The 144,179-nt window shown below is 40.5% G+C and overlaps 1 protein-coding gene and 1 pseudogene across 1 annotated transcript; both read right to left on the bottom strand.

Moving 5' to 3' along the window:
- LOC133104184 (elongin-B-like) overlaps nt 1-11,963 on the bottom strand; it is a 15,299-nt pseudogene extending 3,336 nt beyond the window's left edge.
- A 21,616-nt stretch (nt 11,964-33,579) lies between these two features.
- On the bottom strand, nt 33,580-115,402 carry SNAP25 (synaptosome associated protein 25). Its single transcript, XM_061208742.1, has 8 exons — nt 115,301-115,402; nt 63,011-63,146; nt 61,050-61,091; nt 53,087-53,135; nt 46,103-46,220; nt 41,995-42,120; nt 38,977-39,121; nt 33,580-33,946 (listed from the first exon to the last, which is right to left on the bottom strand). Exons 2-8 carry the CDS (start codon nt 63,080-63,082, stop codon nt 33,878-33,880), a joined length of 621 nt encoding a protein of 206 aa, XP_061064725.1. The 5' UTR covers nt 63,083-63,146; nt 115,301-115,402; the 3' UTR covers nt 33,580-33,877.
- Between the last annotated feature and the right edge of the window lie 28,777 nt (nt 115,403-144,179).

The raw sequence follows: 144,179 nt of genomic DNA, 5'->3' as shown, positions 1-144,179 counted from the left end.
CTGAAGTCAGGGAGCCTGATTCCTCCAGCTCCATTTTTCGTTCTCAAGATTGCTTTGGCTATTCGGGGTCTTTTGTGTTTCCATACAAATTGTGAAATTTTTTGTTCTAGTTCTGTGAAGAATGCCAGTGGTAGTTTGATAGGGATTGCATTGAATCTGTAGATTGCTTTGGGTAGTAGAGTCATTTTCACAATGTTGATTCTTTCAATCCAAGAACATGGTATATCTCTCCATCTATTTGTATCATCTTTAATTTCTTTCATCAGTGTCCTATAATTTTCTGCATACAGGTCTTTTGTCTCCTTAGGTAGGTTTATTCCTAGATATTTTATTCTTTTTGTTGCAATGGTAAACGGGAGTGTTTTCTTAATTTCACTTTCAGATTTTTCATCATTAGTATACAGGAATGCAAGAGATTTCTGTGCATTAATTTTGTATCCTGCTACTTTACCAAATTCATTGATTAGCTCTAGTAGTTTTCTAGTAGCCTCTTTAGGATTCTCTATGTATAGTATCATGTCATCTGCAAACAGTGACAGCTTTACTTCTTCTTTTCCGATTTGGATTCCTTTTACTTCTTTTTCTTCTCTGATTGCTGTGGCTAACACTTCCAAAACTATGTTGAATAATAGTGGTGAGAGTGGGCAACCTTGTCTTGTTCCTGATCTTAGTGGAAATGGTTTCAGTTTTTCACCATTGAGGACAATGTTGGCTGTGGGTTTGTCATATATGGCCTTTATTACGTTGAGGAAAGTTCCCTCTATGGCAGGCAGATTCTTAACCACTGCGCCACCAGGGAAGTCCTCCCTGTATTCTTTTCTGAACCAACTTTGTCATCCTGCTGTCTCCCTCATTAATGAGTTTAATAAAACTTAGATTTCTGCTCATTATGGTTTTATATAAGAATTGCAATCTATGAAACACTTGGAAAATTATACTTTGGATATCATTCTGTTAAGATATTTACTTAGATTAGACCCCATGTTCTTGTCCTTCAATTTTATGACCTGGGAGAGGAAGAAAAAAATGTTCTCAACTTCAAAACCAACTGGTGATTCTAAAATAATGGAACTAAGAGCTAAAGATAAGTAAAAACTATCTGAATGTGATACAGAAGCCATGGGTGCCTTGGATGGAGCAACCATTTAATCTAAATTCTGGGATGAGGCTTCAAGTTTGGCGATAGTAAAAAGTGTAGGAGACCAGAATGTGCGACCCCCAAAATATACCTTTTTAGCATAAATGTCAATATTTAGAATTGACTATTTTGAGAAACAGCAGACACAGGAGAAGTTCTGAAAACAGGGTATAAGTTGTCTTTTTTAAGGGAAATTTCCATTTGTAAAGGAAATTTCCATTTGTGAAGGTGTCTTCCTCTCTGTACCAGGAAAAGAAGGATGACTCTAAATCACAAGCAACTCATCAATAGAGAAGGAACAGTCTTAAATCCGCATAACAAACCTTACGCTTCTTTACATACTTTTCCTGGTCACCTTCCCATAACTTACCTCCCCACACCCCCACCCCACACCCTTCTTCTTTTGTTTTAAGTGAAGATGGCATTTAAGCCCAAGTTCTAGCCACCTCTTTGAGTTACTCATCTGTGAGTTTCTCCCATGTATGTATGAGATATACATGTTGATAAACTTCTGTTTGTTTTTCTCTTGTTAATCTGTCTTCATTACAGGATCCCCAATGGAGAGCCTAAAAGAAAAATATATTTCTTCTCTCCTACAAAAGCATAGGCATTGTTTTAAGTTCTATTATAATTTGATAATGTGCACAGGATAAACCTCTCACATCAGTTTCTATTTTCTGGCAACATTTATCTCAAGATTGCAGGTATTTTACCCACTGGAAGTAATCAGCACACTTCTCTAATGTTACCTTTACTTCCATACACTGAAAGTGAAACAGAATTAAAGTAGCTTTCAAGTGTATGCTAAAACCATTCATTTGATAATTTTTTCCAAAAAAACAACCCTCAGGGGAATTTGAAAATTCCAACTACAGTTCCCCCTTTGGCTCACAGCAATGACTGTACCTGCTTTCAAGAGAGGCTGAACCTTTGAAGGACAGCTGAGTTCATGCCAATCAGCAGGCAGTGGCAAAATGAAATGAATTTTTTTTCACATTAGACTAGATGGTGTAGTGCCAAGCTGAAAAATAGTCTGTTTCATTTTGGATTCATGTTTTTTTTTACTAGTCTTTGATTTGACTTGAAAGTCAAACTGAATGTCTGAGATAAAAATGTCATGCAGATCATAACTCAGTTCTCCTGGGTTCATTGGAGATGGACACAGTTGAGACTCTTGACTGAGGTATAGAGAGGTCAGTTCAGCTATGCTGTTCCCCAGCCATCCCCTGCTATTCCTCACTCCAGAAGAGTAGTTCACTTTATTATGTCCAGTTGAACCTCAGGTAAGAGGTTCAGCTGGGCTCCTAGAAGCTTAAAGACAGTAAGTTCATGAAAGTATTAAAGGATAATTTTTTAGAAAAAATAAACCCACATACATATTTAAAATGGACACATGTCAAAGATTTTATTTAATTCATTAATTAATGAGGGAACCAGTAAGATGTTACCACCAGTGCAAAGGAGACTCCAAAAAGAATACACATATGTGGGCTATCAGGAATGATGCAATGAATTTGGATTTGCTTAACTTGTGCCAAAATAGCTTCTTCCACAGAAAGGGAGGAAAATGAATTGAACCTCCTCCAAATTCATTTGCATATTTGTGGACAAGAATCATTTGTATCTCTTTCAGTTCTCTAAAGCTTACAAATTTGTAGGAAACATTAATACAATGAAAGGTGTAAAGACCCCATAGTATCAGATAACTTGGAGGGGTATGCTAGACAATGCCTAGTTTTCCATTGAAAACATCAGGAATTTTTTTAGCTGTATTTCAGTCCTTTCAGTCCTTTTCTTTTCCCTACAAAAGAAAACCTGACTAACATTATGTTTGTATCTCTAAGGTTATATAAAACAAAAAAGGTGATAGTGTTCTTCTCCTGCATCTGTTTGCCAAAAACAATCAAAATAGGGCAACAAATGGACTGAGTAGCAGATACTTGAAAGCTGGAGAAATCAAATGGAAGGAAAGTAAACTTTAAAATACACTTTGCTTAATCATTGTCTTTATAGCACATTACTTTGTGTTTCATGTTGTGGAAAATTTTAAGACAAACACTACATGGATGAGCTGTCCTTTAAGCTACACTGTTTAGATTTCACAACCTTTCAGCATTTTGGAATGTCAGGAAAAGCACCATGAATCTTTTAACCCTGAATCAAAAGCTTTGGAGAATAATAGGAAAGTCTTATGACAATTTTTCATGGAAGAATTAGGAGACACCACACTGCATTCAATCCAGCAAGCCTTCCTAACAACTCTTCTTACACATCTCTCCCCCAACCCCAAAATTCCAATCCTAATGGCTGTTCCTGAATCTCTTCTCTCTCACCTATGTTCCAAAAGCCTTCAGTTGTGCTAGCTTATCTCCCTACCATTTCTTTTTTTGTTTTTATTAAAAGTAATTTCATCTTCTCATCTTCTTCAAGTTTTCTCTCCTTCTACTATGCCTCTCAGCACAATGTCCTGGTAAACGAACCAAGCAAATACTATATCCTTTGAAGTGAATGAAGAGGGATACCACAAAAACTTGTAATTTGATATGTTCCTTCGTGCCACACTTTATTTTCAACTTAAAGATTAAATCTCTTTGCTATATACCCTGGAATATAATAGCTGCCACATTATAATTTTAAGTAGGTACACCACACAAGATAATGATTTTTATAAAAATGATAACATTTATAAAAAAAGGATTCCTAAGCTTTTTCTGAATGGTCACTGGGTTCCTCCTGACACTCTCAAAATTTGGGCAGGCAAAAGGACTGTATTAGTTTTCTAGTGCTGCCATAACAGAGTACCCCAGAATGGATGGCATAAACAACAAAGATTTATTCTCTCACAATTCTGGAGGCTGGAAATCCAAGATCAAGGTGTTGCCAGGGTTGGTTTCTTTTGAGGCCTCTCTCCTTGGCTTGCTATCTTCTCCCTGTGTCTTTATATGGTCTTCCCTCCATGTGTATTTGTATTCCAATCTCCTCTTCATTTAAGGACATCAGTCACTTTGGATTAGGACCTACACTAATGACCTCATTTTAACTTAATTCCCTCTTTAAAGACCCCATTTTAAAACACAGTCACATTTTGAGGTACAGAAGGTTAAGATTTCAACATATGAATTTTGGAGGGCCATAATTCATCCCTCAACAAGGACTGTTCTTTCCATTTCAGTAGAAGAAGAATGTCAGGTGTTCAGGGACTAAGTGACCTCTGAACAGTCTAAGGAACACAGCCAGCACATCCAATTGATAACCTGTACTATGGATTTCTTTAAGTCATTCTTAGAAGAAAGAGTTATTAGAGTACAGACCTTCTTAGAGTTTCAGAGTTGGCATTATAGAACAAGAAAGCAATGCTTTTTTTTGTCTTTAATTTAAAGATATAAATGATGGACATATGCCAACCTTATAAATATCCTTCAAGGTATCTAGGTTAGCTATTCCATAGCTGGTCTAAATATTCATGCAAAAGTATTATAGGTATTTTTTTTGTGTTTTTTAACAACTGTATTGAGATATAATTTACATAGTATAAAGTTCAGTAGTCTAAAGTGTACAATTATCATGAATATTTATGTGTGTAATTATGTGGGAAAGTATCCTGCACTCTATGTAGATTAATTTTAATCTCTATGATAACTCTACAAGGTTGACATCACTGGCATTTATAGATGAGGACATGAAGCTTAGCAATGGAAATAACTTTCTTAGATTCTCCCAGCTAATAAGTAGGAGAGTTGGTCATTCAAACCCAGGTCTATGGGGTCTAAAACCTAGGCCCTATACACCACACCACTCAGCTAGTCCTTCCCATTTTACCATATGTAACACATTTTCATTGTATGGAAATCAAAGAGCACAGCTAAATAAAAAGAAAATAAGAATCATTTGTAATCCTTACCCAGAGTTTACCAACTATAACCATTTTGATATGTACCCTTACAGTTGTTTTCCCATTCATATGTGTCAAGCACATATAACTTCACACACATAAACTCAGTTGTATCTTTATTTTCTTCAAATAAAATTAAGTGTGTCTCTGACCTTCATCCTACAATGTTGTGAGGAGATCCTGGTAAGTATTGAGGCTCCTGATCTTCCTTGAGGTCAAAGAGAAAATTGGGAGATTTGTGTACTACTGGGAGAGTAGAGGGAGGCCTCTGATCTTCAATCTAGCATGGCAGCCTTCATTATTGTCTATGGTTCAGCAGTTCAGGAGAACAGGAACTATACTGCTTCGGGGCCCAGAGGAGCACAGAGAGCCTTGCTCCAATGGGAGGCTCAGTGCCAGTTTTAGCTTCCTTCTGAGGTCTTGCTACCACCTAAGGGTACTGAGAAGCGTGGGGTCTGGGTCCTCCAGCTCACTGTGCACCCCGCTCTACTTTAAGGATTTCCCTTTATCTGCCTGTCACTCTTTCTCCTGCAATTCCTTCTCCCATTGTATAATCCTTTTTTTTTTTTTAACATCTTTATTGGAGTATAATTGCTTTACAATAGTGTGTTAGTTTCTGCTGTATAACAAAGTGAATCAGCTTTACGTATACATATATCCCCATATCCCCTCCCTCTTGCATCTCCCTCACACCCTCCCTATCCCATCCCTCTCGGTGGTCACAAAACACCGAGCTGATCTCCCTGTGCTATGCGGCTGCTTCCCACTAGCTATCTATTCTACATTTGGTAGTGTATATATGTCCATGCCTCTCTCACTTCGTCCCAGCTTACCCTTCCCCATCCCTGTGTCCTCAAGTCCATTCTCTACGTCTGCGTCTTTATTCTTGTCCTGCCCTTAGGTTCTTCAGAAACTTTTTTTTTTTTTTTTTTAGATTCCATATATATGTGTTAGCATACGGTATTTGTTTTTCTCTTTCTGACTTACCTCACTCTGTATGACAGACTCAAGGTCCATCCACCTCACTACAAATAACTCAATTTTGTTTCTTTTTATGGCTGAGTAATATTCCATTGTATATATGTGGCACATCTTCTTTATCCATTCATCTGTCAATGGACACTTAGGTTGCTTCCATGTCCTGGCTATTGTAAATAGAGCTACAATGAACATTGTGGTACATGAATCTTTTTGAGTTATGGTTTTCTCAGGGTATATGCCCAGTAGTGGGATTGCTGGGTCGTATGGTAGTTCTATTTTTCATTTTTTAAGGAACCTCCATACTGTTCTCCATAGTGGCTGTATCAATTTGCATTCCCACCAACAGTGCAAGAGAGTTCCCTTTTCTCCACACCCCCTCCACCTAAATAGACATTTCTCCAAAGAAGATATACATATTGCCAACAAACACATGAAAGGATGCTCAACATCACTAATCATTAGAGAAATGCAAATCAAAACTACAATGAGGTATCACCTCACACCAGTCAGAATGGCCATCATCAAAAAATCTGTATAATCCCTTTTACTCAAGTTTAAAAAAACAAGAGCTAGGAAGGGAAATGTTTACAGTTCACAACTCCGTTTTGAAAAAAGAGAGAGTTAAAGGACTTGGCTATTGAAAAAAAATTTTTTAATGTATTTATTATGATTATTATTTACAAAATCATATTCTACCTGCTGTTTTTATCTAATTTGACAATCTTTATTGTTTTTAATTGGATTTTTTCTTATTATTGAGGTTTAAGAATTTTTTGTGTATTTTGGATATAAGTTCTTTATCAGATATGTATTTTGCAATTATTTTCTTCCATTCTGTCTTTCATTTTCTTAAGTGTCTTTTATAGAACAGAAATTTTAAATTTTAATAAGATCCAACATATCAGTTTTTCCTTTCATATATTGTGCTTTTGGTATTGCATCTAAACACTCAGTTTCTCAACCCCTAGAGATTTTCTCCATTTTCTTCTAGACGTTTTATAGTTTTTCACCTTACCTTTAGGTCTATGATTCACTTTGAGTTAATTTTTGTAAAGTGTTAGGTCTATATCTAGTTTCCAATATCACTTATTGAAAATACTGTTCTTTCTCCATTGAATTGCCTTTGAGCCTTTGTCTAAGATCAGTTTGACTTTGTGTGATAGATATTTGGCTATATTTTGTGGGTCTATTTCTGGGCTCTTAATTCTATTTCATTGATCTATGTGTCTATTTTTTTTACTGATACCACGCTGTTTTGATTATGGTAGCTATATAGTAAGTCTTGAAATTGGGCAGTTTAAGTCCTCCAACTCTGTTCTTCTTTTTCAGTATTGTGTTAGTTATTCTAGGTCTTTTCCTTTTTGATATACATGTTAGAATAAGGTTGTTGATATCTACAAAATAGTTGCTGGGATTTTGATTGGGATTACAGTACATCTATAGATGAAATTGGGAAGAATTGACATCTCTGGCCAGGATTGTCCACCAATGACCCATGGGAGTTGGTTGATGAATGCCCAAGCTTTCCCATTGCTCAGGTGTGACATCTCTGTGCATGTTCCACAGAGCATCCCAGAGGTCCCCAGAAGGATCAAGCACCAGTTGCCCACAGTGGCAGCTTCTCATTAAGATAGACTTTATTGAATATCTTCTCTTCCCTGTTCACTTTCCCATTCCCCTACCAGTTTTTCTTGTAATCACCTCCCAAATAAACTACTTTTCCTCAAAACCTCTTCTTAGGGTTTGTTTCTGGGGGATACAAACTACGAGAAACCTGTGATAACACCCATATACTAAAAGGCAGGCTCAAATAAGACAACTCCATTTCCTACATGTACCCAGTTTCCAAAGCAGTACCAGACCTAATCAATTTAGATAGAAATTGCACAGTCAGATAACTTAATGCCTACTCTGAGCATCCAAATTTATTCTGCAAGAGATAGAAAACAAGTGCCCCTCTCAAGTCTGCTCTCTCTCCAGAAGGATAAAAGGATAAAAACACATTTAATTTCAACAAGCATGCATGTGTGAGAAAATCTACCTCAAAATAGCTAAAATGGTAAAATATATGTAGCTATTTTAAAGCCAGAAGATTTGGATTCTCCTCAGGCAGCTTTTAGCTTCTAGGGTTTTATGGCTAACTAGTTTTAGGTTAGAAAATTAGAATTGCAAAGTATGTTGTGGTTTTAGTCTCTGCCATTCTTTCATAGTTTTGTAATAGCAGGGTTTGGGGGAGGGGGGATATGGGAGGGGGGGATAAAGTTAGGGAGGAAGGAATGAAATGTACCAGGAGAACTGGTCCAACTATCTGTCTTAACTTTTAACAGCCTTCAAAGCAAGTCATGCACGCTGAGCACTGCAGAAACACCAGACATTTGTTGGGGGGAAAAAAGTCTTCTGGGAATGCACTCCTTGAGGGGAGAAAATGGCTTCATAAAGGAATGATGCAAACACTATATACATTGCCCTGCCAGCAACTTCTCTCTTTATGTGCAATTGCAGAATGAAATATCCCCTACACCAAAGCCTCAGTCAGCTGCAAAAACAACGTGTTGTAATATGATATTTATTTTTGCTGAAATGGAGCCACAGCCTTGCCATTCCAGATTCTGCAGCCTTGCAAAAGCACCCAGAGAGGCTTCGCTGACCTTGGGGGAGTGCAGAAGGCTAATGAAACATCCTCAGTTTTGCAATTTAATTTTTCTTCAAGAACCCAAGCCAGAGCTAGACGAATTTCCATCTAGCTTTTGGAGGGAAAAACAAAAATGAATTAATTAAGATTATCAGACAGCCTTTACAAAATGTAATATCAGCCCTTTATTATGATATAATATCAGCCAACACTTGCTTCACTTTCCCTGTGAGGAATCGGATTGGAGCTGCTGATCATGGAAGAAGTACTCTGTTGTCTCAACCCACACATTCAAGCAATTTAAATCTAGTCTCCCAGAGACCTGACATCATAAAGGGGAATTATGTTCAGGTCTTCTAATCTATGAAAACATTACCTCAACACTGTTCAACTCGGTCACTATCATGATTTTGCTCTTTCCCTGAATCAACAAACTTCACAGAAGAGAAATTATTGCTCCACTATTTCACCACCTAATATTTCCTTAATTCTAAGATCTGCTGCCATAGAACACTTAAATGATGCTGTTCTTTGGAAGGCCATCAAGGGCTTCACCTTCTCCAATCCAATAAACATTTTTCCATCCTGATGGACTGCACCATTGGATACTGCTTAACTACCTCTCCTTTCATAGTGAAGCCTTGTGTCTTCTTGCCTTTTGTTGACATGGTGCTTCTCTCTTCCTGTGCATCCTCCCAGCCCTCCCTTGTGGTCATTCTCCAAAGGCTCTTTCTTCCAACCTCCTATTCTTTATATTCGATAAGCATCCATTCTCATATTTTTAGTCATCACCTCCCTGATGGCTGGAGCTTCAGCAGCAATCTTGAATGATGAAATGCCCTTGAGGATGGAATTCCCCAGTAGAGGATGCTGAAGAGCACATTAGAAGAAACTTGGCCCCCTGATGACTTTGTTGGAGGCACCATATTTGTTTGGCCTTGCATACCTCCTGATTTCTTCTACATGCTAGAATAAACTCTATGTGTTTAAGTCATTGTTAATTCGGATTTTCTGTTATATGCCACAGAATCTAATTTAGGTAGTAAAAATGGGTATAATAATGTCTTCTCATAAAGTCAGTGTAAGGTTGACACGATATAATATAGGTCATATGCCTGGTTCTTGTGCTTAGCGAGGCAGAGCCCTATGCAGTCAAAACATTGTAGATATTATTATTATAAACTCTATGCCTACACTAGCAACTTCATAATGACCATACCACAGAACGTCAAGTACATTCAAAACAAATCCCTTCCAAATCCAACTCCTCCTCCTGATTACTTTATTCTTTGGTTTATGGCATTACTAATCTTTAGTTGTAAATCAAGGTTTTGATTCTCTTCATTCTTTTCCTCCTAATGTAGAATTAATTGTTAATCTTATTTATCTAGTCCTTCAAATTTTCTCCAATTAATTTCCTCATTTTTCTATTTCCCCTGCAAACACCCTAAAAAGTTAAAGCTCTTTTTATCACCTACCCAAACTATTGCAATCATCAACTCAGTTGTTTCCCCACTTCTTGCATTATCTTCTTACTCCAAGTTATCTTGTGGAAACCCTGAGATGAATCTTCCAAAAACACTGCTCTAATCTTGTTACTCCTCCAATGAAAAACCTGAGTGGCTTGTCATTGCCCACTGTGTTAGACAACACACACCTCAGACTGGTGTTTGAGACCTCAACCTATCTTCTGGTCCTCTTCTCCATCTCCTTCCATGCTCATCAATCTAGACTCTTTGATTTTCCTTCTGCTTTCTTAATTCTGTCCTTTGGTTCACACTTCACTCACCCAGAATGTCCTCTTCCTAGTACACTCCCTACATTTCAATATCTTACCTAACTTTCAAAGCTTTATGGAAATACAGTCAATCGTGGAAGTCCTCCTTCCAAAATAAATGTGATTTTCCCTTTGCTCAAAGCACTTTGTATCTCTCTTTGGTGCTTGTGCTCTATTGCTTTATAGCAGTGACTCTCAAAATTTAGAGAGCATCATAATCACCTGGAAGAACTGTGAAAATAGATTTCTGGGCCTGACTCCCAGAGATCCTGATTCAGAGGGTCTGGGGTGGAGTCTGAGAATCTGCATTTCTAACAAAGTCTCAGGTGATGCTACTGCTGCTGGTCTGGGGATCACACATTGAGAACTGCTTTCTCCTTATCTGTATCTCATTCTCTCTCTACATTGTAAACTTCTTGAAATCAGACAATATGGTTTATTCTAATCTAGTATTTCCTGAGGCTCCCAGCACACGGTAGATAGTAACTTTATTTAAATGGAATAGAATAGAACAAGAAGCCAAGTTTCTGCTTTCGAAGTTGGCATTGTTTGGAGTTACATTCAATTGTTGGTGTCCATCATCTAGAAAGAACACATCTAAGTGCTTTTGCTGAGAGCATAGCCAAATTCTTCCTGGTCTTTACTTTTTTCTCGGTCTGGGCAAGTGTGCTCATAGCGTGTGTTTGGAGGATTGTTAGGTATTAAAGGCAATGACATGACATGGGTTCAGGGGAAGCAGTAGTTGAAGGGCTCCCTGAAAGGAATAGGATGACAGAAGTTCAATATTTGGGAAATTAAGTGTGAAGGTTGCCATGGTAAAGTAACAACAGATTTCAAATCTATAATTGTACTTGGGGAGAGGCGTGTTAGAGATCCCCTCCATATACTTTTGTTCCCTCTTATGCTTTTAATGTTTTAGGAGCCAGTCACTGTGAATTCAAGTTGCGCTTCTAAATGCCCTTATTATTATTCTCAGAATGTTCTTTAGAACCAACATGATTTTTAAGAAAGGAAATTAATTGCTTTTCTTGGTTTGGAAATGTAGGTAACTAGGTATTTTGGCAGATTCATGTCCTGTTTTCCTCCTGTGTGTAGATAACAGACAGATAGTCTCCTTCTGCTTGTCTATCCAGTTATCTAGTTAAGGGTGTTTTTTGCAGGGGGGTGAGAGAAAATTTTGCATATGGAAGGTGTTTTTGAAATGACAAGAAAATAAAGGACAAGTCAGCCAAAGAAACAAAAATTCCACAGCCATCCCCCAAAGACCTTCGTCCATAACTTTTAATATTTCATGTCATACTTCTCATGAAATAAGTCCTACAGAAAAAATGAAGGATGGATGGAGACCATTACAAGAAAGGATATATATCAAATAAGGATATTTTTTATTTTAAAGAAGCAATTCAGTTATACCCAGATGGAACATTAAAAAAGTCACAGCTATGCATCATCATTTTTCAGCAACTGAACAGATGGTACCTTTTCGTTTGCACCACGTGCCAACATAGTCAATGCGTTCGGCTGTCTGCCCCACCCCCATCATGATTCCGAGTTTGCATGTAAGAGGACATGTTGGTTAACTCAGAGACCGCTTGGGAGACTGCATTGCCTGGGGCCTTGACATTACTATATTATAATATTTCCTTCTTCAAGGAAGCAGATGGGATAGTCAGACCATGACTTTTATCTACTGTTCTTGAGCAAGGCGCCCCAAGGCTTTCTGCCCTTTCCCAGAGACAGGCCACAGATCTACAGTGATGGAGAGAAGCAGTCAACATCGGCAGACCTTCTGTTAAAAGCTCTTGTTTACTTAAATGTCCTATTTCCTTGCTAGTTTTGTTTCTAGAAATTAGGGAGATGCTTATCCTTTCTTGTCCCAATAAGGTTAAAAATTACAACAGATGTCATTAAGGGCCCACAATTTATGTCCTAGGTTAAAAAAAAAAAAAAAAATCCAAAAAAACCAGTGACAATACACCACCACCACCACCATCATCCCACCTGACTGTTGGAATGGTTTGCCTGGGGATAGTGGTAGAAATTCTGCTTCCTCTAGAGTAATTACTACAGTCTTTTGGGGGATGGGGGGCCCAAGAAAATCCCACTCAGGGAAGGCACCAGGTAAATAATAACTGAGAAGAAACAAAGGGAGAATGAAATTATTTGCCAGGCTATCTCATGTTGTCCCTCAATTTCTGCTTCACTGTGATAAAATAAAACTGGCCAGAAAGCAGAGAATCCCGAATTTTAGCATACCCTTGGGTCCTAAGGCATTTCACAGTCTAGCATTTACTTAATCACTTTAATTCTTTGCTTCCTAAGTGATAAGCACTTAACATTTTCAACATTTCAGGACTATGTTAACAACTGCTGTCTCCTGTTCCCAGCTGTTAATGTAGAGCTGCCAGTCCTTTGAAAAGCTCTGCCTTTCTATTCTTCAGCCCTTCCTGTGTCCCTGCCCTTGGCCCTGTGGCTTTACAGCTCCTTCCCTCCAGAGGCTGAGCTTGTTTCCCTGCCCTTTGATTCTGATTTATCCATGTGACCTGCCTTAGCCAGTGGGATATTAGCAGTTGTGACTCAAGCAGAGGCTTGAGAAAGAGCTTCTTCCTTTCCATTGTGGTTTGTGTCTCTGCTGTCTCCATGAATGCATGCCCAGGCTATCTTGCTGGAGAATGAGAGATGTATGGAGTAAAGCTGAGTTGTCCCATTTATCTCAGGTAAAGACAGTCTAGATCAACCAAGGGCCAGTGGACTCTAGTACCAATCCTTTATCTTTCAATCCATTGTCCAAGTCTGGTTTTACCTCCAGTGTAATTCTCGGGTTTGCCCACTTTTCTCCACCTCCACAGTCACTGCCCTAGTTTAAAGCATCTGCACCATATTTTACCTGGATTTTGTAATGGCCTCTTAGATGGGGCCCTGCTTTCCCTCACCCTTCCCCATGAGGCTGTTCCCACTCAGCAGCCAAGGGATCTTTTAAAAACACAAATCAGAGGGTGTTAGTCCCTTGGGTAAACCCTTTGATGGATTCTCCTTGCTCTTAGAACAAAATCCAATATGTTAACACAACTCTCAAGGTTTGCATACTGTGCTTCCTCATCTGAACTTATAAAACGCTCTTCCATCCCCTTATTAGACTCCTATTCTACTGATCTGCTCTTTTTTACCCTCAAATGAACCAAGCCCCTTCCCGTTTTAGAGTCTTTGCCCGCAATGCTCCCTCTGGAATGCCCTTTCCCCAACAGTTCGAATCACCATGCCCTCCATCAGTTTCTGCTTAAACATACCTCCTCCTGCAGATCCTCACTGTCCTTCATCAAACAAGCCCCTCCTAAGTCGCAATCAGACCATTTAGATGGTTTATTTCATAACATTAATCACAATCTATAATTATTCTATTTATGCATTTGATTCTCTGTTGGCTGTCTTCTTCTTAGAATGTACGTTTCTCATAGACAAGAATTTGATTTTCTTATTTTCACTGATATTCCCAGCATCTCACCTATAATCAGTGCTCTGTGTATGTGTGTATGAGAGGTTAAAACTGGAGGACTCTCTCACACACACACACATACGATATACATATAATAATTATTTGTGTGTATATGTTAATGAGCATTTTATCTTTAACTTCACACACATATGTAATGCATATGTGGAACACACATATGTAATGTATACATTTGGGTATAATGTACATATCTATGTAATGAGTCCTTTGTTTTTAACCTGACACACACACACACACACACACAATTTACTCTTCAGAATCTTGAACTATATAAAAATATAAGTTGAACATCTTTTTATAGCAGCAGATATAAGCCCACCTCATTCCTCAGGTTGCATAGTATTCCTTTGTACCACAGATGTACCACAGTTTATTTAGCCAGTGTGAGCTAGTACTAAGATTGTTCCCATTTCAGTGATGAGGAAACAGAGGCTGAGGGAAATCATTTGCTGAAGCAGCCCGTGTTAGACGTGGGGTCTGAATCCCAATGGTGGAATGGGGAAGTGCGGGCCTTGGCCTAGCACTCCCAGGGCATGAACACAGTTGGAGGCAAGTTTGTTGCGGGTGGGGTCAGTTCCTGTTGCTGTTGCACTTCTTTGTGGCTTTCTGTTGACAGTCCTCTCTCCAATCAATCCATCGCCCAACAAGTTGAATGAGAGATATATGCCAGTGGTTTCCAAATGTTAGTGCCCATAAAATCACAAGGAGGTCATGTTAAAACACAGATTGCTGGGCCCCACCCCAGAGATTCTCACTCAGCAGATTGGGGCTGTGGGCTGAAATTCTGCGTTTCTAACAAGTTTTCAGGTGATGCTGATGCTACCAGCCCATGGACCACACTTCGGGTATGTGAAGTGCTCTGTAAACTCTAAAGCCCACACAAACTCAGGTGAATGTGAACTTTGAGTCTTTATTAAGCCCCTACTGAGTGCCAACTATGGTGACAGGCATTATGGGGAAGAAAACCCTACCATGTGGGGCCTCACCACAAAGACTTAAGAATTCAGTTGGTGAAAACAAAACGTGTTGCAAAAACATAAATTTTCAGTGCAAGGAAGAGTGAGATAAGTGCCAAAGGAATAGTCTTTAATTAGAAACCAGTTCTGGGAAAAAGAAAAGACACTTTACTTTGTACAAACCGTCAAATTTTTGGCATCCATTTATTGAATATCAATTTCAAAACTTTCTTCCCTCATTTTAGCGAGTGCAGAATTAGCATTCTCCCAGAAGTCATTGACAGCTGTTTTGAACTTCTTCTTGCTGACCTGTCTCTTAGCTAAGACTGTCCTAAGATCCACATCACCACAAAGGGAAGCTGTCTTAGGTAGAGCCTGAGATGAGGATTCTTGTGCAAGTGATTTATTTAGGGAGGGCACTTAGGAGGAAACTGTAACAGGGTGAGGGGAGCAGGACAAGGCCAGGCAGGAGTGGAATAAGGATGTGTTCTCATCTGTAGCCTCAGCCTGACACCCTGGGGAGCTCTGGAGCATGAAGGGCACCAAGAACTGTCCCACTTTGAGTCAGGGGGCCACCCTTAATACCCCAATGTCAGTCAGGCATTGACAGTGGATTGCCCTGGGGTGGTGTGGCATCATCTCCTGGGTGGGGCACCTCCCATCAACACTTTCAGTAGGACCCTGCAGGCCCAGGGGCCCCTCCACTGAGGTTTACTGGCCTCCTGACTTTCCCCGATTTCCACAGTCTTTGTAAATACATGCTTTTCTTGTCTTATTTCACAAGCATGTATTGCCCACATATTCCAGGCACTGGGTATTTGTGAGATCCTTTCAGGGCCTTAACTTCTCTGTTTCAAAGCCCACAGTGATGTTAATTGATAATGAAACCTGACCTGGTGGCTACAGGGAGAACCCTGGACCTCTATCTCTCCAGGGCCGATCATCTGTAATTTAGCCAGTGTGGGATTTAATGGCCTGCCTTTAGTCTAGCCCTCTCCTACCCTACTCCACACTGTTGTCTGGAGAATCCCCAGTTAAAAAAGTCTGATCACTCTCATGTAAAATCTTTAAGGGTACCCTATTGCCCTCAGAGTCAAGTCCAACTTCCCTGTTCTGGTCTGTAAGACCCTTCATGCTCAGATGTCTGCCTTCCTCATCTCTCACTCATTCTTAAGCTCAAGGAATGCAGAAATATCCACTCACCAGGGTATTTGCATGTCCAGGTATTAGGTTGTTGTAGTACAGGGAATAATGGTTACTCAAAGATGTTAAGTACCAATCCTTGGAAATTGTTAGTCTTAGTTTATAAGGAAAAGTGTCTTTGCAGATATGATTGTTAAGGATCTTGACATGGAAAGATTATCTAGATTATTCAGGTGGGCCTTAAATGAAATTACAAATGTCTTCGTAAGACAGAGGCAGAGGGAAATTTGACACCGTGAAGACAGAGGCAGAGATTGATATGGCCCTAAACCAAGGAATGCCGGCAGCCACCAAAAGCCTGAACATACTGTCCCCTAGAGTCTCCATAGGGAGTATGGCTCTGTCAACACCTTGATTTCAGACTTGTAACCTCCAGTACAGTGAGAAAATAAAATTCGGTTGTTTTAAGCCACCCAGTTGTGGTAATTTTTTAGAGCAGCCTAAGAAAACTATTACAACTGTAATATTACCTATTTATGGAATGACCTGCCCCCCCCCACTCTCTCCCATAACACATAATCCATCAGAATGATTCCTATCTCGGCAGCTCACATGCCATTTCCAGGTAGGCTCTTAGACCTCTCCTCCAGGTCCCATTCTGAGTAGACACGTCTCCTCTATCTCCCACAGTTCCTTGAACAATCCCCTCTTACTGTTCTTGTCCTATTCTTTTGTATGACCATCCCTAGGTCAATCTCCCTGTTAAGTTCTGAATCCCCAGGGGCCTTATTAATTTTTGTATTCCCTGGGTTTGGTACAATGCTGAGTGCAAAGTGGCATCTTGGTGAGTGTATGTTTCTTGGCATGAAGAGGGGGTAGATGCTGCTGTTCAGTGGCTGAAGGGGAGATTTGGGGATCTGCAAGGCCTCACATCATTGGCCAGAGCCTGCTGTAAGTGGGTGGGTGACAGCTCCCCTGGTGGAGTCAGCCACACGCAGGCTTCTCACCTGTGCACCTGCCGATCAAGACCTCCAGCTCAGCCTGCTCGGATGCTCTCTGAGGCCTCTGGCCTGGGGTACTCCCCTCAGCTTTGTGTCTACAGAGCCTGTGTTTATTTTCTGCTTTGCTCTTTTTATATAATCCTCCTCTGTCCACTTACCTTCTCCTGCCTCCCAAACAACTGTGACTCACAAGCACAAACGTTGCTCCCTTTTCCCATTATTTTTAGGAGTCTCACGATTTCCCTCATTATCACCTTTGGGCTAGAACAGGAGTTGGCCTGCAGTGTTTTCTGTCTCAGGCCCTAGCTGGGGAGAACAAAGCAAGTGACAGTTCAATAAACTGGGGGTCATGTTAGTGTTCTAGCAATCCAGTTGTTCTGAGGAGGTAGCAGCTAAACGTGGAACTTGAAAATTAGGAACTGGGCTTCAGTCAAAGGGATAATGTTAGAGTTTTTTCTATTCTCCTTCTACAAATTCGCTGTCCAACTCAGACTTCCTGGACAGCATTTGCAGTCAGATTTAACAGTTTCTCCTAAAACTTGATTGTTTTCTATTAGCCTCCAAGGAAGGTAGATAGTTATTTTGTCGTTTTTTTTCTTTTTTTAAACATTAGGTAAAGGGCTTCCAAGGAGAGGGTTTTGTTGTTGTATTTTCTCCCCTTTATGCTGTTTAGAGCCATTGCAATGTTACAATTATGGAACCTGGTCTTTGGGGGAAGGTTCAATAATTTATTCACAAAGTGGCTGAATTTGTTATCTGTTGCTGTGTAACAAACTATCCCCAAATTTAGCAGCTTAAAGCAACAAGCATTTATTACCTCACAAAGTTTCTGAAAATCAGGGTATATTCTGGCTCAGGGTCTCTCATGAAGTTGCAGTCAAAATGTTGGTTGGGACTGCAACAGAGCAGGACCCTATGGGCCTTCCTGGGACAGACCCTACCCCCATATCTTCTGCTGTAGCTCCTCTCTGAAGTACCCAGGTAATAGTATCTCATTCATATTTCTTGAGTTTTTCAGATGCTAAAAACCACCACCAAATGGAAGAAATTAAATACTTGATGATCATGAGCACATAACCCCCTGACCTTCTGGTGCCTAAGGATTAACAATGTTAACTGCTCTGTTACCACACCATCAACCAATCAGAGAACTGTACATGAGCAGATCACATACCCTGTGATGCCCCTCCCTCACCTGGCCTTTAAAAATGCTTTCCTGAAATCCTTTGGAGAGTTCGGGGTTTTGAGGGGCATGAGCCACCCATTTCTCCTTGCATGGCCCTGCAATAAACCTTTCTCTGCTCCAAACTCCAATGTTTTGTTGTTTGGCCTCACGGTGCATCAGGCACATGAACTTGCAGTAGGTAACAGGACTACTGCAGTCTTCAGAAGGAGCTGGAGTATCTGCTTCCAAGAAGGCTTTTTCATGTGCCCATTGGCTGGAGGCCTCAGTTCCTTGTCATGTAGGCCTCTCTATGTATAGGGTTGCTTGAGTGCCCTTATGACATGGCAGCTGGCTTTTGCTTCCAGAGCAAGTGATCCAAGAGAAAGAAAGGAAGAAGCCACAGGTCTTTGATAATCTAGTCTCAGAAGTTACACACTGTCACTTCAGCCTTATTCTATTCCTTAGAAGTGAGTCACTAAGTGTCCACTTAAGGGGAAGAGAATTAGGCTTCACCTATTGGAGGGAGCATCAAAGAATTTACATATATATTTTAAACCACCAGAGTGGCTTTCCTTCAAATAGCTCTAGAGAAGGCAAACAAATCCTTGTTACCCTGTGGATAAAATACCACTTGGTATTTGAATGTTCTGCTGAGAGGTTGCAAGAGACATGGAAGTCTTACATAATAATCATTGGAATAGTGAAAAAATAATACTTATGAGAATGGGTGAGAGGGTATTCTGTTATTTTAGGTATGGATAACTGGAAGAACTTGGGAAGAGTAGGGGATGCCATTGACTTCAATTTAGTACTTTCTGTTTAATATATTCAATATTAACTAGTTATCTCATTGTGGTCTTCCATTCGGCAATTCAATGCCAAGGGCCATGATGAATGAGACAAAATCCCTGCCTTCAAGGATGAGATACAGATGGAGCAATGCTATCCCAGCTAAGCTGTACAGCCAAGCACAGCCCAGATAGAACCCTATCAGACCCACAGATGCATGAGTGAGCCCAGCAGAAACCAGCAGAACCACCCAGCTCAGATCTGCTGAACCCGGAAGAAATGTGAGACATTAATATTTATTGTTGTATGCCACTGAGTTTGTGTGATTGTTTGTTACACAACAATAGTAATGGATACAAGTTTATAGTGTCATCAAAGAGACAAACATAAAGGCAAATTTTACAATGCAATGTGATGCATGTTATACTTGAAGATTTAATAGGGTGCTCTGAGAAGAGTGAGAAGGTAGTGCTTAAATCTACCTCAGAGTGGTCAAGGCAGTGGAAGCCTTCAGCTGATGCCTGAATGAAGTTCTAAGGATGAGCAGGTGTTTGCTAGAGTGGGTTGGGAGACTGAGGTGGGGGTTGAGGAAGCACATCCTTTTCCGGTAACTGCAAGCCTCTTAGTAAGCTAAGGAGCAATAATAAGAAATTGTTCCTAATTATTGGCAGCCACTGGATCATGAATAGCTTCATATGTCCTGCTAAAGAGTTTGTTCTTTATCTTAATGGTAACCAAACCACTGAAGGACTGGAGATGCATAACATGAATGGATTGATGGCTTTTTAAGCTCGCTCTGGGAGTGGTGTGGACCCAGGCAATTCTTGGGGAGGCTAGTCTTGAATCTGTGTTCTTCCACATGTGGCCATAGGAAAGAAGGGGCAGAGGAGGAAGATATTAGGAGGTGGTGCAGGCAAGGCTTGGCAACTGATTTAATGAGGGCATGGTAACTGGCTTCAGTCCTGAGGCAGAAAAGTTTGGAAGGGGGGGGCGGTAAGCATTTCAGTATGGGTCATGATGAATTTGAAGTGGCTGTGGGTGAGCTGGAAGGAGGTGTTTAGTAGGCAGGCAGAAATGTGATTTGGGGCATCAGAAAAGACGCCTGGAGTTCTAGTTTTAGGCATCATCTGCATGGAGGCTGTAGCTGAAGCTATTATAGACAAGGTTGGGTTTATACAGAGTGAAAAGCAAACCAAATTCAGTACTTCAGGGAAACACTAACACCTAAAAGATAGGCAGAGGAAGAGAAACCAAAGGAGACTGAGAAAGAGAAGATTCAGAGGAAAGAGGTTTCTTATAAAACAAGGAAGGAGTTTTGAAGTTGGAGGTCAACAGTATCAAATATCCCAGAGAGGCTGGGGCATGGAGGGTTGGAAAGTTTTCTCTTTGTTTTGCGCCCAGAAACTATGATGAACTTCATGGTGACCTTACCAAGGGTTGAATCAAAGGTCATGAAGGGTAAGGGAGTAGTAAGAAAATGGAGAAAACAATGGTTGTTAACTATTCCTTGGTGGAAGATCCATCCACGGTCTCTAGACCTCAGCTCTGATTTCAGCCATGGAGGGGTAGATAGTCCTGTGCAGTCTTTCACTCATCTCAAGCAGGCAGTGTCTTGAAAACTTTGAGTTTTCCCTTCTGTCCAGGGCTTCTCCAATGCCATGAGCACCAGTGAGAGCTTGCTCAGCCCTGTACATGAAAGCTTGGAAGTATGGGGGAGTTAACACCTCTGTGGGGGAATCAACAATCCTCCACCTCTGTGGATGTGAACTAATGAATAAATGATTCTGTCTTGCATTATTCACAGTAGCCAAGATATGGAAACAACCCTAAGTGTCCATCAGCAGATGAACGGGTAAAGCAAATGTATTGATAGTATTTACACACAATGGAATATTATTCAGCCATAAAAAAGAAGGATATCCTGCCACTTGTGACAACATGAATAAATACTGAAGATATTCTGTTAAGTGAAGTAAGTCCGACAGAGGAAGAAAAATACTATGTGATCTCATTTATATATGAAATCTGAAGAAAAGTTGAACTCATAGAAACAGGGAATAGAATGGTGGTTGCCAGGAGCTGTGGGTAGGGGTAATGGGGAGAAATTGGTCAAAGGGCACAAACTTCACAGTTATAAAATGAATATATTCTGGAGATCTAATATGCAGCATGGTGAATATAGTTAATAATACTGTATTATATATTTGAGAGTTGCTAAGAAAGTAAATCTTAAATGTTCTTAAACAAAAAAAATTATGTGAGGTAATGGAGGTGTTAATTAACCTTATTGTGGTAATCATTTTGCAATATAAACACATATCAAATATTACCCGGTACACTTTAAACTTACAAAAAAATGTTGCATGTTAATTATATTTCAATAAAGCTGGAAAAAAAGAAAAGAAAAAAGAATGCTCTCGCCTTTCCTCCTTAGACTGGACAATTCTGAGAGGCATTCTGTAAAGTTTTCAGAGGTTCCCATGGAACTGAGCTCCATTGCCCAGAGCAGTGATCTTGACAACACATGCTTGTATTGGCTTTTCTTCCTTACCAGATCCCTCACTCCTGCACACTGGGATTACCTCCCAAATAAACAGTCTGAATCCAAATCCCTAACTCAAGTTCCGTTTTGGGAGAATCTAAATTAAAAAAGAAATCTTTTAGACTAAAGATTTAAGGTGAATATATAGATATCAATAGGTACTCACTCACTACACCCCCTTTCCTTAAAGCTCCTGCTGCTTAGGTGGCCATGTTTTGTGTCACATGACCTAACTCTCCAGCAATAGCTAATTGGAGCAAGAGTGAGCATGTGACTGAGCTCAGCCTCCCCAAACCAAACGTCAAAGAGTCAGCAACCTATGATGTTGCTTGTTGTGAAAATAAGGGAGGAGATAATTGGATTCCCTGTTTTGGGAATAAGACTAAGACAGATCTAGGGAATGAAGAAGTGATGAGAGCAGAAGCTGAAAGTTTGAGATGGATGAGTTGGACATGGTTGGTCCCCTGCAGCAGCATTATGAGAGAGCAAATGCAGTGAGCTAACAAAAGAATATAAAGACAGACAGAAGGGGATCTTCCACAGGGCTCATAACTATGCTCCTTCTGACAACTTCAAAACTGACAACTTCAGTTTTTCTCTTGAAATGCAAGGTAAAATCATGCTAGGAGAGAGGAAGCGAAAAGGGTGGTTCAGAAGGGGTTCCTTTATATTTGAAAGACCCTTACAGCTGAAGGGAGAGCCAGATGAAGTTGGGGACTCTATTTTGTTGTTTTTATAACTCTTTTGAAACTTCTTGTTGAAGTATATAACATACATCCAAAAAGGTGCACACATATCATATTATACAGCTCAGTGAATTTTTGCAAACTGAATACACCCATGTAACCAGCATTGATGTCAAGAAACAGGACATTATTAATGCCCCAGAAACTTCTGTGTCCTGGTTAAGTTACTAACCCTTCACTCTAAGGGTAATAACTATCCTAACTTCTAACCCTATGGACTGATTTATTCTGTTTTTGAACTTTATGTATGTGGAATCAAACAAAGTGTTCTTTATATTTGGCTTCTCTCACTCTGCATTGAACTAATAAGGTCTATGCACCTTGCTTTATCATGTAGTTGTAGTTTGCGCATTCCCATTGCTGGAAGAATTCCATGTGTAAACAACCATAATAGATTTCTCCATTCTATTATTGATGGGCATTTGAACAAATCCCACTTTGAGGCTATAATGAATACTTTCTGCTATGAACATTCTAGTACATGTCTTTGATGAACGAAAGTACATATCTGATGGGTAGATACTTAGGAATGGAATTGCTGAATCATAGTGTATGCATATATTTAGCTTTTGTAGATACAGTGATACCTTTGTGTCCCTGGGGGATGGGTTCCAAGAACCCCTTCGGATACCAGAATCTGCGGATGCTCAAGTCCCTTACTGATAGATTTGTGGTCGGTTGAATCTGCAGATACAGAATCCCAGATATGGAGGGCCAAATGTACTGCCAAATAATTTTCTGAAGTGGTTGTACCAATTTACACTGTCACCTGCTGGGCATTAGAGTTCCAGCGGGACCATGTGTTTTTATTGGCACCAATCCAGGTATTTGCGTGATTTTACCCTGTGTTCCAAAGGACTTCGTACAAGTGGGATCAGGCAGAGGGCTGCATTTATCCAGAGTTTGGGGTTTATAGTCCAGGGTTGAAGGGCAGAAATTTACAGATGTTGGCACAAGAGTGGAGGAAGTTGTTGACCAGGCCTCTTGGTGACATTAGGAAGTTGGACTTAGAAAAAATGTAGGAGAAGCAGCTAGAAGTTTAGATGAGTTTGAAGGGCATGTACAGATATGTAAGAACACGAGACAATGGAAGTGTAAAATTTTTGGTCAGAGGTGAATTTTTCTCTGAACTTTGGAGCAATATTGGATGAGACTGAGGATGAGAGAAGCTTTGCAGTGTAGAAGTTTATAATCAAGGTCACCTTGATCGCTGTGAGAATAAAGGTAGAGAGAAGGACCAAGGACAGCAGGTAGGGTTATTTCCGGAAGATGAAAGAGAAATAGTAACAAGGAACTGAGTCCATAACCAGCCCCTGTCCTCCAATCCTTTGGGTAGTATTTTTATCCAAAAGTTCTCTTTCATATTTCTTTCTTATTTCCTTTTAACTAGTTATGTCATTCTCTGCTCCCCCACCCCCATTCCCTCAATCTCTTCTGTGTTGTCATTTTTGCCAAAATCTCTCAATACTATCTTCTTTGGTGTTCCTCTTCCTTATCTCCCTCCTCATGCTAAACTTTCTGGCCCTTTGCCTTTGGGTTTCCAGGACTCAAAAAACAAAAACAAAAACAAGCCTTCCCTGTTACTTTTCTGTTATCATCCAAAACCTTTGATCCATCACTAATATTTAGAACTTTATTTTTTCCATCTATTCTTTAGTTTGTCCCTTCTGTTGGTCCTCCAAATTATTCTAAAACAGAAGCTTTTAAAGGTTTCATCTTACGTTGTTTTTACATTTTCTTTTTTAGCAGTGGAATCTCTTTCATACAAAATCTCATTTGAGACCCTACATATAAAGCAGGGAAATATGGAGCTGCTATTATGCTGTGAATGGCACCCTCTAGAGTTGAGCAGTATGCAAACCACACAACTGTATGCAATGCACATCAGATGCTTCTTAAACATACCTTCCAACTCTCTTGTCCCTGTCTCTTAGCCCAGCCACAGCAGTAGTGACCAGTTTCATGCAGATTTCAACCAGCCTCACACACGGATGAATTGACAGTACCCACCTCAGTCCCACCTCTCACTTCTGCCTGGAGGCCTTTGATCTTCTAGGGCAGGGCATCCTTGAAAAGAGCCCCTTGACATTCAGGTGCATCACCCAGAAGTATAAGGGAGTTGATGCCCTGCCCTGTGGCTACCCTTAACTAAAGGCAGATGGAAGCTGATGGGTAAATCTCCCCAGCTTGCCCCAGGAAGATGGTCCTGATGTGCATTTCACAGGGCTTCTCAGCTGCCCCATGGGAATCAACACCCAGGTACCTGTAGCTTGGCTAATTCCATATGGCTCCCCCGCTTTTGCTATTTCACTCTCTTATCCCTCTTTCCTGCTCCCTGAAATCACACTCCCAGATAAACTACTTAGACTTATGCATCTATCTCAGCTTTGTTTTCTGAGGAACCAACTTGGAATGCCCCCTAATTCAGTCCCTGGAGGTTGGGGACAGCATTTCCAAGGCACTCCCTTGTTTCTTCTTGGCTTGAAATCACTGCTCTGGAATAAGATTATGTTGAGATAGTTGGTAGGGATATCTTGACTGAAGAATTAATTGTTCATTGTTCTCAGAGCTGAGTGGGCTCTTCATATTTAAGGTGCAGAAATGAAATTTCGGAGGCCAGGAATTCCAGTAGGCCATCGTCATGGTCAAATCGATAGGTATGGAAGGTAAAGTGGATTTTCAATGGAGACATATAAAAGCTCTAGCCCCTTAGAGAATCTCTTTGTCCTAGTTGGGGGTTTTGCCTTTAATAACAAATGAGGGTATGGGTTTAGCTCTGTAAGGCTTTCTATCCCCCCAGCCTCTGAAAGTTTAAAAACACACACCGTTAGCATTTTCTCATCTTTCCTAAACTGGCAGTTGTCTCGGTTCCTTTAAAGAAGTTAAGACAGTGCCTGGGAAGACAGTAGTCACCTCCCACACCCCCACCCCCCCCAGACAACCAGGATACATCTTGTGTGTACTTAAGCTGTCTCTGACACACATAATTTCTTTTTCATCCCTGAGTAATCAGTCTTTTTTATCCTTTTAGCAAAGAGAATGGTATATTTTTGTGCAGAAAAGATTGGGAGGAAAGGAAAATTAAAGAAAGCACCTGCCCTCCTCCTGAGAAATTTCTCCGTAAATTCCCACAAAATAGCAACAAATAAAAGATGGCAGGGAAAAAACCACAGATGTTTCTAGAATAAGGATATTTGTCAGGTGCTGGTTGAGGATCCAGTTCTATTTTGAACATTTTAAAATGTTTTCTTTCCAGTTCTGGTGTTTAGGGGTTAATCATGGTGCTGAAACCCCGTTGCTTTGAATAGGAGGGATTAGTTTCGTTATTTTGGGATTAAGGTCAGTCTTATCGACTGGCTGCCACATCCTGTCAGCAGTGCCCAGTCCTACAATCACTCTGCTCGGGTTCTCAAATCCTCGCTTGGGCTGCTGCCTGCTGAGCCCTACAGTTTTTCTTTTGAATATGACTAAAGGGGAAGAATATTCGAGTGTGCTTACTCTAAGGCACACAGAGGATCTACCCTGATCTTTTGTTTCCTTGAGACGATAAGGACACAGAGGACAGAAGGAGAATTCCATAGGCCTCTTGGTGGGTGTGGTAGATTGATTGCCAAGATAGACATATAGTTCACCTCTCTCTGCATCCCTGCCCTTTGCAATATGACTTTAAGCCTTTCCCAATAAGAAGTGTATTTCCTTATCTCTTGAATCTGAACTGATCTTGTCACTTGCTTTGGCCAATAGAATGTAGTAGAAGCAATGAGCCTAGACCTCAAGAGGTTTTGCCTACTTCCACTCTTTTTCTTGGACTTTTTCTGATTTTGCCCTGAGAGTAAATCTTGGTTGACTTGTTGGAGAATGAGAGACCACAGAGAGAAAAGGGGAGGTTCCTCAGCAGACAGCTGGCCAACTTGCCCAGCTGACCTGCAGTTGACTGTAGTTATGTGAGGAGCCCAGCCTAGACCAGAACTGCCAGCCAAGCCCAGCCCCAAATGCCAAAATGCAGAATTGTGAGCCAAATGAATATTTATTAAGTCACCATGTTTGGCGGCAGCTTGTTATGTAGCAATAGCTAACTGTTACAGAGGTTCACAGCCTCCGCCATATTCTTTGGATCCTTTGCCTGGTTTCCCTTATTATCATTGATAGTATTGGCAACAGTGATAACAATAGGTAATATTAAGAGAGAACTGTAGAGTGTACAACTCATTTGGGTCTCACAATAACATCTAGGGGATGCCTTTTATTTTGTCTCTTTTTAAAAAAATTTTCAAATATTTTGGCTGTGCCACATGGTTTGTGGGATCTTAGCTCCCCAGCCAGGGATCGAACTTGTGCCCCCTGCATTGGCAGCACGGAGTCTTAACCACTGGACTGCCAGGGAAGTCCCCGGGATGCCTTTTATTTTGGATGTGAACAATGGCAAAAACAGTGCTAACACTCTTGACTTTTATTACCTTTGGGTAAAGGTCAAAGAGACTGATAGAACTTTAATGGTGAAAAATTTAGCAGACCACCTGCTACAATTCAGAACGTGGAGATAACTGAAGAGTTTGTTGGTAGGTTTAACAAAGTATGAAGCATCTTTGATGTGAAAATTAATTTATTTAAACTTAAGATGAAGTCCAGTGATACACTGTGTGTGCACATATGCAATGAGTGAATTCTCTAACCAAAAGTGGCAAGGGAGGCCTGCTTTCAATCCTGGTGGTGCTATGTTCTCTTTCACTTGTCATCTTGTGGCACATAAGATTTACAAGGCATTTTAATGAACATGATCCCACTTGATAGTCTCAGCCATCCTGTGAAATAAGTAGGGCAAGCATCATTATATCTGTTTTGCTTAGACATATATAGACTAAGGCCCAGGCTAGTCTTAAGACTCCTGATTGAATTCTCTTTCCATAGCACATCCAAGCTACCCTTCAGTTTATAACTTTGTGAGAGGGAGCACATTGTCTTTTACTATAAGTTTTCATCCCTCCAACCCTTGTTTGGGGAAGGTGGGTGCTACATGTGGGGCAGAAGCCAGATTTCACAAATGAAGAGCCATGAGTTCAGACAATAATTGGTACTGCTTTGCATGCAGCTCCTTGCTCACCACTGAGGAATGCCAGTTTCTAGACACATGCAGTAGGAATTAAGGGGCATTTTATTGAAGAAGGATGGATCCAAAGAACAGTGGCAAGTAAAGAATGCTGGCAAGTGGGTGGTAGGCAGCGTATTTCTCTATGGAAGTGTTTTGGAGGAGATGATCAGAAGCTGGCATGAATCTCATAAAAATGTGTTGTTGGACTTCCCTGGTGGTGCAGTGGTTGAGAATCTGCCTGCCAATGCAGGGGACACGGGTTCGAGCCCTGGTGTGGGAGGATCCCACATGCCGCGGAGCAGCTGGGCCCATGAGCCACAAGTACTGAGCCTGCGCGTCTGGAGCCTATGCTCCGCAACAAGAGAGGCCGCGATAGTGAGAGGCCCGCGCACCACGATGAAGAGTGGCCCCCGCTTGCCGCAACTAGAGAAAGCCCTCGCACAGAAACGAAGACCCAACACAGCCAAAAATAAATAAATAAATAAATAATTAAAAAAAAAAAAAAGTGTTGTCTTAGGTAGGGCTTCCCCAGAAGGGGACTCTGAGGCAAGGATTTGGGGGCAGGTAGTTTATTTGAGAAGAGATTTCAGGAAATACAAGTAAGGAGGTGGCAAAGAGGCAGAAAAGAGAAGACAGCCAATAAAGAAAGTGACAATTACCAGGCAAGATATCATGTGAGGAAGTTGAGATTGGTTCTACTGATGAACTCTGGGAGACTATATTGAGAACACACGTCTCAGAGCCATCCCAACCTGGGGCTGAAGAAGCTGGGGAAGCCACTCACCCAGCCCTATCCATCCTTGGTCGAGGACTGCTTCCAGGGGCATTAAAACTTCAGCACTTCTGGAGAGGGTGTGGAGAAAAAAGAACCCCCCTACACTGTTGGTGAGAATGTAAACTGGTACAGCCACTACAGAGGTTCCTTAAAAAACTAGAAGTAGAGCTACCATATGATCCAGCAATTCTACTCCTGGGCATATATCCAGAGAAAACCATAATTCAAAAAGAGATATGCACCCCAATGTTCATTGCAGCACTATTTACAATAGCCAGGAAATGGAAGCAACCTAAATGTCCATCGACAGATGAATGGATAAAGAAGATGTGGTACACATATACAATGGAATATTACTCAGCCATAAAAAAGAACTAAATAATACCATTTGCCGCAACATAAATGGACCTAGAGATTGTCACACTGAGTGAAGCAAGTCAGACAGAGAAAGACAAATATCATATGATATCACTTATATGTGGAATCTAAAAAAATGGTATAAATGAACTTATTTACAAAACAGAAATAGAGTCACAGATGTAGAAAACAAACTTATGGTTACCAAGAGGGAAAGCAGGGAAGGGATAAATTGAGAGATTGGGACTGACATATACACACTACTCTATATAAAATAGATTAACAAATAAGAGACTACTGTATAGCACAGGGAACTCTACTCAATACTCTGTAATGACCTATATAGGAAAAGAATCTAAAAAAGAGTGGATATATGTATATGTATAACTGATTCACTATGCTGTACAGCAGAAACTAACACAACATTGGAAATCAACTATATTCCCATAAAAAATAATTAAAAAGAAAAAAAAAGCTTCGCACTTCTGGCGTTCCCTGCCCCAAGGCAGAGAATTGCAGATTCTTCACTGCGAATCGCCTGTTGGGAGTAGAGATAAGTGCTCAGAGGATGTGGGCAGGGCACTAGCAACATCTGCTAGAAGGACTGTGGGTCAATTTCTCCAATTTGCTTGTGGAAAGAGAATCGTGAACTCAAGGCAGCAACTTCCATAAACAGGATGGTCTTGAAGCTGTGTTATGGTGAGAGGCTGGAGGAGCTAAGGACTATGTGGTGGGTGGGAACATTAGCTGGTGGCACCCCGCCTGGGAGTGAGGCTCTAGAACAGCCAGATACCTGGGATGTTTTGGCAACTCGTTCTGGAAATAACTGAGAGTACTAGAGTTAAATGACTTGTTCATGGTTTAGTTTTTCTTAATTTCCTTGTTTCCCCTACATTCTAGGAGATGTGTTTGAGTTTCCAAAACCTAGTTGGATTCTAGGAGATGTATTTGAGTTTCCAAAACCTAGTTGGAGAGCCTGAGGTATATGACTAACGTGCTTGAAGGTAAATTAATAAGTTGATGATTGGATGATGACCACTTAGAGCAAGAATTTCCAAATCTTGGATCATGGAGTCAACACTTTTTACTCTTCTAATAACATTTGACTGAATACTCATCTCTTGCACACTGTTTGTTTCATCCTTTGAACTTGCCTTCTTGCTCATAGGGCCAAGGATTTCACAAGTTTCTTCTGGACAATGTAGGAAATACTTAAAACCAGTATTGATTGAGCTGTAGAGGAGGTACGCCAGTACTATGAAATGAAAAGATACAGGTAGCTTGTATGTTTCTTCTTTCACTCCCAGCCTCTGCTTCCCAAATGGGTTCACTCTGGACATATCATTTTAGTTACTCCCAACATTGAACTTCACCTTTTCTTCCTGGATCACTCTATTTCAAAATAACACCTTCTCTGCCACCTCCTACACTCTTTACCCCCCAGTATATAAAGATATACTGCTTTATATTTTTCTGGGGCAGTTACCATCTGATACACTTCATATTTTAGCTGTTGGTTTATCTGGATAGATAAAACCCCCAGCTTGAGTGTAAGTTCAATGAATCGAGGGAATTGCCCCTGCCCCTCCCACTCCCAATACTCAGAACAGGACCTGGCATAGAGGCTCAATAATCATTTCATGAATGAATGAATGAGAGGTGGGTTTACCAAGACCTTCTACTAAGAAGCCCAGCACATTTGTCTTTACTGTTCTTTGTGAAACCAAATGTCTCTCGGAGTTTCCTGACTGGCTGAATTGAGAGAAGCACAATCCTGGATTTATCTTCCAGGCCTCTCTACAGCTTTGGAAACACACACATCTGGCTTGAATCATGCCTCCATCACTTATTAGCTTGAACAAGAGAAATCTGGTTCAAATAATCTATTAATTTCTTCTTCTGCAAAATGGGGCTAATAATGTCAAGTTTGCAGAGTTTTTAAGAGTGTTTAATGAGTCAACATAAATGAGGCACTTCACACAGCACCTGGAATGTACTAGCTGACCACAAGTATGATTTTTCTTCCCTTTCTCTCAATTTCCATTGCCGTTATCAATGTGCTGACAAATCAGTGACACAAAGATTGGGGCAAGGTGGTCAAAGCAGATGCTGGGGGAGGATGTGGCAAAAGGAAAACCGGAACTAGAAATGGAGAGGCAGACAAGAGGAAAGGACTCTGTCACCAGGACACAGGACCACCTTTCACCTTCTGGTGTTTTGTCGAAGGCTCACAGATGAGAGCGATAGAAGACTTAGGCTTCGCAGTGTTCCACCTTGCTCCAGTAACTGTGTTTCTACTGTACTTTCTGAGTTGGTGCATTACACAGATCTGATTCATCCCTGGGGAATATGTCTTCCTTTAGCCAAATGAAGCTGACTGCATTAAAGCTGAGGCTAGACAAGCTCAATTATCAAAGGAAATATGCTTCAGAATGAATTATGTGATGGACCTTAAAGCAGAATACCCATGTCTTACTTTTCATGTATCCAGTGTGGGATTTTAATTACTCAAACAATGTGGAAACACACTCACTCACCTCATTGAGAACAGATGGAGTTTGGAAAAGAATTTTCTAACTCGGCCCATACATCGACCCCTTAGCAGCTTCAACATACACGGTATATTTATTCATCTCCATCTTTGAGCATCCTCTCTATTACCTTAATTTTAAGGAATAAATGTGTTGCTGGAGTTGGTCCTTAGAATAACTTCTCTGAGCACCTGGGTATCTCTAGAACCTGTTCTGAGGTTTAGGAACAGGGTAAAGAACTGCAAACATTTCCTGAGAATGATGAGCTTGCCATCACTGTTTTTACTTCTTAGCTGCTCTCACCAAACCTCCAGAGTTACTGGTGAAATGATCTGGCAGCCAACCAGAGCAATCAGGATACATCTGTCTGCATTGCCGTTATGGGGTAGGAGAGAGAGACAGAGGAGGTGGCAGAGGTGAGAGAGATAATGGTGGTGTTGGTGAAGGTGGTGGAGGAGATGGAGGTGGAGGCAACTGTGGTGGTGGCAGTGGTGATGAAGGAGATGGTCGGGTTGGGAAGGTAGCAGTGATAAAGGTGGAGGTGCTAGTTAAGACGGTTAGAGAGGTGGCAGAGGCAGTGGAAAGGTCAAGGTGGTGGTAGTCGAAGCAGTGGTCATGGTGGAGGTAGGAGGGTATAGGTGATGGTGGAGGTGATGGTGGGAGAAGTGTTGGTGGCAGAGGCAATGATGTTGGTGAAGGTGGTAATGTCAAGAGCAATGAAAACTTATGTCTGCACAAAAACTTGAGCATGAACGTTCATAGCAGCATAACTCATCATAGTCCAAAAGTGAAAGCAATGCAAATGGCCATCAGTGGATGAATGGATAAACAAAATGTGTTTTCCATACAATGGATATTATTTGGCCATAAAAAGGAATGAAGCTCTGTTAGATGCTACAACATGGATGAACGTTGAAAACATGATGCTAAATAAAAGAAGCCAGTCACAAAGGATCACCATTATATTGTATAATTCCATTTATAGGAAATGTTCAGAATAGGCAAGTCTATAGACAGAACTTAAATGAGTGGTTGTCTATGGCTGAGGGAAGTAGAATGGGAGTGATTATTAATAGGTATGGGGTTTCTTTTTGGGATGATAAAAATAGTCTAAAATTAGATTGCACAACTCTGTGAATATACTAAAAACTATTGGATTATACATTTTAAATGGGTGAATTGTATGACACATCAATAAAGCTGTTAAATAAAATGGGGCCAGTAGTGGTGGTGGTTGTGGAGGGCTAAGTTTGGTGGGGATACTGGAGAGAGGAAGGAAGATGAGAGTTGAGTGACACCTGATATACCTCAATCAATGTACGGCCAAGTCTGAGTACCACAGATATTTTTCCCGTGGAATTTTTTTCTATGCCTTCTGGTTGAACTACATTTCCCCCACAGACAACACTGAATCTACACACAAGCATTTCCGAAACAGATTATAAAAATCAAGCCAAGTTTCGGCTGTCATTGGATCGTGTCTAGAAGGGACATCTTTGCTTTTTCCATTCAGTGTCTTCAGCACACAGAACTGGCTTCTTAGGATCAATGGGATAGTAGCCAGATTTCTTCTTCTCATGTGAGTGCAAACTCAGACGGGGGTCCGTGAAGAAATTACAACAGACATCTGGAGTCTATAATTTTTAATAATTTTAAACTAGCTACAAAATGTCAATCACATCACAAACTGACAGAGGAGACAAGGGGGAATTTAATATTACATGCTGTAATGATATTTATCTCACAGTTTATCTATATTTCATTCATTTATATTATTTTTTAAAGGTTTCTTTATCAGCTACTAAACATCTCAGCAATTTGGTGTGCATAGCTCTAGATTAAGCAACAGAGAATTGTACTGATAACAAACCACAGGGGAAATGGTGATTGATAAGAGTCAGCCTTATAAAATTTACATCTCCACACTGTTTCACAGCAAGGTTGCTTTCTCCAAAACAGAGCCTTCAAAAGCAGCAAACAAACCCTATATTACATCCATTTGACATAGTTTCAGCCAAACATATATTTTGCTGGAAATGGTTAAATGGTGAGCGTGTTTAACCCATCTTTTTAAAAAAATTTTTTTAAAAAAAGGATGATTATGATTAATAAGTCTAAATATTGACAGAAAGAAAGTGACACTATTGCAGTTTTGCTGGTATAACTTAATCCTGACAGTGTCTCAATACTGAGCATGCTTTGTTGTTGTTTTGCTGTTGTTGCTGTTGTTTTATGTGTGTGTTTTCTCATCAGTATGCTACTGTCATGGAAATATTTTGTTTAAGTAGGAATCTAAAAATCTATTTAGTTCTCATGCATAAATGCATAAATCACATCACTTTGAGTGCAATGCCTGTTATGTAATTCCACATTGTCTAATCATGAAATCATAAAGACAGATGACAGCCATGAGGAACCAAAGACAGCACATTTTGAGAGTTTCAGAGCCTGACACCCAAAGAAAGGACAGTGGCAGTAGCTCTGTGGAATGTCACAGTTTTACAAGAACAATACTGTGTATTGAAAGAATCAACAGCACATTGAGCATTCCTAAATCGTTGTCATTCAGTAAAAGCCACTGAGGAGAGAAAAGGAAAAAATGAAACCCAGGACATCTTATGTAGGGAGTTAGAGCCACCAAATGACCACTATATACAGCCTTTGGAAAGAAAGAGACCCAGAAAGAACAAAAGACATAGTATTGTTGGGCTGATGGATGACACAAGACAACATTCACAATGGGGGCGGATTGATGTGTGCATGTGTGCAGACCTACTAGGTAATACCATGAGAAAAGCATGAAGGTGCCATCTTGCCCGACAGCATTTGGAAGAGGACACAGGTGGGCACATTTAACCACTACCCAGCATCTTTGTTGCACGTTGGTTGGCCTCATCAATTCTGGTTTTGTTGGAATCAGCCTGGAGAAAGGGGAAAGAAAACAGAACTCAGTTTACCCATTCACATTCCATTCATCCTTCTGGGTCTAGTTCAAATTCCTCCTGTTGGGTGAAGGCATCTTGAGACTTCCCCGATCAGAATGAACCATGCCTTCTTTTGTGTTCCCAGAACCATTGCTTATGGCTGGATTTGGACATGATCACAGAAGCTTGATCTTAGTTCTCATGACTCTTTTCCCTACTATGGAGAGCAGAGTTATATCATTTATCTTTCTCTTCTGGAATGACACCCAGTGACTTCTATGGCAGGCATTCACATCTGTTGGATTGAGTTGAATTCCTGCCATTTGTACAGTTATTAGCAGTGTCACTTTGGGAAAATTACTTAACATTTCAGGGCCTCAGCTTTCTCATTTATAAGCTGGGGATAATAAAGAACACTGCTAATGAGCACAGTTCCACTCATTCAACTTTGACAACCTCAAGACTGACATCAACTATGAGGTATATCCTGTTATTAGCTCCTTTTTCCAAGTGAGGAAACTAAGCAGAGGGGATTTAGGCAATTTGTCTAATGTCACAGAACTAATAAATGAGGAAACCAGAGTCAGAAGGCCAGCACCCTGGAGTCAGCATCCACACTGGTAGTCACTATGTTAGTCATTTTACTATTTAAGTTTGCTATGAGGATGAAATGAGTTTATACACATAATATGCTTAGAATAATGTTTTGCAAAAATTAAGGGCTCAACATATCTTATCTTGTAATTATTGTTATTGGGTGAAAACGTGATTTGCTTTTAAGGATGTTTAATAATTTTTTAGCCCCATTTCTGAAGACTTACTCTTATGAGTTATAACTGGCTTGTTTTAGCAGGGGAACATTTACTATCATTTTGTGCCTTGACTGACCGCTTCACTGCTTGAGTTACCTTTTGCTCTGAATGCATCATGAAACCCAGGTCTGCTATCTGGATATACCTTTAAACTCCAGAAAATAAACTATTCCTGACACCACTGAGAAATGTATGAGTCAGCAAGTAGAAGGGAAGACAAAAATTCTTTTTAGGCTGTTGTTTTGCTCTATTATGATTGGTAATGTTGTCTGTCCCTCTCCAGCTGGGAAGAGGGGAAGGAAGCTCGAGGCAGTGTAGGGAAACTGGGCTGCTTTTATATCAACCAGTATTTACTCAACGGTTACTGATTTTGCGTCTATGACTGTGCTTGGTGCTTTCCAATCTCCACCAAGTTGTGTCTTCTTTATTCAGTTTAATTGTGAATTCCCAGGACACTAGAGTTATCAATATTCAAATAGAAATTTGCCAAGTTAAAATAAAAAATAATTCTAGATTATTCATAATTCTGAATTATCTGGCAATGGCTCCCCACCATCTCTTTGGATAATTAAGAGTTGACTTCAAAACAGATAAGATAGAACACTAATTTTCCTTGATTGCCTTGATCTATAGATTCATATTTTTGACCTTAGGTTCCTAATTTGGGAAATGGGTATTCTCTCCAATTTTACTTGGCTCTTAAGTATTCCCTCTTCAGCTACAGAAATAATGACACTTTGGTACAAAGGAAAATTAGAGGCTCAGACCAATGTGAAATGCTCCTGAAGATTGGATTATTCTATTTTTCCAGACTTAACTTTGAGAACTGTTCAAATGAGAAAAATCATCCATTTTAAAATGGATAGCATTTCTGGAGGCAAACATTCTAGGATTTCTTACATTAAGAATGCACTGGCAAGTCTTCACATGATGGTACAAGAGGATATTTTGAAGTAGAGCATGAGGTTACTCTTTGGATATCCTCAAAGGATCTGTGAGGAGCTGGAACAGACCTATCTTTAACAACCATCTGTGATGTCCACCTGAATTATTTCTGAAGCATATCAAAATTCGAGCCCATACAATACAAAAGTGCCATATCTTTATTATATTATATAACAGTAGTGCTTTTAGAAAAAACTCCTGAGATAATCTTATTTTAGATGTCTTCCTGGTATTTGGAGAATGTGTCTGTGTTTATTCTATTTATATGCTTTTTAGGACTTTATTTATGCAATATATCCCATTCCAACTTTCATATTTCTATGTAGAGAATCCTAAACTTGCTAATATACTCAAGATATGGTACATGATTTGCCCTTGTGAGAAACCCAGGATGCCTACCAAAAAAGCCAGTATGAGAGGTAGAAGGAGCTGTTTAGTTCACCCTTCTGAACACTCTGGAAATCTCAACTTCAGACCATGACAGGTAGATTTTAGGCCACAGCTCAGACTTCCAGAAGTGGATACTCACTACCCCACATGGCAGCCTGTTCTGACCCCAGATTTGCACTGTTCTCTTATTATCTTTCAGGTGAGGAACCAGGTCATGAAGCTGGTGAGCAGGCAAACCTTGCTTTTACTCAAGATCTTAGTTTTCAAATTCCATGTTTCCTTGTTGATGAGAGAATGTGAGCAATGCTAAAGCTTCAACTTCACTGTATTTCAATGTGTGCATAGCATCTTCCACTGACAACTTTAAGTCCAAGTTTGAACATCACTAAGTTGTTTCCTTAGCAACAGTTCCCATAAAGATCTGATATAAACTTGCCCTGTTTTAATAGTTTTCTAAGAGAATCGTAGCTTTTTAACCTTAGAAGATTGTCTATATATAAATATCCTAAATCAGAAAACAAGGTTTTTAAATAGACAAAGTAATTTCTTGACAGTCCACAGGGATGTATTGAAAATTGGGTTGTTTTGGACTTCCAAAACTTCACTGCTAACTGAAGTGATGAGAAAGGATCATGACTGATGAAGTTGGGTGAAGATTGCTGTTGGGGTCATGAGAGAATATGGGAGAAACATCAGAAGATTCTCTTTTGTTCTACAGTGTGATTTAATCTTAGATATGCAGGAGACCTTTGCACACCATTTCCTCTTATCAGAAGTAAGAACTTGCACAAGAAGGTAGAAGTCTACTAATAATTGTGTAGCTCATGTAACATGTATCATTTGGAGCAATGCTGAGTTGAAATGGGCTTTATCTCAATCATATCCACATTGTTATTTTGAGGGGAAAAAAGGCTAGTTACTCAATGGGAACTAGACCCCTACCTTACTTCTTAAGCAATTCAGCATTCAAGGATGATATAAACTGTAATGACTATTTCCTATCCACTTGTCTGACTTTTGATTAAACCTTATAGCTGTACATGTCTTTGCTCTTGTAGCAAACTTGGCCCAGAATGAAAGGTATTCTCCTAAAGAAGAGAACTAGAAATACAAAGTGGCAGAATTAAGATGTCACTTGCCTTTCCAGGAAAACAACTTGTTTAAGCCCAGCTCTATCAATAAAGATTTGACCCCTCTTTTTTAGTAGAACTTCTCCTTCTAGGACTATAAGTGAGTTAGAGATATGTTATCTCCCTACATCTGAGTCAATTGGGTCCTTTGATAGAAAATGACTACTCTTCATTTTTTTAAAATCATTTTCCTGTTGGAAGGTAGTTCAGCAATTATTTCTTAGTTCATTTTTCTGGGCCGTAATGGTTAGGTCCATTTCTGTTGGCTCCAGTGCTTTATGAAACTCTCAATATTGTTCTGAAAATCTATTGATTTGCTTTAAAAGCTTTAAAAGCTTTAGTGTATCAAAGGCTCTTAACAGTAATAAGTATGTCATGACTTGTAAAGTAGGCAGAGCGCAAGTATTTTGTCAACTAACATTGACATCTGTGTAGCTCAATATTGATTAGCCAAAGTGTTATGCAATCAAATATTTTTAATATAAAGTGCACAGAACACAATAGGGTAAAACGTTCCCTTTATGTCTACTCATTCCTTTCTCAAGTCAGTGGAGAATGCTTAGGTACTAAGAAACTGAGTATTTAGCCTTATGATTCAAGAGATCTCAAAAACCATCCTTCTTCCCCCTACCAAAGTGGAATGAGTTGTTGAAAAGAAACTCAGGGTTTCAGGCTCAAAACTTCAATATCTTCCAAGGAATAAACTCACACAATATAAGATTAGCCAAGTAGAATAGATTATAGATGCACAATTACCGTTAAACCCATAATGTGTCTATTTCTCCCTGTTGGCATTGGGACACCTTTAAGAGATTATAAGCAATATTTAGGAGTCTACTGATTGGGGAGCGGGTGGAATACAAAGACATAGAGACTGAATCAGATTTGCATAGTGTAGAATACCAGGTTTGGGTGCCCCAAATCTTTATATAATAGCTTTCCAGTGTTTCTTTCTGTTTCCTCCTAATCTCAAGCCCAAACCTACCCTTTTCCATTCTACTGTCTCCACTCTTCCTTATGCCTCTTGTTGACACTAGGGGGCTCAGTCTTAGCATGACACCTGGTGTCCTTATGTGAACGCAGCTTCATCAGATTATGTTCCCTACTTTGAGATCTGGACATGTGCACTGCTGAACTGGAAATGGAATCTGGGCCTTTTTGAACTGTCATTAAAGCTCTGGCACTTATAAAATCAAAGCTCATATTCATCATCTGGCTAACCTAAAATAACTATTCTTTCACCCATTTCCTGATTCTGTTCCTACATCATCTCCACTTGACAAGCTCCTAACCATCCTTTAAGACTCAATTCAAATTCAACATTTTTTTTTGGAGATTTTCCCATCCCCTGACCCTTGAAATCTTTCCTCCTCTAACCTGATTTAGCATTTGATATGTGGCTTTCTTGGCAAACTATATTTTCATCTGAAGCTCACTGCCTTCTGTAGGCTGTGAGTTTCTTGGCAGTTGGGATGATGTCTTTCTCATCTTAATATGTCCTTTGATTCCTAGCAAAATGCCTGAAGTAAAGGTGCCTCTGAGGAATATCTGCTAGATTAAATTCTACCCTGTTATTTACTTATCTGTTGCTGGATTTTTGTCTTAGAAAATTAAGGGGAAAATGTCTATCTACCAACGCCTGAATCCAAAGTCATGGTTTGAGGGTCTTGTTATGCCCTTCGCACTTCCTCGGTGGTTATTTCAGAGGAAGTGATAAGCAATGGAAACTTGCTGAATGCCACATGCTCACCTTCTCCATGATCCTGTCGATCTGGCGGTTCTGTGTATCGATCTCATTGCCCATATCCAGGGCCATGTGACGGAGGTTTCCAATGATGCCGCTCACCTGCTCCAGGTTTTCATCCATTTCATTTTCTCGGGCATCATTTGTTACTCTGGGCATCAAAGAGCAGTTTTTAGAAGATAGGAAAAAACTCAAATACCAAGGACCCAAAGTTTAGGGAAAATCTGTAGACCTCTAGGTATCAATCCTATCCTTTTAAAATTTCTATTCTATACAAGAACACATGTTAGCTTTTGTACATTGGAAAATGATGTTTTAAAGTGCATTATTGAACACTTACATTTCTATTTTTAAAGAAGGCATATTAAATAGATTAATTTATCTTCTTCTCTTGCTTCCACCAACACATCATTTCCTCCCTTCATATGTTTATCCCAATTTTCATTTTTTAAAGGGTAAAATCAGCTGGGAGGATTAGTTGGGAGGATTCCGGGTCAGAGAATGGAACTAGTTAGAAACTGTATTTTTCTTTCTGAAATGTCAGTCAAAATTTCCAAGACTCAAATTTAGAATGAAATAAAAGCTATTGTACTAAGTCAGAGAATTTCTCCGCTCATCTTCTTCCCCATTAGGGACCAACATCAATGGGAAGAGTAATGAGAATTACAGTCTTCCCCTTAATCCTGTTTGCTCCCAAGAATTCCAAAGGGAGCAAGATGATTGCTTGCTTGTTCAAGATGATATTTACTTGCTCAGATTTCAATGCTATGGGGTTTTTGGTGGCATTGTGAATGGGTGATTTCAAGGAGGAAAACTGTGATAAAAGATTATTGTTTCAGTTTGAATGGGGAGGAAGGAGTTGGCTCTCAAAGTGCCTTATCCAAAGTGCCTTCCCATTTTTTTCATAGCTCAGCTTGAAAGTTAAGAAGGCACTAACTCTTTACTGTAAATGGTAGGTACTTATTCCAGAATATTTGGCTAACTAATATTTTTCTACAACAGATGGTGATGGGCTAAAATATGTTCAGAGGGGTTAAAACCCATCCCCCATGGCAAATCCCAATGCAGACTGCCCCTCTAAAGTTTTTAAAGCAGTCCAGACCAGATAAAATTAAAGGGGAACTTCCTAGATTTCTTCTGTAGAAAAGAAGCTTATTTAAATGATCTTCAGCAGCTAAGGCATACTTCTGGTTCCGGGGTTCCCAGCCCTATTTGCACATTAGAATCACCTGAGGAGCTTTAAGAACTACTGATACCTGGATCTCATTTTTAGAAATTCTGATTCAATTGGTGTGGATTAAGTCCGGGCACTGATACTTTTTAAAAATTGCTCAGGTTATTCTAATGTGCAGCCAGGATTGAGGACCCCTGGTCTGGTTTCCCTTGGAGCAAATAGAAACATGAATAGAATTGTCATCTGTTATTTCTAGGTAGACATCTAGACCTTTATACACAAATGGTAGTGACTCATTTGAATCTGGGTTATTGGTTGGCAGTCTCAGCTACAAAGGCCTGGGTATGGATGGCTGTACAAACAGCAACCCTAGTCATTGCTGAGTCCTAGTGTAGTAACCGGTAAAAAGTTATAGTGTTTTCCTTTTCTTTTTAACAACAGGGATATTTGTTCTTATTATTTTCTGATCTCTTGAGAGCTTAGTTCTTTTTTTTTTTCTTTTTGAACTTTGGGTTTATTTATTTATTTATTTATTTATTTATGGCTGTGTTGGGTCTTCGTTTCTGTGCGAGGGCTTTCTCTAGTTGCGGCAAGTGGGGGCCACTCTTCATCGCGGTGCGCGGGCCTCTCACTATCGCGGCCTCTCTTGTTGCGGAGCACAGGCTCCAGATGCGCAGGCTCAGTAATTGTGGCTCATGGGCCTAGTTGCTCCTTGGCATGTGGGATCTTCCCAGACCAGGGCTCGAACCCGTGTCCCCTGCATTGGCAGGCAGATTCTCAACCACTGCGCCACCAGGGAAGCCCGAGAGCTTAGTTCTGAGTTGGCAGATCTGTGTGACTTGAGATTTTTTAATAGATGTTTAAGTTAGCTTTTGCTTCCAGATCTCAAAAGAAATGATTAATAAGAATTCAGGTCTGCTCATTATTCTCTATTTGTACCCCAAGATCTGTTCTCTGGCCTTCTTTGCTCTCTGCCCAGAGAGGCTGACCTCTCTACAAGCTTATCACCCAGGTTCTCTTACTCTGCCTTCCAGTAGGCTTTGTCCAATGGCCAGTGAGAGAGTGGAGGACAAGAGACTGAGGAGTTGGGGCATTTATTTCCCTTTCTAGTTTCCTGTTGGGTTTGACAGTGGCTGCATCTCAACCCACAACCCCTGCCCATAGCCATAACTAGAGTTGGGTTCTGGTGACAGCTCTCTCCTGTCCCTTCAGGATTCTTCCTGCTATTCCTAGTTCATAAGTGCTTCGCCATTCCTTGTTATTGACCCTGCCCACACCTCTGTAAATAATCTCTTTCATAAGTTCTGTCCAATTAAACTCACGGAATGAGACACCTGTTTACTGCCACACTGATGCTGGATGTGGTCACGTGACTTGCTTTGTCCAATGTAATGTGGGCAAAGGCTTGATAAGTGCTTGCTCATCAGAGCCTGCCCCTTGGGTTGCTGCCACCACCATGCAAGAAACCTCGGCTCTCCTGCTGGAGAGGCCACATAGAAAAGAATGGATGTCTCCTACCCACAGCCCCAGCCAACCACCAGACAAGCAAGTAGGGCCATCCTGGATCATCCCGCACCCAGGTGCATGTAATGAGTGAGCCCAGGAGAAACTATCACAAGACCTACTCAGCCAACACAGAGGTTCAGAAGTAGAAAAATGATTTTGTTTTTTTTTTGGGCCTCGACACGCAGCCTGCGGGATCTTAGTTCCCCGACCAGGGATTGAAAGCAAGGAGTCCTAACCACTGGACCACCAGGGAACTCCCTAGTTGTTTTAAGAACCACTCAGGTTGGGGTGGTTTGTCACTCAAAAGTAGATAACTTACATAGCGCCGACTGCACAAGGCTCACCTGCGGATGAAGCCACCACTGATGGCCATCTGCTCCCTTTCATCCACCACACGAGCAGGCTGGCTGGCCACAACTCCATCCTGATTATTGCCCCAGGCTTTTTTGTAAGCATCGCTTGATTTAAGCCTATGCAAAAAAGAGGGTGAGTGACAAGCAAAGGGGGCAGAGCATCAAGCTCACAACAACGGTTACCTCTTCAAGCTAAGAACTGAACCAAGCGAATGAGTTTCAATTCGAGGCATTAGAGAATACCGATATATCATAATCTGGACCCAAAGAGTTGGCCACCACCATGCCTCAGCTACTCAGGATTTCATTTCCAATCAAGTCAATTGCAATTGTCAAGATGGCAACCTTTGCCTGCGGGTTGTTCTTGTTTTGGTTTGTTTTTGTAGTTTAGTTGGATTTAAGACAAGGATTAAGGTAGTTAGAGGACATTCAGTTCTATTTCAGTGACACGGTTATATTTTGAGACACAAAACACACAGAAAAAACATACTGGCAGACAGACACAAAACAAGACTGCCAAGTAGAGTGTGTACATCACACCACAGGAACACACTGTCATCAAGAAAAACATACTGGACCAAGTTTTTACACACCATCATGCAAAGATTCCCTGTTTAATTGTTTTCCCCCAACGCATGTGTGGAAACAAGCATTCCCACTCTGCATGGAGAACATAAAGGATTGGTGGTTGGCCAAGCGTGATGGTCTGTGAGTTGCCTCTAGAGTGATTTGAATTAGATAATATATCGGTACTTCCAAACAGTTACCATACATCCAGAATCGATGTACAAACCTTTGTCCACAGAGACAAAAAGTAAAAGAAGCGTAGTGAAATGAATGCAGGAAAATAGAAGAGAGAACAAGCCGTCTAGCACCAAAAAGGGAAATCCCTCTACATCTTCTTCATGCACCAGCTACAGGCATGAGTAGAAAGTGAAGCATTCTCATTTAAGCCAAACTACTCCAGAAGTTGACCATTCTCAAAAAAGGCACCAGCAGGACAGTAATAGCCTTCATGAGGATTTGAAACGCAGTTCAATAGCTTCTTTGTTGGGCTGAGGGGCAGGATGGGAGTGGTTACAGACTCCTACTTCAAACTATCCTGGGATGTGGTGGGGGAGAGTGGTCTGGAACTGGTGTGGTCTCCGTAGGCCATATTTCACTGAGCTGCCTTGGAGAAAAACTTAAAATCCAGGCATACCTGTTGTGCCCAATAGAAACATGTGCAGCATATTTTGGTGGGTGTGTTGTAATTGAGCAATCAAAGATGTTTTTAGGTTCTTTGCATAGTAGAAACCACATGCTTTTTAGTCCAAGAACAGAACTTCCTTTGGTCCCATTTTTACATTTCCTATTATAAGACACCAGAATTTAACCTTTTTTTTTCTTTTAGTGGAGGACCATAGCCATTTATTAAAACTGGCTCTAATACTAATATTTGAAGATTAGGGACCAAGAAACCTTGGAGACAAATTGGAAAATTGTACAAATGGAATTTCAGCAACTCCCACAATCTAGTGTATAATACCACAGCCTTAGAGCAGTCAGAATTCACTGCTCTAAAGAGCCAGGGGCCCACTTAGTGGGATAGGAGCCCAAAACTAATTTAATGGAGTTTAGAGTCTGGCTTTGTTGTTTTTGTTTTTTTTTCTTTCAAATCTCCGTCTCCTCCCTCCTCACATTAACAGAAGTTATATGGACCTTGTGATGCTTTCTGCTATGTAAAATGTCAGGTATACCATCTTTGGCAGAGTCAAGGGGCTGGGAAAGGTTGCGTTTCTGAACGAAGGCGAATCACTGCACCCACAATGCTGCACATAGACTCACATAACTGCCGGACATCTACCATAGTCCTTTGAAACATGCCGAGACAGGGCGAAGCCCTCAGAGAGTCCAGGGCACCACCAGCCACTGCGTTGTGACACATGGTTTTTAAAGCATTATTTACACACAATAGGGAACACTTCAGTCAAGCTTTGAAGCTCAGTTAGGGTCTCTTGTGCAATAAGGAATTAGTGCCAACTGGTATGTGGAATTCATAGGGGTCGTCATTTCATCTGAACATTAGAATCCATCCCAGGGAGGGAAGGGGGCCTGCCTCCACCTTTTCTCCACACACAGTTGATGGATGGGGAAAATGTACCTGTGAAATTCATCACAAAGCAGGTAGACATCTCACCTGGGGGCAAGTGGCCACTGAAAAGGATATACAGTTAAATCTTGACTAACTGGAATGCTTAGCAATGTCATTTTGGTGAATTATTGGACTTTCTTAATTAGCAGTGGGCCGTGGAGGTACATTTTATTTCAAGGGTGATGGTTGAATATCTGTTAGATTCTTGAGCTACTTCCCTGCCTCAGAGTCTTAGGGCATTGAACATGATCAAGTCATTCCTTGGTTATGGTTTCTCTTGGTGTGTCTGATGGCCTTTCCTCTGCAGCTCAGCTCTTATGTTTGGTTCTATTGGATGTAGAAGTTATATAGAATGGAGACTGAGTGAAAGAATGCAAACTGCCTAGATTGACCTTAAAGAGAAACACTTTAATATCCTTGATGGGATTTGTTCTCTCCTTGTTCATTTGTCTCTTTTTGCTAAAAGTGGAAAGGAGCAAAAGTATAAATATACTCAAGGGTTCCAGTTAGCTAGATTCCAGTTAATCAGGCTTTACTGTAGCTCATTCTTAAAAAAAGGAAAAAAAAAAGTTTAAATTTATTTGTAAATCGAGCCCCTCCCCCTCCTAAACAGGAAGTGGGATATTTTAAATCAGCCTCAAAGTTTAAAGGATGTGAATGGTCATATAATCAGCTAGAAATGACATCAATTTCTATTCTAAAAGCTAGGATCAGGAGAGCTTTTAGGAAAAAGGCTTCTGTTCAAAGGGAAGTGGGAGGGGTGGGGGGATCGGGTAACGGGTTTAATTTTCCAAATGCATGTTGGACAATCTGCTCATGCATTTTTTTTTCACTGCTAGTCAAAGGAGACTACCTTCCAGAACCCTTATTTTCAGGTTCCTTCTGTTGCAAACCTTTATAACCACATGTCACATTTCTGCTACATTCCAAAAAAGCATTGCAGAACCTTAACAGTTGAATGTTTTGTGATGTTGTGCATGCAAAATCTACACATTTCAACATTTCGGCCAGTGTACAGGGAGGTCTTCCAAGAGGAAGAATTGGAGAGGGATGGGTCCAATTTGGCTAAGGCTTGAGCACTTCTTGTTGAATGACTCATTGCCTCTGCGTTGGGTGCAGCTGCTGCATCTATGGTCTAACCACTGACACGATTTGGCAACTGGTGGGCAGTTGAAAGGGTGAATCACTGTCATACTCTCTAACTTATGAAATGCTTGTTTGGGCCAAATTAACTGTTATTTTTGCTTCTGAAAAATCAAACCTTGATACGTGTTTCTCATCTTCCCAACTTACCCACAGTCTTTTCTAAATCTGCAATTTTGGGTTTTGGGATTTAGAGAACATAAAATCCCTCTTTTATGGGATTTTATGTTCTCTAAAGCACCTCTTTCTTGAGATTAGTCTCTGTCTCGAGGTACACTTTCTGGAAAATGTTGAAACGTTCATCAATAAAAGTTGCTGACAGTGAAGCTTTCACTGTAGTATGCCTGATTTTTAATGCATCAACAGTAACTCCCACTAATATCATCTATGCTATGAGATGAATGCATTGGAGACGGTATTGATCTGTTCTGCATGCCACATACTCATCCTGCCTTTGCACCCAGCAGGAATGAGCTTGTCAAGGCTTGGAGATGGGCCTTGGGAAACCAAAGCTTCAGGCAGGCAGGCAGCACCTACTTGTTACAGGGACACACACAAAGCCCGCAGAATTTTCCTAGATCCGTCAAATTCTTTTCTGCTTCTTTCATGTCCTTATTGATTTGGTCCATCCCTTCCTCAATGCGTTCCAGTTGTTCTGATTAAACACAAGTATTTTATCCCCACAGAATGAAGCAGATGAAAAAGGACAAAGAAAAAAAAGACAAAACTTCAGACATTCACTTTGACATTAAAAAAGAAAAAAAAAAAAAAGAAAGAAAGAAAACTGGACGCCACAGATTAGAGCTGGTACCCAGTACCTACTTGTTACAAGGACATATGAAAAGGCCACAGCATTTCCCTAAATCTTTTAAATTTTTCTCAGCCTCCTTCATGTCTTGGTTGATATGGTTCATGCCTTCTTCGACACGATCGAGTTGTTCTGGTTAGGACAAAGGGATGACAGTGTGGAATGAATTTTTTGGGGGTTTCCAACAGAACATGAGAAATGTCTATGTGAAACGGAATTTGAAAAAGAAGGAGAGCTATTACAATGCATTGTCTGAGAGGATGCATTGCTGGAGTTGGCTGTTGCTCCCCTATGCAGCCAGGGGTGGAAGGAAATGAACAAAAATGATGCTCAAATAGTTTATAGTGCAGACATGATGGGATGGGGTAGGTAGGCCTGTTAGATTCTGAGGGTCCAGGAAAACAGCGCAGCATATTCACTTACTCAGACACCAGTGAAACCCAAGAGAAAGAAAACAGCATGTTAGTTTATGTTTTAGGCATTCATATGTAATGCTACTAGAGAAAGTGTCTGCTTCAACTTTAACATGTCTCAGTCTTTTGATTTTTAAGCATCCTCAACCAGCTAAGGGTAGAAAATAACCCACCTTCTTCTTTGGGAAAAATAACAACTACAGTGATAACTAGCAATGGATACCATATATTTTTTCCCCCTAGCAGTGGCTGTCTAGTCAAAGGCAGGCCATGGACAGCTCTTGGTTTTGAATACTCAATTAACACAAGCTCTAAGAAAAGCAACATCAGCACAGCAATGTTATAGGTAGTGGAACATTTAAATTCCTTTTATCCTATGACTTCTTTGTAATGAAAGCTTTGGAAGGCATTTCACTTCTCTGCCCCTGATTTCCCATTCTCCACAATGGGAAATGCTAGACCCCAACCCCAGGCAGAGCATGGGGAGAATGAATGCCTGGGTCTCTGGAGGAAGGTGATGGATTGGAATGTAAAACAGTACCAAGTCATCACTGCCAGGAAAGCTGACCTTACTATACCTAAGACATAGATCAATACCCATAAAAATGAATAATACTTCTAGGTCACCAAGGTAACATACACCAACTTGATTAATTTTTCAAAAGTTGTGTCATCAAATTGAATAAACTATAAGTTCCATGAAGGGATTTTTAAAACAGCTTTTAAGACCATTAAGGCAGCAATGGGATGTCTTGGCTGTCTATTTACAAAACCTAATTACATTTCTGTTCCTCCTTTCATCTATATTTTCATGCATGTATGCCTACGCCTCTGGGAAGGAAGGCATGATTAGAATAAAACTGGTAAATACATTTCCAGTCTAAGGGCATACATAATCACTTAAAAACAATTTCACATTAAATTGTCATTCCAGTAGAAATTGTCATTCCAGAAAACTAAGCTAGGTTCACTAGTGGCCCAAACTGGAGAGACTATCCATTTGGAAAATAAGAGCCTATTATGTTCTCTTTTGTGGGGCTGAGGAATAGAATTCAGCTTATTAGGAATCTGCTATCTCTGCTCTGCTTTTCAAATGACAGGGGAAAACAAAATGTTTATCCAGCATAGCCTAGCCGGAGGAAATAAGGGTGTAGTGCTGGCAAACTTTTGCTGAATAAATATAGGTACAGTAATAACTTAAGAAAAATCTCTAAAGGGGCTAAAAAACAAATGGATGACAATTCTTTACAATCCCGAGAATTCTGTACTTTTCTGAAGACTTCATTCCAGTTTCCTTTAATGAATGCAATAAATTAGTCTGTAGATCAAATTAGCTATCAAATGAGGGGGTTGGTTGGGGGGAAAGGAGCCCAACATCCTCAAAACAAGGACTATATTAAGTACAGACAGAATAGGGACGCCGAATTCCAATCGAGGAATTGCTAATGGCTTCCTGGAGAGCTGGGTTGAGATGAGATTGAAGCATCTGGGTTCAGAGGGAAAACTTGCTGGACTCAACTAATGACAGCTGACATATGCAGAGGTTATGGCATGGGGACACACATTCAGGTGTTTGCCTTTCCTAAAGAATTTCTCTTGAGTTAATATTTTCAGCTAAGATAACTTTCTGACATTTCAGGATCCCCACCCACTGTGTCTCCAGGGATTAGAAAATAACATAAATAAAAGTGAACTGGCCCACAAGTGTTGAATTTCTGAACCAGAGAATTCAAATTAAAAGATAAAAACAAACAGGCAGGTCCAAATCCCTATTTCTGAGAGCAGGGTTCGGCCATGGTTTGCCAGTTTGTTCAGCAAAGATCATAGCAAAGAGGAATTCTGGAGTTCTTTCAGAAAAGTTGATTCAGAAAACTATTTTATTGCTTCAATATTGGTTGAATGTTTCATTATACACAATTATAAGTCAAATCCTTAATTAAAAAAATATTGTGGGACTTCCCTGGGGGTCCAGTGGTTAAGACTACACCGATTCCACTGCAGGGGCAACGGGTTCGATCCCTGGTCAGGGAACTAAGATCCAGCATGCCGCATGGCATGGTCATAAATAAAAAAATAAAAAAATTTTTTTAAATAAATAAAAATATTAAAAAAGAACTGAAAAAATATTGTGGAACCATTTTGTCACAGATATTCTGACAATAATATTAATTTTTTTCGTTTTTTTTTTGGTTCCCTCTTTGAATGGCACATAGCAGGTGCTCACAATAATGTCAATTTTAAGAGTGTTACTGAGTTACGTTTGTGGATATGTTTGGTGTATTGGGACTTCACAGCACTTAAATGATTTCTGTGAAGATTTTTCTCAGGAAATGCTTGAAAGCAATCAATATCCTCATTCCATTCTGGCGTAGACAGCAGCATCTCAGAGGCTGATGCAATGCAGTGTCTAGGGTTGACTGCTCCTTACCTCCCTATACTTACTTTCTGGCTGTTTTCTGTTTACTCTTGGAGACTGGGAGGGGAATAAGATTTTGGATTGGGGAGGTATTCCAGTACATCACACTATATGTTGGGGCAAGAGATTGTTCTTTCTTTTGCTATGATATTTGGATGACTGGTTATTTGTAATGGATCCACCAATGGCAGGATGCTCAGGGATCTAAGTTTAGACATCTTTTCTACTAATATTACATAAGTAAAGCAGCATGGGGCCATTAGAATCCTCAATCTAGTAAAAAAAGAAACAGTAGAAGAATAGCAAGAGGTCAATACTATTGATTGACCCAATGTGCAAGCCTTCATGAGTGTAACCAATTACAAGATGCTGCCTACATGATTTTCATTTTCCTTAGAATTGATGAACATATGGAAATTCATTTAAATAAATTTAAATAGCCACATTACTAGGGGCTACCATATTGGGCAATGCAGCTTTAGTCATTCATAAGAGATATTGGTGAGTGGACTTTAGCAAGAGGGATGTTTTCACAAATGTTACCCTGTAGTGCCATGAACCCTTTAAGAAAGTTGGCAGGCTCTGTGGATGAGGGTTTACTTTGCATTTACTCTGCCAGGCAGTGGTCAAAGATTTCACTGTTTAGTTTGTAGCCATTCCCATGGGATTGTCCCAAGAGCAGCATTTTCAGCATCGAAACAAACACATAACCCCGCAAAGACCAACAAGGGAACAAGAGCTATGGAAGTGAAAGGTTAAATCATCCCACATTAGGGCTAGGGGTTTTTCATGGGGATTTCTCTTGGAGACAAGAAAAGTCCAAGGACGCAGGACATTTCAGGGCCATCTGTCATGCTCAGTGCTCTTTGGTGTCTCCTGACACCTGGGTGTAAAACAAGAATCCCATAAGGAATTTCCTAGCACAACCATTTAGCAGGACAACCTGGATTGGCTCTTTAGGCGGATGGCTGTTTCTTGAGACTTCTGTGCAGTTGCAGTCAACACTTTTGGTGTTCAGGCAAAGACAAAATTAGTAGAGCATAACTGGAGAGAAATTTTAAAGCAGTTACTGATCTAAACAACTAAACACAGCATATGCAGTGTCAAAATGCATTTACAATGGCAGTAAAGATAGTTGTTGACTCATCAGTCATTTCAAAAGTTCTAATCTCTTCTTACAGTATAAATGGAACATGTAGCATTTAAGACCAGGCAGAAGCTACCCACTTTTGAGGGTTTACAGTTGCATGCTTCTCATCAGTATCAATTATTCACCACTCATCTGGTAAAACCCAGGTTATCCTAGGAAATATGTTCAACCGAGAAGTTAGCATTTACTGCTGTGTGGTCACAATTGAAATGTCTTAGCTGAGAACATTAACTATCTTGTGGGGGAAATCTGCAATTTTACTTCGTTTCTCAGAGAATAATGTAAAGATGTTCCTGGGAATCATCTGTGTTTAAGAATAATATATTTTTGTATTTTTTTGGAGATTTTGGCAAATTTTGCCTGTAGATTTTCTTCATCAAAGTACAATGAAATTTGAAACTCAATATCTTATTCACTTTCTTTTTGACTTCAGATTTGTATATATTATTTTTCATGTCAATGCTTTATAATTAGGGGAGAAAATGGTATTATCCTGAACCTTTCTCAAACTTTTTCTCCTATTGCAATGCTCCTTTTCTACTCCCTTCACATGCAAATTATTAACTAAAAGAGTTAATAAGATAGAACTCCTTATTACCTGAGTTTATATGTATCATTTTAGCTCTGGAAATGAGGTACCACTCTTCTGTATGGGCACCTGCTGCCTAATTAAACAAATTTTTTAAAAAAGCAATGATTTGCTGTGTCCTGAGTTTCAAAGTCTGGGGCATTGTTATACACATCAAGCCAGCAAGTCTTATGATTTACAGCAAATTCATCTGGAGAGTTCTGAAGACTGCCACAGCTATTGTAATTCCTTCAAAATACAACTCCACTATGCTCCATTATTTTTGTATTAATTTTGACAATTTATATTTTAAAAATGGGGGGAGAAGTGTTAGGATTTATGTTCAATTGTTTTTTTAAAAAAATTTTCTTCTGATTTAAAAAAATTAGTTGGTGTATATTTATTGGAAAAGTTCAATACAAATAAATAATATAGAAACAAAGTCTTTATATAGCAGCCATGAGGGTGTACCCCTCAGATCTCCCTTCAAGAGGGACCCTGTAGTTAGCTGACACCTCCAGCTGTTGCACCTATAGGATCCACTACATTTACATGGAAGCCATGCCCTCCCTGGGATGCTTCTAGCCAACAGCTGAGCACAATTTACTAGAGCGGAGGCATCCCTGCCCATCACAGGGTTGCTCCATTTGGTTGTCTTTGCTCCTGGGCTGCCTATCAGTCTGGCTGAGACTTTCTCAGAGCAGCACTACAGTATGAGACTCTTCCTACCCAATCCTCCTTCTGCACCCCTCTCCTCTCACAAGTGTCAAGCCTGCATCACAGTCCAAAGACTCTCCCTGCCTACTCCTGCTTCCTCTCCCCTTCACCCATCGCAGACATTTCCTTAAGAAATCTCACACACTTCTAATTGATTCTTAGCAGTTGCTTCCCAGAGGACCCCAAATAATATACCTTCCTTCAGTCTCTCCCTGCCCCTGCTGTAACTCCTCAGAAGTCAGTAAAAATTGATCTCATATATTGTAAAGGTTGCAGAACATTTTATGCAGAATTTCTTTCCTGGCCATATCATAATTGATTTGATCAGTCTCCCCACTGCCAGACATTTAGTTTCCAGTTTTACACCATTACAGGTAAGGCATAAATAAAATGTATATTTTTCTTCATGGAGTTGTCAATGAATATCTGCAGCATATAATTCTATGAGTGGAATATCTTGGTCAAAGATGGGTGCACATCAAAACTTGGAGATATTATCAAATTACTCTTAAACTTTGTACTGATCAACAGTGCCCATCTGTAGATTGAGGGTTTCTGTTTTCCCAACATATTCACAGCATTGATTATTATCAATTTAAAAAAGTTGTGCCAATCTGCTAAAGAGTGGCATCTCATTACTGTTGTTGGGTGAAGCATGGTTTCATTTGTCTACTTGTAAACTGATGATTTACATATTACATCTATTTTTTCTTGTATGTTGTTGTCCTTTTCTTTGATAAAATGCAAGGTCTCTCTATTTTAGGGAAATGCTTTATGTCTGTTATCTGTAAGGCAGTTTCCCACCCCATCCCCCCCTCCCCAGTTTGAGGTTTATTCTTGGAGTTTGTTTATGGCGTTCCATGTTGTAAAAAATTTTATATTTTTATCTTTGACAAAAAATTTCTCGTGATTGCTAAGAGTTTTCTAATGTCTTCATAAGATATACATAAAGAGAAAAAATTCTGCTAAATCTGATTATTATGATAAGAATTCAGAATGGAATCAGGTAACTAACTTGTGGCTAGAATTAAATAAAGCATCGCTGTATGACAGTATGTATAACTCAAAGAAAAAAAATTTGGTATTACCCTTCTAGGTTCCACTGTAGACTAAATATGCTATACTAAAATGTTGGTACTCTGATGTTCACTGCTTCTAGTATTTCTGTAATAATTAAAAGAAAAAGTTCAAATATTTTAATTGGTTCAATTTTCCATTTTACAGTGATTTCCCTCAGCTTATGTCCTGTTAAAAACAGCTTCCAGTTATTCAAGGAATTCCCATAATGACTTGGAAATCAATATTGCCAGATGCTGAATAAGGATGGTCAAAAGAAATGGACAATATGGTATACTATTCTCTCATTCTATTTAGGAATTATCACATCATATTTATGAGAAAGAGTGGGGATGAGGAGGAGAATTCTCAAACTCTCCAAAATCCTATCATTAAAAATTCAAACAAATGACTTCTGCCTTCAAAATTCTATTACCCCAACACATATAACAGGGAGCATAGTACCATTTACTCAACCATGAAGATCTCAACATTTCCATACATTTACCAATCTTTTCAACAGAAAAAGGAGAAAAAAAGCAAGATAAAAACTGTAGAACTCTTACACACATATATGTGCATAACACACGTCAATGACCACCTGTAGATGCACAAAGCATTTTTTAATGGACTTTATTCAGATGAGGAATTGTTCTTACTGAAGAAATCTGAACTTACCTCCTTGTTCATCCAACATAACCAAAGTCCTGATACCAGCATCTTTACTCTACATTCCAATAATGGTAGCAAAGTGGAAAAAGAGTTAGAGAGAGAAAAGAGAGAAAGAGAAATCAGTAAGGGGATAATTAGCCCTAGAAATGGAAAATGAAGAAGGACCAAAGGAAAAAGAGGGAGGAAATATGGTGAAGAGTATTAGGGGCTGGGGAGGAACTCAGAGAGGTGGGTCACCTGTGGACTTGCTTCATCAGTGATTCTCAGATAGAAGAGGGGGATGTAGCTCAGTCTCCATGGGGTGGGGCTCGGGATGGGGCTTGGCATGGACTTGAAATACACATACTTAATATTATAGCGAGATTTTATATTTGGAAAATAAAAATGCCTATAGTTTTTGTAACACCAACCACAGAAAGCAAATCTTTCAAAATCTTCGAGACTAAATCTTCTCTGGCACGATAGATCAGAAAGTTTCCATAGGTGAATTGGGGAGGGGTGCTCCACTGAAAAGATGTGTAAGAATCTTGGGGGTGGTGGTGAGATTTTTAGGTTTATCAAAAAAGATGACAGCTTCACAAAGGTTGAGAAACATAGCTCAAAAGGAAATTCAATCTTCCATTTCTTTCTCTATGGAGAGAAGTTCTGCAAGATTTAGAAAAGGGAATGACAGATGAGAAATAAGGGCTTTTTCTAATGAAATCTGAAATTCTGCACAATAATATGGTGTGAGAAAATAATTCATCCACAAGTTTTACTGCAGTTTTTTGTTCACCCCTTATGATCTAAATATACCAAACAGCCCTGAACTATTTGGTGGAGGGGAGTGGGAGTTGGTGGGTGGGAAAAAAGGAGCAGAGATATTTGCATTGCTCATAATCATCATTTCCTGGAATTCTAACTAGTTAAGTAAAGACCTTCCATTTTATAGGGTGATTATTAATAGGTATTAAATGGCAGTGCTTACAGTTTGGATTAATTGTTTTTTCAAGAAAAGCTCATGGTGGTACCTAGAATAAATTCTAAAATACGTCTCTCATGGCCCCATTTATTTTCGACTGACTTACATTAACCTAAGAGAGAGATGTTAGTGGAGGTCAACAGAAGTGTTTTGTTTTGTTTTTTTAACAGTATTTCAACAGTTTAATTCCAATAGTGCTTTTAAAAAATAAAATAAAACACTGAAAATTATTTCTGTGAGCTTTTATAAACTCACCATTTCAGAGAACGTGTGCAGTTAACTCACCCAGACAGAAAAGCCTATTTTGCTTTTTTTAAAATAATTGAATGAAAGATTCTTTAAGTTCTATAGTGCTTTATAATTTTCAAAACTTTCACATACATGATTTCATGTAATCACATAAGAACCCCTTTTTTACCCCTACACCTCTATGGCCCCTTCCCCCTTCCCTCTCCCCACTGGTAACAACTAGTTTGTTCTCTATATCTGTAAGTCTGCTTCTTTTCTGTTTTAGTCACTAGTTTGTTGTGTTTTTTAGATTCCACAGATAAGTGATATCATACAGTATTTGTCTTTCTCTGTCTGACTTATTTCATTTGATATAATACCCTCCAAGTCCATCCATGTTGCTGCAAATGGCGAAATTTCATTCTTTTTTATGGGTTGAATAGTATTCCATTGTATATATATACCACAGCTTCTTTATCTATTCATCTGTTGATGGACACTTAGGTCATTTCCATACCTTGGCAATTGTAAATAATGCTGCTATGAACACTGGGGTGCATGTATCTTTTCAAATTAGTGGTTGAACACATTTTGATAAGTTTTAGTTGCAAAGTCAGGATGTAGTTTGGAGAGTGATGGCTCAGGATGACTTCAGGAGTCATTGACAGCACAGATTCTAGAGCTAGACCCTGCCTTGGAATCTTGGTGATTTTCTTTCCTGGCTGCAGGACCTCGGGCAAATGTCTTAATTGCTCTGTGCCTCAGTTCTCTCATTTGTAATACAGCGATCATAATAGTTCAGACCTCACTGAGTTCTTATGCGAATTCAATGAATTAATAGGCGGCACATGTTAGAACGGTGCCTGGCCTATAGTTAGCCTTACACCAGGGTTAATAAAAGAAATACCTTCACAAAATGTATCTATAGCAGGATATCTGGGCAAACTAAAATATCATCATTACAGACTACCACCAGAAGTTTCTAGACCATTGCTCAAACTTTAATGTGCATATGAATCCCCTGCATAGAAAACATCTTGTTAAAATATAGATCCTGATTCAGTAGGACTGGGGTAGAGCCTGAGATTTTTCATTTTGAACAAGATCGCCGATGCTGGATGGTGCAGGGTCATACACTGAGCAGCAAGATTCTAGACCCCAGAAGACATTTCAAAATCTTGTTCTTCAATGTGTTATAAATGGACATTTGTCTACACTAGCCTGTATTTTAACAATTTCTGTGCCCCTTTTCTGCAAATTTTGGCCATTGTTTATGAGAGGAAATTGTAAAAAGCAGATGGCTCATTCAGGCATATGGATGTGACAATGCAAGTTCCAGTGAGGACGGAATCATCTCAGAGAGCACCTTCTTCTCTAAGGACCCAACTCAAGGCCATGCATGAGATCTCTGTTCCATTCTATTTGGGATGGAGGGTGGGAAACAGGTGAGTGACTTCAGTTTAGTCAGTTCAGCTCTCATCTGTTGACCCTTTCTGCTCTACCTATTTATTTAATATAATAAATAAAGTAAAGTATAATTTCCTCTTTGTTCAATTTGGTGCTAAATGTTTCAGTGCTGGAATGATTCACAGAACCACCAAGAGTTTGCCCCAATTTGGGAGAACAGAAGCAGTGAGCACAGGTCAGAGAGTCAGGAATGCTGGATTATGTTCTTAACTCAGCCAGTTAATAGTCTTGAGATTGGGGAAGAGTCACTTGACCTTTCAGGATGCTTTCCCATATTTAAGATAAGGATAGAGATGCTAAATAAGATTGGGTAGTTGCTAGGTTGGTTCATTCACTCACTCGTTCATTAGTTCATTCATTCATTCATTCATTCATTCACTAAATGGTTATTGAGCTTCCACTCTGCCCCAGGCACTAAGGTAAGGGCCAGACAAATGCCTGGCTTCTAAACTGTGCTTCACAGAATGATAAACAGTTTGGTCAAGTGAACAGAGCTGGCATCTGGGAGTCAGTAATTCTGAATTCTAGACTTATTTTACAGTTCTGTTTCTCTAGAGTCACCTGTTCTGTGTCTCAGCTTTCCCAGCTGTCAGATGGGGACAGAAACAGCTCCCTCACTTCCCAAGATTTATAAGGACAAAATAAGCTACAGAACCTAAAAGCTTCTACAGGTTCAACTCCACTGGAAGCTGTGATTCAAAAACTGAGATAAAGGATTTCATTTGTGTGGAATCTGTCAGTTTAGGATGAGCTGCTATGTTTGTTTTCTTAGATCCTTTTGCTTTTTGTGGAATTCTCAAAAATTTTTTTAAATATTGTGGGAGTTGCTGGTGGAAGGAAATGCTGTAAGAATTCACACTCTGGAATCAGGTAGATCTGAGTTTGAATTTCATCTCTGTCTTTTGTGGCTGTGTGTCTCAAGCAAGTTCCTTAACCACTGTGGACTTCAATTTCCTCCTTGGTAAAATGGAGAGCAAAGCAGTAGAAAAAGTGACTGCAGAGATTAAATTAGATAATACACTCTGAGCACAGTCGCTGGCATATAGTAGGTTCTCAATAAATAGTAGAACTTATATTTGGCTCCACTTTTTGCTGACAACTTTTATCAAAACAACTGGGTGGTCCTTTGGAGGAACTAGGAGGGCAAGAGAGAAGGACAGGGATGGGACGATATCTTGGGGGAGGCAGAATATTACTTTCTCTGATTCCTTAATGAGTATTATGTTTTAATAGCTAGGAGGGAGAGGAGGTGGTTCTATTTTCGTCTTAGCTCAATTCCTGGTTCCTGTTCAAGATCCCTGGGAAATTTGTCTAACTGTGAACAGGGGGAGCTGGAGACGTCAGTGATTTTTTAAAAAATATTTATTTATTTACTTATTTTGCTGCACTGGGTCTTAGTTGAGGCACGTGGGATCTGCGTTGCAGCACACGGGCTTGGGCTCTTTATTGTGGCACATGGGCTTCTCTCTAGTTGCAGCACTCAGGCTCTCTAGTTGTGGTGTGTGGGCTCCAGAGTGCGTAGGCACTGTAGCTGCGGCACGTGGGCTTAGTTGCCCCGTGGCATGAGGCATCTTAGTTCCCCAACCAGCGATCGGACCCACGTCCCCTGCATTGGAAGGCGGATTCTTAACCACTGGACCACCAGGGAAGTCCCTGATTTCTTTTTCATTTCTTTCTTTTTACTTTTTATTTCTCTATTCTTATTTTTTTTTCTTGCTGATGATCTAAGACCATGTTTATAGAATATTTTAAAGTCTTTTGTCATCCTGAAATGCTTTTCCCAAAGTCCAATACACATGAGCTAAAACTAGGCCAGTCCAGACAGTCCCTTAACCGCGAGAGTTCCAAAAGACCCCTACAACTGTCTACCTGAAAACAGCTGCTCAGCCCGAATTTTCCATCTTTAGTAGAAAGTCTGGCATAACAAAGACATAGCTTTAGAATACTTATTTGCTTCTTGTGGCCAACGTGTTTCGAAAGATAAGTTGGAATGAAAAGAAAAGATGCTGAAATACCCATAAATGTTGGGGAGCCCTCAGTAACCACCATTGCACGAAAGCTCTTTGTGGGGCTTTTGAATCAGCCTGCCCTAGGGCAGCGTGGCTTTTTCTGGCTTTGTTCCATAGCCCAAGGCATTAACGTGCAGACCTCATTTCCTGCAGTTAGTATTAGCAGAGTTAACTTTTTTGTCTGGAATCAAATAGTATTCATGACTCTCCCTCTAGAATTCATTGTCCCCTCCTCTGTGCTCCTGAGGCAGGTGTGGCCTTGAATTTGGAGAGCTAGTTTCATATCTGTTTTTCTACATGATATCAATTTTGATCTTCCACGTCCAGCGTCAGGCATTCCATAAATATTTGCTGAAATGCATTCATCAAAAGAGCCAGTTCCGGGCTTCCCTGGTGGCGCAGTGGTTGAGAATCTGCCTGCCGATGCAGGGCACACGGGTTCGAGCCCTGGTCTGGGAAGATCCCACATGCCGCAGAGCAACTAGGTCCGTGAGCCACAATTACTGAGCCTGCGCGTCTGGAGCCTGTGCTCCGCAACAAGACAGGCCGCGATAGTGAGAGGCCCGCGCACCGCGATGAAGAGTGGCCCCCACTTGCCGCAACTAGAGAAAGCCCTCGCACAGAAACAAAGACCTAACACAGCCATAAATAAAGAAAAAAAAAGAAAAAGAGCCAGTTCCCAGCCCCAGGCTGGGAACCAAGTTCTCTGTGATTTCTAATCTTTTTATGTGTGTATGGTATTCAGCTTTTCTGAACTTTCTCTACTGATCTCTGTGTAACTTTACATTGTCCTTGATACACTGATAATGGCTTCTATTAAAAACCAAGCTTCCATGCCTTCCACTCGGTTACACCGTAAAGTCCATGAGGGATGGCACAAAGTCCTATATTCCACTGAAAGTGGGATTGTTTACCTCAGGGAAACTTCACAAGTTGAGTAACCTTTCCTGTCTTTGAGACTGAATTTCAATAAGCATTTAGCTCAAGTCAAATTATATAGCACTGATGGACTTTGGGATCATGGGCAAGATCCTGGTATTTCAATGCTCAGATTTTCCAAATGATTTCTGCCCTTGATGAATATTTAATGCTGATTCTCTTTAAAGAGAATTTCCTTCTTGATTGAAAAGCAGAATATCATCTGACTGGACAATGCGCTAGACATAAGGGATGTTTGACCATCAATATAAGATAACCCAGGAGGATGTAAGAGCAATCAATCTAGTCTAATAATGCCTTGCTCATAATTTCCTAAGGATGGAAAGTCTAATAGCCTCCTCTCATTTATTAGAGGCAGGAGACAGCATCTATCTGTTTCACCCCCTGTTCTAAGATGCAACTTCATCCTTGATTGAGAAACACTTTAGGAAAACCAAAAATGTAATATTTGAGAATCCTACTTCAATTAATAGAGCTTTTGAGATTTTTTTTTCCAGAATAAATTAGAGCAGACACTCCTTTTCCAAGACTGGCCAACACTGCCTGCAATTTAAGAAGACACAGAAAAAGAAGTCTCTGAGGCCCAAAGACTCTGATGGGGGAGGGGCTAGTTGGGAAAAGTGTGTTGGATGCATTCCTCCACCACTTTCCGTGTTCTAGGCAGTTTCAACATTGCACAGGTAGGCAAACTGGTGATAGATGTTGTAGTTTAGACATTCTCTTCACATGTGTACACACACAAATGAAAATGAAATATGAGCTTGGAGGCCATGGTTGAAGGTCATAAACACGCATCAAGATAATGATGTCAGCTGACTTCTGGGCTCCCTTCCTTCCTGTCACGGTGAGAGCTCATGTGTGGGTGTTACTCAGATTTGTTCCTTTTACTTGTTCTCATGACAAGATGAGGGGCAACATGTGGATTCTGAAAGCCTCACCGACACTATTAGATTTAGAATATCTGCCTCCTTTTTGGTCCTCAAGTACTTCCGCGTGAGTGGTGTTCCCAGGACAGCGCAAAGAAAACATTTCTCTTCATTAAGAGAGTGAAGGTTGCTTTCCTGTGCTGCCGAGGGCCCCTTGCTGGCCCACCTCCTGTGGGGGCTAATTTGTGCTACGCTGCAGGCTCAAACTGTCATTTTTCATGATAACAGATCTCCTTCAGTGGACCCCCTACCCTTCCCAGGGGTCCTCTGAGCTCTTGGTTGCCACCTTCTCCTCCCCCTCTTGTGGCAATTCACATTTAGCTGTATTCCATTCTTAGCTGAGAAGCTGAAGCTGCAGAAGTAAGGGAAAATGTTGGCTTCCATAGTGTGAGAGGCAGCTGCCCTTCCTTTTAGCCTTATAAAATTGACCCTTTTCAAAAAAAAAAAAAAAATTGACCCTTTTCTCCTTTCATGTCATTGCAAAAGCAATTTACAGTAGCATGAGGCAAGTAGGCTCATTTGATCATTCTGCTAGAAAACCCCCAAGATCTCTAAAGATGATAACCACACATGAATTTATACATTGATAAGCATTTTCAAAGCATAGATAAAACAGCATCTCACTGAATAAAAATGATTAGACTTGTTTTATTCAGTTAAGATAAATATAGCTCATCCCATTCTTTTTCCACTTCATCTCTCCCAACGGACAAGTTCAATTAATCCATTTATTCTTCCTGGTTGACTGCCGCTCTCCCAAATTGGAATAAATGAGGTTTATTGCAAATGCCCTTTTGATTCCATTATTGCTGTCTGCCCTATTTCACCCATTTAAAAATAGTCACGGATTCATTAACCATGCCTTGCAAATGGATGTTAAATCCAGAGTCAGGAATATAAAAGAGCTTCTATATTTACATGACTAGACTTGATGTTTCCCTTTATTAAAGGATTTTCCTATTATTTCATGAATTTTAGTGCCTGACTATAAATGTAACAATTTCTGAAAATTATGACTCTATGGGTACATATTTTTTAAAGTGATATATGTGGCTAAATTTAAAACAGAAGGCCAAGATTAGATGTAATTTAGAGACATCAAAATCAGTACAAATGAGGATTTTATGTAGATAATTCTTTTGTATATTAAAAAATCGCTCTGATTTGTTTTTGTGATTTCTTGGGAGCATTTATTTACTTGGAAATACCTCCTTCCTCTGCTTCCCAGACTAGGAAGATAGGCTGGGCTGGAGGGAGAGTGAATACTTTGATGGCTACCTGGCAACTTAAATATAGCATCTCTCTCATTATGTGGCTTTCTGGTAGCTACATTCACACTGGAATCAATGGGACGGTGGTCTAGGGAAAGGCAAAGGGTCTAGGCAAAGAATATGTCAGCCAAAGGGATTAGTTCATCTTAAAATATAGTCACTGCTTACCTCTTCAACCAGTTGTAGCATACGACGGGTGCTTTCCAGTGACTAAGATAAAAAACATAAATATTATGAGTGCAGGATCCAGAGTTCTTGGAATATCAGAAAAACTTTCTTCACTTGGGAAACATAAAGGGTTGTTATCACATGTTCTTTGAAGTTTGTAAATGAACCACAATTTCAATCTCTTTCCTATCAGGCTTTCTACATAATAAGATTCCCTAAAGCAATTACATTAAAGCTGATTGTCATAAAATCAAAACCAGACGAAGTTGATCTTGATATCAAAGACAAAGTAAGCTCGAAAAGGTAATTTTGCATGTGCAGGAGGCATGAAAAATTATCTCGACTACTCAGAGGACTAATTTGGCCTCCCTGGACCAGGAATATTGAATTTTAAAGGCAAATATCATTTGTCATGAATTGAGATGAATCTAACATCGATTTTCTTATAAAGCTCCTAGAAACACAATTGGAAGTTCTTATCAGTACAAATTAAGTTGTTGCCCTAGGGTGGAAAAAAAATCAAGCGTGTTTGAAATAACTAGTCTATAGGAGACAGCTATAATAATTATCTTCATCCTTAGATAAGAAAAAATGAATTCAGCGCTGGCCCCTTGGACACAGTGTGGTCACTTTTTTCTAAGTTCCTTTTAAGTTACTAGAATCTAGCAACCAGTGTGATTTCTCAAAAGCTGTGCTTTTCAATGGCAAACTTATTTTGGACAAGAGTTTGCAGGAACATGAAGCACGTTCACTTTCCTGGAAGCACCGTCAGCAGGCTGCTTTTTGAAATAGAATGGCTGTAAGCAGAGGTATGCTGGTAAATGTTAACGATGGGCTCTCCAGAAAAAAAAAGTGTGTGTGTGTCTGTGTGTGTGTATTATTTTAATGATATAAAGGATGACTACCATAAAACTTACAAATAATAATAAAATATGCAACACTTTATTGCAAATTCTGTATAGCTAATTGATTTTCACAGAAAGCTTTTGTTGATTTTTGCTGAACTCTCGTGTCCACAGCTAAGCACGCATAAAACAAGTGCAGCTCTGGCATGAACACTGGTTGATATTTTCATTTACGTGAGTGAATAAAAGGCAAGTGAAAGAATGAAGACATGTTTTGGAACTTTATTCATTTGTCAATGATGCAAGTGGCTTCTCTGTTGAAGAGAATCATAGTTTTCAAATACTGGAAGATTTTCTCAATTCTTTTTTGTGTTGCTTATAGTGTAATGGTTGCGGATGTTCATACTTTTAAGTTTAATCTGCATTATTAATATTTTTCCACTTTCTTAAGTCTAGAGGATCAACAAAACAATAGGTCAAGCCCTGATTTGTAGTGTTTGCAGATTCCGTGGTGTAAATACTTTTTCCCTCTCTGATTTCTAACTACACCATGGTGTCACTGAAGGTGAACTTGGGAAGGTTCGCGGTAACACGCTACTAGACGGTATCCTCACACTACAGATACAACACATGCCAAGAACTTTGAAAGCATAGACAGTAGTAAAATCATTAGGACATGACGAGATCTGAGTATTTATTACCTTTGATTTTAATATAATCTATTTAATTGTCAGTTTATATAATTCAATTTTAATACCACCTTGCAAAGTTCTGGACAATGTAACAACTAGCTCTCAGAATTGAGCCAACTCTGGCACAACACTGGCTGTAAGACACCCAAAGACAGTGCTTTTCTTAGAGGATCTTGACTTCTCTAGATTTCTAGAAGTTGGAAGTTTGGGCTCAGTCACTGATCTGCATGCAAGTTTTATAACCAACCCATTCCTGTGTGCAGAGCCCTTAGATATATAGGAAATCAAAGTCATACTCCTCCTGTGTTTTTTTTTTTTTTTTTTTCTGAGACATGAGAAGAAGCCCTTTTCCCACCTCAACCTGAATAAGACAAACTACGCAGCTCTGCATCTTTTGCTTCTTTCCCAGGTCTCCATCCCTCACCTCATCAGCCAGCTGGTCAGCCCTTCGCTGCATCTCCTCCAGCTCATTGCGCATGTCCGCGTCTTCAGCCATGGTAGGGGTGGGGGTTGGCGGGGTGCTTGGGCTGGGGCGTCAGTGATGGGTTTGGCCACGGAACCTGGAAAGTAGCAGATTTGAACATGTGAGAGCTTATATGTGTACAGGCAGGTGTGCTCAGCTAGGGGAAGGTCTTAATGGTCCCTACTCTGTCTCCGTGACTCATCTTCTGAGCTGGAAGCCATACCCAGACAGAGTCCGCAGAATTATGCTTTTTCTCCAAAAGCCACCATGAATACTTATCTGCCTACTTTACAATGGAGATGGATACCTGTCTGCCTATGAAATATTTTTTAAGACACACACCACTCAAGTTTGAAATGTCAGTAGGGAAGGATGTGGTTCCGGGTTAGAATACCTTTAACCTCCCACTTATTTATTTCTATTTTATTTTTTAACAGCTTTATTGAGGTATAATTGGCATACAATAAATCCCATATCTTTGAAGTATACAATGAGAAGTTTTGACAGACGCATCCTCCCAGGAAACCATGACCACAATTAAGAAAATAAACATATCCATCACCCCCAGAAGTTTCCTCATGCCTTTTATAATCCTACCCACCCACCCATCCCATCTCACTGTAGCCCCGTGCCAAGACAACTGCTTATCTGCTTTCTGTCACTATAAATTAGTTTGCATTTCCTAGAATTTTATATAAATGGAAAGATACAGTATGGATTATTTTTTTCTGGCTTCTTTCACTTAGCATAATCATTTTGAGATTCATTCACGTTGTAGCATGTACTAATAGTGCATTCCTTCTTGCTGTTGAGTAGTATTCCATTGTATTTAGGGGCATGTAGAAGCAAAAGACAGAAAATCTTTTGTCTCTTTCAGTTGTTATCAGAGGTTGCCAAGAGGGCTTATGTGGGTGTGCATAGGAATTTTTCCAAAGAAGGATGGGCCCTTGGTCCTGAAACATGACCTGTGCATTTTTCTGGCTGCTCTTTTGACATCCCGTTTGGTGCAAATTACAGATAACCAGACTAGGCTCCCTCCAGAGCCAATCAGCCCCTTTCTTTCCCTACCCACCTCCTCCATTCTGGCCACCAGAATATGTACTCATGATATGATGTAGAGTTTTAAATGCTTTGCGTTTTACTTAAACACAAGTCTCCATTTTAGAAATAGGGATCTAGGAAACAGAATTTGGAAGGAATTTATACCACGTCATTCCTAAACCTTGAGATGAGCAGAAACAAAATTCCTATATTCCTCTGAGTGACTGGGATCTGCCCTCCAGGATAAAATGGTGGACCAGAAATGCTGAGTAGATTGTGGGTCATAGCTTTGATATCAGAAAGACCTAGTTGGACTGCTGGTTCTGGCACTCAGTTGCTGGGTGACTCTGGACAAGTTTATCACTGTCTCTGAGCCCCAGCTTTCTCAACAGGGTAAATAATACCAGACTCATTGGCTTGTTGAGGGGCATATATTATAGAAAGTTCTGATCAACCTTGTTTGTAAGGATGTGGGAGCTTAATATTCAGAAAGATTGCTCATTCAGGATAAGCCTGTACCCTTTGCTAAGAGTGAAACAAATCCAGTGTTTGCTAATTAGCCTTCATTTACTGATGGCTGGGCAAGAGGCATGTTGCTGCAGTGCTGATCACGCATGGAAGCCTGAAAACAGGGAAACCAGCCGAGTGCCTGAATCTCCAGTCTCCAAGCAGCACCTCTCAAAGGATTTCCAGGTGGAGACAAACAAGAGCGCCTTCTCACCCTGTTCTCCATCTTCGTATTTTGCTGCTGCGTTCCTTGGCAGAACTTCTTCCTTCAGTCTAAGCCAGCAAGTGACCTTTCCTTTTAATAGGCCAGTTTGTTAGAAGATAGAGGTCTTTGTGCTTTCAGACCTGTAGTGCTGTTGCTATTTCCCACTCCTCTATGTCTGTTTGCTGATGGATGTGCCCTCTCTCTCTCTCTCAATTACACACACACACACACACGTGCACACACACACACACACACACACACACAGGTCTCATGTGTTTCCTTGACAACCTCCTCTCAAAGTTGCTATTCTCATCACTTGAAGAACAGCTGTAGGGCCCTTATATTCAAGCTGATGTTCACCTCTAAGGATCTGGTTGATGCGCAGTTGGTGCAGTGACAGTGAAGTCATGGGGTAGACACCTTGTTTTCATCACTTTCACGGTTCCCCCGGGGAGCTCCCACCCCTTGTCCTACTCTAAAGTGTAGGGGTATGTCTGTGATTGGAAGGGCGGAGCGAGGAATCTGACAAACCTCAAATGCACGGCATTTCAAAGCCAAAAAAGTAATGTCCACTCACTCTCCTAAGAAGAATGGGGGGAGCAAAGGCATGGAATGCACCTTGAAGTCTTCTGTTGGGATGTTTATTGCTGGTGTTAGATAAACTGCCCCTACAAACTCCAAACCCATGCATATTAGAATTCTAAGAGACAGCACTTGAAGAAGCATACTGATGGTGATTAGCAGTAATTTCAGTAGCTGAAAGTGAAATGGCATTTATTATCTAGGTGACATGCAACACTTCACTTACATTAGCACATAACCTCCATCCTGTGTGTTGCCTGAGCTGGTAGTGTGGCCCCAGCCAGCAAAGCCTGATTGTTAAGTGAGGAAATAATCAGAACCACTCAAATCTATTCCCCGGGGCTCTGATGTAAGACTATCTCCCAGTCCATTAAGGGCCCAACAGTATCTATTAATTAGCTAAAATCACCAGTGTTTAGCAAAGGATCTGGCCCCTAGTAGGTGTTCAATTCATGTGAATTGACTTGTTGAATGAATGAATGGACTGTTCTGACAGCCCTAGGTAGCATCCCATGTTTCCAAGACAGCAATTTTCCAGGTGTGGTCCATGGCAGTGCTTCTAAAACCTCAATGGCTTCAGAATCACCAGAAATCTTGTTGAAACAAATTGCTAGGTCTCACTCTCAGAGATTCTGAGTCAGTTGGTCTGAGATGGGGTCCCAGATTCTGCGTTTCTAACAAGCCCCAAGGCGATGCTGATGTTGTTGGTCCACAGACCATAATTTGAGTAGCGCTATCTATAGAACGCTCCCCTGGAATGTTAATAAGTGTCACCAGATGAGGAGGGGCAAGGTCCTGCAGTTATTAAGTTGGGGGAAACAGTGGGCTCAACAAGGGCTGCAGGGAATTATGGCCAAATCCAGATCACTGCCTGTTTTTGTACCGGCTGTGAGCAAAGATGGCTTTTACATTTGAAGATGGTTAAAAAGACTCAAAGAAGAAAAATATTTTGTACATGTGAAAAGTGTATAAAATTCAAGTGTCAGGGTCCATAAGTAAAGCTTTATTGAAGAACTCCCACATGCATTCACTTCCCTCTTATCCGTGGTCCTTTCAGGTCACAAAGGCAGAGCTGAGCGGTTGCTCTTTGAGGGCCACGTGGCCCTCAAAACTGAAAATACTTACCCTCTGGTCCTGAACAGTTGCTGATCCCTGGGCTACATAAAGTTAAACAGAAATTCTTAAAGCATTTCCTGTCCACAGGACACCGTATATTTGCTATAGACAGATACAGGGTGTGGTGTGTTTTTCTGTCTGTAGTTGTTTGTAGAATTCCCTTTGCCTGGAGTTTCCTGTGATGGGGTTTGTGTTTCCTGGACCATATTTTAAAACAAGAAATGATGCACGGAGTACAATATAAAAGTGAATTTGCCTTTGATGGACAGAGTTTTAGGACTACAAGTCAGATTTACTCCATGTGATTAATCTGGGATGACCGTACAGCCCTCATAAAGATGCCTAATTTTCATGACCAGCTGACCAAGGTTCCTAGACTCAGTGTCAGTACCGGGCCATCTGCATCAGAGACAGAGACGTCTGAGGATCTGTCGCTGTCAAGGTATGTGGTACAAAGTGGGTTGTCTGCAGTTATCCCTTGATGGCAGGTGTAATTTGTAAAGCTCTCATTCTCATTCTGTATCCAAGTCTATTTGAGACCCACATTGGACACACAGCGGACGGGCTCCAGAGAAAACCCTTTCTCCCACATCAAGGGACTTTTACTTATTTACATGAATTAGCCTAAGACTGCTTTCTCAATGTAGAGTCTGGACTCAGATATGGGGTTAGGACTCAGGAAGAGCAGGTGAGTGTGCATATTTAGGTGTGTGCCTTTGATATACGAGGTTGACAGAGACATAGATGGCTATTATGCTGGGAACATCGGCTGTTAGTCCAAGTGCCATAGGGCAGGAATGTCATGGAAAAAGTGTAAGCAGAGTACGCCCTGAGCTAACATCTATTTCTCTCCCTGTTTCACACTTTAATTAAAAGAACAAACTTACATACATCAATACCCATCGGCTGAATTATCATAGAAAGCTGAAACCTACATATTCGTGTCTCCCCACACCGCTAACCATTTGAACAAGGCTTCTGTAGGACAGAAGCCTCTCTTCCTGTAGACCCTGCCTGCTTCCTGGTGGAGATATGCTTTCAAATTCAACAGAAGTTTATTAAAGACTCACTATGTTCAACAAGCCCAAAGAAGAACACAGGGACTTTATAAACCAAGTCTGACAACTCTCCTTAATTATTAATAAAATCACAGTAACACTTAATGAAGGTTACTCTTCCTAGGGCGCTGTTTTCAATGTTTTCACATAATAACTAATGTAAACCTTAAATGACACGTGGTATGCATCCTGTTAGTATCCCTACTTTGTAGATCAGGAAACAGGCTTAGAGGTAACTCTCTACTGACACACAGATAAATTTCAGATCATGAGTTTGGGTCATTTTCAAAAACATATTTTCAAAGCATATTTATTCTCAAAGCAAGTTGTGTGGATATTTTGGCTTTTAATTAAAGACTGGAAGTGATTTTATTTTTAGTTTCATTTATATACCAGAAAATAATGTAGTGGTCTGACAAGTACATCTCTTTTTTAATTGAAGTATAGTTGATTTACAATGTTTCAAGTGTATAGCAAAGTGATTCAGAACATATATATACATATATTCTTTTTCAGATTCTTTTCCATTATAGGTTATTACAAGATATTGAATATAGTCCCCTGTGCTATACGGTGGGTCCTTGTTGTTTATCTACTTTATATATAGTAGTGTGTATCTGTTAATCACAAATTCCTAATTTATCCCTCACCCCCCTTCCACCTTTGGTAACCATTAATTTGTTTTCTATGTCTGTGAGTCTATTTCTATTTTGTAAATAAGTTCATTTGTATCATTTTTTTAAGATCCCACATATAAGTGATATCGTAGGATATTTGTCTTTCTCTGCCTGACATTTCACTTAGTATAATAATCTCTAGGTCCATTCATGTTGCTGCAAATGGCATTATTTCATTCCTTTTTATGGCTGAGTAATATTCCACTCTGTGTGTGTGTGTGTGTGTGTGTGTGTGTATACACACCACATCTTTATCCATTCATCTGATGATGGACATTTAGGCTGCTTTCATGTCTTGGCTATTATAAATAGTGCTGCTATGAATGTTGAGGTGCAGGTATCTTTTTGAATTAGAGTTTCTGTCTTTTCTGGATATATGCCCAGGAGTGGGATTGCTGGATCACATGGTAACTCTGTTTTTATTTTTTAAGGAACCTGACAAGTACATCTCAAGTATATCCCAACTTTTGATATTATTTATCATCCCTACTTATGTTGTTAATTTCCAATTCTTTTTTTCCCTTGCATTTATTCTTACTTTATTTCTCTTTTCTTCCTAAGATGTGTTATCATATTGTTCCTTTTCTATCTTCTTGATTGACAAAAGATTCATTTTACATTTTTTCTTATTTTTGGTACAGTATACTACTTACTGCTATAAATTGTCCTCTGTGTGTTACTGTGGCCCTATCCTACATGTTTAGGCATATAGAATGATCTTTGTTATTTATTTCTAAGTAGTTTTAGATTTCAGTTTTAATTTCTTCTATAACTCAGGAGTTATTTGAAAATATGATTTTAAAATTTAAATAAGAAGGGTTTTTTTTGGTAATTTCTAATTTTATTTTCATTATTGTCAGTGAAGGGGAACCACATGATTTTTGCTTTTTGAAATCTGGTGAGATTTCCTTTGCACCCTAACGTATGACCAATTTGTGAGAATGTTTAATTTGTGTTTGAAAAGAAATTCTATTCCATATTTGACTCTGTCTAGCTACCTACCTACATCAAATCGAGCTGAAAAGGAAGGTGTGTTATTCAAACTCTCTGAAATCCTTACTCAACCTGATCTATTGATTTCTGTGTATTCAAATTCTCCATAGGAACTATAGTTTTATCAATTTCATCTTATATTTCAACCCATTTTTTGTTTTTCTATTTTGCAGCTAGGTTGTCATACTAATAGACCCCCAATGGCTACACATTCATGGTGGATTGTAACTTTTATCAATATTAAAGAATAGTATTGTACCTGTATATCCCATTTCATTATCTTATTTACGTTACACAATTCTGGTCAAACTCAAGGGACTGGGGTATATGTCTTAGCCTATCCCTTTCATCTTCACAAAACAAACCCAAACAGCAACAACAACAACAACAAACCAGTATCACACATCTAAACTGTGGGAGGTCTCATTTGGCTCATGACTCAGAATCTAACAGAGGGGGCAGCCACCTGTTTTCTCTGGGCTTTCGTCCTCACCTGTAGGAGGAGCCAGCTCTTGGATGTGTTTGGAGGAAGGTCTCTTTCCCCAACTGTGATGGTACAAGAATGTGATCAAGGATGGGCCTAGTGCTATTATTTTCACTGGTGAAATTTCTCCTTGAGGTTAATGCAACTGTAAGACTCAAAGTACTCATTCTTTTTTTTTTTTTTAATTTTTATTAGAGTATAACTGATTTAAAATGTTGTGGTAGTTTCTGCTGTACAGCAAAGTGAATCAGTTATACATACACACATATCCACTCTTAAGATTCTTTTCCCATATAGGTCATTACAGAGTACTGAGAAGAGTTCCCTGTGCTATACAGTGGGTCCTTATTAGTTATCTATTTTATATATGGTAGTATGTATACGTCAATCCCAATCTCCCAATTTATCTCTCCCCACCCCCTTTTCCCCCTGGTAACCATAAGTTTTTCTACATCTGTGACTCTATTTCTGTTTTGTAAATAAGTTCATTTGTACCACTTTTTTAAGACCCAGGCTTCCTAAAGATTGCTCAGAATTACTCATTGATCAAAATCGATTAGGCAGATGGTTCCCAACCCTGGCTGCACAGTGGAATCAATCACAAAGTGCTCATTCTAAAGGAAGGGTGAGCACAGTTACTGCTGCTGAGACAAGTCCCTAAGTTTCCTCAAGCACATCGGAAGCATCATTTATTGTGAATTATCCGAATTAGGCCTAGGTTTGAAGCAGCCTTTCTCAATTAAGATAAATCAGCTGCACTTATCCAACATTCTGTGTCACATAACTCTTGTCAAAATATTAGGTGTGGACTTCCCTGGTGACACAGTGGTTAAGAATTCACCTGCCAATACAGGGGACACGGGTTCGATCCCTGATCCGGGAAGATCCCACGTGCCGTAGAGCAACTAAGCCCGTGCGCCGCAACTACTGAGGCTGTGCCCCTAGAGCCCATGCTCCGCAACAAGAGAAGCCACCACAATGAAAAGCCTATGCACCGCAATGACGAGTAGCCCCCACTCGCCACAACTAGAGAAAGCCTACGTGCAGGAAAGAAGACCCAATACGGCCACATATATGTGTGTGTGTATATATATGTATATATATATATATATATATACACACATATATATGTGTGTGTGTGTGTGTATATATATATATATATATATATATATATATATATATATTAGGCATAGTAATAGTCGTTTATTGACAACTTGCTATGTGATAGGAATCAAACCAGGAACTTTATATAAAACTTGAGGGTTGGGCTTCCCTGGTGGCGCAGTGGTTGAGAATCTGCCTGCCAATGCAGGGGACACGGGTTCGAGCCCTGGTCTGGGAAGATCCCACATGCCACGGAGCAACTAGGCCCGTGAGCCACAACTACTGAGCCTGCGCGTCTGGAGCCTGTGCTCCGCAACAAGAGATGCCGCGACAGTGAAAGGCCCGCGCACCGCGATGAAGAGTGGCCCCTGCTCGCCGCAACTAGAGAAAGCCCTCGCACAGAAACGAAGACCCAACACAGCCAAAAATAAATAAATAAATAAATCTATGAAAAAAAAAAATAAAAAACTTGAGGGTTTATATAGGATCCCCCAAACCTTTGCTATTCCAAGTGTGGTCCTCAGACCAGCAGAATTAGCTTCAATTGGGAGCTTGTTAGAGATGCAGAATCTTAGGCTCCACCCCAGACCTACTGAATCAGATCATCTACTGCACAAGATTACCGAGCATCAGAAGTTTGAGAAGTGCTGCCCTAAACCACATTATCTCCATGTTAAATGAAAAGAATGAAGTACAAGTTGATAACCAACCAAGATCACAGAGCTGCAGTGGAAGAGGCTGAGAGCCCCACCTTGGGAGCCTGACTCTGCCTGTCCCTCCACCCAGCACTGCATGCTGTTACTTCACTCTGCCCCTTCTACACGACCTGCAGACTTCCAGCAGCATTTGCTTCCCAAGAAGGTGAGAGCTCCATGGGGTCCTGGGTTCTAAATGTCTCACAACAGAGTCTTGTACTCGGAGGGTGGACAAACTGGCTGATTTCCATGAGATTAAGTATTTCATTCAGAAAGCAAAGGGGAGATGCTTATCAGAAAAAGCACACTGGAGACTTTCCATCGTCCCCAAATAATAGAGTCTGTGAAGGCTAAGACTTATTATTTAAGATCATTAGAGCTCAAAAGGGAGAAAACATTGAGGATTTTGAACATTGGAGACTCTATGGATGGTCCTGATAAATTCTTCTTCTTCTTCTTCTGAAAATGATGATAATTAAAGTTCATGTCTTAATGCTAACACTAAGGACCTGAGCAAAGAATAATTTTAGCAGGTAACAGGTAGCAAGGTTCTGTTGGCACTTCTATGGTTAAAAATGGCCATTTCTTAAATCTGCTGTGTTCATGGTTGTGTAAGTTCTTCAAAGTGTGGACTGGACTTGGCTCCCTGTGACTCTACTTTGAAGATTCTTGTGCATGAAATTCAACGTTCTCTTTTCACTACTGGTTTTAATAAATTTCTTAGTTGAATGAAAAGAGCATCTTTCAAATATGAAGAATAAGTGGCTCGTGAATGAACTGATTTACTATCTTACATACATTTTATGTCCATTATGTGGTTAACAGATAAGTCTCAAGTGACTTCGGGCTTCTCGGTAGTGTGGTCTGAGGTCTCCTTGCATCTAAAACTTTTTAGCTGCTTATTAAAATACAGATTCCCAGTCACACCACCAATGAAAAGAGATCTATGAAGGTGAGGCTGGAATTTGCACTTTTGACAAAACCACAGGTCCTTCTTATGTGCCCAGAATGGGAGAATCCATGTGCAGCATCACGTAAGGCCAAAGGGCTTTGCAAGTATCCAGTGGGCTGATAGTCCTATGATAAAGACATCTAGAAATACAAGTACATGGTTGTCCAGCCTTTAGGAGGCCATCTGGATCTGAGATGGCAGCCTTCTTTTCTCCCCACCATGTTCTCCTCAATATTTGATGGCATAGTATGTGCTGGGTTAAACACCATGAATGCATTCCATATAAAAGAATTTTGCTTAAGAACCATCTCAAGTGACAAATATTTCAACCAGCTCACAGAATTGTCATTGTCTCCCTTAGTGTTTCTGAGGGATGGCACTGACCACCATTAGAGCCCATTCTTTTCAAGCTTGGCTTATTTATTTTCTAAACCATTGCACCCCACCCCATTCCTAAATGGGACTCTATGTTTGTACATCTGGATATATAAACGGATACAGTTCTGATCTGGTTTCTTTTGATAAGGTAAGTCCAGCTTCCCCAATGAGCTCCTTCCCTGGGCTATTCTGGGATTAATGACAGCATGGCTGACAGGCAGCTTTGGCTTGGTTTTTGCTTTTTACCGACCTGGGTCAGGGGTGGCCTGGCATTTCAATGCAGCCAGCTTTGGCATCTCTTAATTGAAACAGGGCAGCCAGCCACAACCAACACTGATTATGCCTAAATTTCCCCTTTTCAGAAATGCCAGTGTTTCCTTTGTCTGTTTTGCAAATGTGGCCAAATGGTTATTTAGCACTGAGGTTTGTATTATGCAGCAGTTCCTGATTGTTTACTTGGGAGCCAAGCACAGAGGACTCACTGACCAGAAGAGAGGGAAAGGCAGAACTGAACCTCATCTCATTTACCCCGATCATAGTCAAAGCCAACCACAGTAACTTGTTCGTCCATTTAACCAATATTTACTGAGTGCTATGGGTTAGTGCAGCCACATCTGGCTTGCAGCTGGAGGGGAATGGCTGCCTCTAAAGGGTGGCTGTAGGAGCTTGAGCTGGAAGCCTTTGCTTTCAGTTCTCCTCCTCCATCTTGCCTTAAGAGAGAACTGATGAAAATGTTTGTATCCCAAGGTACCTGGCTTGGTTCCTGAGGGAAGAATGATATCCATGTAAGACTAACACTTGGCCACATGAAAAACAAAATACCCTAAATAAAATGATTCCACTCAGGAGTGCAAGAACAGATAGAATCCAAGACCAGGCAGAAAAACCCTCCTTCTCATCGAAACGAATTCTTTTTGTGGCCACATGACCAATCAACAGAAGGAAGCCGCTGTATGTTCTGGCTGCTGATAACTTGCTTTCAGTTGTAGATGCTGTTGGTGCTCTGCTTGGCATCCCCAGGATTTCCCTCGCTTGGTTCCATGTGGTCATCCCCCAATTTCTGCATATTTTACTCTGACTCATGCATGTGACCCTCTTTGTAAAACTGCCTTAATGCTGCTTCACCTGATCCACTGAGAGCTGCAAGTCCCTGGGTCTCTCCAGGGCAGACCCATAGCTGGTGACCTGCTGGCCCAGGAGTACAGAAGCCCAGCTTTTTTTTTTTTTTTTTTTTTTTTTGCCTTAAGGTGAGACACACCATGAGATGCAGTGGACACTCCGAAAGTTCTCTCGAGGTCATGCCAAAGTTAGGACCTCCCCTGCCATCGCTCTACTGCCTGGCTTCCTCTCCACCTTGCTGTCCTCTTCCTCCCTCTCCCGTTCTGGTTTCTCCTGGTAGCACCTTCTTAATAAATCACTTGCACACAAATACCTGTCTAAGGGTCTGCTTCTCAAGAACCCAACCTAAGACAACTTCCATTGGCTTGTGAGCTATACTTTATCAGGTACAGATGATTGCAAATCAGGTACTGAAAAAATTAACAAATCACTGCATTAGGAAAGGTTGGGGGAGAACAAAAATTCCCTGTGTTCCCAGCCCTGCCAAACAATATGGGAAGTCCTGGTTGGACTTCATTGGATTTGAACACTCCACCTCCAAAATATCAGAGTGGTTACATTTGAGGATTATTGGAGCATCATCCTCACAGAGGAAAGGGAAACTCACGGGTGGAGTAGTTTGTTGGTGGCTGCATCATCACCTGGAACCCACTTCTTTTAACTCAAGAGCTAGGGTTCATCTTAAAGTATCACTGAAACAGGAAATATCAGAAAACTCGGGAGGGAGGAACCTGTCTTGGCTGTGCACATTGACTGTTTTCAGAACGTATAAACAATAGCATGACTAAGGCCAATATGCCCTGTGCTCTTTTCCGACTGTTGATTTGAGGCAAGCACTCTTTTTATCTGCCGTGATATCATCCCGCCACTAACAAAACCCAAACTCTAGTTTCTTCTGGCTTAGGTCTTTTTGGTGGGTACTGGTCTTGGCATAGGATGTTTTCTTTTCTCAATTGAAAGGAGGCATGTGAGCTATATGCAGTTTATCAAAGAATCAGTAGTGTTTGCATTGCTAAACTAATTGAGTTTTGGCATTTTCTGTTATTTTGCCTTCCTCCTGGAGACATGACGAATAGCTTAACAGGCAAATGATACTGGTTACCATGATCTCTGTTTTCCTAGGAAAGGTACTCATGGTGAAGACACCCAAGGCCAGGTCCTCCATATCACAGACCTATTATCCTTGTGAATAGTTTATCCAAAACCCTAGGCTTCCTGTGCCTTCACAATTTAAGCAAAAATGCACGCCAGGTTATTAACTTGATCTTTTTTAAAAATTGATTTTAATGGACTCACCTTTCAAACTTAGCCTTGTTCTAAGTAATGATGTCTCTAAAATCAGAAGTTTTATGTTTTCTTTAATAGACATTAAAATAGACACATGACTATTAAAATCTTAAGGAACAAACGTTTTTCATCATCCTCTTCAGCTCACTTGGAGAGCCATCAAGGGTGTGTGTGTGTTATATTTGGGAATTCACTCACCCACCCACATTCTTGTCTGTATTTCCACATGTCTGACCCATGTAGAGAGGTCAGAGATAGGCAAGAGAAGCTTGGCAAAAAGGGGTTCTGAGTTTGAGCAAAACCAGAGCATGGATGTAGAATATTTGGGGTGTGTGTGAGTGTGAGTGTGTGTATGTGTGTCTAAGTACCTTTATCCTGGAATCAGGGAGCCCACAGAACAAGCGATATCTACCAAAATTCATACTCATTAATTTGTGGTTAACTTGAAGTTGGGAGGAGTACAGGGTGGTCAAGAGCTTTGACATCATATTACAAAGGAAGGTATGAGGATGTTTAGCTCGGAGAAAAGAAAGCAGAACGAGACTTAATGGTTACCACAAGGAAGAGACATGATGACTGTCTTTGTGAACCCAGAGGCCCACCTTCCTGAAACAGCTACTACAAGTGTTTCAGTGTCCTTTATCTGTGATCTACTGGGACGTTTGCTAATTAACATAATGGATGTTAGGGATGCTTTTTAATTGGTGAATTGAGTGTTCAAAATAGGGTAATTGGCCAGAAATGTAGGCACTAACATCCCACATAATATGAATAGGGTGTGTGGGTGTGTGTGTGTGTGTGTACTCACTCAGTCCAGACCTACATCATTGGCTTAAGGCTGCAGTTTGGTCCTTGATTCTGTTATGGTTAGGGAATTGTCTTGCCCACTGATTCTCATCTGGAGAGCTTACTAAAACTCAGCTTGCTGGTGCAGTATGTGATTCCGGAACAGGGTCTGATAATTTACATTTCTAAGAAATTCTCAGGTGATAACTGTTGCTGATGGTTCACGGAACGCTCTTTGGGAATCACTGATGTGGTCTGACTATAAGGTCACCTGAATCCTCCTACTAGAATATTTTTGCAACGTCCTTAATTAAGCCTTTTCCGCAAGGTTCTTACTGGAGTGTCAAAAAGAACAGAAAGCTGGGGCATTGTACTGGTAGAACAGGTTGTCCAACTAGGATTGTGTCTTCTTTCTAATAAATATTTGCATGAAGGGAAGACTTCATCCTGAATCTTGTTTTCCTTATAACATAATATCTAGTTTCAAAGTCATGGGAGAAGAGACCCACAAGCATCACCTACTCTAACTACTAGAAGCTGTGTCTATCTATGAAATAATTACTGAGAGATACCAAACTGTGAGAAGACAATTTGCAACAGACTCCAAGGAACAAAACCATCAGCACTGGGGGGAAGTTATAGGAAAGTACAGTTTGGCTCAGTAAAGAACCTTGGAGCCATCTGTCCACAGTCTGAGTTGGACGCCTTGGATGAAGTGAGTTCCTGTTCTTGGAAATATTCAGGAAAAAGCTGGTGGCCTATGGTTGACGGATTCAGTTAAGAGAGGGGACACTGGATCAAGCGATATGTAAATTCCTTTCCAAACCTGAGGTCTCCGGCTCTATAAAGGATGTCAAGGTGGACTTATGATGTTGATGCTGCAAGGCCAGGCCCCTTGCAAGAGTGGGGTCTTTGCAGCCATGGCAATTGGGATTCGCTGATTGGCAGCACCATCGGCTTCTCCGTATTAAAGGATCCTTTGTGGGTAGAAACCAGGAACATATTTCCCAAGTGGACAAGCTCCCAGGAAGGGGCTGATTCATTTGCAAAGTCTGCTTCATGGAGGTGAGAACCAAAAATGCCAACCTAATGATTATTTCTTAAATTCATTGACAATCTCATATCAAACAACACAGGCATTTGCCCTGGGCTTTATAAGTTTCACCTCTGATGGAGATAATGTGTTTTTTGTTTTTGTTTTTTTTTTGGCCTTAGATAACAGTTCTGTTCTGTCTCTCCTTGAAGCAGCCAGCGCCTTCAAACACAATCCTGCTCCAAAACACACCCATCATGGACCAAGCTACTGGGCAGTTAAGCTAAGAAACTCGCAGAAAATTACTTGCTCTAGAAATGAATTCACTGCAGGGTTTCTTTAAATAGCAAAGCTCCTAGCTTACATTCTAGCATTTTCCAGATCATTAAGTATTTGACAGAGAGAGGCTGAACAAAAGATAAAAAAGTCTGGCCAAAGCATCAGGAATCTCAGCTAAAGGCAGAAGGGCTCCAAATGATGAGATTTGTAAAATGAGAATTTACTCAAATCTCCAGTTGCTTATGATAAGTAACTAGTGTATAAATTTGATTTCTTCAATTACTCAATTTGGCATTCACTAACATTAATATGGAGTAGATTTAAAAGGCACTTTGGACTAAATCTTGTGGGCGGAGGGCCTGGGAATTTTTTTTTTTGCATGTACTGAGACCATCGGAGGGAAGGAAGCTTCCTGTGACCAAGTGTTAAGATGTTCATGCTGGATAAATCCCCACTCAATGTGAGTTTCCAATGTTCGCTTCTATCATTGTATCTGTGTTTAATCATGGACAGTTTCAATATACAATTCCAAAAAGTTAAAAACGTGACTCTCATGAAAATATAGAGTGAACATGTGTCAAAGATTTATTTAACTCATTAATGGGGGAACCAATTAGATGAAAAAGCTGGTTCACAGATAATTCATATATAACGATGCTGGATTGAGATTGCTAATTGGATACAGAGCTGGTTTATATCTTACAGGGCAGTAAAACTGTAACTTTTCTACTAGACAGAAATCATTTAAATCTCTAGCACACAAAAATCTCCAAGTTAATGAACCGATAACTTCACAGGGTCTGGAGCCTGATCAGAAGTTAATAGTAAGGCAAACAAAGAGAATCAAGTAATCCTTGGGTGGGTCCCTTAGACTTGTAGCCACCCTTTTGCCTTATTTCCAAGTTTTGGATAATTTTTCTTAATGATAGAAATAATAGAAAGAGATGAGTTTTGCCTTGGGCACTATGCCAGGAAATTTGTAGCAGCCACCAGATGGATTTCTTTTGCTTTGGAAGGCTGAGTGCTTTCTCCTAGTGTGCTTAGTAAAGAGGATTTTTTAAAAAAAGGTTCTCAAATCTGGGGTGGGCGGGGGAGCACATTAAAATCGCCTGAGGAGCTTTAAAAAAATCCAGGTGCCCAGGCAACACCCCGGAGCAATTCAATGAGAATCTCTGAGAATGGATCCAGGCAGCAGGATACATTAAAGCTGTTTGGGTGATTCGAATTGCAGCAAGATTGAGAACCAGTGAACTACTTAGCATCAATATATATTGTGTATGTCTAAAATAAATTTATCTTTAATTTAGGATCATACTGATAGATATTATCCTGTTTTTTTCTTTTATTTAATTGTATTTTGAAAATTTTAATTAATCATTAAATGTTTCTCAAATACCATTTTAAAAGACTATACTGTGTTTCAGCATATAAATGTGTTATGATTTATTGGGCTTATTTCTGAACATTTAATGCTATTTTCTTTTTCTTTTCTCTTTTTTTTTTTTGCCATTATAAGTTAAACTGCTATGGACATATTTATACAAAAAACTTTATCTACTTCCTGGATTATTTTCTTATAATGGATTTCTGGGAGTGGATTTACAGGTCAAAAAAAATTGTTTTAAAGACCTTCAAGACATATTACCCAAATTGCTTCCTATAAAGTCTCATCGGTGTATACTTTTAAACGGATGAGTTCTTCAATTTTTTATTTACAAAATATTTACATATTCTAATAACAGTCAAAAATTCATTTTCTTTTAGTCTGTCTCAATGGTTATTTTTAATTTAACTTTTTAATCTGGCTTAAATTTATGTTAGAGATTTATGTATACAGAAACAGTTAAAACTCTAATTTCATATTTTTTCCAAACAGCCCCTTTTTTCAACATCCTTTGTGGAATAATTCATTCTTTTTCCATTAATTTATGTAAAATAAAATATGTAGGTGAGTTAACTGTGCTTTGTAATGGTTGATAGACTCATAGATACACATGCCAGTTTAAACTACTAACAAGCTATTTTGAGTGTATTCTTGTCTCGATTTTAACCATCACTATTTCTTAGAGATGTCTAGTTCTGATTTTAACTCTCACTCACTTAGAGAACTCTTAGCTGTTGAAAAGCAACTCAGATCTCATCCTCCCTAAGATGGCTTTAATCTGTCTGCAAGCAGCTTGTAGCTTTGCCAATAAGAAGCCCGCCTAAATCCATCTGTTCTACTTTAAATATTCTCCCTCTGTAATATTGGTTATACCCTTGCATTATCTATGAAGAAAGATTTTTCTACACTATATCCCAGACTGACTTATTACCAATTCTGAATTTAGTGGGATCCATTTTCATATATTTTTGTTTGCATATATTTAATATTATTTCTGTAATAATTATAGCCTCATTGTTCAATGCTTAATAGCCCTATTTACAGTCATTAAATGAAGGCTGAAGTTATCAAAGCCACATCACACAAAAGAAAAGGAGGCCAGAATTTTTAATTATGCTCAAGAAAACAGAAACATTTTCAATGACTGCAGGACACAAATCGCTCCCTTCTATCCCTCAAGATCCCTCTATTAAATCGGAGGAAATGTAGACTTTCTTACTCAGTTTTTAATGAGCTGTGCTTCGCTAGCTTTATTACTCTTTGTTAGCTTTGTTGAGTCTGAGAAACCTTCACTGTGCATCTCTTATTTCCAAACGTTGAACAGACCCCTAGTGACTGTGGGTTGCAAAGAGGAACGGCTGACCTTGGTGGATTTCCATAACCCTGAGAAGGCAGAGGAAGTTGTATGTGTGTTAATTGTATGTTACCGTTCCAGAAACTGAGAATAGCTTACCCTGACTCATTCACCCTCTCCCACCCAGCCTCTGTCTTGATCAAGGAGTTATTTGCTCCTCTGAAACACACACGCAAGATGTTGGACAAGAATGAAAGGTGTTGTCTGTGGCCAGGGAAGCAAGTGTCACTTAGAAGTGCTTCCCAGCACCAAAGAGTCCATGTGAGACCACCGAACTTTTGGAAACCTGGCAGGTTGGTGGACCCTTAGCTGGCAGATGGCTGGGCCGAGGAGTCCCGCTGAGTCTCAGCAATCTTCTTACTTCAATTGAAGAAGCAGTTGGAAGCCCAGACCCCCTGCTGTGGCTGAGCTGAAGGAGGAAGTTGAGCAAACTTTCCTGAGGTCAGTGAGGGACAGAGCAGGCTGAACCTGTTTGGGGAGAAGTTCCTGAGGCTCTGAGACTGCCCAGTGCATGAGAAAAAGTCTCCAGTGACACAGGCCTGACTAGAAGGCATCTTGCCTTGGGGACACAATGTTCTTCCTTGGAGGATTCTGAATGCTGCTTTCTTCACCCACTGAGAGCCCCAAGCCTACCTATCCTGCTTCTCCTCCTGCCCCCAAAGTGCTTACAAAACAAGTAGCTTGGGCTTCCCTGGTGGCGCAGTGGTTGAGAATCTGCCTGCCAGTGCAGGGGACACGGGTTCGAGCCCTGGTCTGGGAAGATCCCACATGCCGCGGAGCAACTAGGCCCGGGAGCCACAACTACTGAGCCTGCGCGTCTGGAGCCTGTGCTCCGCAACAAGAGAGGCCGCGATAGTGAGAGGCCCGCGCACCGCGATGAAGAGTGGCCCCCACTTGCCGCAACTAGAGAAAGCCCTCGCACAGAAACGAAGACCCAACACAGCCAAAAAATAAATAAATAAATAAAATAAATAGATAGTCACTCACCAATTTAAAAAAACAAACAAACAAAAAAAAAAAACAAGTAGCTCAGGGTGGGGCCAGTAGCTCAAAGCAAGCCCTGGCTCTGTGGGAACTTCAAGGTTGGAGCCTCCTCTTTTGGGGCTCCACAAGTTCTAGACAGAGAGACACTTTTAGAGTTAAGAGTAAGGAGAAAAGGAGGTGGTCCTAGGTTGGCTTCTCCCAGGAGCCAGCCCTAAGCCAAGAATCTGTGTGCCAGAACCTGGTTTACTGGGGGAAGTGCCTCAGCAGAGACCAGGGAGGGAATAGAGGAAATAGACTGAGGAAGGGGAAGAAACAATCAAGACAAGATCATCCCACAGGGAGCCCTGGAGTGTAAGACGTACCTTAGAGTATGTGCTACCTCAAGGCCATGGAGCTGGGCTTTTGGACTCCCACACCAGTCAGTTATGGGTGAAAGCCACTGAGTAGGCCGGGGGCACAGAGACCCCCCAGGTATTTCTGAAACTCTATTCAGGGGAGGCAGTCCTTAAGGGGTTACACACAGGCAACCCTTTGCATGGATGGAGTCGTAGGCTGTCTGTAGCAGCAAAACCTGCAGACTCTGGGCAAAAGGCTGGTGCAAGGGATCCAATGAGATCTTATGGTGGACCCACAGTGCCTGCTATAGGCGCTTCTGGGGACACATCTTCTTGCAGCTCTGGGTGGAGCGGTACCCCAGAACCAGAGAGAAGTCATCTTGCCAAAAGCAGGTGGTAAGACATCTGTGGGCTCTGTGGGAACACGAGGCACTTCCTGCTTAGGGAACCCTGCCAGTCAGCAGGGGGAAAGCCTGGCCAGGTCACCCTGAAACCTGCCTGGACGGGACCTTTGCACTGACAACACCTTTTCTCCAGTCCCAGGGGATGCGTGATGTGTAGATCACAGAGATTTTTGTGTCATTAGATTGTATGTGCAGCTGTCAGACAACTTGTGTTAGTAACACAAATACACTTTTGGAGTTATTATTGAATGACACCCCAAAGGGGAATTCTTCTGCATATACAAATTATGTATTCAATCCTTATCACTCTGAGAAGTTCAACAACACTCATCAGTTCTGCTAAATGTCCAGGACCCTTGGCTTCTCAGCCATTCATTCAAAGGCCCTAATAGTAAGGGAATGATCACTGAGCACTTAGTATCTGCCAAGCCCTGTTTAGATCCAGGGTAATAGTCCCAGCAACTCTGTGAGGTGGGTGCCTTTATTATCTCCATTTTACAGATAGGGAACCAAGGCACAGAGTGGTTGAGTGAATGGCCCACTGTTCCCTAGCTGGTAAGCGGCAGAGTTGAGATTTGAAACCAGAGAGTCTGAGTCCAGAGTCTTTGCCCTTGACCACTGGGCTACAGCATGGTGGACCGACAGCTCTGAGAGCTTATGAGTAGATTCTGGATGAGAAGAAGCCCGAATTCCACCACGATTTGGCTCAAGGCCCGGTAAGTCAATTCCACTTTAAAAGTTAGGTCCTGCTCTGGCTCTCATCTGCTCTTCTCATAGTTTATAGCTGAGGAATGAGAGATAAGGTAAAGGGAAGTAGTGTGGTCAAGATCACACAGTTCTTAGTACCCTTAGCGCCTCATTCTTGGTCTGTAGTCTTTCCATCCACCTCATTGTCTTACTCAGGTTCCTCAGCTATTTTCTTCCTTTAAAACAATAATTAAGAACAGTGAACATTCACTAGGTCCTCAATATAATATGTACCAGGTGTTTTGCTAAGCGTTCCCCATGCATTATTTTCTTTAATCCTAGGTATATGCCTATGACATAGGAGGCTACTTTTATCTTCATTTTTTCAGACGGAGAGCCTGAGACTTAGGGAGGTTTAAATATTTTGGCCAAGGTCACACAACTAGCAGGTGACCAAAACCTAAATCCCTTTTATTCTAGAATCAGTTGCTGTAATTACTGTCAAGAAAAATTATCCAAAACTTGGAAATAAAGCAAAAGGATGATCACATCCTTTTATATCACACTGGGGAATTGTCTAATTGGTTCATGCAATGATAATCTAATTTTCTAGGGGAATGTGCCTTTGTTTGGCTTTCTATTTTTTCTCTTTCTCTTTTAACAGCTGTATTGAGGCATAATTGATATACAATAAATACATATATTTAAAGTGTACAATCTGATCGAATTTAATGTCATATGTACATCGCCTGTGAAACCAGCACCATGATCAAGGTAATAAATATACCCATCACCGCCAAAAGTTTTTACTATTTCCTCTTAATTAGAGACCAGACTATCAAGTGAAATAGTACTTTATAGAAAATTGAGCAAATGACTTTTGTCCAATAGAGATGCAAATGATTCCTCTTTGATAGAAAAGATAACCCCAAGAGCTATAGTTTTATTGCCCTATAAGACATTAATCAGTTTCATACTTAACGGAACGAATTTATTCTAACATTCCTTTCCTGACTGTTTATATAAATCTTTGTTCCTCAGATGCTCTGTGAATGAGCTTTCCCAGCCTACTGGTTCTCTCACTAATGACATAAAGGAACTTTTGACATATACTCACTATACATTGATAGGAGAGTCATGTTTTAACTCTTTGGATATTGCACTTTGCCACTACTGAATTAGCATGTGTGTGTCTCAGAATGGGTCAATGTATTCCTGTATCCCCAGGCTCTTCCAGAGAGCAAATCAAGGCACATATTTTCTTATCCACCTAAGGATGGTAGAACTCTAGATAGTTCTAGATGGTCATGTCAGCCAAGGCAGAAAGCAAGCTTATGATCCTCACTCATTCTTATTTGGTGTGTGCTGGCGGAGTGCCCGGCAAACACAAGTGTACAGAGAATTTGTGCCTTGAATCTCTCCAGGTTCCTCTTCTTTCCATTTCCCAACGTTTGAGATTTCTTTTTCTGTAGCTGCACAAATATCTAAAATTTCCATAAATTCACTTTCTAGGAGGCAGGTATTTACAGGCGAAAGGGCTTTTCTGGGCCTACAGTTCACTAGAACCTCAAGGGGATGTGATGTGAAATGAAAGATTTAATGAATAACAAAAAGGAAACACAAAAGCCACCCAGGAAATGTTGGCCTGTTTTAATCACAAGCGCAAACATGGCTCCCTTCAAATAGATTTATGTGTTCCTTTTCAGAGGTAGCAGCAGGTTTCTTTAACATTTTCCGAGGAATCAGATCTCATGCTTATTAATCATTGCTCCCTCAGGAGCAAACCTGATGAAAATGCTTACCTACCTACTTACTTTTACTGTAATCCTCCAAACCCCTGTGATCTCATTTGCCACAATATCACCTCTCAACCCTGCTCTGCCTTCTTTGTCTGGCCAGCTTCTACCCAGCCTTCAGAATTTAGCACAAGTGGCATCTCCTGGAGGAGGCTGGTGGCTTGGCCAAGGCCCCCTCTGGACTCCTGTGTGCTCTTAGGTGTCCTGTCCTAGTATTTCTCACTTCATGCTACATTGGTCTCTTTATGTTACCTACATCTCCCACTATCCTGTTACGGGTCCTCAAAAGCTACCTTTTAGTCCCAGTGGCTAGCACACAAAAAACATCAAGTGACTGTTTTTGAGGACAAGGATCAGAGCTCACACTTTTTTTTTGATGTGGACCATTTTTTTTTTTTTTTTGGTTTTTATTGAATTTGTTACAATTTTGCTTCTGTTTCTTATGTTTTTGGTTTTTTGGCCCCGAGGCACGTGGGATCCTAGCTCCCTTACCCGGGATCGAACCCACACCCCCTGCATTGGAAGGTGAAGTCTTAACCACTGGACCACCAGGGAAGTCCCGGAACTCACACTTCTTTGTAACAGTTTTTGTTTGACTTGATGTTGGGCTCTCAAACATGAGTAGACTCTCACATACATGTTGCTTGTTTCCTGCAGTTTTTTGGTACCAATCTTCCTTTGAGCATTGAAGGCAATATGTCCTCAATTAATTTGAGCATTTATTGGAGAGTCCAATGAGCAATTTAAGAAATCACACACACACACACAAACACACACACACAGTATCTGACCTCAGAATCATAGAAGGTGGAGGGAAGTATTAGGGGAACATGTTAAGGCTTCCTTTCCAAATGACACAGAGACCACTCTTGGCAATTGGGTGTCACTTTTGTGGGGCCTGACTAATGAGCCCAGAAAATGTAGCCCCAGTGCTGTTTACCAGGGACTCTGGTTCTAATGGAACCAGATGGAAGGCCATCAAAGTCCCCCAAACATGAAATCATGAAGCTATACCTTACACAGCTTACACCCTTCTTCTCAGACTCAGCTAGCTCTTTCAGAAATTCCCTGGACACCAGAACCAGCTCTATTTCAAAACAGTTTTTGTGAACTTTGGTTAAAAAAAAGTGGTTTTCTGAAGAAAATGAGTTCCTTAATTAAGAAAATATCATTTTAAAATGTAACTATAGAATCAGAAATCTTGAAAAGTTCTTGAAAGTTGAGGTCAATTTTTTTTTTTTTTTTTTTTTTTGAGAAGGATGTTGGCTAAAGGAGCGCAAGTTGGAATGGGGTCCAGGATTAGCAGCATCAGCAGCCCTAGGGAACTCACTGGGAATACAGATTCATGAGCTCCACCCTAAACCAGCTGAATTGGAGCCTCTAAGGGTGCAGCCCAGGATTTTATGTTTTGCCAAGTTCTCCAGGTGATCCTGATGGTCACTAGAAGTGCTGACTTAAAACTCTCTAGAGGATCAGCTGTCCTCCTTGGGAAGCAAATCAATCCATTCTGCAGGGTTCTCAGTAGACCAGGGCTTCTAAAAATGTAGCTGCATCAAAATCACTAGGAGAATTTGTTAAAACACCGATTCCTGGGCTTCAATCCTGGAGATTCTAGCTCAGTAGGTTTGGGGTGGGGCTTCTGAAGTTGCATTTCTATCAAGCTGCACAGTGGTTCTGCTGGTCCATGGACCACACTTTGAGAAGCAAGGGCAGACATCCAGAGAGCAATGAGCTGATCATACATGGCTACAAAAGCTGTACTCCATGTAGTCAGGACATCATGAAGCCTTGGCAATCACGAGAGGTTTTTGTTTTTTCCCTGTAAGAAACTCAGCAAAATATTACTGGGCTCTTTGCTGTTTAAAAATAGCATAGAAGACTTTGGAGCAGGTTCCTTTCTGTATCTTCAAAAGGCAACATCTTTGTGCAATGTTTTCCTTTCATATCTTTTTTGATGAGGACAGTCACTTAAATATCAGTACTTAGAGGCTGCTGGGACAGGGCTCATAACACTACCCATCCCAGGGCTTCCCAGCTGAGCTCCTCACCAAGGAAAGGAATAAATGAATACAGGAATGAAGAAGGAATGACTACAACCTCCACATCTAACTGTAATGCCTGTTATCAGAGAGCCTGCATCTGAGTTCAGAACTGTCTCATTGAGCACCATAACCTCACCAGAAGAAAAGCATGGGCTATAAAATGAGGTGAAAATTACCCCTGCTTATTGTTTTCAATGAGAGTGAACTGGAAAAGGGGTATAACATAGAACTGGCCAACTGTGTGTCCATTCACTGAACCTCTCTGAACTTCCATCCTTTCATCTGTGAAGCAGCATTAACAGTACATACTTCAATGTTGCTGTGAACAGAGCTTGTGGACCAGTGTGGTTCATGGACCAGTGGCATCAACATCGCCTGGAGTCTGCTAGAAATGTAAATTCTTAAGCCCCATCCCAGGCCAACTGAATCATAATATCTGGAGCGGGGGCTCAGCAATCTGTATTTTAACAAGTCCTCCAGGGGATTCTGATACACACTGCACACTAAAGTTCGAGTAACACTGGATATGAAGACCAACAGTAGATTCTCATGGTCAAGACTAGTTTAAGGAGTGAGGTTGCACTGCTGCAAATGCTGGCTCCACTACTTGCTGTGTGATCTCAGGCAAGATGTTTAGCCTCTCTGTGCCTCATTTTCCTCATTTTAAAATGGATTATTGTTGTAAGGATTAAATGAAGTAACACAGGTAAAGCAGTTAGCAAAAGGGCTGACACATAGGGCTCAACAAATGGTATTACTGCATATTTAAGTATAGATAGAAGCAAGGCCAATGTTATACCATATATATAGTATAATAATTATAATTATTGCTTCTGGACCATGAGGTCATTGCTGACTTACTTTTTTATACTTTCCTTCACACTTTTTCTACAATTTATATGAATTTTTTTAAACATCTTTATTGGAGTATAATTGCTTTACAATTGTGTGTTCGTTTCTGCTTTATAACAAAGTGAATCAGCTATACATATACATATATCCCCATATCTCCTCCCTCTTGCGTCTCCCTCCCACCCTCCCTATCCCACCCCTCTAGGTGGTCACAAAGCACCGAGCTGATCTCCCTGAGCTATGTGGTTGCTTTCCACTAGCTATCTATTTTACATTTGGTAGTATATATTAGTCCATGCCACTCTCTCACATCGTCCCAGCTTACCCTTCCCGCCACCCCTGTCCTCAAGTCCAATCTCTACATCTGTGTCTTTATTCCTGTCCTGTCCCTAGGTTCTTCATAACCATTTTTTTTTTTTTTTTTAGATTCCATATATATGTGCTAGCATACGGTATTTGTTTTTCTCTTTTTGACTTACTTCACTCTGTAACACAGACTCTAGGTCCATCCACCTCACTGCAAATAACTCAATTTCATTTCTTTTTATGGCTGAGTAATATTCCATTGTATATATGTGCCACATCTTCTTTCTTTATCCATTCATCTGTCGATGGACACTTTGGTTGCTTCCATGTCCTGGCTACTGTAAATAGAGCTGCAACGAACGTGGTGGCACACTACTCTTTTTGAATTATGGTTTTCTAAGGGTATATGCCCAGTAGTGAGATTGCTGGGTTGTACGGTAGAACCTCCATACTGTTCTCCATAGTGGATGTATCAATTTACATTCCCACCAACAGTGCAAGAGGGTTCCCTTTTCTCCACACCCTCTCCAGGATTTATTGTGTGTAGATTTTTTGATGATGGTCATTCTGAGTGGTGTGAGGTGATACCTCATTGTAGTTTTGATTTGCATTTCTCTAATGATTAATGACGTTGAGCATTCTTTCATGTGTTTGTTGGCTATCTGTATATCTTCTTTGAAGAAATGTCTATTTAGATCTTCTGTCCATTTTTGGATTGGGTTGTTTGTTTTTTTGATATTGAGCTGCATGAGCTGCTTGTAAATTTTGGAGATTAATCCTTTGTCAGTTGCTTCATTTGCAAATATTTTCTCCCATTCTGAGGATTGTCTTTTTGTCCTGTCCCTTTGCTGTACAAAAGCTTTTAAGTTTCATTAGGTCCCATCTGTTTATTTTTGTTTTTATTTCCATTTCTCTAGGAGGTGGGTCAAAAAGGATCTTGCTGTGATTTATGTCATAGAGTGTTCTGTCTATGTTTTCCTCTAAGAGTATTATAGTGTCTGACCTTACTGAATTGTTTTTATAACCAGAAGAAACACTATAACAATGATGTACATTAAAGAAGGGAAAGTGTTAACAGCTGAGTTGGATGAGTTATTGGGTTGGCTATGGAATATCTTATGGGTCCTCATGGGTCTCCCTCCATTCATGCCTTATTCTTAGAGCCAAGCATATCTTTTATTGGCTTCTGTACATACATGTGTGAGTTTGATCATTCCTATGCAATCAATCAGGAAGAAAAACCTCTTAGGCCTCATTACCCATGGGCCTGGGCTCCAGATGATTGACTGGATTGAGGTGATTTCTATACCTCCTTGTATACATGCAACCACTAGGTGAACAAACCCAGGCTGGCCTGGTGGATCATAAGACAGACCATCTGGAATAGAGATAAGTCATCTCAGCTAAGGCCACTCTAGATCAGCTAGCCCCCAGCTGACCTAGCAACTGACCACAGATTGAGCCTAACCAAGATGAGAAAAACTACCCAGCTGAACTCAGTCCAAATTACTGACTTAGAATCATGAGCTAAATAAATGAATATTGTTGAAGCCACTAAGTTGGGGGGTGTTACTTGTTACCCAGCAAAAGCTAACTGATACACTGGGTATACGTCAAGAGTTTGCTATTATGCCATCATCCTATTCTTCCCTCAATATCCAGCAGTCAAATTTCTTTTTACTCTTTTATGTTAAGAGTTTTACAGACCGTGGGACTATCAGGATAAGTAAGCAGCAGGCAGCAAGTAGAGCGGAAATAAAGCATGCTCGGAAGACACATCAGTAATGGAAGGTGCTGTCTTCACGTCCTTTCATAAAAGAAAATAGGCCAAGAGGAAAAAAAGAAGCCTGACTTAATATAAATTTTTCACATGGCATCTCAGGAATAACCAGCCAGTCTATTCTTAGCCTTTTCCTCTATTGAAGCTGAAATTTATTTCCACTTTAACGTCTATCTTGGTCTGAAAGGCAATACTGAAGTTGTGGGCCAGGACAGGAAGAATGGAGTTGGGAAAATAAAGTGTTGTCATCTCATTTCTTTCAGAAGCCTGAAAACAAATCAATGTAGGGCTGGACCCAGATGTTACCACCAATCTATCTCTTTACTGCTCTGCTGATGGCCATTAATTAATGAGACCTCAGGTGCAGCATTCTGGGCAGAACCAGGGTGTCCTCTGCAGCTTCACCAATCCTTTAGGGAGTAAGAAAGCTCCTTGCTTACCTGTTGAGAAATTGCCTATTCTGTTCTAACTTTTGGGTCATATGGGTTTTAATTAGGTGAATTTGGCCATCTTAAGTGCCTGGAAGCACCACAGTTGACACATAGTTGACTCACTGCATGCCAGGTAGTGTCTGACCTCTTTGTGTGTGTTAGATCTCAGCCAGATGACAGGACGGTGCCTAGGACATAGTAGATGTTCAATAAATACTGTGTCTGACTGACCATGTGAGCCCTAACAGAGATGTTGCACCAGGGGCTGGCAAGCGCTCCTAGAGAATAACTATTAGTGATGGGTACTGATTAATTCTCCCCTTTTATCCCTACTTTTCCCTTTATAGGGCCACTCTTAGCACATCTATTCTTTATGGATTTCGAGGGGCCCATGAAATTCTTTATGGCTTAAAAGGTGGTGATTTGGTAGGAAGTTCAGGAGACTTGTCTGGAAAGTGAGATTTCCCAGCAAGCACACTGTTTTCACTCGGGTTCTGTGTGTGCTGTGGATGACAGCTGGGGTACTGGTGGAGATTCTGGGCATGGTGGATAGCAAAAGCACTACCCCTCTACACACATCTGTCATTGTCAAGGTGGCTTGCCTCTTTCCTTTCTTCTCTATGTTTTAGCCAAATGTCAACATTTCTTGGGCTCAGCTGATCGTTTGGTCTTCACTGATAAGGAGAACCTTGCAAGTACAATTTGCTCCCCTCTCAATAAATTGGTCAGCCCCTTTCATCTCTTTCCTTCCACCTTCTGTCCCCACCCCACAAACACATACAAATGTGCATGGAACACACATACCCACCATATTTTCTTTTGCTCTCAACAAGGAAAATTCAACGTGAGACTCTATCTTTGAAATACAACCGCTCAGAATCAGCTCAGAGTCAACATGGCCCCAGTGATACCCCTGAAATTCTGAGTTTTCCCAGCAGGCTTCAGACAGAAGTGGAGTCAACATAGTCAAGCGTAAGATGAATTCCAATGAGCTCCACTAAATAACGCCAAACTCGAGGACGCTAGTTACCTGGGCTGAAGGGCATACAGTTTTGAAGTCTCAAATGTCGGTAAAGTTATGTTTAAAATTTCAGTCATGATGTGAATTAACATACTTTATTCCCTGCCAGTTTTGGAAGCAGAAAGATGATTTTATATGGGGACAAGACAGGACAAGGGAAAGGACATAGCTTATAATTTACATGTGCTCTTGAGGTTTCAAATATGGCTGCAATGGTAAAAAAGCAAGCCACAGCACTTCATCATGAGTCTGTTTAATTATAAATTCATTTAAAAACACATATCAAGCACCTACTGTGCAGGAATTGTCAGTGTGAGTGTGTGAAAAATGAATAAGATAGCATTCCTGTCACCAAGAAGTTTGTAGCTGAGTTCAGGTGCAGGAATATGGATCTAGAGACATACCCAGGCCATGGACCCAGCAATACTTTGAAACCCACACTGACCAGAAAATAGTACTTATTTTTGACTCCCAAATTTAAATTAATATTCATTCTCCCAAAACATAATTTAATAGCTAATCTAAGTCTTCACAATCAGAAACTTCCTTTGCGTTACCAAACTCCTGACATAAAAATGAAGGAGGACAGATTGATTATCTTAAGTGTGGGAGACAAAGCACAAGGATATGTTTTGAATGGTCCAGATTCTTTTATACTGACCACCAATTTGAGTTATTGAAAGCGTCGTCCTCCCCACTCCTATCTCCCTAAAATCAAAGACCTACTGAATTTTCCCAAGGGCACATTCAATAATTGAGAAAGCAAGGGAGAAGGTGAGAAAGCAAGAGAGAAGGAGACTTCCTGCGACAAGGATACTTAATGTCGGATGGCTTTGGGGGGAGCCAAATCTTCCCATACATCCCTGCTCTCCTTCCCCTAACCTACCCCCCAACACCCTTCTCTTGCCTGGTATAAATTTACCCAAGATTTCACAGATGCTTTCCCTGATGGGGCTCCCCTCCCCTGACCAGGCCACGCCCCATTTTAAACAGTCTCCCGACACTCTATAATTTTGTTTGTACCATTTAGCGTAGCGTAGCGGTTGCAGGCATGGACTCCAAAATGGGATTTCCTCAGTTCAGATCCTGCCTCTGCCACTTTCTGGCTGTGTGCCTTTAGGCAAGCTGCTTAACCTCGCTGTGCCTCAGTTTCCTTATCTGTGAAATGGTGCTAAGAGTAGTTCCTACCTCATAGGCTTTTTATGAAGACTAAATGAGTTAATATTTATGAAAATGATTAGAACAGTGCCTGGCATATAGTAAGTGCTAAATAAGTGTTCATTTAATAAATAAACATAGTGGAATGAGTTGTTTAATATGTTCCTTTCAAATATAAGTTCCAACTTATTGTTTTATGTCACTGAGGTGAATTATTGTGGCACTAGATGTCTGATGCACAAGACTGGAGTAAGGAAGGCATTACTATCCTACTATTATTACTACTGTTGGTACCTAACATTTATGGACTATTTGCTCTGTGTCTGGCACTGTAGTCAAAACTTTATAGGCATTGCCTAATGTAATCTTTACAACAAGTCTTAGAAATAGATACTCTATTGATACTCATTTCTCAGATGAGGAAACTGAGGCTCAGAAGGGACTAAACAATCTGCCCAAGGTAACATAGCCAGGAAGTGCTGATTCAATCCCAGGAGATTTGAGGAGCATTCCAAGCTCTGGATCATTTGAGGAGTTTGCACAATAGTGACTGGGAACTAAGGCAATGAGATGGGGACAGTATGATGGCCGTGGAAATGTGTCGCTCAGATTTTTGCCTATAGGTGGGGTTTGAGTACCACCTCCACCCACCCACACACACACACATACCCCTTGAGGGTGGGCTAGACTCAGTGACACATTTCCAAAGATAAGAGTATGGAAAGGGAAAAATAGTAACTCTACAGGGGAAAGACTTGGCAAGCACTACCTTGGGCAAGTAGTATAATATCACCAGTGACGTTATATGGATTTGCTGTCCCCCCTGACACAAGGTGATGAATAGGACACTTCACTTCTGCCATATTCTTTCCAAAAACCCATAACTCGAGTCTAATGGTAAGAACAACAGCAGACAAACCCAGATTGTGGGACATTCTACAGGGTGCAGGGCACTGCTCCTCGAGATGGTCAAGGTCATAAAAAACAAAGAAAGATGGAGAAACTGTCATAGATCATAGGAGACAGGGAGAAATAACAACTAAATGCAATGTGGTACCTGGACTAGATCCTGGACCAGGAAGAGAACATTAATGGAAAAGCTGGTAGGATCCAAATAATATCTGAAGTTTGATTAATAGTAATGTCAGTTTCTTAGTTGTGACAAATGCACCATGTGTTCAAATGTACAAATGTGAAAATGTAAGGTGTTAACAATGGGGGAGATTGGGTGGGAGGTGTACTATCTTTGCAACTTTTCTGCAAACCTAAAATTATTCCTAAATAAAAAGTTTATTTTTTATTCCTAAATTAAAAATGCCTCCAGAAATTGTGATTTGATTGGTCTAAGATATGGCCTGAGCTTTGGAATTTTTATAAGATCCATGGGGATTCTGATGTGCAGACAAGTTTAGGAAACCATTGATCCACATTCTTAAGAGCTACTGGGTTGAGTGGTAAAGCCAGTTTCTTTTAAGTAAAGTCACAAGGGGCAGCTGCTTTAAGGTGGCTCTACCCCTGAGCTACGAGTTCCTTCTCTGTGATCACAGTACAGTGGTTCTTTCTGGAACAGCACTCCTTGCAAATTTACTCTCACATTTATCCTCAGAAACAGAATCTTATCTCTTTGGTGGGACACTCTAATGTACTGGTTAGATTAATCCTAATCTCCTATTATGCTGGCTAAGTGGGTATTCAGACCTACCTTTGGAGAACCAAACTAAATGGAGTCACTACTGTCAGGGACAAAATGTAGATGGTCAATACAGGCATATAAAGGAAACGTAAACTAGCCTTACAGGAATTTACAGCTCTTCTCAGAAATCAGCAGAGGACACCAGCCAATCCTCAAACTCCAGGTCTGTTCATGCCAGCTCTGGATTTCCTCGTTCCCCTCACTCAGCTCCCCTGATCCAAATAAGAAAGAAGACCACTGGGCAACCAATCAGCTGAAAAAGACAAATAACTTCCCTATGATCCCATAAAAATTCCTTAGTCTGTGAGCAACTCAGAACTCATTGCTCCCGGAGTCTTGAGTTTCGCAGTTTGCATGCAGGTCAAAAGCCTTGCAATAAACTCATCCTTCTGCTTTGTTTTATTCAGCGGGGCAGAGTTTGGTTTTTGACACCTTCTAGCATCAAGGAATTTATTCCTGAGGAGCTGGGTGAATGAAACAGCCGTAAATCAGTTAAGTGCCTAGTGGGAGCTGACTATTTAAAGGTTTTTTGAAGAGGACCTGTGGGCAATGAGAGATTTCTCCTGTAACAGACCTCCCAGGTTAGCTCATTTAATTTCTTTATATTTGGGTTCAGTGTTTTCTGGCAGCAGGGCACTTCACAGACTAGTCATCTCCCTCCCTCACTCAGGAGAGTAATGGCTACCATAATAGATGCTGGAGGTGCCCTGCCCAGATCCCAGCTACTCTTTACTGGCAGGTGTACCAGTTTCCCAGATGCTGAGCTTGCTGTGGCTCACAGGTTACACCTGTGATTTCTCCTGAGCCCTGCTCTTGACTGACAGGGCCCACCTCCCCAGAGATGCCTGGGAGTTTCCAGGCTGCCCAATGACTGACTGATACAGAGCTACCTCCTTGCCTCAAGGCAGGATGAACTGTGATGCAACCCACACTCCAGAGCTCAGGATCAGGCTGAGGCTAGTCCACAGCTGAGATGGCATCCTTGCTGGGCTCTTTCCCCTGCCCCATCCTGCTCCCCTCGTGTTATTACAGGCTGACCTGAAAATCCTTTCTCACGGAATCACTTGCACTCGAATTCCACTACAACCAGGGAATCAGACTTACATCAGCCCGCATCCTGCTCCAGGCGGTGACCGAGGGGACAGCAGATAGGGTCCTCCAGTGGCCTCCCACTCCGAGGATGCTCACCAGCTGGCCATCCCTGTCTAGCTGGGAGCCCCTAGTAAGTCATGTTCTCTCACTGGGTCTCAATTTCTCCATCCACAGCTACCTCCTATTGGGCTCCCTGTTTCCGCTCTTGTTTCACCCCAATCCAGAGTGATGTTGGAAAAAGATAAGGCACATCACGTCAATCCCCTTCATAGAACCCTCCAGAGGCTTCCAGTGTTCCTCCACCAAAAGCCAGACCCCTCACCAGGTTCTGCAACCCTCGCTGATCTGGCGCTTCCTAACTCCCGGCCTCATTTCACACCCCATCTTCTCCAACAGCTTTGGCCACTTGCTGTGGAAAACACACCACCCTTCCTGAAATACTGGCCCCCACCAAGACGGTGCCTTCTTCTCTGGAGCTTGACTGCCATCCCTTCAGAGAGGCCCGCCCTCACCCCATCTCACATTTCCACCTCACACTATTTTAATCTCCTGTTTAGCCCCTGTTCCATCTGATGTGGTTCTTGTCTGTCTGCCTGTTTGTTGGATGTCTGTCTCCTCCCACTAAAACGTTATCTCCACGTGAGATCTTGCCTGACTTGTTCACCCTGTTTCCCCAGTGCCTAGAGCAGCACTAGGCATGTAATAGATGCTCAGTAAATACATGGTGGCGACAGAAGGAGGGAGGGAGGGAGAGTCGATGGTGCTTTGTACTCTAACACCACAACACGAGGATCTGAACCCACTGATGACCTCGGAGGCCCAGGAGGCTTTGCCGGGCTGCCTATAAATCACAGAATAAAGAGACCACCCTTGCCCCACGATGGCACCCCTCTGCCAGCATGCCCCCTCGAGGTCTGTCCCAATCCCTGTCTTTCTGGCCAAGTCCTTGCTGCTCTTTCTGGTTCAGGGCAGCCCAGCTTTGGCAGGACTCAGCATGCTGAGGGCCCTACAGTCCACACTGGTCTCTCTTGAGCAGGGTGGGCTGCCCTAGATCTCTTGCTCAGCTCCATGGAAGCTCAGAGAGGCCGTGGGGCATCCCCATTACCCCCAGCAGCTGCTTCACAGAGGCGTATCCATAGCTCATGTCAAGGATCCCCAGTGTCCACAGTGATTGCTGGCTCCACAGAGCGAATGAAGTCATTTGCATCAGTCTCCAGGGTTGCTAATGGCAAACTCTGCAAGTCGACTCCTCTAGAGGCCCCTGCCTGCTCTTCCTGGGCTCTGCGGGCCTTGCCTCTTCTGGAACAATGATTGTGGATTGAAGCAATCAAGGTCAGAAAAGTGCACGCGGGCCCCAACTCAGGCTGGCAGGCAGGTCTGCAAACAACCAAATTATCCAGTTCAGAGCGAGAGCTGGCTGCTGAGAAAGGGTCATTTGGGAGGCCGCTGACTGCGACGTGGATCCAGGTGTCCTCTAGGGTAGGAGCCTGTAGATGGCTGCAGGAAGCAGAACTGGCCTTTACCCCAGGGTCGGGGCAGAACTCTAAGACAGCTCTCAAGGTTCCCACATAGCTCTGTGTGTAATCTCCTCTCATTGAGTGTGGGCATTTGTGAATAGGACAGGATGTCACTCTGTGATTAGCTTATGTTCAATAGAAGAGGGTAAAGGGATTCTGCAGGTGTAATTAAGGTCCCCAATCAGTTGATTTTAAGATCATCAAAAGGGAGATTTTCTGGGGTGGGCCTAAACTAATTAGGCAAAAGCCCTTAAACCAGGGAGCTGGCCCTCCCTGAAGAAATTCTCCTGCTGGCCTCAAAGAAGTAACCTGCAATGCTGTGAGAGGGCCTGCAAGGGGGCCGTGTGGCAAAAGGACCTGAGAATGGCTCCTGGCAACCAGTGAGCCAGGAATCGGCCCTACAATGCAAGAACTGAATCTGTCAACAACCCGAATGAGCTTGGAAGAGGACCTCAGGCTCCAGATGAGGATGCGGCCCAGCTGACCCCTGGACGGCAGCTGTGAGACCCTCAGCAGAGAGCCCGGCCACATGGTGCTCAGACCCTTGACCAATGGAATGTGTGAGATGTTTTAAGCCACTAAGTTTGAGGTAATATTGTTACACAGCAATAGATAAGGAATACACCTGGGCTCCAGAGAGGCCCCTGTGGGTTCCCGGTGCTGCCTCCCCCAAGTCAGAGGGCTTCTACCTCCTCTTGTCTCCCTCCGCTCCTCTACTTAGGGAAGGCTCACGGGTATCACAGTGTAGTGCGGAGGCTCCACTTAGCAAGCGTTATAACAAAGTCACAACAGTGTCCTTACTTGTGAGTGAGGGGGTTGAGTTGAAGGCTTCGCAACATTTCTTCCAGCTCAACATTCCATGATTCTACAATGTAACCCCACCCCTGGGGGCACAGGGGTGGCATGGCACATTGAGTGGTTCAAAAGGCCCCAGAGCTCGGATCTAAGATGGGATTCAAAACTAGGTGTGAATGACCCAAGGCGCCCTAACCTTCATTCTCCATTAAAGCACTTTGGATTGTACCATTTAAATGGTCTCTTTGGACCCATGGTGTGAAATTTACACTCACTGATCTATACCAGGGCATTTTCCATCAAAGACCCCTTGTTTTGGTTCTTTCAAGTCCAACTTTAATTTGTTTTTGTCCCGTGAGGGGTGGAGAGTTTCTGCCACTCACCAATACTGACTTCAGAGCAGCAGAGTTCATATTGGCACTGATGCTCTATCGATGATGTTTTTCAAAGTGATAGCAGGGTTCCCATGAAGTCCGATATAATGGCTCTAAAATGGAGCTGTGCAGCATCATTTTGCACCCCACATGCTCCCCTTTATATTTTTTTGCCATCTGGAGGCTGAAGTTCTGTGTTGACTGCTGCGGTATCCTCCCTGGGACTGCGGGAGCTGCCGACTCCTTCCCACTCCCCTGCTGGCAGGCTGGAATTAATTATTCCCTCTCTTGTTCCTCACCCCACGCCATTTTATTTTTAAAATACTAACAACGGTAAAGTGGGACTTACATTTTTGTCTGATGCTTAAAAACAAACCATTTGATCCTGTTTGCTTGGGGCTCATGGGTGAAATCATCCTTAAAATCACAAGATGCCACAAACAGATGATTCTCCGATTCCTTTAGTAGGAAACCAGAAGTAGCAGGACCTGCCAAAACCCCTGATACTGGTTGGAGGAGCACAGATCATGGGTGGGTGTGAGTTGAAGGTGTTTAAGGATCCGGAGATTCAAAGATGTAGTGAGCTTGGAGAAAGTGGTCACAGGGCCCAGGGTAAGGGGGGCCTGGAGGATGTGAGGGACAGTCCACTATCCTTAGAGAGGGTTTGCAACACTGAAGGGACAGGAGTTAACTCACTAGAGCCAACTTGAGAACTGGGCTGGGGTTACAGTGAATGGAGCTTAGACTTGGAAAATGGACCTGGATGAGAATCTTAGCTCTGTCATTTTCAAGCTGAGGGACTAAGGTAATTTTACTTACCGTAAATTACTCACTGAATCTCAGTTTTCTCAGCTGTAAAATGAAACAAATAATACCTTGTAGGTTGTCATGGGAATCAAATGAGATGATGTATGCAAAAACCTTAGCTTAATGCCTAGCAGACGGGTGCTGAATAAATGGTACCCAGTTGGAGCCCAGTGAATACATGTTGAATAAATGAAGGGCTGAAATATCAATGTGCCAAAGCTGGAGACAGCTGTTTTGATGCTTGGGGTGTCTGGAGATGACAAGTTGCAAAATCGTAGCAGCCATTCTTGATGCTCCACCTATATCACCTTGGTACTCACCTCTCCTGTATATTCTGAGAGCCTCTATGACAAGCATCTATGACTCGGTGCCTTAGGGATCTCTCCAGTCTCAGGAGTAGGCTTAGCCTCTTACAGGGCTGGGTGCAAGTTTACACTCCTGGGAAGAGGCCTTAGCCACTGAAGGATGGGAGTTGGTACATAAATACCTTAAATTCCTTGCCCTTCAGGTGGGGTAATTCAGGCATATTGTGCACTCCCTCTGAGAGAGGTCCTAGCAGGACTGAACCCCAGCAGGTGGTACCCTGCACTCTGATGCCCCCTGTATTTGCTTCTTTCCCACCCCATCTAGCTTCCCTCCTCACTGACCACTGCTTCCTAGGATCATCTCCCAAATAAAGTATGCGCACTACATCCTTCCCTCAGGGTCTGCTTCTGGGAGGACCCAACTTAAGAGGGCATTCCGATTAAATAATTTAGAAGCCTTTACATTTGTAGTTTCTTTTGTTTTTTTGCTTTGGGGGTTCAGTAACCTGAAGCCGGTAGAGGATTAAGCAAGTGGACGGCTCTTCTGCCCAGGGTGTGATCCTAGGAGTCTGCCATCTGATATCTGAAGTGATTTGAGAAAATGAACAGTCAGGTCTCAGAATGCTCTTTGAGAGTGCCTGACTAGATAGCTGGGTGAGCCGGGCGCTCTCTGCTAATCTACGGAAGAGCTAAGACGAAGGCTCTCGTGGGTCTGCTGCGAGGCCCCGATGCAGGTGCCTGGTTTGTTTCCGTGACGCAGCAGCGCAGCTGAAAAGGCTTCAGGGTTTTTTCCACTGTCTCATCCCTCGGGTTCCCATTTCCAAAGCACTCGTTGGATAAAGGGTTGGCTGAGGATTGTTTCTACCATTATGGGGAGATCTTGCAATTACAGGAGAAATCAGGGTTTTCTTAAACAGGAGGGCCTTCTGGAAGGACAGAGAAAAAACTTCAAATACAACTGCTTTCACCGAGACAAGCCCAAGTGAAATTTCAGATAAAGAAACATCATCACAAAACAGTAGGAAACTGATATTTTTTTCCAGTTTGAGCCCAGAAAGTCTTACTCATCGTCAAAGTTCAGAGCAGAAAATTTTCCCTTTGACTTTCTCCTGAATTTACCAGACATCTGGGTCTGTGATTGCTTAGCTGCCTTGGAGAGACGCAGCAAGGTGTTCCAGGTGCCCTCTTGACCCAAGGATATCCAAAACTTAAGCCCAAGGGCTCCAAATCTGGCTGAGGAAGGAATTGGAAGGCTGACAGTGGCAGGGTAATAATAACGCATGCCCAGGTTTCGTGCTTTGTGGAATTTAGTGGAAGTTATGCAGCCCCAGGATGGACAGGTAGAGCCTAGAGCCAGCCTATGGCAGATGGAGGGGCTTTCTGTGACTTACGCTCCCAAGATTGGGGGGCTGTGGTAGATATTTTTACAAAAATGGCTGTAATAATTCACCTCTCAGTATCCATAATCTTGGGTGGCCCCTCCCACACGGATTCTGTACTTGGCCATGTGACTTACTTTGGCCAATGGGACAATAGCAAATGTGGCCTCACTGGACTTGAGAAGTGCCTACACCTGGTGGCTTGTCCTCTTGTGCTGTTTTTGAATGGTATGTGGTCTAGTCACCCCTATTAACCCCAGCCGAGAGCCAACACCAACCGTCACTCATGGAAGTGAGGATGTCGTGGACCAACAAGACTCCAGCCAATCGACCAGCTGAATAAAGAACCGCCTAGGTCACCCACAGACCCATAAGCGGTAAGAAATATTTGTTTCAAGCCGCTAAGTTTTAGCGTAAATCGTTACCTAACAAAGACCAACTGCTTCAGGGTCTCCCAGCTGTCACTGGCGCCTGGATGACATGAAGACACACCCCTCCCTCCACTCCGTCGACTTCACCCCACCACGCCACCACCGAGGGGGCGGGAAGAGAGCTCAAACCCTGATGAGCCACCAGTAGAAATCTCAGGATGTTTTCATATCACTTTATAGCTGTTGCAAATATCTCAGAATATCATATTCTCAGCACCACTTTGAAATTATGGTAGTTATTGGACCAAATATTATTATTTAATGCTTAATTTTTAAAAGATTATATATTGTTATCCACAATTTAAATATTTTGATAACTATACTTTAATATAATTGGTTACCTATGAAATCCTTTGTTTTATTTTATACATTAAAAAATACCACTCTGGGGGCTTCCCTGGTGGTGCAGTGGTTGAGAATCCGCCTGCCAATGCAGGGGACACGGGTTCGAGCCCTGGTTTGGGAAGATCCCACATGCCGCGGAGCAACTGGGCCCATGAGCCACAACTACTGAGCCTGCGCGTCTGGAGCCTGTGCTCCGCAACAAGAGAGGCCGCGATAGTGAGAGGCCCGCGCACCGCGATGAAGAGTGGCCCCCGCTTGCCGCAACTAGAGAAAACCCTCACACAGAAACAAAGACCCAACACAAGCCAAAAATAAATAAATAAATAATTAAATTAAAAAAAAAAAATACCACTCTGCAAAGGGATCCAAAGGCTTCCTCAGACTGCCAAGAGGGTCAGTGGGAAGAACAAAAAAGCTAACTCTATTCAGATCAAAAAAAGAAAAAAACCCCGAAACTTGGTTGGTCTATTTAAGGCAACCAATCTTGTCTCCAAATACTGACTTAACTTAAGAAGACTAGGAAAAGTTGCGACAAAATAACCCAGGAAACTTCTAGCTGTATCTGATTCTGGCAAGATCACAGAACCACCAAGAATGCCACAACTTTGGTAAGCAGTGGAAACAAACTCAAATGCCTACAGGTGTTGGGAAGATAATACAGATGTATGGACTGAAGCAGGTATATGAAGACATGTAGTGTTAGGCTCTGTGGCAAATTGGAGAAGAAATACTCTGCCTTAAGGCATTCAGATTTAAGATGTTTGCAAACTCAGCATTGGCCAAATGAAACAAGTTTGTGGATAGTATTAAGCCTAGGGGTCATTAGCTTGTCATCCATGGATTAGGAGCAAAACTGAACATCTGTTCAATCTTCATCCTTTGAGCTGGCTCTGCCATCAACTTAAGTAGGTAGGTGATGTTTTCCAGGTCAATCAAATTTCTTAGGCCTCAGTTTGTATATCCACAAAATGGTTACTTTTTAAAAAATCATCTTCCTTTCCAGAGCTGTCATGAAGTTAAAAAATTAGATCATATTGGGGAAACAACTTGTAAAAAAAAACCAAAAAAAATCTTTAAACAAATACAAGTGTTTGGTAAGTGACCTGCTAAAAATTGTCTGTGTATATAGGACACATAATATGGCTTATTATGTCAACCTTGAACCTGGTTCTTCCCCCAACTGAATTGTGTGGCTCCAGCACATAAGACATACTGTTCCGTGATGCTCCACACCATTGGTGTGGAGCTTGGCATTCATTCAATTCATTGGTGTAAGCTTGGCACCTGGCCCAAGCTGGACCAATCAGAGCCTTTCCCTGAGATTTTTTAACATGGGGTGCAGAAAATGGCAGTCCCTTTTCTATAGTGGATGTGTAAGGAGTACAAATTAGGTGTCCATGTTTCTGATATATAGAGGGAGGAAATGACTTTTTAACAAGAGAAAATGAAGTCAGTGTATAGAAAGAAGCACAGGGAGGAGGCAGCACGAGAGCCTTGGTGGTGCTTGACTCAACTCAACTCAACTCAACCCTGAGTTGTTCCTGAGTTCCAGCAACCTCTCTGCCCTTCCCATGGTTTGACTATTCAACATTTACTCAGATTCTTTGAGCAATCAATCATCTCCATTTTTGCCTAAATCACTTATATTTGGGTTTTTCTGTTGTGTGCAAAACCCAAATAGACATAAACAATATAGCCAATCATTTCAGGATGCTCTACCTGGCAGCTCAGAATCATGGGAATGTTCCTAAAATGCTTTTATAAATGTTGGGTTACCATTTGAGGCTGGAGACCTCTGAGGGGAACAGCAGACTGAGAGATTTCCTGAGCAGGGTGTGGGTCTGTGCTGGAAAGAAAATGTGGAAGAGATGAGGCAGAAGTGGCAAGAAAGCACAACACAGTAAAAGAGCACTGAACTGTGAGTCAGGAGCCCTGGCTATAATGCTCACACTGTGACTTTGGTAAGGAATTTATCTCTGGGCTTAGTCATTTGTCATTTTCTAAAAAGTGCTAATTTGTATGTTCTGCCCTAGCAACCCAAATCTATAATTCTATGTAAGATGAGGGCAAAAAAGAAGGGTGATGTGAGCCATCAGGATCTTTTCCCCCAGGATGATTGGTGCTCTGAGCCAGAGCAGAAAACAAAAAATTGCAGGATGAGTGGGAAAGGGTCAGGCCCCTTCTTACACCTGTGGCAGTTTATTGAGGAGCCCAAAGCAAAAGCAATGGGATCTGCTTTGTCCTTTGCACAGTGGGTACCATTTCCTCTCTGGTGTCCGTCAGAGGCTGCAGGCTCGGACTGCAGAAAGAAGGGACTATCCTGTCATTTGGTGAGATTTTATACTTTGTTAAGTTTTGGGAGCAAGATTCTGGGAGCCAGAGATTGAGTCATTGATGCAGGGGAAAAAAGATAACAAAGGAGCCCTATGTTCCCCACACACAACCCCCGTCTTCATTCTGTGGACACTAGTCTTCCTCATCCTTCAAACTCATTCTGATGGACAATAGCATCCTTATAACTAGGTCAGAAGAGTGAGTGGAGACTTCTATCCAGTGTCCCAGGACAGCACTTCTCTCTCCAAGTACCTAGTCACAGCCTTTGTAAGGCAGAGAAGAGGGGAAACACCTCATCCTCATCAGACCCAGCTCAAGATCAATGTGAACATTTGAAGGAGCTACCAAAGATCTCTAGGATATTGGTTCTCAAACTTGAGCATGCATCAGAATCACCTGGAGGTGATGAAAACAGAAAACTCTTCCCCCATCCCTAGAGTTTCAGACAGTAGGACGGCGTGGGGCCTGAGAATTGCATTTCGAACAAACTCTTGGGTGATGCTCATGTTGCTGGTCCAAAGATCACAGTTTGCGAACCAATGTCCTAGAGTAAGGAGCCACTGATTCTGAAGGGTCAGTAATATTGCACTTGGGATCTTAAATTCAAACTCAAGTTCCTTCTTTTATTAGCTGTGTGGAAGGAGGATCCATTCTCTGCCTCTCAGACTCATTAATTCCTCCCTTGTCCCTTAAAATAGGAACCTTCACTCTTTGGGAAGATTAGTATTAGGAAGATAGTTTCCACCATCCCTTCCACCCCTTCCTTTATTTGCCCTTCCAACCCCCAACTTAAGTGCTCTGTGAGATGGGAAATGGGCAGTGAGCAAGCATACCTCAGTCCTCCACTTGGCTTTTTCTTTTTCTTACTCATAGCAAGGTTGCATTTTCTGCTCCTCCAAGCTGCAAATCTTCTGAGGCATGTTCTGCACCTTGGGAGGGGTGAGTGGGGGAGTAGGGGCAGGACCTAAGGTATTCTAGCTGTGCCTGACTACACTTATCTCTGTAGCCCTTCCTCCTTTGGTGGGTCTCCATGTCTAGACTTGGAGAAGGACTAGGAGTAGAACTAGTCTGATTCTGGCTGCTGGTTCTAACCATTTTCTCCCAATCAAGCTTTGACAAAAATCCTGATATTTTCACCACTAACGTATATACCAGTTGGTTCATGAAGGGGGAGAGAGGCAGCAATTAGCACCTTGGCAGGACCTTGACCAAACAGTATCCTCTCTGAGTCAAGTGTGGAAAATTATGTTCACCATTTAGGAGGTTGTGTAGAAATTAAATATAATACTACTAGCTACAGTGGACAGTAATATAACAAGTAGAACACAGTAGGTGCTCAAAAGACAGTGTGGATTTCAAAAATCTTTCCCAGCAAGCCCTCTTGTCCTGTAAGCCTAGATTTGCAGGAATTCTCCCAAAATTTGAGGCCATTGCTGCATAGAGAATTGCTTTGGGAGCATTTTCCAACTTTGGAGGGGAATCATTCTGTGAATGCAGCCTAGGATCATACATTTTGCAGTTCACATAACTTGCTCTGTTATATATATTTTATATTTATTGGTTTATATGAATATAGCTAAAGGTTTTGACAATGAGGTGATGCATGTAGGAATCTTGTACCTAAAGCTGGCTGCAAGCAAGAGTCTGTGTTTGCACCTCTCTGCCTATATATTGTGTGCACATACAAAAACACACATGCAATATTTAATAAGCAACCCAACACTCCCCGACAAAAAACATTACACTCAATACAAAATGAAGCCAACAGATGCAGCTTCAGTAACGGTTCACTAAATAGCTCACAGCAAAATTATTTTTCTTAAGCTAAAGAAAGGCAAGTAATTTTGCATATCATTTCTTTTTAACTCCTCAAGGGCCTTAACACCCAATGCATTAAACAAGAGGGGACCAGTGTTTCATTAAAGCATAACCTGAGCTTCTTCATCTCCAAAAGTTATCCTGAAAGTCACAAAGCCGAAGCAGAGATGCAATTCAAAGGCATTTAAAAAACCCTCCCACAAATAGAAAAATCAAAGACTGTTGACACATTTTCCCATTTTATCATGCATGCTGCTCAAGCTAAAAAATAGTGTGATGGCAGGACCTGTTACTTCTTTAAGCAAAATCCACATTATAAAGAGGAAAAGAAGCATATGGCCTGCAATAAGAACACTGGAAATCTGGCACAGCAAACAGTGGACAATGGAACATGATAACAACAGTTCATTCTTCTCTCCCAAGTGGAGGTAACAATACTTCACAAGCATTAGCTCAGAGTCACATAACAACCACAGGATGTATGCATGGCAGCTATTGCTTTCTTTGTACAGATATGAAAACTGAAGCTCAGTTCAAGTTAGGTAAGTTGGTCAGGGTGATACAACTGAAGTGGCAGAGATGGGCCAAGTATACAGCCCTCTGACTCTTAATCCAGTGCTCCATGAGTTTGTCTGGATATTTAGTTTCTCCAGGTAGCTCATACCACCACATCTCACCTGACTTTTTAGACCACAGGACTGAGTTCTTTGGATTTTGCTGACTCATGTTCTACATATCAGGAGCATACTTTCTATTAGAAGATCTCAATGGATTGTGTGCGACTCATGGGAAAATTCATGAGGTTGTGGGGAAAAACATGGGCTTTGTAGACAGAGAGACAAGAATTCCAAATGCTTTTAAGGTTGCCATGGAAATTAAATGAGCTAATGTATGCCAAGGGTCTAGCTCAGCATACTATGGGCATTCAATAAATTAGTTACTTTTTTCTTATGGTCAACAAGTCGTACCTTCATTCTCAGCTGGAGAAAGTAGGGCACAGTGGTTTTAGAGTTGTTTCATAAGAAGGACTGGGGGGAAAAGTGCAACATTCAATGCTCCATTGGTAATGGCTTTTTCTCAGTGATAAATGGGACTGATTTACCACATCATGCCTCAGTTTATTTTTCTCTCCTAGGCAAGAGGACACTGGATGTTTGAAAGGATAGGTTAGAAATTGATGTGTTTGGAGGACATTTTCTAGGAAGCCAAATCAACATGGAGAGCTTGTATACACCATGCCACCAATTCTAACAGAGAAGCAGCAAATATGTGGCCCCAAAGACAAGAGATGGCTGAAGCCACCAATCTACTTCCCTGATGACTATATGTCTCAGTGAACATGTGAAGAGGGGCATCAAAAATATTCTTTCCATATTAATGAAAAGTAAAGAATTTTAACTGCATTATTTTATATATGTTAAACAGCTTTGTTTTATATGTGAAATTGACCTAAATAGGTCATAGGCAATGGTTCTTCATTTCTTTATATAAACCTGCTTTTAGCAATGCTTTTCATGAGACTCTTCAGATTCTTCATTAGCATTTTAGCCCCTGATGCATAGGCGATAAAACAGCAGGTCAGAAAAACAAATTATTTGCTAAAGTTTGGCAGCTAGTTGGGATGAACAAAAGTGCTTCCTTGGGACATAATTTTATTCCAACATTCAGGGTGAATCTGTATTCCCAAGTTCTGATCATAACCTCTGACCAGTTAAAGAAGGAATTACTTACAGTGGTAGAATTCTTTTCTCTGCAAAGGGGTAGCTGGTATTCCCACTCACTCATTCTTTTCCTGAATAGCTGGTGTGTGATAGGAACTGTTATAGGTACTGAGGATTCAAAGATGGTTAAGATATTGCCCTTGCTCTCAAAGACTTTTATATTCTGTTAAGGAAGAGAAATGCATAAGTACATAATTACAAAGCAATGTGATAAATGGGAGCATTGCTCATTGGTAAGAAGAGGTAAATTTTGAAAAGCAAGAGTTGGGAGACTAATACATTCTTCTATTTGATCCTGAATCTGTAAACTTGTTTAATGATAGGGAGTTTTCAGAGGAGGAACGTGGATTGGCCCGGGAGGTACTGTCATCCAAAAGATGCTGCCGTTTCTCTGTCATTCTATTCTTGCATTGCTTCACGAATTTTATAGTTGGGACTAGGTTTTCTAGCCTAGGAGATACCATGTTTCTTGAAGCCTGACCTGTTCTCCCCATGAGTGGTGGGGAATGGTCTGTATAGGGAGAGACCGGGATACTGGAATATAACATGTACTGAAAGGAAATTTTAGTAATACTGCCACATAAATAGAGGCAAATTTATACAAGGGCATATCTTAGATATTTACTAAGTTCCTTGATGGCTGAGGCTGGTTCTTAATTTACATTCTGTTTATGACAGCAACCTTTCCATGGACACTGATCACTCAGTAGAAACCTTTAGTCAATTGCATATTTTGGATAGACAGCCAAGTTCTTTTCTAAGTTGGGTTAATGTCTTAGAGTCTAAAAGGGATTCTATGTGAAACATGTCTTCTAAAATAATACCTCAAGAAGGGATGCCCATCAAAATACACTGAGGGCAGAATCATTCATGTTTTATTCACTGCTCTATCTTCAGTAACCAGTACTATGTTTTCCTGGTACATGACAGATGCTCAATAAATATTTGTTGAATTAATTAATTAGTGAAGAGTGCCATAATGACAGCTGATTTATGTTTGAGGAATACAGGAATAGTCATCTTGAAACTGGAAAAGTAGATATATTCAGCAATTTCTCAGGCATAAATTAGGAACACTATCTTGATTTCTAGTGTTATAATGAAGTTATAATGGACTTTCTTATTAAAATAAAAAAAATTCACTCAACAGGACTACTGCATATTGAAATCATTTGCCAGTGTTCTTTCTAGCAGACTTACTGGCATTTATTTCCTTCTACTTTCTGTTTATCAACGGAAAAGCTGCAGTGTGATTTACCTGTAACTAGCTGTCAGACCAACCTCAGACTAACTTCAGGGAAATTTAAGAAATATACTGTTTTGCAATTTGTCAGTCACTATTCTATGAAATTGTACAAAACATGAATAAAGGTGATCAGCAATTTGGTCTGAGATTCTCCATGGAAGGGAATTCTGTTCAACTTGTAGGACTCTCTGAGCTGAATTGAGAGATTTCTCTAGAATAGGAATGAGGCAGGAGTACAGGGCGACTCTGGCCTCGGGGGGCACCTAAGAGGCTTTCACTTTCTTACATGTTGTCATCAGTAAAGGACAGAAACCACTCATTCAAGCCTGCAGGCATGAAAAGTCATCTCCTAAGTTCAAAATCTATAACTAGGGTCATTTGGATATAGGAAGTGATGGGGAAGCCGGGACCAGATGGTCATTTTGTCAGACCTACCATTCTAGCAGGAAAATAACATTGCTCTTCAAGTATAAAATGGGCCATCTTCAAGTATAAAATGAGGTGAGTCAGCAGAAAGTGCAAACAGTCTCAATTTAAGACATGAGAATTAGCCATCTTTGGGTAATAGGAACCAAATCAAATCAACAACAAAAACCCCAAAATAGAATAAAAGATAGTAAGTTCTTTTAATTTTCCCTTCACAGGGATCATAATTCATCTTCTTTTACAAGCTAAGAGGATCAAATTTATTTTTCCATGACCACAGAAAGCAGTTCATAAACCTAGCACAGCTGTCATTCAGTACCAATCTGGTGTGAACATTGTTAATTCACTTTGAGTTTCTCCAGAATGGTTGTTAAGCATTTAAAAGGAAGCACTAACCCTTAAACAGGATTTTCCCCATCTCTTTTTGGGAATACAGATTTGTTCTTCTCATCAGTTAATCACTACTGAAGCTAACCTCTGTGAGTTAACAGTAAGAAAATCAGTTAGCAACTCCTCTTGTCAATGCTTTACTGTGATGGAAAGATGCTGAAATCTGCAGTAAGAATGAGTTTATAGCAACAAGGAGAACATGGCTTTTCTGGAACTTGTGAATTTAATTAATAAATATTGTACCGCCAACTGCTAGCCTCTGAACTTTATATCTCATAGGCTTTAAAGCTTCCTCCTCTCCTAGTCCCTTGTCCTTGAAGCTTTTTTGTTATGTTATTTTACCACCACCTCTCCATCCTCCAAATTTTATTGGTTTTTGAGCTGGCTACTTAAATCATATAACTCAGGCCTTATGGAAATGTTGCTATTTAAGTACTTAAGAGCTCACAGACTCTTTAAAAGCTTCTGTTTCCCCTTTTCTAAGAGGCGGAGGAAAAAAGAGGAATGAGGAAATAGCAGCTAATAAATTGCTTTAAGTCAGACATAAAGACATGATCAAAAGGGGGTCTAGAAAGAAATTTTTTAAAACAGTTAATTAGGTTGAAAAAAGAATTATAAAAAGTTTAGGCAGGTTGTAGAAAATAGTCTGTGCCAGACAGCAATAAATCCGATTGAGAAGGAGGGGAGATCCCCATAGCAGTGATGACGCAGATCAGGGCTTTGAGGAAAAAGTCAGGATTTCTTAAGTCTGACCAGAAAGACTTCAGAAAGATGATGTCAAAGAAATTACTGAGGGAAAAAAAGAGAGAGATTGCAGGGCGTGCTGTGGATATAACTAATCTTACAATGAGGGAGGGAGTCAGGTCAGTTACTGAAGCAGTATTAAGGCAGTGCCATCTGAGACTACCAGGTCACTGGCCTCAGACTTACTACCTAGAGTTTTCACCACCGATATCATTGACTTCTGAATGGCAAGGATATTGGAAAACCTTAGTTCAATTCTGCTGTCATTCTACAGATGAAGAAACTGAGTTCAATAGTGGTTGAATGACTTATTTAAAGAAAATGACAAGCAATTGCTTCAGGGCTAGATCCAGGTCTCCTGGCTCCTGATCTGCATCCTTGCCATCATGCTCAGCTGTCCAACTGAAAGGGAAAAGATATTGCAAAAAAAAAAAGAAAAAAAATCATATACATTCTCTGTGCCTTATTTAGCCAGTATGAAAAATGTGGATGATGCAAGAGGTAGCAGAGTATATAATTAAGAGCTTAGACCCTGGAGTAAGAGTGATTGCATTTAAATCCTGGCTCTGTTCTGTGATGTAAGGCAAGTTATTTAGGCTTTCTTTGCCTCAGTTTCCTCATCTGTAAAATGGAAATAATAATAGTACCCTGATTATAGGATTGTTATGAGGATTCAGTGAGCTAGTACAGGTAAAAGCTTTTAGAATTAGTGGTTCACTCTTCTCTCCCACAGACCTATTAATTAATTTAAAAAAAAATCATATACATTCTCTGTGACTTATTTAGCCAGTATGAAAAATGTGGATGATGCAAGAGGTAGCAGAGTATATAATTAAGAGCTTAGACCCTTAATCACTGCTTTGGGTATCTCTGTTCTAAATCAGATTTATGGCTTACTAAATGTTACCTAAATATCATATATGAAATGTTATCTAATATCATATATGACTATGGTTTGTACCATTCACTTGGAAATCAGAAACTGCTTGGACTTTTATATTGGGTGAAGTGCTTTGAGATCCTTGTGAAGAAAATTATGTAGAAACAAGTAGCTATTATCATTACAGCAATGACAGTAATTCTGAAGAGTTCATAGTGCAGACAGCATTCTCTGGAAATTTCTCTGAAGCCTCTTTCCTCTTGTAAGAATAATTTTTTAAAACCTCTTTCTCCACTCATCATGTCCTGCTTCCTCAATGCTCTGTCATATATCCTCCTTCCTACTTAATAACTTGGAAGGCCTTCTGCACTCGGTTTAATAACCACCAGTCTGACCTCCTAAAGCATCAAACGTCACTACCTCCAATTTTGCCCCAGGGAGTCAGCTTAGAAATCAACAAGTTATCCTAAGGATGTCTCTTCTGCCAGTGTTTTGGTGAAGAACAGATGAGAATAGTCCCTTGACACTTCAGAGTGAGAATTGAAATGGCAACAAGCTCTATGTCTGCAACTGCCATTTATTCCTCCACATGAAGCCATTGACTCTTTCAGTTCAGCAGTTCTGTCAGAATTTGGAATTGTGAAGCTCTGTTGTGAGAGTAGTAACCATAAGATTAAAAATGAAATGGGTATAGTTCAGACCTCAAGCAAGCCCTGGAGTGAGGGTAATCAGCAAAAGTCAGCTAGGATGCTAGGATGGTAGGGAAAGAAATATGATATACTACCCACCTCACCTCAGTTTTTCAAAATTTTACCATAGTATCTTTTTCTTTCTTCCTTTCTTTCTTTTTTCCTTTCTTCCTTCCTTCTTTCCTTTCTTTCCTCCCTCCTTCCTTCCTTCCTTTTTTTTTTGTCCAGTTTTAGCCACTTGGAGCTGGTCCTATGTGTCATGCTGCCTGAAACATGAACAGAAAACCTGGCATCTTTTTTCATCTATCCAGTCGGTGTATTTGACAATGCAGAATACTCAGAGGGTCCAAGAGAGTGTTCTGCGTGTTTATTATTCAAGTGTACCTGCTGGACACCTCTCATCCCCAGATGCCTGACCCGATTTTCAATCTTCTTGGTAGGCACTCATCTTGAATAATTTGTTCTAGTCAATAATGAAAATTTGAAACTTACAATTAACTTCTGGGTAGGACTTAGAAGCCCATGTATATACTGAAGGGTGGACTTAATAGATGACTAAATGAGGACTGGTTATTATTTTTTAAATTAATCATCCTTTATGATAACAGTTTGCTCCCCTCTATTTCTGGAAGAATGTAAATTTAATTCCACTCAGTCAATAGCAATTCCAAGATGCTAAAAAAGACATGGTTAGTTTGTTATATCAGCTTCTGCTCAGAAATCAACTTTAGAGGATAAAGCACTAAGTCCTCAGTGTGGCATTCAAGGCCTTTCATAGACGGCTCCAACTCACAGTTCCAGCATATTCCCCTTTATAAGCGTCCCACTTCACCCAAATGGATGGGCATTTTTAGGGTTTGCTGACCATAACTTGGGCTTGCCTAACTTGTAGTTCTGCCTATGCTATAACTTTTACTTAGCAGAGTCCCCTCACTTCTCTCCAACCTCCAAAACCAGCTCAGGTCCTGCTTCCTGTCTCGGATCAATCTAGTCCACTGAAATATTGTCCTTCTCAGAATTTGCATTCCTTATTTTTGGTCGCATTGACTTGGCAAATAATTATACACTCCCTCATGATTTTTCTTCTACTGTTTTATTGCATTTTCCTTCTGGTATTATTAATTTTTATTGTTTGTTGTTTTCATTAAGAGTACTAGATGTTAAACTTATTGAGGTCAAAGACTATATAAGCATGAGATTTTACATCCTCAGTGGGGTTCATTTATGTATCTGGTGCTCACTGATTGATCAATATCTTCCAATCAGGTTGGTCCCTGCTGACAAGGGATGACACTGCAGAAATATATTTAGCACTGAGGTTGAAAACACCAATTTCCTTACCTTTATAGAATTGTAAAGCAGTTCCATGATGTGAGAAAAATAGTTTATTCATAGTACATCATATAAAAAGCAGATTTATCTATTTTTATCTTTCATGTCTCCTTTGTCAACCTCTTTCTCAAATTATCTCTCATTTCTCCTAATCGTCAAAACCTACACGCTCTGCTGAAGGCTGGCTGCTATGAGAAGAGGTGCTACTGGCAGACACATCAATCTTCTGGTTGATAACCATCACTCTGTGGTCAACACTTAGAGTTTAGAAATGTCTTTATATAAGCTAATTCAGAGGCAGTTTGTATTGTGTTTGTGCATGTGTGGTCGTGCATGTTTAACGAAGTAAAAATAAAATTGTGAATTCTTGGTAGATTTTACCATGGAGAGGTTAATAAGATTACAAATTGTTTCATATTCTGAATGCCAAGGTGGTAAAGCAGAAAATGCCAATGAGCAAACAAGCAGGTACCATTGGAGGGTCTGTGTGTTTCCTGGCACATCTCTATGTCCATCTGCGCCTGCCTCTGCTCACCATATTGCCCTGGATTGTTCAAATTTAAAACTTAAAATAGGAAATCTCTTGAGTTTTTTCCTGAAGCTTATCAATAATGTAAATGTTAAATTCATGTTTCACTTACGTTTTTTTTTTAAACTTTTCAGTAAGTTATTAGCTCCATAATTGTGCACATCACCACTTCCTCCCAGATTTTGTACCCTTTGCCAGCTTCACTGCAGTCCTCTACCTCTGCCCCCACTACTCCAGTCTTCCACTAGCAAACAAACCCAGCAGTAATTACTAATATCCAAGCACATAATTCCGGCAGTGTTAGGCTTTTTCATTTGTCGCAACTACACAGAGAGCTGTCTGGACGTGCAGGATGAAGTCAAAGCATTTTTCAAGACTCCTACCCATCTTGTCTCCCCTCCTCCTATCACTGAAACACAGTTATTTATTTCATCTGCAGATTGCAGAGTTGTAAAATTCTTCCATGCAGTTACATACTCTTGAATAATAATTTTACATCCATATCCAGCAACAGATCAGTATATACTTATATGGAACCACATGGTTATCTGTTAAAAAACACTAGGAAATAAATAGCTGGGAAGGAAAGTACCTTCTCTATGTGGACACGGCATTGGAGCACCTCTAATATATAAATGATTGGAGTTAATGACTAACTAAACCCAATCCAAGATCTTATTTTAAGGCTTTTCAGGGAATCATGATAGCATTTCTTTAATGCGTTGTATAAACATTCTTACATATGATGCTATTACTCTTATTTAACAACTACTCAAATAGCACAATTTTGTTCCTGGTCATTTTATGTTGATTTTATCTATATCAAACAGCTGGAAATATCCCTGTGATAATCTTTGTTCACTCACAGGCTCCAAACGTCAGAGTAGAAAATGGTTAAAGTACTTATTACTGCCTCAGCAAAATCCCGCAATGCTGTAATGGAAATTGCAGTAGATCTTTAGGTCAGAGTCCAGTTTCAGTCTAACACCATGGGTCCTTTCATCTGCATCACGCTGAAGGACACAGTTAGATTCCCCTGAGGAAAGCCAGTCTTAATGTTGTCAAAATCAGAAACTATCCTGAGATAACCAATGTCCATAGGAAATACTTCCCCTCACTCTGCAACTATGGCCAAAGAGGTTAAATCTATACCCTATAAGACCTGTAATATTTCTTAGAGATGTATTTTTATGGGCGTGTGCTTGTGTCAATGCCTAATTACAAGGATGGGGGAGAGGAAGAAGGATTCATTATTAAAGTTGATTCTGCTTAGTTCAACTACCCCTACATTTTTTATCAAATAGAAACATGTAGAAAGATATGTCGCTCCTATAAACAGATTGTGTTGGCATCTTCATATATACCTCATTCATGACCACCCAGGATCTGTAGACAGATCTATTCTGTGTTAAAAAAAAAAACAGAAATAAACAAAACCCTTGATTTCTGACTGGAGGATAAATGCAGAGTTTTAAAAATGTGTTTGTTTTTTACCTAAAAAGGGGGGGGGAGGGGAGAGGGCAACACAGAAAATTTCCACAAGTAGACTTTTTTCTTTTTTTTTTTTTTAGTCTATGCAGGAGCTAAGGATGGGAGCTGGTAATTGTTTCCAAAGGAGTCCTGTAGGCAGGATTTTTTTTTTCTTTGTTTTTTTCTTTTAACCTACTACACCTGCTCTATTAGGGGTCTCCGTGAGACCTAAGTCTCAGAGAAGCAATTTGGCCTGCAGCCCTGGAACATCTAGCCCCGGCCAGGCATCTCTGCCGCAGGTAGGTGCGCCGGGGCGGCCGGACCGCTATCCGCGGTGCTGGAAGGTCGCGGGCTCCAGTGCAGTCCCTTGGTATTGCTGTCCAGGGTGCTGACCGCTGGCCGCCGCAGTCCGGAGGCGAGCCCGAGCCCCCGCCCCCTCCAGCCTTCCGCAGAGCCCTCCCACCCAGCACTACCCGCCCGCCTCCCGCCAGCCTGCAGTTGACGTGGAGCAGGCGGCATAAATCAAGTCCGTGGGGCACGGAGGCTGCTGTGGCGGCTGCAGCTCAGCTTGCCCGGGGCGGGAACTCCCCCTTCTTTCGCCTCCCCAGCGCCCACACCCTGCCTTCTCCCTAATTCTTCCCTAGATAATAGCGCCCTAACGACAAGTCATAATAATCGGGTCAGAACCACAGGGTTTGTTTGTCTTGATCTACAGAAACAAAACAAAACAAAACAAAAAAAAACAAAACCCAAAACCCAGCAGCCGAAACATCTCTTAAAACTGCATCGCAAAATGGAAGAGACAGAAGGTCCCACTACTGTTTCAAGAGAGTAAGTTATTATTCCGTACGTATTCTTGCGCTTCCTCCCCATCGCTCCACCTGCACTGTTCCCATTCATCCCTTCCCCAAGCAGCTCACCTCGAAAATACTTTATAAAGCCCCAGGCGGGAGTCTAGCCAGACGCGCACACACGGAATACCGCACCCTAGGTGCACAAATTCTTGTATTTGCCCAAGCTCACTTGGTCTGCCCAGCTGTGGTCCCCTCTGGGTATGTAGCCATCTAGAGCCAGAACCACGACCTGGGGAGGGGGGCTCCTTACCTTGCCTTCTCCAGAGGGTGGTGTTCGCCCGGTCCCTGCAGGTTCCAAGTGTGGAGGAGCCGCCGAACAGGGAGGGAAGGAAAGACAGCGCCTGACCTCCTCGAGGTTTCGTCTTCAATGCAACGTGAGCTCTGCCCTCATCAAAGATGGCCGTCCCTTTTGACGTCAGCAGCTTTTAATAGCCATCTCCCGGAGAGGCGGGGAGGAAGTGTGTTGAGGGGAGGGCGGAGGGAGGATGGGGGCGGGCGGTGGGAGGGGAGGAGCCGCGAGGTGCCGAGCGCTTGACTCAGCTCCCAGTTCGCTTTACTGCAAACCTTTGTATTTTAGTCTTTTATAAACACCAGAACGGGACGATTCTTATGACTCCATTTTAATACCCGGTCACGGGCAAACTCATTTATCTCGCGACTGGTCGTCTGATATTCTGTTTTTTTGCGTGTACGTGTGTATGTATATGTATATATGTGTGTGTATGTATGTATATGTGTGATATATATGCAATATATTTGCGATTATATATACAAAAATTTTCCCCTGCTGAGTTCAGTCTGTGATTGAGTCATAGAAGGGGAAGGGAAGGCAGAGGAGGAGTAGACGGTAAGGGGGTGGGGGGAGATTTCAGCTGCGATTTGCTTTTTCTAAAAAAGATAGTCCAAAGGGGCATCCCTGTCAACTCTCACCAGCTCCATATATGGCCAAGCTACGTGGGTTGCTATTTTTATGAGTGATTTCTTCATTTTATCAAAGTAGCATTGAGGCTTGGAGTTCGCCTTAATGTGGTCAGTTGGGGAGGGAGATTAGTACACGCTATTTTAAAGTACGTCAGAGCAATTATCGCTGAGCGATTTCAAAGGAATTGGGGGAAAGGGGAGGGAAGGGTAGTTAACCCAACCAGCGTGGGTTTGCTGGAGTTCAAAGCTTGGGGTTGAGAGTTGCTTGCGGAGGGCAAAATAGGTGACGCTGTTTGGGTTGAATTTGCAATCGGAGCCTGGGATTTTATGTTGGGTTTCTTAGGAATAGTTCCCAGAGGCGCGTACACGCCTCCTAGGACTGACCAGACTTCGGGGGTGGGGGTGTGGGTGGGATAATGTGGGTGGCTGCGGCTTCAAGGATTGCTGGGACGCTACAAAATTCTGGTGCTTCATTCAGTGCACACACCCTGGGTACCAGTCGAGGCTGGCTTGGGGTCCCTCTGATGCTCAAAACAGGACGTGGGTGAGAAGCTACTAGTGCTGGTCATAGGAGAGATTAAAAAGAATAATCATAAAGCAATAATCCTGTCCTCCTTTGTTGTGTGCGTTAGGCACCAAGGAAGGGGGGTCATATGCAAATGGTGGCAGCCTCTCGGATGATTCACAGGTGTTGGGTAGGCTGTCGCGGGGCACTCCGCGGGGAGGGCGAGCTGGGAGCGCGTGGGACGTGGGGGGCCTAGGCTGAGGATCTGTTTGTACTTTTCCGGGAAGGATATGATTAGAAGTCGTGCCTCTCAATGTTAACACTTGATGGCCTCTTTTAGGCAATGGAAAATCCTTGCCTGGGGCGGGGGAAACGAACCTCACCTCCCCGCCCCCAACACACATCCCTGCTCTGTGGGCTGAGAGCGAGCTTAGGTTTTTAACTGCACGCGATGAGACAGACAGAGAGAGAGAGAGAGAGAGACAGAGAGACAGAGAGAGAGAGAGAGAGAGAAGGGAATGGAGAATGAATCCCAGGAAAGAAAGGAGGAAAACAGAGTTGTAAAGGGGGTATTTATAGCGAGCAGAGCTGTAAGAATTTAATAAACAATGCCTTTCATTGAAATAAGTAGACGTCACTGTTTCTTTAAAGATTCTTTGACCCAAAAGGTATTTTGAAATATTAATGTTTTCAATAATAATTAATGAATAGTGTTTGGATTTTTATTAAAGCTGGATTCTTAAAACATGGCATGTTGCTGAAATTTGTTTACTTCATTAAACATTTAAGATTCTTATACAATAAAGAAGAAGAAAATCTGCCTGGTCCTCCAATACTTGACAATAAAACTCCTAGCTATGGTTCTCACTTTCATTATAGAGCAAGCTGGAATGGGCTGGGAGAAGTGGCAGCGAATGCGGTGATGTCACTACAAAATCCTTTATAGTCAGGATTTTTTCCCCCAAAATGTGACACTTTTTCAGCATGTAGAAGTCTTGTGGGGGAAGCCTGAAGTGGAGAGAAACGAAATATGTGTTTGGCCTTCAGTCTGAAAGTCATTCAGGCAGAAAGTTTTGTGCAGGAATAGAGGAGGTGGGGGATTTTCCAGATTAAAATTGTAATAAAACTAAAAAAGTAACTACGTCAGTGATGCAGGCTCAACTGTAGGCAACAGCTCTGTGGCAGTCACAGGGGAGGACTGGCTTGGTATTCTGAATTTTCAGCTGCTGATGCCCCACATTGACATCTTTAAAAATTACACAGTAGAGGAGAGAGTCAGACTGATTCAAAGCATCACAGAAAATACCACAGGATCTACAGGATTATGCTGTGGTGACGGTAGCATTTCTCATTCTCCTGTGCTTATGTTAAAAAGATGCTGTTTGAGAGGTTCTTCATCTTGCTCTGGGAAAGGTAGCAGAGTCTAATTTAGAAAACATAAACATTGGACAAATATAAGTCTACTCAGGAAAACCAGACATCCTTAAATGTATTTTAATAGGATAATGAGATTTTTTTTTTCTTTTTTTTCTGGCTGGGTTGGGTCTTCGTTTCTGCGTGCAGGGTTTCTCTAGTTGCAGAGAACAGGGGCCACTCTTGGTTGAGGTGCACGGGCCTCCCCCACTGCAGAGCATGGGCTCTAGGTGCGCAGGCTTCAGTAGTTGCAGCATGCGAGCCCTAGAGCATGCGGGCTTCAGTAGTTCTGGCACACGGGCTCTAGAGCGCAGGCTCAGTAGTTGTGGCGCACGGACCCAGTTGCTCCGTGGCATATGGGATTTTCCCGGACCAGGGATCGAACCTGTGTCCCCTGCATTGGCAGGCAGACTCCCAGCCACTGCGCCACCAGGAAAGTCCCTGATAATGAGATTTTTTTCCCCCTAGTGTTTTCTCATTGCTTGATTAAAAAAAAAAAATCCGTAGTCATCTTTGCCAGTAGGGAACCAGCAGATTTATGTTATTCAGGGTCTATAAAGGCCTAAGCCATACAGAGAAGAAAGGTGATGGAAAATTCACTCTGAAATTATTCAGCTCTTGTGAGTTATTTCTACAAAGATCCAACGTGTAGAGTAACGAATGCTTAGGAACTCATTTGATGAGTAATGAGAAAATGACCTGCTCTGCTGGAAGGATATTTACACTATGCTAATGTAGTCTCTGAAAGCTTTTTCTGGTACACCATGCCCCAAAGTACTCTGGTTTGCAACAACTCCAGATCTAAGATATTTAGCTTGTATCTACCAGGTAAGGAGCAAGATGCATGGTTGACTCAATAATTACAACTTCATGAAGAATAATTATAAAAGTTTTTATAAAATGTTGTAAGATCTTTCCAAAGTCAGTTTGCAAGTAGTTTAGAACTAGCCCAGCTCAGAACCCCCTTCTCCAAGGTCCTCCTTTGGGTCATGCCAGGCACCCTGTGACAATATTTTGAAACATTGTGAGGGCACAAGAAAACACAATTTGACAGATCAACTGTTTTAATTCCTTGGGTTTTTTTCCCACATGGTTTGCTTGCCACTTTCTCTTTATATGTTCTTCTAGCCCTTACCCCAGCCCCCAACCCATTTATAGATAGTGACCTAAGAGTACCTGGGGAAAACTTAAATGCTGTAGATCTTAACTCCTTTTTTCCTGAAGCCTCTGAGGCAGAGACATATCCTGTAAGAGGTAAAAGCAGAACTAGGGATATTGGTTTCTGTTTCTGGCTTGCCATGTTGAGAAAAAATAAGACTGCACACCAGAATTTTAAATAACACCTCATTCCTTACTAAGAACAGCATTGCAGGATGGAAGGAGAGGAGTGCTCAGCAGCCAGATGCTGGGTGCTTTCAAACTCCTGTCCCTTAATGCATCAAAACTATAGGGTCTCTTTTGTATGTGAATGCATCCCAGGACCCTCTCCAATACCAAGATATGCAGGTGGTCAGGTAGGGAGGAAGAACCCTGTGACAGTCAGGGACAGAGGGAAGGAGAAAATAGTAGTTGAAATGAGCAAACTTCTAAAAGGCTATTTGAAAGGGATCACAGTATTCCTTTAGTAAGTCTTTCAAGAATCTTATTAGCTCTCTAAGCTCTCTGTACCTCAGTCATCTCATAGGTAAAATGGGGACAGTAATTATAACCAACCCACAAAGAAATTGTGAAGTCTTGGTTAAATAAATCTCTCAGTTTGATGAGACTTTTAACTTTTCCTCTAAGTAATGAAATGTAACTCTGCTTTCATATTAAGGGTTGATTTTTTTTCATTAGCTACTAATGAAATATGTAACAATGAATGGCTCTGGGCCTTGGTTTCTTCATCTGTATTAGTTCATTCATTTACTCAACATTTACCTGCCGTATGCTTGGCACTGGAATATATTGGGATTTAAGTAAAACAGAGGAGGGAACTAAGGATTAGAGAGGTTAAATAACCTGACCAAGGGCACAGCTAATAAATGGTACAGCTGGAATTTGAACCCCAGGGCCCAAGCTCATAATCACTGTGCTTTAGTACAGACTCTGCCAGGCTCGTTGGACTTAGCCCATCTGTATCTCTCCAGAGAAACAGAACCAATAGAATATGTATATATATCTAGACACACACATTCTCTCTCCCCCATACTACCCTCCCCCTCTCCCTATATATATATATATATGCAAAGGGATTTCTTATAAGGAATTGGCTCATGTGATTATGGAGGCTGACAAGTCTCAAGACCTGCAGGGTGAGTCAAGCTGGAGACCCAAGACACCAAGCCAATGGTGGTATAGTTCTAGACCAAAGGCCAGCAGTCTCAAGACCCATTGTTTCAGTTTGAATCTGAAGGCAGGAAAAAGCCAGTGTCCCAGTATAAAGGAAGCCAGGCAAGAGGAATTCTCTCTTACTCAGGGGAGAATCAGCCTTTTTGTTCTACTCAGGGCTTCAGCTGATTGGATGAGGCCCACCACATTAGGGAGGGCAATCTGCTTCATTGGTCTATTGATTTAAGTGTTAATCTCATCCAAAGACACTCTCATAGAAATGTTTGACCAAATATCTGGGCACCCTGAGGCTCAGTCAAGTTGACAGATAAAATTAACCATCACACTCTCCCTTTACAGCTAACCTCAACATGTTATGGCTTGTGTATGACTATTTTCATTAGCAGCTTTAGGGTTCCACTTGCTAATGGGATGAGTCTATGGATCACTGACCACAAAGTGTGGTTGGGGTGAATTTCAAGAGAGGATCTAGGCTGGCAAGATGATTACCTGGAGTAAACAGAAGAAACATATTCCAAATAAAAGAGTGCCAAGTACAATCAAGAAAGGAATTTAGAGATCTATACTTAATAAGGAGCATAAATAAGAATTGGGTCAGAAGATGCACTCAAAATATACTTGAGAGAGTCAGCCAGAAGTCAGAACAGAACATCAATGTCAACTACTGGTTTTGAGGGGATGATATGAGGTCTTAAGTCAGAATTGATTCCAAGAGCCAGGAACTCTGGCAGTGAAAATCAGCTTGAGATGGGTTGATGTGAATAATTCAGGATATGGCTGTGATGGAGCAAGGCTATCTGGCACAATTCTATTAGTGTTGACCGTGAAGAGCAGTGCAGTTCTGCCAGCCAACAGGTACCAGGCTAGGCAAGGCACTCTAATATCTCAGCAGATAGCATCAATGATCTCTTGGTCATAACCAATGGACTTCCCATCTTTTTAACCTCTGACTTCACTTGACAATCTGTACCACTCATTCCATTTCTTAAAGTGCTCTATCAGGTGCTCTCACCTGTTTCTCCCTTTTTTGTTGGCTCCTCATTTTCCATAGCAGATGGGTTGAAGCAGTAAAATTGCGGTGCCCAGCAGGTTAAGCTGGACATTTCCCTGAGCCCCACACAAACCCTCTGGGAGCTCCATATGTCCATGGATCATGTCCTGACTCTCCACCATGAAAACTTTGGTACTCTAAGTCAAAGAGAAGAATATTGAATAGCTCACGTTTGTACAAATTGTAAAGCACTGTCACACACGTGATCTCATTATATTCTCACCATTCTCTGAGGTATGTGTAAAAGTAATTATTATTTTAATCCCAGTTAATACATGAGAATTCTGATTGATTTTCCAGACTCCTGAACTGACCACAATACATCAAGAGAACCCAATGTCCTATTCCTTCCTTCACATGTTGTCTTAAAAATATCTGATCCATGCCCTTAGTTTAGCCATTATTTATATATGACTCTTCATTTTATATTCCCAGTCCCACCTTCTCTCATGAGCTTCAGAAGCATCTTCCTAGCTTCTTACTGAATACTCTTACCTGAGGAATCAAGCTGTCTTAAACTCAACATATTTATGCATCAGTTGATTTCTTCCACTCTCCTCCTTGTATATTCTTTATTTTTTTAATCTTTTCTTTGAAGGGGATCTTCAGAGGTATTTATCTGGTCCAGCCTTACATCTGATGCATATTCCTATTAGTGGTTTACAATTATTGAGTACTTATAAGATATTAGGCATTGTGATGAGTGCTCTACATGTATAAACTCATTAAGTCCTCACAGCAACCCCATGGGAATACAATTATCAGCCCATTTCAGATGTAGAAACTGAAGCTTAGATGAATAAATGACATGGCTAGGAATTGGCCTAGCTGAGATTCACCTTGAGGCCTGTCTGGCAATACAGCCATGCTCCTCACCCTTTTATTATTATTCTGGTTCGCAAAGACCCTGTGCTACAGTGACTCCTAAACTTTGATAGTCAGTGTTTTCAGGAGGAGCTTGAAATTCTATCAAGCTCCCAGGTGGTGTCACTGCTGTTGATCCATGGATAACACTTTGAATATTAAGACTGATTAGTTTGGCCAAGTGGTAGTCCAACTTGTACTTGAACACCTGCAGTTATATGGGACTAGCTACCACCTCAGAAAGGCAAGCCTTTTCAAACACAGATGGCTCTACTCACTATGAAAATTTCCCTTTTGCATCATATTCCTCAGAGCGGCCAAAATCTGGCTCTCTTGAGACAGCACAGCACAGACTCAAGAACCAAACTGCCTGTGTTTATATCCTGGTTCTACTCTTAACTGTGTGACTTTGGACAAGTTATTCAACTCTGTTTTCTCAGTTTCCTCATTTTTAACTTGAAGTATAATTGACCTACACCACTATGCTAGTTCCAGGCATACAACATAGTGATTCAATATTTCTATACATTATAAAATGATCATCATGACAAGTCTAGTTATCATCTGCCACCATACAAAGTTATTACAATATTATTGACTATATTCCCCATACTGTACGTTCCATCCCTGTGACTAATTTATTTTGAAATTGGAACTTTGTACCTTTTAATCTCCTTTACCCCCTCCCCTCTGACAACCTCCTGTTTGTTGTCTATCTATGAGTCTGTTTCTGTTTTGTTATGTTTGTTCATTTGTTTTGTTTTTAGATTCCACATATAAGTGAAATCATACAGTACTTGTCTTTCTCTGTCTGACTTATTTAACTTAGCATAATGCCCTCTAGATCCAGCTATGTTGGCACAAATGACAAGATTTTATTTTTTTAATGGCTGAGTAATATTCCATTATATATGTATAAAATATGTAACATATATATGTATGCACGTGTATACACACACACACACACACACACACACACACACACACCCCACATCTTCTTTATTTATTAATCCATCAATGGACACACTTTGGTTGCTTCCACATCTAGGTTATTGTAAATAATGCTGCTCTGAACATAGGGGTGCATATAACTTTTTGAACTCCAGGAGTGGAATTGCTGGATCATATGGTAGTTCTATTTTTAATTTTTTGAGGAACCTCCATACTGTTTTCCATGGTGGCTGCACCAATTTACACTCCCATCCACGGTGCAATAGGGTTCCCTTTTCTCCACATCCTTGCCAACACTTGTTATTTCTTGACTTTCTGATAATAGCCACTCTAACAGGTGTGAGATGATATCTCATCTTGGTTTTGATGTGTTTTCCCTGATGATTAGTGATGTTGAGCATTTTTTCATGTGTCTGTTGGCCATCGGCATGTCTTCTATGAAAAAATTGTTTTTTCTGCCCAGTTTTTAGTTGCATTGTTTGTTTTTCTGATGCTGAGTTGTATGAGCATTTTTTATGTATTTTGACTATTAACCCCTTAACAGATATATCATTTAAAAATATCTTCTCCCACTCAGGAGACTGCCTTTTCGTTTTAGTGATAGTTTCCTTTGCTGTGCAAAAGCTTTTTAGTTTGATGTAGTCCCATTTATTTATTATTGCTTTTGTAACCCTTGCATGAGGAGACATACCTCCAAAAATATTGCTGAAACCAATGTCAAGGAGCATTCTTACATTCTTAATTAACAATATCACAAGATGTCCTGTTTACTAACCTAACACTCAGAAGCATCTTAGCATTCTCCTTTTCTGGCTTTTCTTCATCTTCCCAACTCTATGGGCTCAGGTCAAGGACCTTTTCTCCTCTCTGTACACTCATTTCTTGGTGATTTTATCCAATTCTAGAACATCAAGGAGCATATACCTATTAATGCTCTTGTATTTACATATTTAGTCTTATTTATCTCTTGAACCTCAGCTTGTATATTTAACTTCCTACACAATACTTGCACTTAAATATAAAGCAAATATGGATATATAACCTAACATGGATGAAGTAGAATTTGTGATTTTTAACTCCAAAATGGCTTCCTTCCCAGTGTTCCCTATGTTATAAATGGCAACTACATTCACCTACTTTCTCAGGATAAAAATCTTATTTCACTCATCTCTGTCACATGTACGTCTAACGCATGAGCAAATGTTGTTCTACTTTCAGTACATTTTTAAAACGCAACCATTTCTCAACCGTCCATAGACCCTATATTAGTTTAAATCACCATCATCTCTCACTGAACTATTAACAGTAGCATCCTAATTTGTCTCCTAGTCCCTATTTCTCCACATAGCTGCCGCAATGATACTTTTAAAAGACAAATCTTTCTCAAAAATGTTTAATGGCTCCTATCACACTTAGAAATTCTTCCCTTAACCTGTAAGGTCAGGCTCCTGGCCACCTCTTCAAATTTATTTCCCAGTGCTCTCTCTCCATTTATCTTCATTACAATCTCATGGGCCTTCTTGTTGTTCACTGTACAATCAAACTCACTCCCACCTCAAGACCTTTGCATTTGCTATTAACTTTACCCAAAACACTCTTCCCCAGATCTTCTCATGTCTCATTTCCTCAAATGCTAGTTTTTCAAAGGAACCTTCTCTGACAATCCAAGCTAGCTAAACTTGGCTAATATCCAATTCACTACCATTCTGTATTCTTTTACTCTGAATTATTTTTCTTTATAACACTTTTCTCCTCTTGACGTTATCTGTTTATGTATTTATCTATATCCTATTTTGAAGAAGTAACAATTGTCAATGACATTATCTTTTCCTTTGGGTAAATTCTTTTTTGTTTCTAAATAATATGCAGACATTGTTAATGCTTTTTAAAAAAATTTATTTATTTATTTTATTTTTGGCTGCACAGGGTCTTCATTGCTGCATGCCGGCTTGGCGTCGGGGGCTACTCTTTGTTGTGGTGCGCGGGCTTCTCATTGCAGTGGCTTCTCTTGTTGCGGAGCACGGGCTCTAGGCGCATGAGCTTCAGTAGTTGTGGTGCGTGGGCTCAGTAGTTGTGGCTCACGGGCTCTAGAGTGCTCTAGAGTGCAGGCTCAGTAGTTGTGGAGCACAAGCTTTGTTGCTCTGCGGCACGTGGGATCTTCCCGGACCAGGACTCGAACCCGTGTCCCTGCATTGGCAGGTGGATTCTTAACCATTGCACCACCAAGGAAGCCCAGACATTGTTAATTCTTGATTTATAAAATAGACTATCATTTGACTTCCTCTTATAGTCAATGATAAACAAGCTCTCTTAGATCACCCCTTTTTCCTCTCCCTATCCTTTCAATATCATGAGTTTTCTTTACATAATCACTCAGTCATTAACACGAGTATGTAAGTACTCTTCACTGACAAGTTAGCACCACACAATTAATATGCTGCTTCTTTTGAATAATTTTCCACTTTCCTTGGGGAAGATTTTAAGAATTTCTGTAGAGGAGAAAAGGATGGTTGCTTACAAAGAAACATGAATCACATCAACGTCAGACTTCTCATCAGTGAATCCAGATGGTAGGGTCAATGGAATAAGTCTTCACATGTTGCAAGAAAAATAAATTTTAGTCTATAAGTCTATACCAAGCCAAATGTTAATAAAGAATGAAGGGCAAAATAAAGACATTTCCAAATATACACAGAATCAGGAAGTTCACTTGTGCTTTGTCTGCAAATCAAAACAATTTCTGAGCATTGTACACTAGCAAAACAAAAACTCACAAAGGAATCCACCAAATGCAAGAAGACTAAAAATTTAGGAAATATTAGAACTAATATAGAATTTCTTTCCTAGTATTGAAGCTAGGAAGCAAGTAGAGAAATAAATCAGTGCAAATTAGATAATCTAACAAATAGTGTGATTTAAAAGGTGGATGATCCTAGTATTGGTCTGACAATGGCATAGATCTCTTCTAATGGCAATAAAAATAAAAAGCGCCTATTTAAGAATGCCAGGAAAAACAAAGCTATGCTATAAATTTTTGTTTCAAATATGACACAATTTTGAGAAATTTTTGATGGAGCTTAAGGAAAGATTTTCCATTTGTTCTTTCTCTTTGATTATTTTCTTGTTATTATAGTGAAGATTTAGTGCCATAAGAATGTTTAAAAACATACTATTCTACCTGGTTCTGCAGTGAATAATATTTATATAATCATAATGCTGTAAATGCTATTTATTAATTTTCAAAGTTTATGATCAAGTTGTAGATCAAGCACAGAAGTTTTAATTAAGTTTATCTAACAGAATCTAAATGTTATAGAAAAGTGATGGTAGAACTTTCAGAATATGATGGTTAAAGGAGGGGCTTGGGAAGGGACAAGGTGGAGAGGTTTTATTTAATGTACAAGCTCCAATTTATCCATTTTTATACGGTAAAGGGTTAAGAGAATGGGTGTAAAGTTGATAGAAGAAAAAATAAAGTTTAATCACATTATATGATTAAACATACATTTATATACAAAATTAACCAACAGAAAACCAAAAATTAATAGAAGTAACAAAGTTGAGGTGTTGGAATAGGGAGAAAGGGCCAATTAGATCATGTTCTAATCTTTAATAAGAGAGAGTTAATAAATATTATTTAAAGTTAATAAATCAAGAAATAGGATTATATCATTTAAAATCAAGGTTATAAACACTAAGAAGAACTTACAACTGAAATAGTTAAAGATGGTTACTTTGGAGAAGGATAAACACTAAAATGCATGATTTTATTTTATTTTAAAAATTTTATTGAAACATAATTGACTTACAGTGTTATATTAGTTTCAGGTGTATGGCATAGTGATTCAATACTTCCATACCTTACTAAATGATCACCACACTAAGTCTAGTTACCATCTGTCACCATACAAAGCTATTACAATATTATTGACTATATTCCCTATGTTGTACATTACATCCCCATGATATTTATTTTATAACTAGAAGTTTGCACCTCTTAACCCTCCTTCCACTATTTTGTCTGTCTCCCCACTCTTCTCCCCTCTGGCAATCACCAGTTTGTTCTCTGTATCTTTGAGTCTGCTTTTGTTTTATGTTTGTTTGCTTTCTTTGTTTTTTAGATTCCACATATAATATTTGTCTTTTTCTGTCTGACTTATTTCACTTAGCATAATACCCTCTAAGTCCATACATGTTGCCACAGATGACAAGATTTCATTCTTTTTTGTGTCTGAGTTCATCCATTCATCTATCAGTGGACACTTAGGTTGCTTCCATATCTTGTCTATTATAAAGTTGCAATGAACATTGGAGTGTATATATATATTTTGAATTAGTGTTTTTGTTTTCTTTGGATAAATACACAGAACTGGGATTGCTGGATCTGTCCCCTCAGGCAAGGACAACAAAAGCACATGTAAACAAATGAGACTACATCAAACTAAAAAGCATTTGCACAGCAAAGGAAACCATCAACAAAATGAAAAGGCAACCTACTAGATGGGAGAAGATTTTTGTCAAAGGTATGTCCGATAAGGGGTTAATATCCAAAATATACGAAGAACTCATACAACTCAATATAAAAAAAACAAACAATCTCATTAAAAACTAGGCAAAGGACCTAAATAGACAATTTTCCAAAGACATACAGATGGCCAACAGACACATGAAAATATACTCAACATCACTAATCATCAGGGCAATGCAAAGAAGATACTCAACATCACTAATCATCAGGGCAATGCAAAGCAAAGCCACAGTAAGATATCATCTCACACCTGTCAGTGTGGCTATTATCAAAAAAGCCAAGAAATAAAAAGTGTTGGTGAGGATGTGGAGAAAAGGGAACCCTACTGCACTTTTTTTTTTTTTAATTATTTATTTATTTATTTATTTATTTATGGCTGTGTTGGGTCTTCGTTTCTGTGTGAGGGCTTTCTCTAGTTGCAGCAAGTGGGGGCCACTCTTCATTGCAGTGCGCGGGCCTCTCACTATCGCGGCCTCTCTTGTTGCGGAGCACAGGCTCCAGACGTGCAGGCTCAGCAATTGTGGCTCACGGGCCCAGTTGCTCCGCGGCATGTGGGATCTTCCCAGACCAGGGCTCGAACCCGTGTCCCCTGCATTGGCAGGCAGATTCTCAACCACTGCGCTACCAGGGAAGCCACCCTATTGCACTTTTGATGGGAATGTAAATTGGTGCAGCCACTATGGAAAACAGTATGGAGGTTCCTCAAAAAATTAAAAATAGAACTACCATGTGATTCAGCAATTCCACTCCTGGAGACTTTTTAAAATTTTATTTACTTATTTATTTATTTGTATTTTTAAAAAATAATATTTATTTATTTATTTATTTGGCTGCATCTCACCTTTGTTGTGGCATGTGAAATCTTTAGTCACGATATGCAGGCTCTTAGTTGCAGCATGGGGGATCTAGTTCCCTGTCCAGGGATCGAACCTGGGCCCCTTGCATTGGGAGCATGGAGTATTAACTGCTGGACCATCAGGGAAGTCCCGGCCTTTTAATTAAAAAAAATTTTTAATGTGACTGTATTACTCTTCTTAAAAAGAATGGAGATATCAAAATTTTTTAAAATGCTTTTAAGCAGGCACTTCTGATTTGGGGGGCCTGCAATGTTCTACCTGAAATATCTGTCTCATAATGCCTTGGCAATTCTAAAAACTTGCTTTTTCAGTCTGTCAAAATGGCATCCACTTTTAGAGTGGAAAAGAAAAAAAGAACTCTCTGAAGTGTATTTTTAATCTCTTTGTTCTTCTGGGTAATGCTAAATAGAGAGTCTGGATTAAATGAGAGATGTGGGAGCTGATGTCTGGGCAGGAGTCCTGTTGGGGTCAACGTTTTAATAATAAAATAGTGATCATAGAGAGTCACTTTTGGAATCATGGAGTAGGGACCTCCAAAATCTGCTCTTCGATAAAGCAATGAGAGCATTGGCAAAATTTTTCAAAAGCTTTTTTTTTTTTAACCTCTGGAAATTAACCAAAGGTTTATAACAATCTGATTTAAACAATTTATTCAAGAAAAATGATTGAATCTAGGGAAGAACAGCAAACTTTGTAGCATTTAACTTTTCCTACTCCCATCCCCCTTTCCACAGCTCTGTAGTACCCTTGAAAACCATGAGCCTAGAAGCCAATCGAGGGAGGCATAATTGGTTTGGAGCTCCCTAGAAGCCCCACCCAGAGAGAACTGTCACTACTTGACCTGTTTGAAAGTTCCCTGGAACCTACTACTCTCATGGCTTGTCTATATTTGACATGTATCAGAACACAATCAATGTGAACAGACTTTTCCCCAGGGCATTTGTCAAAAACAGTCAGCAGCAAATGTTTAACACAGCAGCTGCCTGAGGCAGTGATACCTGTTGGAGCAAACAAGGCACTGACCAAAAAACTTAAAAAGAAATGCTGAGAAATGAGATGTCCATAGGGCCTTTGAAAAGTTCCAATATATTCCTGGGAATCTAGAAGATCATTCACATGCATGGGGCTGTGAGCATGCCCACAAAAGATCTGAGAAGGCCCTATTCTCTGAATGTTCTTGAGACTCTGCAAAAACAGGAAGCAAAGGCTAAGGCAGCCTTGTAAACTGCCTGCCAGAATGTTGAAGCACTACCCTAACACACAGACAGAGCTTCTCTGCAAGTACTGTGAGACTTAGTGGTACAAGGCATTTAAGGAAATCTGTCCATTCATTAGCTGATCACTAAGTTAACTGAGCAGAGACTTTAGGACACACACAACAAAGAATATAGACTTTATAGAAGTAGTTTGGAAAAGCCACTAAACAAACAAACAGTGGCAGCAACAAATGATGGGGATGTGTGTGGCAGAATCTGATTTCCAGAGTTGCTACATTATACTGTTTTAAATGTTCAGTTTTTAACTAAATATTGAAACATGCAAGGAAATATGACCCATAAACAGTAGAAAAATCATCAGCAGAAACTATTCCTGAGGACACTCAGGCATTAGACTAACTGGATAAAATTTTAAATCAGTGATTAGAAATATGCTGAAGAATAAACAAATTCTAAAGAACTAAAGTAAAGTATTAGGTGACTCACCAAATAGAGAATAGCAATAAAGAGATAGTTATTATTTTTAAAAGAACCAAATAGAAATATTGGGATTTAAAAGTATAATAACCAAAATGAAAAATTCACTAGAGGATCACAATAGTAGATTTGAGCTGGTAGAAAAAATAACCAGCAAATTTAAGGATGGATTAAATTTAGATTAAGATTAAGATTATTGATTATTATTATTAAGATTATTTATTTATTTATGGCTGTGTTGGGTCTTCACTGCTGCATGTGGGCTTTCTCTAGTTGCGGCCAGTGGGGACTACTCTTTGTTGTGGTGTATGGGCTTCTCATTGTGGTGGCTTCTCTTGTTGCGGAGCACGAGCTCTAGGTGCATGGGCTTCAGTAGTTGTGGCACATGGGCTCAGTAGTTGTGGCTCATGGGCTCAAGAGTGCAGGCTCAGTAGCTGTGGCACACAGATTTAGTTGCTCTGCAGCAAGTGGGATCTTCCTGGACCAGGGCTTGAACCCGTGTCCCCTTCATTGGCAGGTGGATTCTTAACCACTGTGTCACCAGGGAAGTCCCTATTATTATTATTATTAAGATTATTCAGTCTGAGAAACAGAAAAAAGAATGAAGAAAAATTAAAAGAGACTCAGAGACCTGTGGGGCACTATCAAGCATACCAAATATCCATATAGGGAGTCTAAGAAGGGGAGAAAAGAAAAAGAAAGAATATTTGAAGAAATAATGGCCCAAACTTCCCAGTTTGAGGAATAACATTAAACATCCAAGAAAATCAATGAACTCCAAGTACGAAAACTCTGCAGAGATCCACACCTACATGCACCATGAACTATCAAAAGCAACAGACAAAGAGAGAATCTTGAAAGCAATAAGAGAGAAGTGACAAGGGATCCTCAATAAGATTAACAGCTGATTTCTCATCAGAAACCAGGGAGGCAATGGGATGACATATTCAGAGTGATGAAAAAAAAAAAGACTTTTATCCAGGAATTCTATATTCAGCAAAACTATCTTTCAGAAAAGAAGGAGAGATTAAAACATTCTTAGATTAAAACAAAAACAACAGCTGAGAGAATTTGCTGCCAGTAGAGTGGCCTGACAAGAAATACTACAGGGAGTGCTTTGGCTGAAATGGAGAGATATTAGACAGTGACTTAAATCCACATGAAGAAAAAAGCAAAGATTATCAGTAAAGGCAGATACATGGTTAAATATAAAAGCCAGTATTTTGGGACTTCCCTGGCTGTCCAGTGGTTAAGATTCCGAGCTCTCAATGCAGGGGGCCCAGCTTCCATCCTGGTCAGGGAACCAGATCCTGCATGCCGCAACTAAAAGATCCCACATGCTGCAACTAAGACCCAGTGCAGCCAAATAAATAAATATATATATATTTTTAAAAAGCCAGTATTTTTTGGTTTGTTTGTAACTCTTTTCTTCTCCTACTATGAGAAGACATCTGCATAAATCAATAATTATGAGACTGTGTTGATGGGTTTATAATGTATAAAGATGAAATTTGTATGACCATAATAGCATAAACGTGGAGAGAGGGAATTGGAGGTATATCAGAAAAGTTTTCGTGTGCCATTGAAATTGTTTCAATATTAATTAATATTAACTGGTATCATTAATTAATATTAATCTCAACTAGATTTTTAAAGTTAATATGATAATTGTAAATCTCAGGGCAACTATAAGAAAATACCTAGAAAAGTATAGTTAAAGAAGAAAATGACAAGAAAATTAAAATTGTATACTGGAAAATATCACTTTAACACAAAAGAAGGCAGTTATGGAGAAATAAAGGGAAAAGACAAAAGATATAAAGAAAACAAATAGCAAAAAGCCAGACATAAATCCTACCTTATCAATTATATTAAATGTAAATGGACAAAACACTCTAATCAAAAGGCAGAAGTTGGTCAAATGGATTTTAAAAAACATAATTGAACTATATGCTGCCATATAAACTGCCAGACCCAGTTTACAGTCAAAGACATAAACAAGTTGAAATTTAAAAAGATGGAAAAAGATAAACTATGCAAGCAACCAAAAGAAGTATGCAGTGACCATACTAATAACAGACATGATAGATTTTTCAGATAAAAATTGCTACTAGAAACAAAGAAAGACATTTTAATCATAAAAGTGTAACAGCAAAGCCCGAATTTGACAGATTGAAGGGAGAAATAGACAATTCAACAATAATAGTTGGAGACATCAACACCCCACTTTCAATATGGATAGAAGACCTACACAGGAAATTAATAAGGATCAAAGACTTGAACAACACTAAAACACTCTAGACCTAACAGACTTCTGTAGAACATTCCACCCAACAGCCACAGAATACACATTCCTCTTGGGTTCACATCACCTTCTCTGTGCACCTATGTCCAAATCTCTCCCTGCCCTCTTTATAAGGATACATGCAGCCTGATTTCATTTAGGTTTCACCCCAGATAATCTAGGGTAATCACGTCATCTCAAGGTCTTTAACTTAATCATATCTGCAAGACCATTTTTCCAAATAAAGTAATGTTTACAGGTTCCAAGGATTAGAACCTGATATCTTTGGGGGACATTATTCAGCCTACTACAGGGAGCTTTAAAAAACATTGGCACTTTGGTACCATTTCCAAAAATCCTGATTTAATTGTGTTCAAGTGGGCCCTGGACACAGAAAATGTTTTTAAAGCTTCCCAAGTGTATCCAGTGTTTCAAATCTATTGCTGTGGGTAAGCCACAGATAAACTGATGAACAAGAATTACTCTGTTTATTTCCTTTTGGTCCTTTCCATCCACTCAATCCTTTTTTATTCAACTCCTTTCTGCTTTCTCCTTTGAGCTAACCTGCTGCCTCAAGTAATTTCTACCAAGAATAGATTATCAGGTAATTAATTCATATTAAATTAACTCATATTCACCATGTTAAAAAAATCTAAGTAATTTAAAAAAGAATTTAGTAAGGCCTAGTTCAGAGACATTGCATGGTGGCCAAAGAAATCTTGAAGGAAAGGAGGGACAATTCTGGCTCAGGAGTACTGGGATGTACCACAGAAATCACTCAAGACAGGGAGTCAAGATTTATTTTTATTTACTTAACAAACATGTATAAAATGTTATATGTTTCTGGCATCATTTTAAACACTACAGATTTAACTTCCTACAACTTCATGAAGTTTGTACTATCACAAAGCCCATTAAACAGATGAGTAAACTGAGATACAGAGCAGTTAAGCATTTTGCCCAAGGACACCCAGTAATAAGTACCAGGACCTAGGTAGCCCAGATCCAGAGCACAAGTGCTCAAACACTATCCTTTGTTCTTTTGTTCCTTCTCAGCTCTATCTTCTCATCCCTGCTCTGCTGTGTCTGTACTGTGTGACTTTTTGAAAACCTCTTAACCTCTCTGGGCTTGTTTTCTCATCTTTAAAACAAAAAATTGTTTCTAAATGGAAGTGGATGTCTTGCCACGCACAGTGTTCAACCAATTGTTTTCTGACTGATAGAGACACACTTTTGCTTTACGGCCCCCTCTTTTCCTGTTAATCGGCGTGCAAGACTGTCACAATCTGTTTGAGTAAGGGTCCCTAAAACATAAGAGTCTTAGAAAGTCCAGGCTGGAGTAAATCTCTGAAACAGTCTGCCCTGTTCATTTCACAGGTGAGGAAACTGAGAAAAAGGAAGAACTTTGGAGGACCAGTCTTCTAACTCCGAGGCAGTAACGTTTTTCTACTATGTGATATGGGTTTTAGAGCAGCACTTCTCAACTCGTGTCCATGAATTACCTGAGAATTTGTTAAGATGCAAATTCTGATTCAGACTATCTGAGGTGGTGACTGAGATTCTGCATCTCTAACAAGCGCCTAGGTGCTGTTGATGCTGCTGGCCCACACTCTGAGTAGTGAGGCTCTAGATAGAACCTAGCACTCAGGTCATGTCACACTTGGGAAGAATTACATCTCCCGCAAATCACTAGGGTCATACCCAGAATTATATCTTGAAACCCCATTCTTCTTGTGACCATGGCAGCGCATACAATTATGAACATTTTGGAATTTAGATATTGGGAAATGACCATGTTACAGGTGATGGGGAATAGGAGACTGGCAGTTGAGCTAAAGACTTGTGTGGATCAGCAAGCTTGAAACATGTGGTGGCTTTTGTACATCAGGACTATTTTGCTTTCAAGTTATAGAAATCCAAATCATAACAATTTAGGCAAAAAAGGGAACATATTGGCTCACATAATTTTAAAGTCTGGGGTCAGGTCTGGCTTCAAAGAAGGCTGAATTCAGGTGCTCAAACAATGTCATCAAAAATTTATCTCTTGTCATCTAAGTGTTGACTTTGTTCTCAGATAGACTCCACCATCTATAGTCAACAGCAGAAAAGAGCATGCCACTTTCCCAATAGTTCCAGAAAAATCCATGACTATTCTTTTCTTTGGCCAGGCTTGGGTCATGTGTTCCTTCCAGAACCAATCACTGTGGAAGGGTTTTGTACTCTAATTGCCTAGCCTGGATCACATACCTATTCCTAGAACCAGGATAAGTCCCATCCAGAACACATGGAGGTGAATTGTCTCAAAGAAAAATCAGAATGAGGTAAAAAAAAAAAGAAGAAGAAAAAGAAGATGGGGAATGCATGCAGAACAAGCAAAAACAATAGATGCTCATTCCAGAGAATGGAGCCCGTTGGGCAACTGAAGGTGTTAAGAGCTTGGGTGGGAGGTCAGAGACTCAACAAGGTGCTGGGGTTTGAAGAGTAAATTTACCTACTAGAGAAAATCTGGCTACAGATGCTATTTCAGCAGTGTGACCTTGTTATGATTCTTGCTGAAGCAGTGCTTCTCAGGTTCGGATTCAGGAGGTCTGGGGTGGAGTCCAAGAGTCCACATTTCTAACAAACTCCCAAGGGATGCTGTTGCTGCTCATTCGTGGACCACGTATTGGCGTGGAGCTGGGCTGAAGCATCAACGGTAATCATCTCCAACTGTGGTGAATTCTCCGGCTTGATTGCCCTTCCCTTGAAATGGTGGGGGTTGGAAGCATCTGTACATGCTGTCTGTATGTCCTTAGTAGCTTCTGTCCTGCTATCAGTCATCTCTCTCAGGATAACATGAAGATGGAGGCAGCATTTCTATTAGAACCACAGGCTTCCTCATTTCCCTACTCCAGGCCTGCTTGGGTTTAAGGCATTGGACCAAAGGAGATCCCTGGCTTAGGGCTCAGGGAAGGTTAGTCGGTGTGTCCATGGTCACCATTTTATTCAATAAAGGAGCCAGAGATTACTCTACTTCCTGCTGCTTATTTATTGTTCTTTGGCTATAGACCAGAGAGATTTGCCAAACTCCAGATGACTGTAGCTGCATGGCTGGGCCCTGCTGAGGCCACCTTAAGTCAGCAGGACTACCCGGTTGACCCACAGGTTGATGAACCATACCAAATGCCGTTATTATGAGCCACTGAGTTTTGGGGATGTGTGTCATATTATTGTGGTAATAGATTACTAAAAGACTATCTAGTGAACTGGGACAAATTTTTTATTCTCTGTAAGCCTCTCTTTCCTCTGTAAAATGGGGATAAACTTATTTAGAATTATTTTGAATAGTAAATAATAAGCGAGGTAAATAAAACCTCACAGTATTCCATTAAATGGCAGAATAACAACTACAGTTTGCCCTCCTACAGCTATCTTCAAGAAGCCTAATGGAGAAACTTTCTATTAGAATTAAGAAGAGATGTGTGAAACAGACAAAAGAAATAAACATTTAGTGATCTCTGCTTGGTGTCAGATAATTTCCTAGACCGTTAACATATTTTATGACCTTCTGTCTTCCCTAGCAACTTATGTGGTAAGCTGTATTATTCCCTTTTTATAGATGAGGAAACTATGACTCAGAAAAGTGAGCTGACTTTGTCAAAGTCAAACAGCTTGTAGTGCAGGTCCTGGAATAAAAAAAGGTTTTTAAAATGTAGGTCTTTTCACTCTAATGACCTTGCTTTTTCCACTATTAAAATCCAATTCAAACTTTACTTACATTGCAATTTTTATTAAAATATTGTATTCTGGGATCCCACTACAGAGTAAGAAAATAGATGTCTTAGCCAAATCTTTCAAATATTTTTGGTTTTTCCATTTGACTTAATAAAATTTTCTTCTTTCTGTCTGTAATAGAATTAGTCTCTTTCTCCCTCACTCTCTAAATCGGTGTGCGTGTGTGTGTGTGTGTGTGTGTGTGTGTCTTTCTCTCTCCCTGCTGCCTTCAGATCCCTGTAGTTAAAATTCTAGCAGAAGCCAAGTGACTCAGCAAGTTGGATGTGAATCTCAGTGGTTTATTCATTCCTAAAGGAAAAATATTCTCTTAGTAGCATGCCTAGAAAAGGGGGAATGAAAATTTTAAGGCTCTTGTAGGAAAAGCATCTTAGATATACACAGCCTATATGGTATTTTTTTCTTCAGCAGGGCAGGAAAAGAGGTCCAAGCTCACAGCAGAGTTTAAATAGACATCTACATACCACTTACGCTCACATGCACAAGCTATTTTTTCTTTCTATATTTAATGCCTATAGGAACTCAGGTCTAGGATTGACTTTGTCAAATTTAATCCCTTGCCTCTATCTAATTCTTGATCTGCACACACATAGCTTTCTATTTTTATTCATAGAAACAAAAGACTCAGAACTCATTGTTTCCATTTTAAGCCATATGACCTGGATTTGGATGATGTATTGGTCAGAACAAGCTAGATTATATTGCAGTAATAAACACCCTCATGTTCATAATGGCTTCAACATAACAACAGTTTATTCTTCTACCCTCTACTTGTCCAATGAAGATTAGCAGGGCCTTTCTTCATCATCCTCACTCATGAATGTCCACTTCTGTGGGCTTCCGTGATTGTCAGCAAAGGGAGAAAGGGAGAATCGGCCAAGCACAGGAACTTATATGCTTCTACACATACGTCACTCCTGTTCTATTTAACTGTGTTAACCAAGTCATGTGGCCACTCTTACTTAAGGGGGTGGGGAAGTGCAGTCCCTCCATACGCCTAGAGGAATAAAGCCAGAGGTTTTATGAACAGCTCCAATAACTAACCCAGATGGTCAGGTAGGGTCCTTGCCGCTCCTGGACCAGTGAAGAAATAAGATTCTGGCCAATTCACTTTCTTCTTGGGTGGACTAACTTTTAACCTTAAAAAACAATAATGCCATATCTTATACAGCTTAGAGGTTAACAAGTATAAGGAATAAACACATTTCAGTGATTCGAATAAGGTAATATAGAATTTTATTCTTTAAAATGATATGTATCTGGAGATAATACCGTTAAAAATAGGTAAGGTTCTTTTTCAGTTCTTTCTTGCTTTTACTGTTACTAGAAGGGGGTTACATTGTTTGGCTTATATTCTCTCCCAGATGTCAAGAGATACTAAATTTCTTTCTTTTTTTTTTTTTTAACCATTAATGTATAATGATCACTGAGCTCTAGGCAGTGAAAACTTTGTTCATGTTAGAGAAATGAAATTTGGCTTTCGAGGGTGGACTCACCCTTCAAATATGTAAAACTTATTTTGAGACTGCATGCATATGTCTAAATTTTAGCAAAATACAGGTCCTCTTAATTTCCTAAAAAGAGTTTATCATATTTTCTATTAAATAAGGCTGAGATAACTTGATCTAGAAAGCTGGACACACTAATGTAAAAGCTGTTTTTAGAGCAGTTCTGTCCATAGAACTTTCTGTGATGCCAGAATATGTTCTATAGCTGCATTGTCCAATAAGGAGCCACTAGCTGCATTTAACACTTGATATATGGTTAGTGTGACTGAGGAACTACATTTTAAAGTTTTGTTTAATTTTAATTAGTATAAATTTAAATCTAAATAGCCACATGTGGCTAATGACTGCTGTATTGCATAGCAGAGTTCTAGAAGTTGGGCTTTCAACAAAGTTTATTATTGTTGAGTTAAAAAAAAAAACAAACTAAAATGCATCCTTAACTTGAAATAAAGGAAGCTCACGAGTACATTCCTGGTCTGTCTACTGAAAACACGAGATTCCCATGGGAATGTTTTCTCAGTCTGGGGTATGGACATCTTGGAATTCTAGCAACCTGCAGAATCACTACTTTGTGAGTGGACACTGGGTTAGGCCATGCTGGGTGGTGGTGCTTGACCGTAGGGTAGGGTAGAGGGAAAGCTGGCAATTGCCCTAGAGCAGAACTATTATGTCAGTCAGTGTGGTAGCCCTAATACCCTTCCTGGCAATACCCTCTTGAGAATATCTCCTCTTTTTTGATTTGTCCAGGATCTCCAATCCTTAATATGTGCCATCCACTATGCTAAGACCTAAGGGTACAAACTACACAGGGTCCTTCCTTCAGGGAGCTCCCAGCCAACAGTGAGAGATATATATATATGAGGTGCACGGGGACACAGAATAAGGAGTGACACAGTGGAAATATTCAAAGTGAGATTAATATTCCCTCTAGTTACGTGGAATTCAGAGAAAGAAGTCATTTCCAAAAATGTTTGTGGCAGAGACTGGCTCAGTACTCACCAAGCCTGTTGCTTCTTTCCAGTCTCCCAGGCTACACTATCCAGCCCTACTTTTATTTAGTCCAAGACCATATGACAAGGTTCTGACCAATGTATCTTGCCACATTGACATGCCTCCTATAAAACCTCTTGTTTTATTCTTCATACTCTTTCTTCTTTTACAGGAACCATGGAAGCCAAACGCAGAGGATGGTAGCACCGTAATATGAATGGAGCTGGATCCTTGAGAACATTGCTTGGAGGAAACACCAGGAAGGCCTCACAAATCCAACTGGACTGTTATGTGAGAAATAAACTTTTACTGTGTAAAGCCACTATAATTTGAGGGCTAATTGTTATAACTATTAGTGTCAATTATCTTTATATGTCCAATTGGCTTCAACTTGGATATCAGATATAATCACAGATTTATAGAACTTAGAAAGTCCTCAGTCTATTTCATCTCTTTATCTCACAGAAGAAGAAATGAAGTGACTTGCTGAAGTTCACACAGACAGTTTTTGGAAATCCCAGGACTAGAATCCAGTCTCCCAAGTCTCGGTCTAAGGCTGTCTCCACCAAGCCAAACTTGTCTCTATTAGTCTATACATACTTTTCAGCACTCTTGTATGACTGCCAGTGAAACAGAAACACACAGGTTGAATTTTGTGGAAAATAAAAATTGTCTTTATAAAGAGAAGGACATTAAAATTTAGCCTAATATTTTTATATTAGCATATTTAGGTTGTTTACAAAGTACTGAATTTAAAACATGCTTTGATTTATTTATCAGGACAAATTTAGGTTTGTCATCAGGACAATGCCTTATTATATTGTTTGCTTTTGTTACACTGTGCCTGGTATTTAAGTTTATCTATCTCCAGGACGTGAGATGCTGACATTCTTTGGGTACAATATATGGGTTCATCAATTTCTGAGAAAAGTAGGTTGTAACCTTGCTGTAACATTCAGTGTCATCAGATTGAACTCTAAGTTTCTTAGTCCATGGACTAAATCCATGGTACTTGTACTTTCTAGGATAAAGTGGGACAAAAAAACACAGGGTAATTTAATTGCTGTGGCAGATACTGTAGCTTGCATGATCAATAGCCACTCTCCCCTTCCGTTATGGATACCAAATTTTGATGCATTTGTGTGGCAACCAGCCTAGCCCAGGTGATGAATGGTGATGAATGTAAACCAGATGTGCCAATCTTGGTCGACTTTATAAATGATTTGTCTAGAAATGGGAATGGGACCAAATTCTGGCCAATGAAATGTAACTAAAAATCTGCTGGAGGTTTCTGGGAAATATTTTCCTCTCTGCTAAGAAGGAGGTACATAAGAAAGGCCCTTACTGTCTGCCTCTGCCTTCCTACATCTGGATTTAGTTGTGTGAGGATGTGACTCTGGGAGCTGCAGCAACAGTGCAGGGTGGGAAACTCTAATGTGAGTTGGGGCATCTCTTTTTTCATATCCCTTTACAACACCATCCTCACCCCTCCTGACAAGTGCACAGTTGCTTTTCTCTCAACTCACTGGAATTGAGGGATTAAGAATTAGGCCCTTTATAAGTTCCCAAAAGGTTTATTGGTTTCCAGTCCCTGATCCATGCTCTGACAAATTAGCCTAGTCACTATGTTTCCATCCCTTCTATCTGGTTTGAAAAAGGGTGATACAGATAATATTTGCTTTCAAGTTTCTTATTTGTAAAATTGTAGTGATAAAAATCTACTTGCTATTGTTTTTGGAAGGACTGTATTAAATTCATTTATTCAATTCATATTTACCAAATGCTTATAGTGAGCTAGAAATTATGGTTAACACTGATGATACTGAATGAACAAAGGAGACACAATTTTTGGTCCTCATGGAACTTCTGATCTGGTAGAAAAACAGGCAAAAAAGTAAATTGCTAAATAAACATACCAAGAATCAGAAATTGTAAGAATTTCAATAAACTAAACAGGATAGGATGATGGAGGAAAATGAGTGGGGCAGGAATACCACTTTCAATAGAGTGTCCAGAGAAGACCTCCAAGAGGTGGTGAGATTTAATCTGAGAAGGATGGAATGGAGCCCACCAGGTAAAGAACAGGGAACATGGGGAAAGATTTTGTAGCAGATGAATAATAAGAATAAAAGTCTTGAGATGGGTGGAGCTTGGTTATTCTAAAAGAAGTGAGAAGGTAAATGTGGCTGCAGTGTAGTGAATTATAGAGAGAATGGCAGGGACTAGGTCATGTAGGGCTTTATAGGTCATAATAAGGAATTTTTATTTGATTCTAATTGCAGTGAGAAGTCTTTGAAGGGTTCTAAGCAGGGGGGAGTCACAATTTTGTGGGATTTAAAAATTAAAACTTTAGTTTTTGTGTAAAAATGGTGTAGAGATGTTCAGAGGGAGGAAACCAGACAGGAGGCTACTCTAGTGCTATAGGTAAGCAGTGGCAGAGGCTTAGCCTGGGAGAAGAGATGGAAGCGGGACTGGGAAGAAGTGAATAGATTCAAGACAAATTTAGAAAGTTAAATCAACAAAATTTGCTGAGGGATCGGGTGTGGGAGGTAAGGGAAAGGAAAAATTAAGTGGTATCTTCCAGATTTTTGATTCAAAGAACTGGATGGATGGTGGGGCTACTTTCTGAGAAGAAAAGACTAGAGAGGGGAGGATCTGGACTTGGGGTGAAAATCAACAGTCTGATGTAGATTTTTAAAAGATGACTGTGAGCCATTTATATGGAGATGTCAGATTGGTAGTTGAATATGTGTCTATTTATAAGTCTAAGCTAGTGTATCAGTTATCTATTGCTGTGTAACAAACCACACCAAAAGTCAGCAGCTTCAACAGTAACTATTTTGTTACCTTGTGGTTTTTTCAGGTTGGTGAGTTACCCTGGGTTAACTGAGGGTCTTATTTGGTCTTACCTGGGTTCTCCAGTTCATCAGTAGTCAGCTGTGATTTGGCTAGGTGGCTTTGTTTCTGGGGGTTGGTTGATTGTCAGATGGTGTAATGATGTATTCATTCTTTAGTGGGCTGCCTTGGGCTTGTTCATACGACAGAAGGAGGGTTCCAAGAGTTAGTAGAGTCTTAAGCTCATAACTGGTAAACCATCACCTTTCCAGAATTCTATTGACCAAAGAAAATTATAAGGCCAGCACAGATTCAATGAGTAAAGAAATAGATTACACCTCATGATGTGAGCTATTGTAAAGTCACATTGCAAAAGGGTATAGACACAGAGAAGCCGTTACCTGGGGCCATCAATGCAATGAACTGACTATAGTACAGGTTATAATTTGAGAGTCTTCAGCATATAGGTATTATTTAAAGCCATAGGAACAACTGAGCTCAACTAGAGAGAAAGTGTAGATGAAGAAGAGAAGAGTCTTAAGAAGCTCCAGCATTTGGCCAATGAGGTTGGGGTCAGCAAAAAGACTAGAGGTGAAACAGGAAATAAAAATATGTAGAGCATGCACTAATGTTTAATAAACTGAGTCTCAATATAGTTTATATTCATTTATTGATGTATCCTCAGTTCAGGTCACTTAGCTAGCTCAGTAGACTATGGTCTTCCTGTAAAAACCATGTAGAATGTATAATTTAGTTGGAGGGACAGCCTCACACTCACATAAAGTTAATAACGATGTAAGACAACTATACAGGTCTTTCTCAATAGCCTATCACTGAGAATCCTTCAGCAAGATAAAAGTCAACCCTATGGCTGGTTACGTGGATGTTTTTACTTTGTGAAAAATTCAGCAAATCATACACTATTATTTGTGTAGTCTTCCATGTGTGCATCATATGGTAATAAAAAGTTTAAGAAAAAACAGTTCAACCCTCTGGGTTATAGATACCTGATAGTGATTTAGTTTGATTAAAAATACTGTCTTTTCATAAGAACTTACTTTTATTATACTAGTTTTCATATATGTGATATATTCTTATATATTTCAGGACCAAAATTTAGAAAAAGAGGCTTGAGAATAAAAAAAGTAAATTCTTTTTCCTTATAAACAGTTTAATCATGACGAATTTTTAAAACTTTTAAAAATAGTTTTGAAAAAAATTATATATTAGCTTTGTCTTTTACCTCAGCTTAAATGAACTCCCAATATGTAAAAGGAATCTAGTTCTCTGCTTCAGCATGCATTGTACTTTTAACACAAGAGCAAAAGAAAATTCAAACAGAGGAGAAATTGCGTTTTGTTATAAATTTATACTAACAAAAGGCAAGAAGCCTCTTTTGAATAAGACAACTGAAGAAAAAAAATTGAAACAGAAAGAAAAGAAGACCTTGCAGGAATTAAAAAAAAAAAAAAAATTCACAGAACTAGAACAAAAAATTTCACAATTTGTATGGAAACACAAAAGACCCCGAATAGCCAAAGCAATCTTGAGAACGAAAAATGGAGCTGGAGGAATCAGGCTCCCTGACTTCAGACTATATTACAAAGCTACAGTAATCAAGACAGTTTGGTACTGGCACAAAAACAGAAATATAGATCAATGGAGCAGGATAGAAAGCCCAGAGATAAGCCCACGCACATATGGTCACCTTATCTTTGATAAAGGAGGCAAGCATATACAGTGGAGAAAAGACAGCCTCTTCAATAAGTGGTGCTGGGAAAATTGGACAGGTACATGTAAAAGTATGAAATTAGAACACTCCCTAACACCATACACAAAAATAAACTCAAAATGGATTAAAGACCTAAGTGTAAGGCCAGACACTATCAAACTCTTGAGGAAAACATAGGCAGAACACTCTATGACATAAATCACAGCAAGATGCTTTTTGACCCAGCTCCTAGAGAAATGGAAATAAAAACACAAATAAACAAATGGGACCTAATGAAACTTCAAAGCTTTTGCACAGCAAAGGAAACCATAAACAAGACCAAAAGACAACCCTCAGAATGGGAGAAAATATTTGCAAATGAAGCAACTGACAAAGGATTAATCTCCAAGATTTACAAGCAGCTCATGCAGCTCAATAACAAAAAAACGAACAACCCAATCCAAAAATGGGCAGAAGACCTACATAGACATTTCTCCAAAGAAGATATACAGATTGCCAACAGACACATGAAAGAATGCTCAACATCATTAATCATTAGAGAAATGCAAATCAAAACTACAATGAGGTATCATCTCACACCGGTCAGAATGGCCATCATCAAAAAATCTAGAAACAATAAATGCTGGAGAGGGTGTGGAGAAAAGGGAACACTCTTGCACTGTTGGTGGGAATGTAAATTGATACAGCCACTATGGAGAACAGTATGGAGGTTCCTTAAAAAACTAAAAATAGAACTACCATACGACCCAGCAATCCCACTACTGGGCATATACCCTGAGAAAACCATAATTCAGAAAGAGTCATGTACCAAAATATTCATTGCAGCTCTGTTTACAATAGCCAGGACATGGAAGCAACCTAGGTGTCCATCATCGGATGAATGGATAAAGAAGA

This window comes from Eubalaena glacialis, chromosome 13, assembly GCF_028564815.1.
Source record: "Eubalaena glacialis isolate mEubGla1 chromosome 13, mEubGla1.1.hap2.+ XY, whole genome shotgun sequence".
Taxonomy (NCBI): domain Eukaryota; kingdom Metazoa; phylum Chordata; class Mammalia; order Artiodactyla; family Balaenidae; genus Eubalaena; species Eubalaena glacialis.
This window is presented reverse-complemented; position numbering and strand designations above follow the sequence as displayed.

Coding starts and splice junctions, on each gene's coding strand:
- SNAP25 (XM_061208742.1), bottom strand. CDS start 63,082: ATGGCTGAAGACGCGGACATGCGCAATGAGCTGGAGGAGATGCAGCGA. Junction 53,136..61,049: donor TGCTACAACTGGTTGAAGAG/GTAAGCAGTGAC, acceptor ATTGGAATGTAG/AGTAAAGATGCTGGTATCAG. Junction 42,121..46,102: donor TTCATATGTCCTTGTAACAA/GTAGGTACTGGG, acceptor TTTTTTGCATAG/GCTTAAATCAAGCGATGCTT.